At 44.0% G+C, this 144,179-nt stretch overlaps 2 protein-coding genes and 1 pseudogene across 3 annotated transcripts; all 3 read left to right on the top strand.

The window, feature by feature from the left end:
- Window positions 1-17,262: 17,262 nt before the first annotated feature.
- LOC310789184 (extracellular calcium-sensing receptor-like) lies at window positions 17,263-31,167 on the top strand (the record flags this gene model as incomplete). Its single annotated transcript, XM_083650771.1, has 6 exons — window positions 17,263-17,495; window positions 17,691-17,988; window positions 18,207-19,001; window positions 19,691-19,918; window positions 20,059-20,182; window positions 30,254-31,167. 6 exons carry the CDS (start codon window positions 17,263-17,265, stop codon window positions 31,165-31,167), a joined length of 2,592 nt encoding a protein of 863 aa, XP_083506897.1.
- A 23,005-nt stretch (window positions 31,168-54,172) lies between these two features.
- On the top strand, window positions 54,173-118,541 carry LOC310789183 (extracellular calcium-sensing receptor-like; annotated as a pseudogene). Its single transcript has 6 exons — window positions 54,173-54,405; window positions 97,258-97,555; window positions 97,789-98,583; window positions 98,751-98,978; window positions 99,784-99,907; window positions 117,630-118,541. The product of its transcript is annotated as an extracellular calcium-sensing receptor-like (transcript).
- LOC310789527 (extracellular calcium-sensing receptor-like) lies at window positions 56,090-83,329 on the top strand (the record flags this gene model as incomplete). Its single annotated transcript, XM_083651163.1, has 6 exons — window positions 56,090-56,353; window positions 56,594-57,112; window positions 57,251-57,391; window positions 57,569-57,796; window positions 62,461-62,584; window positions 82,416-83,329. The coding sequence occupies 6 exons, from the start codon at window positions 56,090-56,092 to the stop codon at window positions 83,327-83,329; spliced, it is 2,190 nt and encodes a 729-aa protein (XP_083507289.1).
- Window positions 118,542-144,179: the final 25,638 nt, after the last annotated feature.

The following is a 144,179-nucleotide window of genomic DNA, read 5'->3' as shown; positions in this document are numbered from 1 at the left end:
GGCTTACTGGAGCTCTTTATTTTGTCTGAGTCTCATGTCTAATTGTTTGTTATTATGTTAATAGATATCCTTGCTGCCTGGTAAGGTAATGGTGAAGTCATCTTTCAACTGGTATGTATATTCTCATTCTTGGGGGATATTCAATCTACTCTGGCTGCATCCATCTACCCCTGCTGATCATGACGTCATAATCAAGCTGACATCATGATGGAGTCTAATCGCCAAAACTATATCTCTGTGCCTTCAGGCTCATGTATCTAATCATCTAATAAATCATTGTCATTCTAGAAATGTGTCTCTCTGGTTGAAATGTAGCTAGAGCGAAAATTCTATAAGAGAGACCTTAACTCATTCAGTGCCAGCCACTTTTGGAGAACGGATGCTCCCAGTGCCAGAGTTTTCAGAGCGTTTTCAGTGATTTCTCGAGGCCCACAGAATATTGTGTGATATTACTATGTAAACACCGAACACGCACAAGAACGAGCTGGCTCTATTGTATCATCAGCAAAAAAAAGTTTATTGATACCATTTTCCGTTCTTTAGTTATGAGCCGGAGAAGATAGGTTGTTTTCAGCGTTTTCAGGCTTTTCAAATTATTAGCTGAGATAATCCGCCTTTTGTGAAATGCAGCATTTCAAGCACATTCACTGAGTCTGAAGATAATATTTTCTGATGTAGTGACGTAGTTGTTGTGTGATGCCCTGCGTGCACCACCCCCCTCCCCCCCTCCCCCCGTAAACTCCTCCCCACACTGCACACAGCCTCACGCAACCATTATATTTTCGGAGTCCTGCGTTTGTGTGCTGCTGTCGGCTCTCAGCGCCACAGCAGGGAAGAGCCAACCCGGATTGCTGAATGGTTTGGCGTCAGGGGCTGCTTTCCTGGCTGCTAATCGGTTGGAGAAACTATACAGACAGACAGACAGACAGACAGGGACAGAGGGGCTCAGTTGTGAGCGCGGATTGACTCCTGTTCGGAGCCAATGTCAGCTCCCGCGACAGAGCAAATGGCTCTGGGAGCATGCATCGGGTTGTCTTTGATCCACGGCTTTTAGGCTGTTTCTCGGACCTGTCTCTAATCTGGACTGCACCGAGCAAGCACTGTCGCCACCTAATGAGTCCGTAAAATAGGTTATACACCTCCAATAGCTACTATAGTTGTACAGCAGCTGCGGAAGGCTTTGATCGACGTCCCACCGTCAAAAAACGCATTGGACGTCGAAGGACGTCCGTGGCATTCTACGTCACTATTTAATTGGACGTCGAAGGACGTCCATGGCATTCAATGAGTTAATGTCATTCATTCACTCACTTTTCATTCATTCACTCTCAGGATATAACTCTAGCTCTCATACCCACTTCTTAATCAACCTGCATTTTCCTGTTCTAGGAGAAACCCTTTAGTTGTCACTGGCTCTCATTCATCCCTCCTGTCCTCATTCACATCTTTCCCTGTCAGGAGAAAACCTTTTAATGTCACGCCCACTCATTCATAAAACTCAGTCACCAATCAACCCTTTCTCGCTTCTACCTAGCGTCACAATTTGTGGGCGGTATCATTTAGATTTAGCCAATCAGAGCATGACACATCTTCCCATTCAGCCTATCATGGTCTATACTGTCATAGCTAAAAAAACCCTGTTTCTCTCTGTCATCTCATTGCGTTTCAGTGCGTTCCTGCATCCCGCCTCCACCCCATTCTCCTCCAGTCCTCTCTGAGGTCTTCAGATTCAGAAGCCTTCTCCAGCAAGAACAAGTTACTTCACCACCACCAGGTCTAGACTCCACAGGGGGGATATTCAATCTACTCTGGCTGCATCCATCTACCCCTGCTGATCATGACGTCATAATCAAGCTGACGTCATGATGGAGTCTAATCGCCAAAACTATATCTCTGTGCCTTCAGGCTCATGTATCTAATCATCTAATAAATCATTGTCATTCTAGAAATGTGTCTCTCTGGTTGAAATGGCCTAGGCCCAAAATACATAGCTGAATTGCTCCCACGCTACGAACCGTCTAGAACTCTTAGGTCAACAGGGTCCAGCTTATTAACTTGTCCCTAGGATCAAATCATGGGAAGGCTGCATTTACCCACTATGCTTCTGCTACCTGGAACAAATTGCCTGAAGACCTCAGATCTGCCCCAAAAAACTTTAAAAATAGACTAAAGACTTTTATGTTTACCGTCGCTTTTAACTCCTGACAGCTACTATGCAAACCCAATGAGTCCTCTATAAGTTTTTAGCTCTTTTTGCAACTGCTGCGCCTGTTGCTTAATGCACTTTTTATACTCTTTTTTTTTTTTTTAAGTTTTGTTGTGATGCTTTTAAATGTCCATTTTATTCTCTTCTTTTCTTTTCCTGTCAACCATTTTATGTGAAGCACTTTGAATTGCCTCTGTGTATGAAATGTGCTATACAAATAAACTTGACTTGACTTGACTTCAGGCACGCGCAAACAGGTGCGCAAGCGCTATTAGGGGATAGCGCCTGTCGGAAGATAGGGCCCATCATGTGTGTTACGTTTTCAGTGCTGTGCCTTTTCTCTGGGTAAACAAAGAAGTGAGCTTGAAATTGACTGAGCTGCTCACTTTTTTGGGACTGTGAGCTATAGCTCAAAGTTCGAAATATGAGCTATGAACGTGAACTAGTTCATTTTAATCGGCATGAGCTGAACTTTTGTCAAGTGTGAGCTTGCACAACACTGGCTGTCGAGGGAGTCCTCATCATTTGTGGAGGAGACGGAGGCGGTCGACCATGCCTTCCCTTGACACTCAGACAAAAACAAGGTTCATCCTGTCCCAGTCTTTTATAAATAATTTTGGGTCCTGTTTTGGGAACTTTAGTTTTTCTTGTAAAGGCTATTATGTTATGGTCAGTGCACCCAATGGGTATAGCTGGGAGGGAATACATGTATGTCAAAAATCATAAAGTTTTTTTTATTTTTGGCAGGGTGTTAGGTATTAGGTGTTAGGTAAGTTGGGGTGGCCCCCTAGTGGCCGGTATCCATAAAATCCAAAATGGCGGTCACCGAAAAGACCAAAGGTCATATCTCAGCTTCTTGAAGTCTTAGATTGTCGTATAATGTCACTTTTTCAACTTTTTGGGTGCTATGAATCCATATCTGACATAGGTTTCACATTTCAAGGTCATGTTCAAGGTCAAATTTATTGTCAAGGTCATTTCTAGCAAAAAAAAAACTGTCCATATCTCTGAAGCAAAGTAACATAGAAAGAATATTCTAAACCCATAGGGCTAATATTCTAAACCCATAGGGCTCTAAACCCACATGTTCAGTCCTTGGGAATAGAATTAAACATGCTACCATCACTCTTGTATGAAAAATATTTTCTAGCAAAGTCATTACAAAAAAATGTCCATCTCTGAAATCAAGTCACATAAGGTAACCATGTGCCCATGGTTATTTGCGTTTGGACATACGAACTATGCCCGCTGGATGCCAATCTTCTTGAAAGACATGGCACAACTACCAGATACCCACCCATCAGTCCACAAGGCTTTCTTGGAGGGGAGGTTTGTCGTGCAATGTGGTGACAAGAAGTTCACAATAATGGCAATAGATCAGAGCCAGGAGCACAGCATCAAGTTTCTGAAGGAGGACAGTGGATCAATTGGCCTCTATGGTCAGCAGGAGGAAAAGGAGATCATTGAGCTCTCAAAACCTGAAGTGCTACGGGCCATTGATGAGTTTGAGGCTGCCTGTTTCTCTGCCTCAAGCAAGAAGGAAAGTCTGGAACATCCAGAGTCTTCAGCTGCTGAACAGAAGAAGTTCCTCAACCATCTGAAAGCTCTATGTGATCTTGTCAAGGAGGATAAAATGGTCAATCCCTTCAAAGAAATGGGTACAGAGCTCATCACCCTAGATACTGGTGAGGTCATGGACCATGAGATCTCCAACTCCCTCAGGGAAGCTCCAAACATTGGAAAAGCCATGTTCACAGAGTTTGTAAGGGACAGAATAGAAAAAACCACCGAGCCCCTATCTGATGTCATTCCAAGGGCCAACTTATTCACATTCACCAACAGGCCATCTGTGGATCTGAAGAAAGGTGCTAACAAGCTGGGGTCTGCCAAGGCAAATACAGCTCTCGTCACCAAGCTTTTCTTGTCCCTACAAGCCCGTCCTGATCTCGACATAGATGACTTCTTCAAGCATGAGAATCAGCGTGAGCCTCCATCTTTGTCCGATCAAGGCAAGCTGCGGTCAGGAACCAAGTCAGACATTATTGGGTGCCTACCAGGAATGCCTGGTCCTGGCCAATCTCCATCAGCCAAAGAAACTTCTGTGGTTGTGCTTGATATGGCAGCAGTCATACACATCAACAAAACCCAGCGTGCCAGAGTGTTTGGAGAGTACACTCGGATGCACTTGCTGCCATACTTGCACAGCCTGATGACTGACAGGACGACAAGATTGATTGATTGATTGATTTATTTATTAAGGTGTCATACACATTGCTGTGCCCAGCCCACATGGGCTTGCAGGACACACAGAGAATACAGCAGTAAGAACAATGTATAAAACAATACAATAGAAACGTCACAGCACCAATACATTCAAAACATAAGACGCGGAGCAACATATTGCTCAGACCCCCAAAAACAGATCCGTACATCATTCTCCAAACAAAATGTTTTGTCTTTGCTCCCAAGCCTGGCAGATAAAGTTTGCAGTGAAAAAGATACTTTTTTTAAAGGTCCCATTCCGTGCAAAAGCTGTTTTTACTTGTAAATGCATATATACTGCTGTCAGCCCTCCCTGTAATGAGTGGTCACAAGCTCAGAACTGCCAAAGTTGGATTTGTCCCTATACAGCTCCCTCAAGCAGTCTCCTCCAAGCCACACCCCCAAACGCTTCGTGGGGGAATTGGCACGTCGACGGGGAACTGGGACGTCACGAGCTTCCTTATGCATACTGCGCGGGTGTCTCTCAGACAACCTACCTGCGCCATTTTCTCTGTTGTGTAGTCAAAGCTGTTCCCTGCGCGAGACCCACCATGCCTCGGACATTTAAATGTAATGTTATCGGGTGCCTTCACCCACACAAATGCTTATTTGCTTCTAAAATAGCATCGGAGGATCAACGGCATAACTGGCTTTTATTCATTTTTAAGAACGAGATCCCAGCCACTGTTCCAGCGAAGCTGTTTATCTGTGCTAACCATTTTAGCCCAGAAAGTTTCCACAATCTGGGGCAGTACAATCAAGGTTTAACCACAAGATTAACACTTCTAGCTGGAGCGACGCCAACTCTACGTGATCCAGCAACTGCGGAGCTGCATTCGGTAAGTCTAGGCATTTTGAGATGTCCTGTTTAGCGTAGCAACCGTTAAGTTAGCGATAGGTCGTTGCTATCACGTTAGCGTTGCTAACGTGATAGCATTGCTAACGTGATAGCGTGATACTGAGCCAATAAAAGTGATTGTGATTCAGATTCTGCTAACAAAGAAGCCTTGGTCGGCCTTGCTTAGAAAATGAAGTCCCATGTGGTCCATAATATATTTTAGATCGATTAGACAATACAATTACCCCACATAATACAAATTAGTCGTGATTATTTGAGAGCACACAGACACACACACACACAGACACTCACACACACTCTCACTCTCAATTGGATTACAAGAAAACAGATTCTGAACTACCATAGCAACGCTAACGTGATACATGTAGGCTAGTTCAGAATCCGTTTTCTTGCCATAGTCTGCAAGTTGGGGTCTGTATGCAGCGTAGCGGTCACATCAATATACAGAGATAAGAAGTAGGAAGAAAACTAAAGTCAAGTTCAAGTTCAAGTTCAAGTTCAAGTTCAAGTTTATTAGTGTCCCAAAGGGCAAATTGAGTTGCAGCATATAGACATACAAATAAGAACATTGACAAGAAACAACACAAGTAGCATGTTATGTTACATGCCTATAGTTAAAAATAAATAAAAGGCTAAATAAACATCAAGGACCTTGTTTGTGGCACACAATGACCGATAATGTGCAAGGTAGCATTAAAGTGCACAGCAATCGGTAAAGTGCACAGCGATCGATAAAGTGCACAGTGATCGGTAGGTGCACAGCGATCCGTAAAGTGCACAGCGATCCGTAAAGTGCACAGCGATCCGTAAAGTGCACAGCGATCGGTAAAGTGCACAGCGATCAGTAAAGTGCACAGCGATCCGTAAAGTGCACAGCGATCAGTAAAGTGCAGACACGCAGCGACCGGTAAAGTGAGGTAGTAGAATAAAGTGCACGAATGGCCAGTAAAGTGCACAAAGTAAGGAAAGATAAATCAATAGTTAAAAACAATAAAATAATAGAAACCATAAAATCAATAGAAACAATAAAACAATACAAACAGCGGCGGAGGCTGAAGGTAAAAAATGATAATAAAACACTAAACCATCACTGCCTTCCCTCAGCAGCGTTCAATGCTCGAATGGAGACAGGGACAAAGGAGAACTTGTGCCTATTTTTTGTGGCCCGTGGGGCACACAGTCGACGACCTGAAGGAAGGAGCCTGTACTCCGAGCTTAGAGGGTGGGCTGCGTCTGAACGGATGGACAAAGCCTTCTTAAGTACTTGTCTGTTAAAGACATGGTCGAGGCTGTCCAGATGGATACCGGCTACTTTAGATGCCACCTTCACAATTTTTCCGAGGGAATTCTTATCCTTAATGCACAGGTTACCATACCAACAGGCAATGGAAAAGGAAATGACTGACTCGATATAGGCACTATAAAACAGTTTCATCAGAGTCTTATCAATTTGGAACTTTGCAAGTTTCCTCAGGCAATGTAGACGTTGCTGACCTTTTTTACACAACATGTCAGTGTTCAGGTCGAATTTGAGCTTGTCGTCAATTATCGTGCCTAGATATTTATAACTGGTGACAAGATCCACGTTCTGACCATTGAAAACACTGTTCTGAGGTGTAGGAGGGGAACGTCTGTAATCAATGCATATTTCTTTTGTTTTCGAGACATTGATCTGCAAGAAAGCATCATTACACCAGGACAGGAAATCATCGATAACCTGCCCGTGGCCGTCCTCATCATCCTTAAGCAGGCTGACGATGACAGAATCGTCAGCATACTTAATGATGAATCTGTTGTTATACAGGCCACGACAGTCGTTGGTGTAAAGAATGTAAAGAAAGGCGGATAAGACACAGCCCTGAGGCGAGCCGGTAGAGGATGACAAGATGCTAGATAAAATCCCATTAACTCTTACTCTTTGAGATCTGTTAGTAAGGAAGTCAAGGATCCAGCCCACTAAACATGCATCCAAACCAAACGTGCTGAGTAGTTTATCTACCAGGACATGGGGCTGGATGGTATTAAACGCTGATGAGAAATCAATGAAGAGCAGCCTGGCATGGTTTTTACTGCCTTCTAGATGTTTGTGAAGAAGATTGAGTAGGGTGGCAGTAGCGTCTTGGACGCCCCTTCCAGTCCTATAAGCGAACTGAAAAGGGTCCAGCAGGCTCGCAAGGGTCCAAAATGTAATCCAATCGAGAGTGTGTGTGAGTGTCTGTGTGTGTGTGTGTGTCTGTGTGCTCTCAAATAATCACGACTAATTTGTATTATGTGGTGTAATTGTATTGTCTAATCGATCTAAAATATATTATGGACCACATGGGACTTCATTTTCTAAGCAAGGCCGACCAAGGCTTCTTTGTTAGCAAAATCTGAATCACAATCACTTTTATTGGCTCAGTATGCAAGTTACATACGAGGAATTTGTCTTAGTGTCTGTATGCAGCGTAGCGGTCACATCAATATACAGAGATAAGAAATATGTGCAGTGAATTGACATGGATTTACAGTCCCAGTTAGCCAGCCATTAGATACAGTCTGAGTTCGAGTTTTATGGGTGGGGTGAGTTCAGTTGAGTTTAGGAGGGAGTTTGTGTGTGTGTGTGTGTGTGTGTGGGGGGGGGGGGGGGGGGGGTTGTTGGTGAGGCTCTCTGCTAACACGGGGGATGGGCCTTTTAGAGTTCAAACTTTACAGTATACGAGGCATTATAATATACCATAAAAAATAGAGTGAAATAAAAGTCGAGTTACGTCTGATAAGTGCATTTCAAATAAAATCTATTATTCAAGTGATAATACAAACAATAACTGCGCTCATAACCATTAGTTATTCACTGTTATCTGATTACAGTGGATCTTGGACAGTTGGGTCCTCTAGGTATATTGTGCAGGGCCAGGGTGTTTGCTGTAGGACTAGGTGAACTAATCCATAGTGTTTGACTTAATTGCATTCAACATTTCTAATTTCTTTTGTAAGGCTACCACATCTGAGGCCAGTACATCTCAGGCCAGTACATCTCAGGCCAGTACATCTCATGCCAGTACACAGACGATTGTCCAAAGGAAAAGCGTTTCCTGCCAAACGGACCCCCCACCATCAACAGCTACAGTTGGAACACAGAAAAAATGGGCGAAACCCTACTTCAGAACAGCAGGTTTGTATTCTGGCACATAATGTCCGATATTGTCAGATAATACTAACTGTAAACAACTGTATTTCATCTATATCTAATCTACTGTTCTCCAAAGGCACACAGACACCAACAGTTTTAGATAAGTGTGGGCGTTGGCTCCGAGGCCACCATTGATATTGTGCCACTGTCGTCAACACCAATGAAATCAGCAGCCAAGAGACCTCGTCTAGAGGTTCTGTCAGACAACCTGGATGAAAGCTTTGACATTCCAGAACCTCTAGACACCACATACAACCCAGAAGACACTGTTACTTCTGTAACAGATACATCGCTCGATTCGTAAGAGCATCTTCATTATCTATGTAATCTATAGTTTCTATCCAGTAATTGTTTTAGAATTGATAGAAAATCACAATGTTTTGTTGTTCTTTTTGTGTGTGTGACCACAGGCCCCCAGTAAAGACCAGCTATGATGACAAGAAATACATAGTTTTTGAATCCAAGCTTCTCCAAATATTTGAGACCTGTCCGACGTGCACACGAGGCTGTCAGGTCAACAAACAAACCAAATGGGACTTGGGTGTCGTTCAGTCAGAGCTGTAAGTGTGGCTTCAACAGAAAATGGAGCAGCCAGCCCTGTGAGGGAGCCACAGCTGTGGGCAACTTACAGTTGTCTGCAGCCATCTACTTTACTGGGTCATCCTTCCTCCAGATTCAAAAGGTATTGGCATCTTTTTTTTGTTTTTTTCTTAATGAATAGGCAACTATTTCTAGGCTTCTTTGGAGTTATAAAGAAGGCAATTCAGAGATGTTCTGCAACATGCCGTGTGTCGACACTGACTTCCTCGCAACTCGTTCATAATAGGTGTGCAGGGCAATGCATCTGCAGATCCCCCACTACAGCACGTTCAGGAGGCATGCCCGCAACTTCCTCGAACCCGCCATCATCCATAAATGGAAGACTGAACAGGAGACTGTCTTGCAACAGCTGAGCCAGGAAGGCCCGGTCATAGTTGGCGGTGACATGAGAGCTGACTCTCCGGGTAAGAACATAGGCCAGGTCGACACAGCAAATGTTGTGCATTTGATTCAAGGGATCATTTCAAATGAGTGACTTCTTCTTGTTTATGTCCTCAGGTCACTGTGCTAAATATGGCAGCTACTCTGTGATGGACCTAAAGCGCAACCACATCATTGACCTTCAATTGGTTCAAGTGAGTACTTCTGCATCCACCAAATGTTTTATTTATAGGACTTGTTTGGAAAACAGTATCAACTGCAAATGGACCTTGACAACTACTAAAGTGTACACACTAATGCCTATCTGTAATAGCTGCTAAACTGAAACACGTCAATAGCGAATGCTAGTCTATTTATTTTATTTTTTTCTCAACCAAAAGAGCAATGAGCCTGATGTGAAAACGAGTTACCACATGGAGCTCAAGGGACTGCAGAGGAGCCTGGCCCTTTTGAAGAGCAAAGGTGTGACCTTGGACTGCATCGTCACTGATCGCCATCCCCAAGTCCAGAAATATCTGAGGGATGTCAACATCCAACACTTCTACGATGTGTGGCATATGGAGAAAGGTGATATAAAGTGTGCTCTTGTAGGCTTCCAACATGCCCATCTAGTACGGGAATAGTATTAATTTAGGACAATGTAAATCACTTGACAAGTAAAAAAAATCTGATATATGCTGCTTGAGTTTAGGCATTTGTGTATGTCATTTCTATAAGCACTTCTTCCCTCTGCCCTTTCACAGGGCTGTCAAAAAAGGTTACGGCGATCTGCAAGGACAAAGAATGTGAGGTCGTCAAGAAATGGCAGCGTGGCATAAAAAACCATGTATACTGGACGGCAAGCACCTCAACGTCAGGGCCGGAGCGAGTAGCCAAGTGGACTTCAATCGTTAATCACATGCAGGACGTACACACCCATGAAGACCCAGACTTCCCAAAGTGTCTACATCCACACAAAGTAACTACAGACAAGAGCAAGTGGTTAAAACCAGGTGTGTATTCCAAATGCGGTACTTTCTGTGCAGTTGTCTGGGTAATTAATTTACTGCTCAAGTTGTGTTTCTCAGACAATACCAATAAATACATGGATTGACTAGGCGCATAGTGTCAACGGCCGCTGAGAGACTGGCCACACTGTTTCTACTTATCTCTTCAGATTTGTCTGTCTGTGGCAGAACAGTAGTTTTTGAATGTTCAAGTGATAACAATGAAAATATTACCAACCCAAGATGCTATTTCTGAATTTGTCCTTTGTTTGACTAATATCATTTTGTTGTTCTTATAGGTTCGAAGGCACTATACAAAGTGGAGAAGGCCCTGACCAACACGAGAGTCATCAAGAGTGTTGCCAAATTGAGTCCACATTACCAGACATCGTCACTGGAGGCATTCCACAGTGTTATGCTACGCTTCACACCGAAGAATGTGGTGTTTCCATATCTTGGAATGCTTTGCAGGTAGATACAAACTGTACTGACAGTTCACAACATATAACATGTAATGAGCACCCTGTGACTGGACACCAAGGACTTTTTCGATGTAGGCCTATGCAAAAACAAAGCTCTGTCACAGCAAGTTTCATTGTGCCTATTACATAAATAGTCACCGTTGAGTATGATCAGCTTCCAGTCTGTCCATATTTTATACATCATAATTGATCACATATTCATGTTTCCAGGTCATACCTTGCTGTTATGCATTTCAATGAAAATGCACAACGCAAGCAGGCGAGAACTAAGGCTGGCAAACTGGTCTACAAGCTGGCATTTCCAAAAGCCAAAAAGGGTGTGGCCACTGCAAAACCAGTAAAGACAGGCCCAACATTCCGTGAGTTATTTGGAATAGTATTTATTAGAAAATTAAAAGCTATAGATGTATGCACAGTTTAGTAATGCGAATGAAATGTTTTGCAGGCTACATTGGGGAACTGATGGACCTGCTCTTTGAGAAGGTGTTCCCCGACAACCGGACGTATTACCAGGCGGTACTGACTGACATCAAAATCCCCCACCCTTTTGCTTCTCAATATGAGAGACCTCCAAAAGAAGATGTCGTTGCAGCCCTGGTGTCACGCTTCAGTCGAGTGGAATCGGCCCCGCACCAGGAATAAATCCCACATACTCTCCATCTGGGTCAGGGAATTCGTGTCTGATCCGAAGCACAACGCAGGACAGAATGGGAACTCGGACCCTCCTGCCGAGGAATCCAAAACACCAGCTGACAAAACTCCTGTATGCCAGATACCTGTATTGACTAACAGATTACAGATAACAGAGTATTAAAATTGATTGATTGATTCAAGATTCAAGATTTTTATTGTCACTCCGTGGTACAAGTATCACGTGTGAAATACTTCTGCTGTGGACTCCGTTTACAACATAGTACAAATATAACAGGGCATATGGGTGCCAAAACAACAAGAGACACAACAAGCAATAAGATGCAACAAGCAATAATTGATTGAGATTGGAGGTTATAAAGCAGCTGTCTGAACCCATTTACAACATAGCCTTTGTATTTGAAATTTCATTAATGTGTTTGAGTAATAAAGTAATGTTTATGCACTGATTAGTGATATCAATGTGATTTATTAGTTTATTTTTTGTGTTTGTGGGTAAGGGGGGATGGCACATTTAGCAGTTAAACCATGGATTTCAGTGTAAATAGACTGATGTTGCAAGGTGGTACTCACTTTTCTTGACCCCTATATATCCTCAAAGCCCCATAGTCCGCTCTGTAGATATTCAATGCATTCTGTAAGGCGTACACATTCAACACTACAGGATGTAGTCCAGGGTGGTCTGTCATGCATGCGAGTGCAGCGCCTGGTACTTGGTTAATTCGGCGTACCACCTGTAGATTATAGAAGTGATATGTTACAGTAATAGATTATGGTCTTCTCTAGAAGCTATGTAAAATTTTATATTCAATCAACATAGCTACTCAGTAAATGGTGGTACCTTTCTAGATTCCTTGCAACACAGATTTTCTGGTTCAGTAGGCATTCTGGAACAATTACTGCAGATGCACCTTAGGAGAGATAAAGTAAGTTGTTAGTATGATTCAGTATCCAATTTGATTAGGGCTACAAATATTATTATTACCTCCTTACATGGCCTGTATATCCAGAGTATTCAGTTAGCAATATAGCGCACATATCTGGAATTACGCAATGTACAGAAGTTGTGGAGTTTATTGTGTGTAACATATATATATCTATATATAGATAGATATAAGACATTTATATATATAGATATGTATCTAAATGTAGAGACACAAGCATATATATATATATATCTCACATGTAAAGTCCTTGTGCACAATCATAACGGAGGTGCTGTCACAGCATGCAGGACAAAAACATCATACCAGTAAATAGCTTTCTTTACAGGAATAAGTCCATATGAAGAGGAGAGCACACTCAAGATAAATAGGGTGAGCAAAGAAGGATCAAATTATCATATTTATTTCATGAAGAACGTGTTCTTCATGATATACATAATAATTTGAGACGATCTTTGGTCACCCTATCTCTATCTATTTCTTTCATTGAAATAGACGTTTCGTTGTCATGCTTTTCAGGATACCTTTGTCCAACGCGACTTACAGAGGTATGGTAAATATAGATATCTAGACAATAGCAGCAATAGCCTAACTATTAATACTAAACTGCTAGCAATACGCAGCAGTAATCACGTCTTACATAAGTTTCTCTGCCCAAACTGCTCAGAAAATCGATTCTCGATTATCTTCTGAATGAAGATTACACTTACGAATGAAAAACGCAAACAGATCCTGGACCCATACGCTAGGCGAAGGTTTCTCCACTTATAAAATTCAATTCAAGAGGGCAACTGTACCATTCTGATACGTCCATATTCACACGTCTTGGCGGTTGTTGTGGTGGTTGGTCGTTGCCTGCTATCTCTGGATCAGATTCGGGATCGAAAATATAAGGCTGTGGTCGCTCCATAATATTATTTATTTTCCTGGTGCGTTTCCTTGTTGCTATCTCACTAGCAAGCACGTCATCCAGTTTAATTTCTAGAGAATAGAGTGAAATTTAACCGGTGTGGACACAACCTAGCGTGCTGGTCCACGGAGACAAATCTGATTGGCCGCTGGGAGCCTGGGGCGGGCTCTCCCCCAGCGACCAATGGGAACTGTTAGTTCTGAATATATTAGCAAAACCACGCATTCCTGTGAAGCAACGACAGAAGGATGTGAGAACATCATCATAACGAACAGGTTTGCTATGTTTTCGAGAAATTTATCCAGAATCATGTTTTATGGACCCCTGACACACGTTTTTAAGAGTTAACAGCTGCACGAATTGGGACCTTTAAAACATAGCTCGAGTTTCTCATAGTCGTCCAACTCAAAAAAGTCAGCATAAACTGAAGACATTTTACTAAAAAGTACAACCCTTGCCTCATCATAAGCTGTACAGTAGAACAAGAAATGAATCTCGTTTTCAATTTCCTGTAGTTCACATACTAGACAAAGTCTATCTTCTTCAGGGATAGCTTTGAGTCTACCAGTTTCTAGTGCTAAGGGAAGAGTCCCCGAGCGTAACTGTGCACACAGAGATATTTTTCGTCTGTTTAAGTCAAATTTCACATATGGTTCCACACAGTAACTATCTGTTATGAGGCGATAGGTCCTTAGTTTTGGTTTATGCCATAGGTCGGCAGACCATTTGTCTTTGTACAGCATAAACATGTTATTCATAGTCCCACGTGTGTCACAGATGAACCTGTTATGAAAAATAAATGACAGATTGTTTGAGTAAAACAAGGCTTTCAATTCATTTGCCCATGGATGACCATGAGCAATGTCCCAGTTGAAGATCTTTTTAGTTAATCTCTGGTCAGACATTCTCACCAGTCTATTCCAGAGTCGGAGCATTTGAACTTTGTGTCTGATGTTTGCGGGCTCCCAACCCATATCACCACTAATGGCCAAAACTGGAGTGAGTTTATGGACTCCTAGAAAATATCGGATGCAGTCTGGGACACATATATAGAGGCAAGTCTCAAATCCCGGCCAGTACAGTAACCTCTTTCCCTGCAATTGCACGCATGCAAGACCAGCTTCTCCACAGCGTGGATGGCGTGACCGCAGTCGCAGTTGCTTAACCAGAGTGGACAATTCTGACACAGGCTATTGAAATAGGCTAGAAGTAAAATCTCACACATTCCTACCCTATTAAAGAAACAAATATTTTTAGATGAGAGAAAAGGAATGTATCCCATATACTTCAGAGCATTTTCAGGGAGGGACCGCACACTCCAAATATTTTTAGATGTGTAGGCCTATGTTATAGCCTATATGAACGAAACGTCTAATTACAGTAAGTGCACGCTTTGGGACATCACTGCGTAATTGTGCGGCGGCCCTCTCTCTCTTCCATCTCTCTCACTCTGTCTCTCTCTCACCCTCTCTCTTTTCTCTCTCTGTTTCTCTGCTTGCTCTCAGCAAGAAATAAGCTGGTGACGTGATGGCGGTGATGCTGTGGCTTTTAAGGGGAGTGATCTCACCTTGTGAATCATTTATGGCAGTGATACACAACTGGCGGCCCGCGGGCCACATGCGGCCCGCGATGGAATTGTATTTTTTTTTTTTTTTTTTTTTACAGTGCACCTGAACGCAACATGCAAGATACCCGCTGAATAAGTGTCCAAATGTTCATGTAATTCTGGCCAATACTCACACTTCTGTTAAAGCATTTCAGTCTGGAATATGGAATATCTTTCAATAATCTATGATTTAGCTGCTAAATTGTCAAATACTGCTGTCTGCTCGCCAGGCACTTATGTATGTACTTAACCTAAGTAACTATCCGGTGTGCACAACATTGTCAGACTAAACTCCGTCTGACACCTACAATCCGCTACAGAAAAATGTATATTGTTTGTTTATTAACACATTGAGTGCCACAGCGCTTCAGTAAAATTGTCTGCAGCCTGTGCCAGATTCACTTCCATTCAGTTGAAAACAGCTATAGAATTTTTTCTATTAGGGCTATATTGACGGGGCTGGACTTTAATGAAACATTGAACACTCCTGCTTCTTCCAAAGAAGAAATTTTGTTTCTAGACAGTTCCATTATGAAATGACAGCCTCTGAAAAAAGTGCACTTTCAAGGGTTTTCTGTCGTTTTTTTTTACTTTCCAAGATATAGTCACTTTTATGAATACCTTTTGCACTCTAATTTCGAGCACATTCACTGACTCTGGCTGGTGTTTTCTGATGTGGTGGTGTGGTGTGGTTTCTGTGCAGCCTGCGTGCCCCCCCCCCCCCCTCTCCCCCCCCTCTCCACCTCTGAGCTGCGGGCTCCTCCCCACACGCACAGAGTTTGTTTTCTCGACTCCGTTTTTGCCCCGGACGGATCCCAGCGCGCATCAAGGAAATGCCAAACGTGACTGAACGAAAAGGCTTGGCCGTTCGGCTTCGGATGCTGGCTTTCTGGCAGGGAATCGTGTGGAGATAGATAGAAGCATAAGAGCTCAGTTGTGAGCGCGGATGCAGCCGAGCCCACTCTCCGCTGCAGACAGAGCAATCTATACGGCTCTGACTGAAGCATGCATCGGTTTCCTCTTTGATCACGTCTTTCCCTGCTGTCTCATGCACAAAGTAAAGGATCTGAGGTGGGTGGCGCAGCTTCCGTGTCGATGTTTAAGGTGGCGCCGTGTGATCCCTTGAAGGGATTCATGCTCACTGGCTAGGTACGACCTTAAACAGCAGAATTATGGAATAATATGAATTATGATTTTAGGACGTCCACAGACGTCCTTGGCACTCCTCGTTACATTTTTTTAGGACGTCCAGAGACGTCCTTGGCACTCAATGTGTTAACTGGCCCCTGGCCTTCTATCATTTCACGAAAGTGGCCCCCGGGCAAAGCAAGTTGAGTATCCCTGATTTATGGGCATAAACACGCCTATGGAGGTTTGCGCTGAGATGAGGTGAAGCGCAGCGGGCCGACATGCCCACAATTAGGGCTTTGCGCGGCGCTATTCCAGCGCAAAACGGGTGCTATTCCAGCGCAAAATGGGCGCTAACGCAAAATTACCGCCGTTGGGAAGATAGAGCCCATACTGTACATAAACGCATACAACTCCACAATTAGTAGTAGGATGCTCAAATCAGGTACACCTATGACTTATCTGACTTGCAAGACTGAATGTTATGGAATACAGTTAACCAATTTAAAATAAAATGTTCTAGGATTTTATCATTTCTTCATCACACATTTTTTTTTAATTATTGCACATCAGATATAAATATTCAAATTCCAATATTATAAATTATTATGTATCATAAATTATAAATTAAAATATTGAATGCAAAAACACCACAATTGTATGTGACTGAATGGGTTACTACTCATAAGATACAGCCAAAACTCATTAAGAACTTACCAGTTTTGTACCTCCCTCCTCTGTTCTGCCCCTGTCCAGGGAGGCTGTGGAGCTATGGAACATCACTGTTCATTACTATGTGTCATGCTTTAATATCTATAAATACTGATGCAAGTTCTGCCCTGCTCCTGTTAGGACACATCTGATGCTGCCCTGCAGTTTGTCTCTTAACGTCCTTACACATGCACGCTTTTTTCTTTTCTTGCAGCGTTTATTTTTTTCGGACAAGGGTTGATTTTTCAGAAATTCACTTCCCAAGTGTACACATCTGTTGCTGTGATTGACAGGTGGGTCAAAATTTGCATCACAATTTTGTGCTGTATATTCACATCACTCTTAGTGTATAACGGTCTTTAGTATGATGTCCACCCAAAGCTGGACAAAGCAGGGTTGGGTCCTTCTGCAGCTGCTGCTGGTGGCATCTCTCTCTGTGGCTGAGGAGCCGGTGTGTCGGCAGATAGGGGAGCCGGAGATCCCCCAGCTGTCTAAGAATGGGGACATTATTTTGGGTGGAATCTTCTCTTTCCACAGCAGCTGGAAAGACAGACAGGACACCTACATGTACAGACCACCGCCACTGCAGTGCACAAGGTAAATCACACTGTAGCAAGCTGTTTGACATAAGTAAGATAGAAGATTAGAAGAGCTGGGTAGATCTATAAAATCAATATATATTTTTTTTTATCATGGTGAGTTGAGTTGTAACTGATGTTTGCTCAAGTTTTCACTTTTAATGTTTCATTTCACTGGCTATAACACCAACTATTTCTAACTGTCTGGGTCAAGTTTGGATTTCCCAGGGTTCCAGTTTGCTCAGGCTATGCTCTTTGCCATTGAGGAGATTAACAACAGCACAGCCTTGCTGCCTGGCGTCTTTCTGGGCTACAAGATCTATGATGGATGTGGCAACATTGCAGGGGCAGTAAGAGTGGCACTGGCCTTGGCTAATAGTATTGATGATATATCCACAGCCTCCAAGGCACCCTGCACCAGACCAGCCCAAGTGCAGGCCATTATTGGAGACAGCTACTCCTCTCTTTCCATGGCTATATCCACTGTGATTGGACCTTTTCATATTCCACTGGTGGGTAGTTATTTTTTATCTTCTTTGTATAATCATCACTTTGGCCACAGTTTGATCTATTCATTTTGTTTATTTATTTATCTATTTATTTTCTCGATAATACAGTAATTATTATACTGCAAATTGTCTGACTGTTCATGTGCTCTATGTTTTCCTGTGTACATTGTTTTATAATTTGCATCCTCATCTTGGCAATATCATTTATTTCTACTCCCTAGATCAGCTACTGGGCCACCTGTGCTTGTCTCAGTGACAAAGTTCGGTACCCATCCTTCCTCAGAACAATACCCAGTGACTTCCACCAGAGCAGAGCTCTGGCCCAGTTGGTCAAGCACTTTGGCTGGACTTGGGTCGGGGCAATTAGGAGCAATAATGATTATGGCAATAACGGCATGGCCATATTCACAGAGACGGCCCAAAAGCTGGGCATCTGTCTAGAGTACTCTGTATCCTTATTTAGAACAGATCCACCAGAGAAAATACAGATAATAATTGACATTATCAAAGCTTCCACCTCCCAGGTGATTGTCGCTTTCCTCTCCCACTCTGATTTGAGAATACTAATACATGAGGTGGCCTCCCACAACCTGACTGGGTACCAGTGGGTAGGCAGTGAGGGCTGGATTGTTGATTCCTACACTGTAACTATGAATGAACACCACATCCTGGATGGTGCTATAGGGCTGTCCATCCCCAAGGCCCATGTCACAGGCATGAGAGAATTTATGTTGGATGTAAAGTCACTCAATTCATCTAGTCATGAATTGTTCACAGAATTCTGGGAGACAATGTTTGATTGTAAGTTCAAGCAGACGAAGGGCTCAGGAGGGAATCAGAGATACTGTACAGGGTCTGAAGATCTGTCTGGGCAGCAAAACAGTTTCACTGATATGTCACTCATGCCCATCTTTAACAATGTCTATAAAGGAGTGTATGCTGTGGCTCACGCTCTACATAGTGTTCTTGACTGTAAAGAAATATGTGGCAATAAGGTACAGCCAGATCCATTCACGGTGAGTTGAATACTGAAGGCTATGCATCACAGGTGCTTCTCGTTTAACGATTTTCTTCTCTTCTGCTTTTTTTTAACAGCATTGTTTAATATATTCTTGCATGTCCATCATTCTGCAGAGCTAATACAAGGTCATTTACATTTAATGGAATAAGTAAAGTAACATGTATTGTTGTAGAATGGAATTTCACCACTCCTCATCCGCTATATAATAATTATAACAGCTTATATAAACCAAATTGAATGAAACCAAGAGTCCAAGAAGTGTCTTATAAACGTATATTTAAAGCCATACATTACTTTGGCAAACTGCATTGCCAAAGGACTGAATTCTCAATGTACACATTTTGGTATGTCATACAGAGTTCCAATGTATTCAGTGGCGATGTCACAATTCAACACACGCTTTTATACTGTAAGGCAGGAAAAGAGGGGGGAGAGGAATGGGATGATCTCTTGTAAGTGTGTGTCCGTCGGTGCAGTCTAACTGGGAGACTGTTATCAGTTGTTATGGAACATGATGCACTGTCAGCAAAAGGGGAGAAATCCTCAATGCCACAGGGGTGAATCTGTATGTGTGAGATGTCACTAATAAGTCATATCATTAATTATGCGTATGCAATTATAGCTTATTGATTATGAAATGCCAATCAATGGAACTTCAATTTTATACAACATGTATCTTCTTAGATGTTGCAGCACATAAAAAAGGTTCAGTTCAAGACAAAGGAGGGGGAGGACGTTTACTTTGATGAGAATGGAGACCCAGCAGCAACGTATGACATTATAAACTGGCAGCCGGACAAAAATGGCAGTGTGGAGTTTGTGACCGTTGGTCTTTACGACGCATCTTTACCTGCAGAAAAACAACTAAATCTACACACTAAGTCCTTAATTTGGGCACAGAACTCAGAACAGGTTCTTACCGTATGATCACTCATGGAATGGGATTATTGTGTTGTAATCTTGATTTAACATTTAACATGTATTTCAAATGGTGACCTGTAAAGACAACAGCATATCAAAGTGTCTCTCATACTGCTTTTTCGTTCATGCAGGTGCCTGTGTCAGTGTGCAGTGAGAGCTGTCCCCCAGGAACCCGTAAGGTCCTCCAGAAAGGAAAGCCAGTCTGCTGCTATGACTGTATACCATGTGCAGAGGGAGAAGTCAGCAACACCACAGGTACTCTAGTATTATTGAATGGATCAAGTAAATTCAATATCAGCAATCAAATATATATTCAAATATAATACCAGTATTCTTTTTTTCTTCTAATTTTCATTTTTTTTTATAGAACAGAACACAAAACAAAACAAAACAAACAGGCTCAAACACAGGAAAAGGGAAAAAAGAAAATCACATACAAAAATCACCAACATTCAATATTGCAACACGGTGCTACATAAGGTGCTTATGCACTTGAAAGAGATACATGGGATCCCGCAAAAGGGGTACATGTGGAATCGACTGGGTGAGTCACCCATCGGCCCTAACCTCATCGAGGTAGGCTAGAAACGGCTCTCAGATAACTACAGTAGAAATTTTCCAAGTGAGTTGATTCTCAGGGACCTGAGTCTCTCCATCCGTATAACAGAGATCATATCCATCAACCACAGTTGAAAAGAGGGTGAAGAAGGGGACTTCCACTGCTTTAAAATTAGTTTTTTTGCAACAGTTGTCCCCAGTGTCAAAGAATGTTGCACAGCTGTAGGGAAGTTCAGAGAGGACTCCGAGCAGCCGAAGATGGCAAGTTCTGCCTCCGGTCGAAGGGTTATTTTGTAAGCCTTAGAGTACCAGTCAAACACCTTAGTCCAGAATCCCGTCAGTGAAGGGCAGAACCAGAAGGCATGAGACAGAGTGCCCTCCGACACCTGACACAGTGGAGAGACAGAAGGGAAATTCCTGTGCTAGTATTTATATGTTTTTATACCATGGTCTGGGTGAACACTCGATTCTGATTGGCTGCAAGGTGTCCATTAAAAAGTGATATTGTACAGTGATAATGGACACCTAGCTAAATGGTCTGTTCACCGTTCATATCAATGCGCCATAGTTTCATCAGTGTTATCAGGAGAGCAGTTTGAGCTCTATACCCCCGTTAAGGGTTAATATGACAATTTTGGACGTTGAGAAAAAAATGGACTCGGTCAAAGTAAGTATTTAAATCACCCCTGTGTGCTCAGTTTATCAAAAATAACTCTTATTTACAATTTTGATTTTCGTTTCGGACATTTCCAACCTCGCGTCACCAGGCTCTTCTCGGCGACAAAGGAGATTTCCCTCGGCTCGTGCACGAGCGGGGGCCTGAGAGAGAGAGAGAGAGAGAGAGAGAGAGAGAGAGAGAGAGAGAGAGAGAGAGAGAGAGAGAGAGAGAGAGAACTCTCTCTGCATGTCACCACAACAGCACACGCAGTGCGAGCCCCCGCTGCTCTGTCACTTCCTGAAACTCTTCGCTCTTAAATGTTAATATACTTGGCCAATACGTATCTATCATACAAAATAAAGCAAGCTGCCAAACGGTAATGTCTTCATTTAATGTAGAACGCAAAACATCGTTAAACCCGCATTCCTGTGATAAAATTAACGTTTGAGTCGGCTTTAAAACAGAGGGTGGTGGAAGTGGGAGGGACTATTTTATTTCGTGGAAGACTGATTTACAGTATGAATAACAGACATTTAGCCATTTAGATTGCTTTATTTATTACACATGGAAATATAAATGACTGGTCTTATTGTTTTGTTGGCAAGTGACCATGGTATAAGCGGGTTAATGCCCGACGAGGTGTACATTATCACTTTTTAAGGGACGACGCGAGAGGCGTGAACCGTCCGAGGCGAAGCCGAGGATGGTTGCCTCCGCGAAGTCCCTTAAAAAGTGATAATGTACACCTCGTCGGGCATTAACCCTTACATATACAGTACAATTCATAGTAAAAACAGAGTTCATCATCAGTGCATTTGAATATCAAATTTGGGAGTACTGTGAAGTCTTATTCTGATTGATAGAAAATGGTTGATTAGCCTTATGTGATTATGATGTAAACACCATGGAAATTAGTTGTATATAACAAATAACCCGAGCCCCCCCCCCCCCCACACACACACACACACACTACATGCTTAATCCTTTTCAGCGTCAAAGGGGGCTGGAACCTATCCCAGCATACATTAAGTGCAAAATTATGAATCAATTAATTATGTACATAAGTAGCCTACTACTAGTCAAATGCATTATTTCCTCCATGGCCAAGATTATCTCCTAGCACCACAATTTTAAAGGATATGTTCAGCCTAAAATGAAACCCACCACCATCAACTGCTAGAATATAACATACAACTGTATACAATTCGGGAGCAGTATGTTGTATGTCGGCGTTGCAAGGCGCACTGTTGCTCCGATCGCGGCAGTCTTTTTTTTTATATAAAAGGGAGCTAGGGCTCTTTTGTCTGTCTGTCTGTTTGTCTGTCCCTCTAATGATGTCTTACCCTGAAAACACACCGCAAGCATCTCCTGCACGTAAGCTGCACGGTGCGACCTTGCGCACGCGCTGGAGGCGGGGCTCCGAGGAGGGCGCGCGCACTCGGCGCAGGCCAAAACAAAACATACTCAGTGCGCAGCTCCAGGCGCCAGGCAGTCTGAATGAAATTGAATGTAACATTCCCAATTCTATGTATTAAATTCTAAAAAACGACCCTCAACATTTGGGAAGGCTCAGGCACACAACTAGTTCGTTATAATCGAACATCATGCTTTGAAGGCGACTGTACGATGGTGAGGACTCAATCACAGCAGATGTCCGCTGATAGCCTACCACGGAGATCTACAGGCACAGGCAGCAAAACCCGACGCGCTGATAGAAAAATCTCCATGGACGCGCCGCGCTGCGCTCAGGCCTCGGCCCCCGACACGCCCCGTGCGATGACGTCATAATCGGCGCGCGCCCTATGCGCTTGGCTGGGCGCAAAGAGTATGCCAGAAGCTTAAGCGCCTTCTGCGCGGAGGTGCGCTGCGCGGTGCATGCGCGCAAGTTCCACGTACCAGTGTGTCCCCAGGGTTAGTGATGTCAGAGGCATTGTGACATCACACACACACACACACACACACAAGAGACAGACACACACACACACACTGAAGCGTGTGCGCACAGAGTGCGGTGCCCAATTTTGGATATACGCATTGTCCTAGTGCCATCTAATGGCAACGCAAAAAGCTGTTTATCTCGACAACCGTTCATCCAATTAACTTCAACCTTGGAGAGTGCACTGCTGGGAACAGGATGGAGTGCTTTAATAATAACAATAACAATAATAATAATAAATATAGCCGCAAGCGGCGATGGGCGGGGTTCAAGCCTTGCGCAGATGACAAAGCTTCTGATTCTGACTAGGACATCCTCCTTGATACAGCTGACAAGTTTCGCGATCATTGGACAAACAGGTGTGGAGTTACATCCTTTTTATGTTAAGCCACGCCCATTTACGGCGTTTATGGCGCCCCCTTTTGGTGGAATTGCACCAAATTTGACACGCATGGTCTGGGATGGTCTCCGAAGACCTCCTGCAAGTTTCGTGAAGATTCCTTAATCGGTCATGAAGTTATGACAATTTAGCTGTGAGGCCACGCCCCTCTCAACTTTAACGATCAATATCTCCGAAACTAAAGTAGATTTTCAAAAATGCAAAAAGCACGGTTGTAGAGCTTGCTCCAAAGATGCTTCCTGGAGATTCTAGTGCAAATCGGTCAAACGGTCTAGGAGGAGATGCAAAAAATGTGTTTTCCAAACTTTTCCAAATATCTCAAAAACTTTCCAGGCGGACATTGAGGGTCCTTATGGCAAATTTGTAGAGCAGGTCCACCTGAACATCTGGAAAAAAAAAGTTTGAAAATCGGACCAACGGCGTGGAAGTTATGGCCTTTAACGTAAAACTGTCGATTATAGCGCCACCTTCAGGCTGATTCGAAAAATCTTTTTTGAGCACCTACCAGCCAACAATATCTGTCATTGGGCCAAATGTCAGGTCTCTGCCATTTACCAACTCACGGGAATTTGCGTCGGGGCAGATGAACAAGAAGAAGAAGAACGAGAATAATAAACCGGGTGAAAAACAATAGGGTTTCAGCCCCTTCAGGGCTTGAACCCCTAATAATAATAATAATACATTTTATTTGGAGGCGCCTTTCAAGACACCCAAGTTCACCTTACAATGTCCATATAAAACCATGAAATGCATGTAAAAAAGCTCTGCATATAAAACTATAGACAGACAAGAAGAGAACAGCAAGAACAGCAGCTTAAGCTTGAATAAAAACATAGGAAGCAAACCGGTATGAGAGGGGGTAAGTGATTACAGTGAGTAGGCCAGTTTGAACAAGTGGGTTTGAGGTGAGATTTGAATGTCATGGTGTCAGACTGTCGAATGTGTGGGGGCAGTTCTAAAGCCTAGGGGCAGTGCAGCTGAAGGCCCTGGCTCCTCTGGTACTGAGGCGGGAGGTGGGGATGGTCAGGATGGTGTGTACTCCTGCAAGAGGTCAGAAAGATAGGTGGGGGTTAGGTTGTGGAGCGCTTTGTAGGTGAGCAGGAGGTTTTTTATAGTCAACGGGGAGCCAGTGACTTTGGATGAGAATGGGGGTGATTATGTTCTGATGATTTGGTGCAGGAAGTGATCTGGGCAGCTGCATTCTGAATGATCTGAAGTCTGTTGAGCACTTTGGTGGGGAGGCCAGAGAGAACAACATTACAGTATTCAATCCTGGATGTAATATAACAAATGCATGGACCAACTTCTGTGCTGGATTGGGAGAGGGATGGGCGGAGTCTGGAGATGTTGCGGATGTGAAAGAAAGCAGCCCGGATGATGTTTTTTATGTGACGTGCAAAGGAGAGGGTACTGTCCAGGATGACACTGAAGCTTTTCACTTGGTTGGAGAAGGGAACAGTGAAACCATCGATGGTGATGTTTTGGGCGGTGGTGTTATGGGTTTTGGAGATGGTGTTTTTGGAGCTGATGAGCAGGGCCTCGGTTTTACTGCCATTGAGGTTCAGAACGTTCCTGTTCATCCAGCTCCTGATGTCCTGGAGGCAGGCGGGGGGGAGGGTGGCGGTGGGTTTGGTGGAGATGTAGACCTGTGTGTCATCAGCGTAGCAGTGACTGTGGACACCATGGTGACGGAGGATTGTGCCCAGAGAAAGGAGGTAAATGATGAATAACAGTGGGCCCAGCACTGACCCCTGGGGGACACCCAGTGAGACAGCAGAGCATCTGACCTGTGATTGCCAAGTTGATCAAACTGATATCTGTTGGTGAGAGCAGAATGCAGTACCGGTGTTCCCAATGCAACAAGGCATTCCAGGAGTAGTGAGTGGACGATGGTGTCGAACGTGGCGGTGAGGTCAAGAAGGATGAGGATGGTGAGTAGTCCCGAGTCAGCTGCACGGAGGAGGTTGTTGGTGATTTTTACAAGGGCTGTTTCAGTACTGTGCTTTAAGTGAAAACCAGACTGAAAGGGTTAATGGAGCTGGTTTGAGTCCAGGTGGGAGTCTAGTTGAGCAGCAACCACCCTCTCAAGTGTTTTGCAGATAAATGGAAGGTTGGAGATGGGGCGTAATGGTTCAGGTCGGCTGCGTCGCCACCGAGTTTTTGCAGCCACTTTGAGAGAGGGGGGTATAGTTCCAGAGGTGAGGGAGGAGTAAATTATTTTTGTGACTATGGGGGAAATGGAAGGCAGACAGGCTTTGACAAGGGTAGTGTGGAGGGGGCCGAGCTGACAGGTGGTGGATTTGGCTTTCTGATTCTGATTTTGAAGTTGGAGAGGAAGAGGGAGGTGTCGAGGTGATGAGTGGCTGGCCCCTGGTAGCTATCCAGGGTGCGTCACCTGGTGAACTTTTCGGCAAGGCCAGCTGGTGGTGGATGGTGTTGATTCTGGTGTTGAAAAATTGCAGAAAGGCGGCGCAGTGATCAGAGGAGATGTTTGGAGGGAGGGTTCTGGGGGGTTGAGGGTAGATGGTTGACTGTCGAGAAGAGGGCTCTAGTGTTGCCTTTACCAGCGCTGATGAGGTTGGAATAGTAGGAGGATTTGTGAACTGAAAGTCCTGTTTTTTTGCATAACCGCTCAAGTCAGCATCCGGTGATTTTAAGCGGGAGCGTACCTATGTTCCCCGGGTTCTATGTTCCCCACTCCTGCTAAAAAGGGTTCTATGTTCCCCGGGTCCTATGTTCCCCGCTCCCGAAAAAGGGTCCTATGTTCCCCGCTCCCGAAAAAGGGTCCTATGTTCCCCGGGTCCTATGTTCCCCGCTCGTATGCGTAAAGTCGGCGAGTGCAAACCGCAATATCTCGAGGTTGTGAGCATGGCCGTAACGAGCTATGAGGACGGGGAGGTCCGGACCTCCCCTAATATTTCAGAGGAATTTTTTATTTATTTTTTTATTTATAAAACAATCTGCATGGAAAAGCATGAAAAACATGGGATCGCTTTTATTTTGAAACGAAAGGCAGGTCAGGCAGGAAGTCATCTGACGCCGCGTCCGCGGTAACTTGATTCCGAGAGAGCAGCAGCATGGTGGTGAGTGATGACTGTCTGTCTGCCTGGCGAGATAATTGAAGGTGAGCGAGCGAGTGAACAGTGAGCGAGTGAACGACAGACAGTGAGTGACACTGACAGATTTTTTAGCAACAACCAAGAAAGTAAGTGTCTAGTCTGTCTCTTAAGTAATGTTACCTGTGTGACACGTTGGGATGCTACTGGCTAATCATGCATGATGCCAATTGCCAAGCTCCCGAAGTCAGGTATGCAGGTGGCTATATGCATGGTTTCAGTTTCACTACCCAATAAGTAACAAAAAGAGGTGGTGTAAAGTTAAAAACAACATAATATATTTTATTTTATTTTTCAATCGTTCCTATCAGGAATAAATAAATGTCCCTCTTTATGTTTTTTTTATTATCGATGATGACTTTGTGTGTTGTGTACGGCTTGGGTTGTGTACCTGTGTTTGTAGGTGTCATTTTGATATGAATTTGGCTAAAACAGTTTGTGTTTGTTAGTTACAATTATGTTGACAGGAGAGCTGAGCAGGTGGTGACATGAAAGAGAATATACTGAATAATGACATCACAACAGTATAATCCTAATGTTGATTTAAAATGATATATTACTCTAAATATGGGGGAAAAAGGGGGAAAAAAACCCTCAAATTTTTTCCGGCGGCGCCCTTGCTGGACCTCCCCTATTTCGGAACCCTGGTTACGGCCCTGGTTGTGAGACTTCATTGACAGACTGCATGAGGGAAAGCTCGAGTCTATAGGCTCAGATGCAGCAACATGCAATCCATAATATTACATTTTTCAGAGAGAGAGAGAGAGAGAGAGAGAGAGATCAATATTTGCAACATTGACGCAGCACAAATCGCCTCTGCCTATATAACCCACAGACATGCACAAATTCTGTAAAGCCATTCAAATAAATTGTTTAATTTCGCTTGATATGTTTCCCAATGTTTTTTTTATATTATATATTTTTTATTTCATTAATAGAGCATGTGGACTTATAGGCAACGGAAAAAATAGGCCTGCTTTAATGTCTTTCTTTAGCGGATAAATCACCTCCACCGACAGCTAATAGTTGGCAGTTTCTCACCAGTTCTTAGACTACTTTGAATACCAAAATATAATAGCCAGGGGCTAGGCTACATATCAAGCGAAATTAAACAATTTATTTGAATGGCTTTACAGAACTTGTGCATGTCTGTGGGTTATATTGGCAGAGGCGATTTGTGCTGCGTCCATGTTGCAAATATTGATCTCTCTCTCTCTCTCTCTCTCTCTGAAAATGTAATATTATGGATAGCATGTTGCTGCTCCTGCTGCTGAATGTGTGCATATATCTGAGCCTATAGACTCGAGCTTTCCCTCATGCAGTCCGTCAATGAAGTCTCACAACCTAGAGATATTGCGGTTTGCACTCGCCGACTTCACGCATACGAGCAGGGAACATAGGACCCGGGGAACATAGGACCCTTTTTTGGGAGCGGGGAACATAGGACCCGGGGAACATAGGACCCTTTTTCGGGAGCGGGGAACATAGGACCCGGGGAACATAGAACCCTTTTTAGCAGGAGCGGGGAACATAGAACCCGGGGAACATAGGCATGACCCCTTTTAAGCTGGCGAAGGTCAGCGGTAAACCAGGGAGCAGGTAAAGGTGACGAGTGTGTGGGTTTTCGGGGGGGGGAAGAGCATCAAGGCAGGAGAGACAATCATTGTTGTGACTCACCAAGTGAGTGGGGGAGGAGGAGGGTGGAGGGCTGGGGTAGGAGTTAATGTAGTCTCGGTTTCCAGACGTTTGGTGAGCGGCGCCAACAGCGCCACCTAACCACCAAACGTCTGGGAATTTACTGTTCCAAATCTGGTTCAGAGCCCGGCGAGAATGGCCGGCAGCAGACACGCCTACATTTATTATTAGAATTTTATTTGGTAGCGGCAATGCAATGTTTCATAGTTCCAATATAGAGCAAGACAAGATGTGCTGCAAAGAGAGTTTATACCTGTTGTTTATTTTACAATAATTTTTCCTACCCGGAAGTGGTCCGCTTGCGACTGTGAAGCGCTGTGAGGTCATCAGCAGGCTCTGTAACGTTAGCCTCGGAAGTCGGGCTTATCGCTGGGGGAAATACCTCTAGCCGCCGGGGCCGGATGAAACACGTCCTATTAACAGGTTATGTTTGTTTCTAAGTGATTAATATGTTGCTCCGCAAACGCGGCGATGTTTTGCGAGACACCGGTTCTGCATGCACGTCACTGCCCCCAGAAAGCAATCACCGAGGATAAAAACACAATAAAGCCATTGGCTTATTTCCATTGCGGTCCTCTACAAACAACAGAGGGACAAAAAAACAACACACAAATGGATATCACCTTCTATACTCAAATTAAAACTATTTTTAACATTATTACTAGATTTGAATAGGAATAATGGCACACTTGACTATTATACAATACATAAACATTTGTTGTTATATGTAAGGACTTAACATACACAGAGAAACAAGAAAAACTGGGAGGGGGAGGGGGTGGGTTTGCGGGGAACGGGGGTTTAGCAGTGGGAGGGGGGGGACAAGCTCGCTCACACTAGACTGGAGGCTATGCTATCGCTCATAGCAGCCTCCATATATCTATGGCCCCAATCAGATGTGACCGAGGGAAGGAGGGGGGGGAGGGGATGAAGCGTGGAGGAAAGGTTGCAAGAGCCAGGCTGGAACAAGGCGGCATGGGGGGGGGTGGTGGGGTGTGTGTGTGTGTGCGTGTGTGTTTGAGAGTCTGTAAATATGTGGTCAGGAATGTCCAATTGTCCTGTGTGTGTGCTAGTGAGCCTGATAGGGGGAGTCGTCTTCCCGGATGGTGAGCGAAAACATAGCGGGTCGCTATGGTGACGGCCTCGACCAGAGTTTTATCCAACAGCTGTTTAGTGGGGTGAGGGTGGATGAGCGCAGTTGCATTCGAAAATAACTGGGGAGGAATTGCTGCTGCGTCCTTGGCAGCTCCGAGTCCAGATTAGGATGAAAATGTTTTGGTTGCCTGAATTCCTATCTGGTCACACAGACCAAACAGAACAGGTCTCATGTCTCTGGACCCCAACATTAGTTCATACCTTACGTTATGAAAAGATTTAAATAGTAATATTCTCAGTCTTACAGTAGTGAAACGGAATAAGACTGAGAGCTGAGTCTAGAGTTAATGAGGGAGGTGAGATCTGAGGGGTTGATGTGTTTTATGTTTCTGGAGGAGATGGTCCATTGCTCTTTTGCTTTGGGTAGGGGGGCGTGAACCTCAAAGAGCACAGCTTTGTGATGGGAGATAGGGAACTCTGCATGAGCGAGATTACAGGGGCTGAAACCAGTGCAAGCGGATAAAGTCCAGTATGTGACCTTTGTTATGTGTTGGGAAGTTAACGTGTTGTGATACCGAGACAGTCAAGGAGTGAGGTGAAATTATTTGCAAGAACAATGGATGGGTCGTCGATATGAATGTTAAAGTCACCCAGGAGGATGACAGTGGGGAGGAGTACACATACTTGTCCCTCACTACGGCCCCTATTCCTTAGCTCTGCCCCCTTCACTAAATGTCTATGAGTAATTGACTGACTGAGTGTCCTGACTTTGGCATCTTCTGACCCCGGCCTGTCCTGCTGCCACCGCCGTGGGAGAATATGGCAGCTGCTCAGGAAATCTAATATCTGTTTTGATTTTAACTTGTAGATTCCATCACCTGTGAGCGATGCCATCCTGAATTCTGGTCAAACGAGAAAAGAGATGACTGTGAGAAGAAGGACACAGAGTTTCTATCATATGAAGAGATTATGGGGGCACTGCTCACGGCGGCGGCCCTGTTAGGAACTTGCATGACTGCTATGGTGGCTTTCATCTTCTTCAGACACAGGAACACCCCCATAGTCAAGGCCAACAACTCTGAGCTGAGCTTTCTGCTGCTCTTCTCCCTGTCCCTGTGTTTCCTGTGTTCTCTGACCTTCATCGGCCGGCCCTCTGAGTGGTCCTGCATGCTGCGACACACAGCATTTGGGATCACCTTTGTCCTCTGCATCTCCTGTGTTCTGGGAAAAACTATAGTGGTGTTACTGGCTTTCAGGGCTACACTTCCAGGGAGTAATATCATGAAATGGTTCGGCCCTGCTCAGCAGAGACTCAGTGTTCTGGCTTTCACTTTCATACAGGTCCTGATTTGCATACTTTGGCTAACTATCTCTCCTCCTTTTCCTTTCCAGAATTTTAAACACTTTAAAGACAAAATCATCTTAGAATGTGCATTAGGCTCAGCTGTAGGCTTCTGGGCTGTATTGGGGTATATAGGGGTCCTGGCTATGTTATGTTTCTTTCTAGCTTTTTTGGCTCGGAACCTGCCTGATAATTTCAATGAAGCCAAATTTATCACCTTCAGCATGCTGATATTCTGTGCGGTCTGGATCACCTTTATCCCTGCGTATGTCAGCTCTCCAGGGAAGTTCAGTGTTGCTGTGGAGATATTTGCAATTGTGGCCTCCAGTTTTGCACTGCTAATCTGTATATTTATTCCAAAATGTTACATAATCTTATTGAAGCCAGAAAATAATACAAAAAAGAACATGATGGGTAAAATGCCATCAAAATCATCATGACAAGTGAAAATAATAGGCATAGTAGGTGTCCATCCCCTTTAAAAGCAACAACATTGCATCTGTGACAGCAGCTTCTTTCTTGCTGAGTGCACAAGCAGAGGGACAGAGTGAGAGAGAGAAAGAGAGGGCGAGAGAGAAAAGAGAGATGGGGAGAGCAAGAGAGAGAGAGATCTGAGGCTGTCATGCATACAAAATCAAATAAAACGCCCTCATGCCCACCTGTGAATCACATGTGTATGATTGCCATTTCACAGGCTGAAGCAGGGCTGTTTGCCCCGAAACGTCTGTGGCAATAAAAGTATTAAACTTGGAGTGCTGTCCTCCTTTCTTGATGGCTGTCATGTAGAGTTCTCAACCGTTTAAAAAAATCCAATCTGACCCAACCCAACCCGCTTGAGACGCGGACCGAGCTCAACTTGCCCGCTGTTGTCACATACACTCAGCCCGAGCCCGACCAAAACAAACAGACAAACAAACAAACAAACAAACAAACAGTTATTAGACCTAGTAGGACATTATAAAAAGTGTGCAATTAATGCTGCCGCAGCTCAAATACGATGTGAGCGGTATGTACAGTATGTGTGTTACTGCCATAAATGTTTTTCAGCTTTCATGCTATGTTGTTATGGACGTATGCTTATTCCTTTTCAGGCTCTCTCTCCTGCATCTCCGCTGCGGGGCTACTGTGTGCGTAATGCAGCGTACTGAGAGCAGCGCTGAGTGATGCTGCTCTATTTGAAGTTGAATTCCGTTCCACCAGCACACATTTTCTTTATCATCTATTTTTTATTCGTTTCTATTAATGTATATACATTGAATCCGACCAATTTATTCCAATAGGCCTAATTCATGAGAGAATTGAGTATAAATGTTTTTCTTGCATCATTTGTCATTTTCCCCTTGGCGCACATAAAGACACATGCTTCCGTCACTGTCTGCTTGATGGCGAGAGGGACTTCAGCTGTAGGCTACTCGTGACAAAACCAGACATCGAATTTTCAACATAGTTAACTTTTGCAGTAGGCCTAGGTTACCGGCTATTACTAGGAGATGAGGCAGTTAAGTTCAGCTGGGTAGTAACGTTATAGGCTGACAGTATGCCCTGTCTCTCTCTCTCTCTCTCTCACTGGACAAGGGAAGTGGAGAGGGCTATTGCAGTGCTATTAAACGTAGCCTAATGGTTGGAAAAGATCAGCATTTGCTTGTTATTTTCTCCTACCTTTTCTCCTACCTATGGTAATCTACTGTTATACACCTAACACCACAGACCTGTATGGCCGGGAATTATGTAGCCTAATAAAAAACCATGACAAACAAATTCTCATTTTTAAATCAAGCTGTGTGGTTTTTCTGCAATGTAGGCTATAGTTGAAAATCAACGTGGTATTCTGAGGAGGGAAGAGTGTGTGCGCGCGAGGTGATGGAGAAAGAGGGACATCCATGCCATGCGTAATGTATCCAAGCGAGGATTTCCTGCATTGCGCGGAGAATACTGTGTGCGCTCAGCCATAGTGGGGTTTTTTGCGCTAAGACCTGCTATTAGGTGGCGTTAAAATTGAGAGCACCCAAGGCCATTTTCCCTAACACATTGCGCTGAAACGCCCAAACCTGTTTACACTCGGAATATGGCGATGATATCTTCGCCAGAGCGCAAAATGACACTTGCGGGAGGCAGATGATAGGCTAAGAGGTGCACGGACACGCCTGGGCCACGCCTACACCTGTGTCTGCATTTAGATTCCAACGCAAAACTGGATGGTGGAGGCAAACGATAGCTTAAGACGCAGGGAAGATAGCATAAAGGGACATTCACACCAAAAGCGTTTTTGGAGCTGCCAGCACCTTTCTGCAATTCATTCTCTATGTAAGGACTAAACGTGCTCCTCTTTCAAGGAACGCACCTGGCGGTTAGCGCTGGTGGTTAGCGCTGGTGGCGTCTTTTTTTTTGGGAGGAGCGCTATGGGCGCGTCTTTTCACTCCGCCTACATTTTCTCCTCCCAGAGGGATCCTCAACCTCCACTGGTGCCAGAATTGGCAATAATCTGGCTTTCATGTTGACAGAGAACAACATCAAACAGTCAAAACCAGCTGGCTACCATCCATGTGTTCGTTGTGGTCCTAAACTGTACTGCACGCGACTGCAGGGGAAAACAAAATGTGTTTTGTGCACAATGGAAGCGCTCTCAACATGATTTCCATAGCGTTCTATCTGAAAACGACGATAGGGCCCTATATGTTTACACTGTGTATATGTTCACTACAGTTCACAATCTACCCCAGCAAGCATGGCGGACCGGGACCAATCAGTGAGAGCCTGATAGGGTCCAGATCAAGTCATATCATCAATAGTCAGATCTAGCCCAGACTGTAACTCTATTTCAACTAACATAAATCATAGAGAAAAATACTTTGTCACTGTTGTAGAAAATGTAAGTTTCATTGGCTCATTTCGTAATCAATAAGCAATAATTGCATACACAGTAGTTATTGGTATGAGTTGTAAATGCATATCACATAGACAGACTTTAAAGGAGAATTCTGGTTTGTTACACCCTGGACCTTATTTCCAGCTTAAAATATGATGTTTTACTCACCCAGAGAACTTTGGTTTCATTCTGATCGCCAAAGAACATATTCAGGTCAGAGTAGGGGAGAGTGGGGTGAGTTGTGCCACTTTTTACTTGAGGTGTCTTTAAAGTGAGGGCATGACAGTAATGCCTCCAACTACAATCTGTAAATATATTTCAGGATGTTGTGCACCACTGGGAACACTCCCGTTGGATCTTAAATAAACTGTTTAAAAAATATGGCTATTCTTAAAAAAGTGGTCTCTTGGCACAACTTGCCCCCGGTGCGGGGTAAGTTGTGCCTTTGGAGAGAATACGTTGGGGTAAATTGTGCCATTGATTACTGAAGTAAAACAGAACATTTTCATCTCATACTGTAATGCTATATCAAAGCAAGACAAAATCGACACCATACTGTACTATAACAGGGTTAAACAAGGCTAAACAGTAGCAGCAGTTGATCTTAACTCATTCATGGCCAGTTTAGGACTGCCAATATTTAGCACAGGCCAAAGATTTTCATAATTGTTGGTCATCTTTCAAGACCCACAGTAAATTATCTATTAGCACCAAAGTGATTTGCAATACCTCAAAATGAAGATGTACGTCTCTGGGTTCACCAGGGGAAAAAAAGTGAGCTTTTAGCATGTTCTGTACTCTACTTATAGCCATTTATATACACCCTGTTTTCACCAAAAAGGTCTCTCTGAGAAGATAAATAGCAGAAAATGGCATTTTTGTAAATCACACAATCTCAGGCAGAACTCGCTCTCAATTCTTTTATTTTGAACTGTATTGACATCAGACATGTAAATATTATTCGTTATGACACAAATGAAAAAAAAAAATATATATATATATATATATATATATATACATGAAGTGCTTTTTTTTTACATTCAACAATACAGTTTACTCAGTGTGAGTGAGTGTGATCATAGAATAGAATGCAGAAATCAGTGTAGTCTCTCTCACACACACACACACACACACACACACACACTCCTTACCGCGAGATCATCCGTGTCCTGTCGCATTGGAATCCAGTCTTCCTCGCCCTCGACAGGAAAGTGGCCGTGCTGCTTCGCTCTGTGTGAAAGCCATTTCTGTGGCGAGGCTGCTGTTCTCCTCCAACTCACACAGTTGTGACTCCGTCTCGTCTCTTTCGGGCTGGGACACAGGAACGGGGTCGAGGGACCAGGATCGATCATGTTGGTCACGGGTTTGACTACCGCGAACGATCGATGTCCGCTGCCCTGCAACAAGCCGATCAGCTCGTGCAGCGCGCCGAGGGGCGTTTCAATGGCGTTTCTCCTCTCTGCACAACTTCACAAGGAAGCGCGTTTCTCTGTTTTCTGTTTTTCCTCCTGCTCATTTCAAAACAACAGCTGCGGTATGTGTTTGATCGCGTGTTGTCGGCTTGCCTTTGTGGCTAGGGACCTGATAACATGTCACAGGCTGGGGAAGTGTTTGAACTACGCGCTGCACTAATAAAAACAAAAACACGTCAAACACGTCATTGGCCCTCTGGGCTATTCCTGATAACACGTCAAAGACGTCTTTGGCCCTGAATGAGTTAAGTAGACCTACATATTTAACATTTTCAGAAATAAAAATGATGTGCAAAATGAACAAAATCAACTATCACAGAGCCAGGCTACACTTGCCAATACTGCAATATTCTTCAACAAGGTCTATTTAAACATTTAAGAACAAAATGAAATTACAATTCACTAAATCAACTGCAACTGCACTGGCACAACTTAACCCAGGCCTTTTGGCACAAATCACCCCATCCCCACAATTTTGTATCATCTAGCTGTATCACTATAACTTGTATCATATAGCTGGTTTGGAGATAACATCATGCTAACAGTATAGCCTCATATTGTAGCTTACTAAAACACTAACACATGTGTGAAATGTTTTCAAGCTTGTCTATAATTGTTCAGACACAACAATCAATAAACCTTGATCATAAAAATTTTACTTTGAGAGGCAAAAAACAGTTTTTTGAACTTAAATGTGCTTATCTCTTGTGCCATCTGCCTCCCTTCTTTGCAGAGTGAGTAAAATGGATGCCTCTTCAAAAATGTGTGGTCACATGACCAATTTCTTCCATGGTTTTCTAGATACAAGGGGTGGCACAACTTCCCCCCTGGCACAACTTGCCCCCGGTGCGGGGTAAGTTGTGCCTTTGGAGAGAATACGTTGGGGTAAATTGTGCCATTGATTACTGAAGTAAAACAGAACATTTTCATCTCATATACTGTAATGCTATATCAAAGCAAGACAAAATAAAGATAACACTAAAGTCCAGTGTACTATAACAGGGTTAAACAAGGCTAAACGGTAGCAGCAGTTGACCTACATATTTAACATTTTCAGAAATAAAAAATAATGTTCAAAATGAACAAAATCAACTATCACAGAGCCAGGCTACACTTGCCAATACTGCAATATTCTTCAACAAGGTCTATTTAAACATTTAAGAACAAAATGAAATAAAATGTCACTAAATCAACTGCAACTGCACTGGCACAACTTAACCCAGGCTTTTGGCACAAATCACCCCATCCCCACCATTTTAACAAACTTGTATCATATAGCTGGTTTGGAGCTAACATCATGCTAACAGTATAGCCTCATATTGTAGCTTACTAAAACACTAACACATGTGTGAAATGTTTTCAAGCTTGTCTATAATTGTTCAGACACAACAATCAATAAACCTTGATCATAAGAAAATTACTTTGAGAGGCAAAAAACAGTTTTTTGAACTTAAATGTGCTTAGCGCTTGTGCCATCTGCCTCCCTTCTTTGCAGAGTGAGTAAAATGGATGCCTCTTCAAAAATGTGTGGTCACATGACCAATTTCTTCTATGGTTTTCTAGATACAAGGGGTGGCACAACTTCCCCCCTGGCACAACTCACCCCACTCTCCCCTACTGTAATTCACACAGTGACTGCTGGTTGCAACACTGATTGTGTGCAAATGTAATTTACTGATAAAGTAAACCCACTGAACTATATTTGAAAGCTGTGAAAAGAAATGGGAAAATGGAAACCAATGTTGGTGACTGGAATGTTGTTTATTTTTTATATGAAGAAGAAAAAGAACATAATTAAGATTATTGTGAAAATAAAGACTTGACTGAGCAGACTCAGAGGACAACATCACCTAATCTCCCTGTCTCGTGTTTCCCCCCGTTTTCCCTGTTAAATACAGGTCACCCTACACAACATATTATCTGAATACAGAGCCCAATGCCTTGGGACTTGTAACACTGACGGTGGCCGGTGAAAAGTGTCCTCTGCATTTAACCCATCTAGGCATGTCCTTTCCTCCGGGGGGCGGGCCAGGAGCAGTGGTCGCTTTCTCGTACAGCGCCCGGGGACCAACTTCGGATGTTGTCGTCACTGGTCGGATGACGATGACGATCTGATCTTCTGCATGTTTTTAGTGGGGGGGTTATATACGGAGGAACCCCCTGGGGGAGCACGGGGAGAACATGCAAACTCCACACAGAGAGAAAGGCCCTTACGACGAGATACCCCACCTGGGCAGTAGGCACTGAGGATATGGGGGGGAACACAACCACAGCGCCCACAGTGTCCCAGGCGAGAATTGAACTCAGGACCTTCTGACTTAGGCGACAGCTCTACCACTGAGCCACCATGCCCCAATATGGTAAACCTGTGGAATAGAATGCTTGACCTGCCAGATGACAGAATGGCGAGCGATCTTCACGTGGGATCTCTCAATAGGAGGTCATTGGGCAATGAAAGTGTTGGATCTTCTCCAGGAGCATGGGCTTGAGCATCTCTACATCCACAGGTGGAGGGTGGATGTGGGGATGTTCAAGGAACTTGCAATGATAAAATATAAAACTAAATGGTTGGAAGAAATTGTGGGGCGGCTTTAGCTCAGGAGGTAGAGCGAGTCGGCCAATGACGCAAGGGTTGGCGGTTCAATCCCCGCTCCCTCCCAGCTGCTGTCGCTGTGTCCTTGGGCAAGACACTTAACCCTCCTTGCTCCCGATGGTATGTAGGCACCCTGCGTGGTAGCCTGCCGCCATTGGTGTATGAATGGGTGAATGTAGACTATCTACTGATTGCTATATAAATGCAGACCATTTACCATTTACCAAGAAATTAATGATAAACCGAAATTACGTACATATTGTCAGTTTAAATCTGTGTATGATTGTGAAAAATGTGTTGTGTATGATCTATCTAAGAGCCAGCGATCTCTGTGTACGCAGTTTCGTTCTGGGATATTACCACTACATATTGAAACAGGATGGTACATTGGAACAGAAGTAGATGAAAGACTATGTGGCTACTGTGAGCTTGGTGTAGTTGAGGATGAAACCCACTTTCTACTGTACTGCCCATTATATGACGACCTAAGAAAAACACTCTTTGACAAAGTACCGTCACATGTAGGTCTGTCCCTGGATAGCGATATTGTTAAATTGTTATTTAATAACCATACATTTGCAATATCTAATTATATCCATAAAGCCTGGAACAGAAGGAAACATCTAACTTATGCATACGGGCACTGTAGATAGATAGATAGATAGATATATTTGTTTTCATTTCTTTCTTTTTTTTTATATATTTTTTTCCTGATTTTTTTATCCCACTTTTATCCCCCATTAGCGCTAATTTAATTGATTTATCCTGGTTGCTACTCCACCCTCTGCCGATCTGGGGAGAGCCGAAACTGGCTCCATGCTTCCTCCGAGACATGGGCAGTTAGCCAGCCGCTTCATTCCACCTGATAGGGGAAGCTTCACCGGTAGGACATAGCACGTGGGAGGTTCACGCTATTCCAACCAGTTCCCCTCCCTCCGAACAGGCGCCCCTAACGACCAGATGATGCACCACATTAGCAACCGGGATATTGCATGTTTTGGTGAGGGGTTCATATATGAAGGAAACCCCCAGGGGGCATGGGGAGAACATGCAAACTCCACACAGAAAGGCCCTTTTGACGACCCCACCCGGGCGGTGGGCACTCGAGGACATGCGGACGGGCATGCATTCCTTCAGCACTCACAGCGTCCCAGGTGAGAATCGAACCCAGGACCTTCTAGCTGTGAGGCGACAGCTCTACCACTGAGCCACCATGCCCCCCAATTTGTTTTCATTTCTAAGTATTCTTTGTATTGTAAGTCTCATCTAGTCTAGCCGCTAACATCCTCTTTTTCTTTTTTCTTGCCCTCCTTCACTCTATCTTGAATAGTTAGGAAAGAAAAAAAAAGTTTGTGTAGGTCTGATTGGAGTCATATATTGTATGTATACTGTTTATTATTTTGTGTCAGTGTGTTGGCACTGGAAAAATGTTGTCTTTAAAATGTATCTGAATAATCCTGTAAGGGATGGGCTGCATGCAGCCAGACACGAAAATAAAATATTAATTAATTCATTCATTCATTCATTCATTCATTCATTCAGTAGTAGGACGCTCAAATCAGCTACACCTATGACAGCTACTGTAGCTCCCCAAGTAACAGACGTGACGAGGTTTGGATGAAAGTACTGAGTTGTTTACTGTTGCACAGTAACCCGTGAAAACTGGGTTGAAACAGAAAATAAAAGACATTAAATTACAACAGGGGAATGCATGTACGTGTCTTCATTTCACATTGCAGCTAAACAACGTTAGCATGTAGCTACCACATTAGCAATGACAGCACAATGTACAGAGCTAAATAGACTTGTACTAAACATACCTCGTAGGCTGCTTGTCACTACTAGGGGCTAAACGTCGTGCTGCGGGTTCTCCTTCCTTCTCGGCTGTATGGCTTTGGCTGATGGCTCATACTTAATCATTTCTTAATTTCTTTTAGTTTATTTATTGAGCTAATTCAGAGCTCCGTGTTGCTTTGCGGCAAAGTGGCTTGAATGGTCTTACGTTCTTTTGTGTCAGAAAAACCGGCGCGGCAGATTAGTTCCGCCAAAGGACGAAATTAAAGGTAGGACCCAAACAAATATATAATTAGCACAAATGCCAACTCCAAGTTAAACTGGCGGTGTGGGGCAGTTACACTCCCACCAAATCACACGTGATTTCTTTGAACGACTTAGAAAGACAACATACTGCATATTAACATTAATTTTTTAAAATAACTATTTAACTAAGGACCGACAGAGAGAGTGAGTAAGCCACTGGAATCTTCATCTTGCTTCCAACAGCGTAACTGTCTTGTGGATGGGCCTCTCCAGGTGAACAGGTTTGGAGGTGCGCTTTCCCTTTCCATCCAGGTTCGAATCGCTGATAAGCAACTTGAGTCTTTTCACTCTTCCGTCCTTTCCTGGGTACACTTCGATCACCTTTGCCAACTTCCACTTGCTTCGTGGTGTCGCATCATCTTGCAGAATAATGACGTCATTGACCTTTGCGTTTCTGCGGTCTTTGGTCCACTTCTGTCTGTGTTGGAGATTTAGGAGATACTCCTTCCATCGTGCCCAGAAGTTGTTGGCTAAGAGCTGAATTCGGCGCCATCTCTTGCGGAGGTAAAGATCTTCCTTGACAAACTTTCCGGGTGGTCGAGAGAGGATCGTGGATTTCATGGTAAGTATGTGGTTTGGTGTCAAGGGCTCTGGACTGGATGAATCATTCAGATAATCAGTGGTAAGAGGTCTGCTATTTACCACCGCCATGACTTCATATAGGAAGGTTCGAAGAGAGGAGCAGTCAAGTTGTCTGGCTGACTGTTCTAGAATGGACGTCAAGACACTTCTGATGGTCCGAATTTGTCTTTCCCAGACGCCACCCATATGACTTGAAGCGGGGGTGTTCATGATGAACTCGCATCCCAATTCCTTGAGTTCCTCTTGATCCATCTCTTTCATTGCTTCAGCAAACTCGCGCCTGGCACCGACGAAGTTGGTCCCCTGATCACATCTTATCTGGCGGACTGTCCCACGAATGGCGATGAAGGAACGCAGAGCATTGATGAAGGCATCTGTAGTTAAGTCATCAAGCATTTCAACGTGTACTGCTCTGGAACACATACAGGTGAGTAACAGACCATAACGCTTTAGCTCCTTTCTCCCTTCCTTGACATAGAATGGTCCGAAGCAGTCGATTCCACAGTAAGTGAATGGAGGGGTTGTTTCCATACGCTCTTCCGGGAGGTCTGCCATTCTTTGTTGCTCTGTGCATCTTCTGAGCTTCCTGCACGCTGTACACTTGTAGATGTGGGATGATACTGCTTTGCTGCATCCAAGGATCCATATGCCATTGGATCGGAGTGCATTCATGGTCATTCCACGTCCTTGATGGCACACCTTCTCGTGATAGTGCTTGACGAGTAGTGATGACACGTGACTGTCTCTTGGCAGGACCGCTGGATGTTTCACATGTGGATGTAGGGCAGCATGAGTTAAGCGGCCTCCAACTCTGAGGATACCTTGGCCATCCAGGAATGGACTTAACTTGTGCAACTTGTTGGCCTTGTCTTTGTTTCGTGTCTCCTCATGGCACTTGAGGCACTGTATTTCTTGAGAGAGGGTTGCCTGTTGGACCATCTTGATTATGGTCAACTCTGCTTCCCTTCGTTCCTCTAAACTGCTGGCTTCACAGGACTTTGGCTTGAGGCCTTTGATTTCTCTTGCACGGCGTTTGAGTCTGGCGATAGCTTTCACCATTCTTGACCAGTCGGAGAACTTGTCTAGGCGATCTAACAACGACCTTACTTCCTTTTCCTGGGTGTCATGAACTTGGACCATCTTGAGCTCTGGATCACTGCTTGTGATTTCTCCCAACTTGACTACTTCGCTTGGTAGCTCCTTCTGCCATAAGAAGGCTGGGCCTGTGAACCAGTTAGACGCTACAAGTTGCTCCGCTGTGAGACCTCTTGAGGCGTGATCTGCTGGATTATCTTCCGAAGCCACATACTGCCATTGTGCAGACTCTGTGCTTTGCTTGATTCGTTCCACGCGGTTTGCCACGAACACATGAAATCTTCTGGCTTCATTATTGATGTACCCGAGGACAACCATCGAATCAGTCCAGAAGAATTCTTGTTGGCATCTACTTCCAGTTCTTTCTTGAGCATGTCACTGGTGTGGACAGCTACCACTGCTGCTGACAGCTCGAGTCTTGGTATGGTTGTAACCTTAGTGGGAGCGACTCTTGACTTTCCCATGACTAAGGAGCAGTGAACTTCGCTGGATGCACTGACTGCTCTGAGGTACAAACACTCTCCGTAGCCTGACACGCTGGCGTCGGAGAAATGGTGGAGCTCGTAGCGCTGGACCTTAAAGCTTGATGGAATGTAGCATCTCTTGATCTTCACACCAGCCAGGTTTTGCAGGTCTCTGAGCCAATTTTCCCACAGGGGTCGAAGGTCATCAGGTAAGGTGTCATCCCAACTGAGCTTGTCACGACACATCTGCTGCAGGATCTGCTTTCTCACCAGGATGAAGGGGGCCACGAATCCGAGTGGATCATATACTGAAGCAACCGTGGACAAGACTCCTCTTCGGGTGAGTGGGTTTTCTTTGACGACCACTCTGAACCTGAACTCATCTGAAGCCACGCACCACTGTACGCCGAGAGCTCTTTCCAGGTCCCCCAGTGTCATGTTCAGGTATTTGGCAGCTTCAGCACATTCTTCTTTGGGAATTGTGGCTAGGACTTCCTTGCTGTTGGAGATGAACTTGTGCAGCCGGAGTCTGCCTGTGCTGCAGAGCTCTCTGGCTTCCTTCACCAGCTGAATTGCTTCGACTTTGGACGCTACACTTAACAAGCCATCATCGACATAAAAGTTTCTCTGTATGAACTTGATGGTGTCTTCACTGAAGCGTCCGGTTCCCTTGGCTGCAAGGTGTTTGAGTCCATAGTTGGCGCAGCCAGGTGACGAAGCTGCACCAAACAGATGGACTTTCATGCGGTAGATGGAAGGTTGGGCTTCAACATTACCATTCTCCCACCACAAGAATCTTGGTCTTCTACCTTCACATGGAACTGGTGGAACATGCGTTCTATGTCACACATGACCACCACAGGACCTCTTCGAAATCGACAAAGGACTCCCATCAAGGGGTTTGTCAGCTCTGGACCGGTCAGGAGATGGTCGTTCAAGGATGTCCCTTAATACCTTGCAGAGCAATCAAAGACGACGCGGATCTTTCCGGGTTTTTGTGGGTGATACACACCATGGTGTGGGATGTACCAACCTGAAGCTTTGATGTCTCTTTCTGGGACCTCTTCTGCATCTCCGCGGGTTATGGTTGCGTCCATGAAGGTGTCATGGCAAATTATTGATCAAGTGTGTATTGATTGATTAATTATTAATTATGACAATTCTAAGATGTATTTTGTGAACTGTGTTCTTCAGTCATTGCAGGAGATTGCTGTACAGAATATTCCTGTGAGAACATGTAAGTTCCTGTGAGAACCTGTGTCTTGTTTTGGGAATAGACTGGATTTGTTATGTATTCTTCTGAACATCAGATTAGCTACATGGCTGAATGGAAAGTACTGCCCTCCACGATGGGGGGGCGGGCATTGGTTTTCAGTATATGATGAGATGTAACAATGACTCGTGGCTCTTGCATTGAAAATGTACTCAAGAGGAGACCTCCGTGCACGGAGATACTTGTGGAATAAAACCTCCTATGAACATTTAAAACGGATATCTTTCATTGCCGGAAAACTCTGTACATGGTTTAGCCCGGCATCTCTCGGCCTGTCTCGGAGGGGAGTCCCCGGATGGGGGTCCATTGCTGGGTCCACTGCCTGGGTGGGCCCGCCCCCCGCGTGGCCTGCTCTCTCAGTTCCCAGTCACTAGCTGGGGGCGGGTCTGGGAGCGGGTCGCGTGGGGGGTGGGTTTACCCAGGCGACCATTGCTGGGCCCCTGTAGCACAACGACCTCACAAGGTTCCTCCTCAGCCAAGCCAAGTCACTGAGGCAATCCATATGGTGGAAAGGTTTTCTTGCGTTCACTGGGGGTGTGGGGACGCCGCTGTGTCCCGGCCCGGCCTTCTCTCCCATGCCTTATGTGGGGGGGGGGGGGCATCGGTGCTCTTCATCACTGGTCGAGGGCTGCCGGTTGGTTTAGAACAGTTTAGGTAGGCGATAGATTAGTTACAGCCTAAGGCTGACCTGTTATAGTGTTCAGGCAAAGATCAGACTAGAGCAGAGTAGGATAGGCCAGATTAGGCTGTAGATTAGCTAGATACTATGTCCCAGTTAGCTCTGGTTAATGCTTAGAGTAGTCAGTTGTCTGATCTCCCCCCCCCCCTCTCTTTCTCTTTCCCCTGCTCTTTTCCCTTCTTCCCCCTCCTGTTCCCCCCTCTCCCACATTTCCCACTCCCCCCCCGTCTCCTCTCTTTCCATGCTCTTCCCTCCCCCGCCGCCTCTTCCCACGTTCCCCCTGCTCTCCCTCCCCTGCACCCTCCCACCTCTCCTTCTCTGTTCTCTCCTCCTCTCTGTCCTCTCCCCTCTCTCACATTCCCCCTGCACTCCTTCCCCTGCACCCTCCCACCTCTCCTTCTCTGCTCTCTCCTCCTCTGTCCTCTCTGGGGGGGGGGGGGGGGGGAGGAGGGGGCGGAGAGGTCTGTTCCCTCCCCCGCCTCCTCCTCCCGCGTTCCCCCTGCTCTCCCTCCCCTGCACCCTCCCACCTCTCCTCTGTTCTCTCCTCCTCTCCCCCTGCACTCCTTCCCCTGCACCCTCCCACCTCTCCTTCTCTGTTCTCTCCTCCTCTCTGTCCTCTCTGGGGGGGGGGGATGTGGGGGAGGAGGGGGCGGAGAGGTCTGTTCCCTCCCCCGCCTCCTCCTCTCGCGTTCCCCCTGCTCTCCCTCCCCTGCACCCTCCCACCTCTCCTTCTCTGTTCTCTCCTCCTCTCTGTCCTCTCCCCTCTCTCACATTCCCCCTGCACTCCCTCCCCTGCACCCTCCCACCTCTCCTTCTCTGCTCTCTCCTCCTCCGCATTTCCCCCTGCGTCTCTCCTTCTCTGTTCCCTCCTCCTCCGCGTTTCCTGTTTTCTCCCCGCCTCCTCCCTCCCTCACACTCCCCCTGCTTCTCTACCCTGGCTCTCCCTCCCCTGCACCCCCATCTCTCCTTCTCTCCTCCTCCACATTTCCTATTTTCTCCCCACCTCCCCCCTCTCCTCCGTCTATATTGCTCATTCTCTCCCCACCTCCTCCCTCCCCCTGCTCTCTTCTCCCCCACACCTCCCCTCCCTTCCCCTCTCCTGCTCTCTCCTCTTGCTCCTTCCCCACCTCCTATACCCTCCAACATCTCCCATTCCCTCCCCACCCCATCACTATCTCACATTCCCCCTGCTATTCTCCCTTCTCCTGCGCTCTCCTCTGCTCTCCCCTCATTCCTATATTTTCTATATTATCAATTGTTCAAATGTTATCTTTATTCTGTATATTCTTGTTACTGTTGTGTCAGCTAGAATTAGCTAGACATACTTTCTGTGAAGCCCTCTGAGACATGCTTGTGAATTAGGGCTATATAAATAAACTTGACTTGACTTGATATCTCATTATTGATGAATCAGCAGGGCATTGCAGTGAATTTTTCCCCAACAACTTGGGGGCTCGTCCGGGATCTCACGTGTGGGATGCGGACCTCTAGCATGTCGACTGGTGATAACCTCCTGCCAGAGTTGGACCTGAAACCTCGCTTAATTCTAAGAGAGCAGGGGTCGACATGCGGAGAAATGTAGCCCAGCGCTGTGATCTGCGGAACCTGGTGAGGCAAATACACACTGAATGCAATGTTGATTGATCAATTTTATGTCAAATTGAGTAGCTGTGAAATTTAGAATAATGTTATACAATTGGTTCTAAAAATAGACAATTGTAACTTCTGTTAAAAGCTGCAGGTCTGGGGGATTGTGTAGTGGAGAACGGATGTAACTTCTGCCTGGGCAATTCTTTGCCTTTGAGGGGAGTGCGGGGTCCTGGGGATGCTCGCGTGAGATAATATTAGATAAAACTCACTATCGCCGTTTCGGATATACTCACTGCCGAGAGGGTGAGGCGTTGCGTTAGTAGGAGGCGCACGCGTAAGGTAACTTACTAGAGCCGACTCGTTTTGGGGAAGATTTAGAGAAAAAAATCGGCCTGTTTGTCGACGGGCAAACAGTAAGACGCGGGTTGAAAGGTATTACTTAGCGTCGACGCGGGTTGAAAGGTATACTTAGCGTCTAAAAACTGCAGTATAAAGTGGAAAAAAACACATACCCAGACCTGAGCGTTGCGAAAGGAGGTATAAATTATATGTAGTTATAATAGAAGGGATACAATTACAAATTTAAAGCATTGGGAAAATTCTTACCATTCATTTGCAAAAACCAAAAGAAAAGTTGTTTTCAAAAGGTCTTTTTCCTTTGAACAAAAAAAAGAAAACCAAAAAAAAAAGGGGGAAGGTGTGGGTGAAACTGAGCAGTGAGGCTCATTGAGGAAGAAAAAAATGAGAAAAATTAATGAGAAATGAATGGGAAATGACTGAGATATGAATGAGAAATTTCTGAATGAGAAAAATGAGAGGAAGAAAAATCACAAACTAAACTTTTTGTTTTGGGGCTAAACGTTCAAGTTAAACTTTTTGTTTTGGGGCTAAACGTTCAAGTTAAACTTTTTGTTTTGGGGCTAAACGTTCAAATTAAACTTTTTGTTTTGGGGCTTAAACGTTCATATGTGTGTAGATAAGCCGGCCGGCAGGGGACAAACGGGGTTGTTTATTTTGTATGTTGTTACTCCGGGCAGGCTTCAGCCAGGGAACCGACGGCAGCAACATCCGCAGCCACTACAGCTCTGAACACCGCAGCTAGCGGCCAGCAATGGGAGAGATTTATCTCTCCCTCCCGTGTAAGTGTTTGACCACACCGGTGTGACGGCCTAAAGAAATGCATCATGAGTGGTTTGCTTGCTGTAAAAGAATATATAACTGCCGTTGAGTTTCCGGCCCGGAGGTTGACGCCAGCAGGATAACATCTGCCCTTGGATATGAACAATGCGCTGTGTTTACCGACCTGGACAGTTTAACAGCGGAGAGGACTCAACGAAGCGAATCAAGACGGAGCGGAGAAGGTGTGAGGCGCTGGTCAATGACGGGGAGAGGCTGACACGGCCGGAGACGCAAGCCAGTTGAGGGTGGAGGAGTTCACAGCAGAACTTTCTCCAAAGACACCAATATGAGCAGATAAGTGATGACACACATGAACATTTGCATGTTACAGCTGTTTGAGAAACTATTGTTTTAGCAAGAGAATCACACACTGCACACATTATGTATATGCAATGCACACAGAGCAAAAGTACTTTTTTTTTTGCATTACTACAGTACGGTTAGATAGAAGTTATGTTTTTTTTAGGAAAAGAGATTATTTAGCTTGGAAAACTCTTTTGCCAAGCGAAAAGGTAATGTTTTGGAAATAGACACTGAGATCCCCCCCCCCCCCTCGGCCTGAAGCCTTGAAACAGTGCAGCTGTTCCAGATAAGCAATGCCCAACGCACACACATTTTCCCAAGAGGACTGTGAGAAGGCCTCAGATAGTATTGGTTTTTGTAGAATGGCTCTTCAGCACACTGCTAAATTAATTGACACATGCGTTAAATAACGCATCTGTCAAAGGGGGTATGCAGCTTTTGTTTTTGTTTCTGCTTTTTGTTTGTTTTTAAACTTTGTGTTGTTGTGGTGAATGTGTTTTGTGTGTCTGTGTGACTGAGACAATCAGATTGGACAAGCAGATTGGGACAATCAGATTGGGACATCGGATGCTGAGATCCAGCCTGCGCGCGCACGCCACCGGCGCGGTTGGCTTTGTCTTTGCATACACACACACACATGCGTGAGCTTGAGGACAGGCGGTGCACACTCTGTGAAGCAACCGGAGGATGAATGGCGAAGGACAGACAGCGTGGTGCACTCGAGCGAGTGCATCCTTCGTGACGGTTTCCCCATGGCGAATCGGATGCAGAGAGTCGTACTTTGCGTGGTTTGTGTAAAAACTGTGATAATGTGTGTAATAAAGTGCTTTGGAAGGTGTGGCAGGGAAACAGGGGAAGTAACATAGATGGACACAGAGGGAGTGTGAACACAGTGTGAAAGAGTGATGTTTGGAACGGTGAAAGGTGTGGGATTGAAATAGGGAATGTTAATGGACTCCAGTGTGACTAGAGAGCGGAGATGAGGACAAAGACTTGAGACATGACTTGGACTTGTAAGATGACTTGTGAGCTGATAGGTCGCGGGTTCATTTCCCGGCCTTTTGAGCAGAGTACATGCCAAAGTCGACTTGGGATGTATGTCTGCCGGATGCTTGGAAAGGAACCCAAAACATAGAGGTTAATCTGACTAATGTGCTCTGTAGGTTGTGTAAATTGTGTATTAAGCAGGGTTGGGGGTAATTAATCAATTTGTGTGTTAAATGAATATAAACATATTCTAAACTACCAAGTAGGGCTTAATTAGAATGTAACCTGCAACAAGTTAAAGGTTTCAGTCTTCGATTGGACAAACAGGGGCCCATTTACCAAACGTGATATAAGTGTGGAACAATAAAAAGGCCATCTCGCCTCTGACACACTTTGCTTATGCTATGAAATCCTGGGTAAATAATCATGCTTGATTTGATATTTAGCATCGCCAAGAGTTTGATTTGAGCAAGCGATACATTGTAATACAAGTAAAAGTGAAATTTGAGTTCCAGTGGTTTTACTTAGCCATAAACCGAAATGCAGTTAAGTGAGGATTTATTAATTGTAATTGTGAACACAGAGGGAAATTTTGATCTATGCAGAAAGGCATAACAGCCTATCATTTGATGTTTCACAGGTTGTTTTCTTATTGTTAATTGTACAGCAGTATATTCATTTTATCGTGATAAAAGTTTGTTAGCAAAGTAATGATTCATTTTAGTAAGGAAGGACTAATGACAACAGGAAGATGTTGGATGTAACACCACTTACTGAAATTGATGAAGTCGTTTTTATTAATCATTTTCTTCTAACAAGTTAAGGATAATAGTTATGTTAGTTTTTTTTTTTGACTGTGTTTGAACTTATAGGTTCTTATCAATAATTTATTTTCAATATTGATAATAATGATTTATTCTTATCAAAAGTGTGGAATTGTCATGGCAAATTATTGATCAAGTGTGTATTGATTGATTAATTATTAATTATGACAATTCTAAGATGTATTTTGTGAACTGTGTTCTTCAGTCATTGCAGGAGATTGCTGTACAGAATATTCCTGTGAGAACATGTAAGTTCCTGTGAGAACCTGTGTCTTGTTTTGGGAATAGACTGGATTTGTTATGTATTCTTCTGAACATCAGATTAGCTACATGGCTGAATGGAAAGTACTGCCCTCCACGATGGGGGGGCGGGCATTGGTTTTCAGTATATGATGAGATGTAACAATGACTCGTGGCTCTTGCATTGAAAATGTACTCAAGAGGAGACCTCCGTGCACGGAGATACTTGTGGAATAAAACCTCCTATGAACATTTAAAACGGATATCTCATTATTGATGAATCAGCAGGGCATTGCAGTGAATTTTTCCCCAACAAAGGTCTTGTAGTCTTTGTGGTATTGCTCATTTCTTCTCAACTTCCTTTCTAGGCATCTGAGACGATGGATGGCGCACACCTTATTATCTGGTAAGTTGGGTCTTTCTTTCTTGAATGGCAGTGGCATCTCATAGTGACCATCATCTTTGAGTCTGATGCCTTTTTCCATCGTTGACAGGAACCGGAGATCCTCTTGAGAGATGTGGCCATCCTCTGCGGCTCTTTCGACAAAGTCGGATTCCAGCACCTTGAGCACGTCTGCAGGTAAGACCACTTCCTTGATCTGTGTTCTACAGACATAGTGCACTTCGCTTGTGAGGCTTGAAGAGGACTGAAGACTTGGTGTCACTTGCTTCACAATGACCTGGTGACTTATTCCAATCGCGTCTCCATAATCGAGACATGGGTTGCCGTAGCCGACTACACTCCATCCCAAGTCTGTTTTCAGTGCAAAGGGCTGATTTTCTTCACCTGGTACCACTTGTCTTGGGAGGAGAGCTTGAGGACAGTTGTAGCCGATTAACAGGCCAACGTCACATTTGAGCTGAGGAGCGATCTCGTCTGCGATGTGTTCAAGATGCGGCCATGTCTTTGCTGTCTCTGGGGTGGGAATATGATCTCTATTTGCAGGGATGAATTCTCTTGAGTAGGTCACTGGCAGAGGGATTATCTTGTCAGAGTGATATCCTCTCACTTGTAGACCAGTCAGTTTGCGGCAGGACACAACTGTGTTTCTTGAAGCCATTGTGGACAGCTTTAGCTGAACTGGTTCATTCTTTACGTGGAGAGCCTTAGCCGTTTCTTTGAGAATAAAGGTTGTGTCACTGTGTATCGAGGAGTGCATACACAAGAACTTCACAACGTGGCTCACTAGCGGATGACACCCATAAAGGGACGATTGTGGACGTATGAGTGTCTTTGACATTCTGGATGACTCTATTTGATATTGCCTCACGTGAAGTTCTTTCTGTCGTATGTTGTGGCCATTCTGTTTTCCTTTCCCTCGACCTTTCACTCTGCCTCACACCACCAGGCCTGGTAGCCATCCTCTCTTCCTTGGTGCGGTTATCATGGAGGCAAGTCGGATGTCCTTTCTCACACATCTCACAGATCTTTCTGTCTTCACAGTCCTTTGAGCGATGGCCAGACTTCAGACAGCCAAAGCACAATTTCTTCTCTTGAACAAACTTGACCCGTTCTGAGATCGTCTCATTCATGAATTTGCGGCACTTATGTAGACTGTGACCTGCCTTCTCACAGAAGGGACAGCTTGTAGCAGCAACTTTCTCGTCTGAGTTGATTGCCAGTACCTTTGCTCCAGGAGCTCTAAACCTTGAAACCTTGGTTATTTCACTTTCATTTGGCTTTAGAGCATGGAGAGATGTTATTGTGTTGCAAGCGATCTTGGCTTTGCATGTGAGAAACTTGACGAACCGACTGAAGCTTGGGAATGTGTGACTTTCATCCTCCACTGCTGTGGCTATCCTATTCCACCTTGAGGTCAGCCAGTCTGGAAGTTTGGCCAGAATTTTCTGGTTCTCATTGCAGTCGTTGAGTATTTCAAGTCCTCTTATCTGAGACATGGCGGCTTCACAGCTGCGAAGGAAGTCGGCAAGTTCTTGAAGTTCCATACTGCCTTTGGAGCTTATCTTGGGCCATGCATCGAGCTTGTCTCTGAAGGCTTTGGAGATGAGGAAAGGGTTGCCATATCTCTCTTCTAGGATATTCCATGCTGAATGATAGGCTAACTCAGTGCCTAGCAGGAAGTAGCTCTCTATAGCCTTCTTTGCGGGTCCACCCACATACCTTTGCAGATAATATATCTTTTCTTCAGCTGGTATATTTTTCCGATCGATGAGTGTATGAAAGGAAACCTTCCAGTCATTGTATCTGAGTGGGTCACCATTGAACATTGCTGGTTCAGGTACAGGAAGACGACTTGCACTGATGGACTCTGCAAACACTCTAATGAGAGCTGCTGTGCTGTCTTCTTGCTTTGGATGTATCACAGGTTGTGGTGGAGACCAGTGCTTTAACAGGCTGCTCTCATGCTTGCCTTCCTCCTCCAGAGGGAGAGGTTGATGGAGTAGCTCGTGTATTTCTTCATCTGAGCATTTGCTCTGCTCATATACTTGCTGTCGTGCCTTGGCAGCGTTTAGATTCTTAATGGTCTCCAATCGCTCTAGTTGTCTGCGCTTGGCTTCTAGTGCTCTTTGTCTCTCTGCAGCTTCAGCTTCGAGTCTTTGAAGTTCTTCAATGTGACGTTCTTGCTCTAGCTGTACTTCCAAAGTGGCTTCATTGGCAGCAACTTCAGCAGCAGCGTGTCGGTTGGCAGAGCTCAGGCTTGAATGTTTGGATGTGATCTTGGAGCTGCTGAGAGAGGACTTGTTGCGATGAGAGCTGAGGCTTGGTTTTTCTGAGCCTGCAGATTTGAATATAGATGCTGTCTCTTTTCCACCTTGATCATCTTCTTCATGACCTTCACTCATTTTTGTGTGTAGACGGCTCTTCACATACTCGATTAATTTCTTTGTTACTGCTTCACAGGTGTCTACTCTGCGACGCATATCATTGTCGGGAATGTCCTTGTGTCTTAATTCTTCATAAGCAACGTTAAGATCCCTTGAGGCATTGCTTACCCTTGTGATGATTTCATGCAGCAGGTCATTTGAGCATTGTCCACTCAGCGCTTGTTTGGCGTCTTTAGTGATAGCCTTCCACTTCTCGTAGCTCACACTGAAACGCTGTACAAGTCTTCTTACTTGATCATCGTGCAGTTCTTGGCCCTTTTCCGTTAACCTACGGATCCTTTGGCTTCTTGGTGGCTCTTGTGAGGAAGCGGGGTTATCAACTCCTGTGCTTTTCCGGCGCCTGTGGTTGCATGTCTGTGCCTTGCTGCTGCGCGTCTTCACCTACTACACGCTCTCTGTCAGTCTCGGGGAAATTCTTATGCATTGACATTTTACTTTATTTGTTTGTTTGTTTCAAAAGAGGGGTTTGACATTAGCTGGGTAATTACTTCGTTTATACTATTTGTAAGGTCAAATGTAGCCCAAGCTTAGTTGAGTAGTTATCTTATTTACTGTAGAAGATTATGTCTAGTGTAATCCGAGCAGTTGAGTAGGAATCTTATTCTTATATAGCGTGTGGCTAATAGCACTGTTTTGGCCTATTTGTTATAGTCACAGCCTTATTTACACTTAAATTCTCACAAGTGACAATTAAACAAACAACAAAAGTATTAGCTCTCAAAATTGTTAAATAAACATATCTTATTCAGCAATAGCCATTCATTTTAAATGTGCTATATAGCTAATCGCTTTACTCTTAGTGTTACTAGATCTGTACTAAATATTTACAGTATACTCATAAAGTAACACAATATAACAGTATCAATATCAAGTAACTTCAATAGGCTTCAGTAGAAAAGGTAAGTAAATGACATTAACTTGTATTGTATGAAAATAAAATGTTCTCTTTTTCAGCTTAGAAGGTAAGTAAACTTATTGTATGAAACGCAAAAATGGTTTCAATCTAATGTGCATAACACTTAAGAGTCTCTTTATTGCAGGTTGATTCACGCTATGGCACCTGGACCTTCCCCTGGGCGCTGCGTGTTGGATGGCCGTCAGATGCTGCTGAGAAGTGGAGCTGTCTGGTCTGATCCACGGATCGCTGCTCTCTGGCGCCACCTGCCTCGTCTACTCATGCGGTGCAGATGAGTTTTCACTGTAGCTCCCCAAGTAACAGACGTGACGAGGTTTTGATGAAAGTACTGAGTTGTTTACTGTTGCACAGTAACCCGTGAAAACTGGGTTGAAACAGAAAATAAAAGACATTAAATTACAACAGGGGAATGCATGTACGTGTCTTCATTTCACATTGCACCTAAACAACGTTAGCATGTACCACATTAGCAATGACAGCACAATGTACACAGCTAAATAGACTTGTACTAAACATACCTCGTAGGCTGCTTGACACTACTAGGGGCTAAACGTCGTGCTGCGGGTTATCCTTCCTTCTCGGCTGTATGGCTTTGGCTGATGGCTCATACTTAATCATTTCTTAATTTCTTTTAGTTTATTTATTGAGCTAATTCAGAGCTCCGTGTTGCTTTGCGGCAAAGTGGCTTGAATGGTGTTACGTTCTTTTGTGTCAGAGAAACCGGTGCGGCAGATTAGTTCCGCCAAAGGACGAAATTAAAGGTAGGACCCAAACAAATATATAATTAGCACAAATGCCAACTCCAAGTTAAACTGGCGGTGTGGGGCAGTTACAGCTACATATCTGACTTGCAAGACTGAATGTTATGGAATACAGTTGGGCATTTCAGTTAACCTATTTAAAATACAATTTTCTAGGCATTTACTGCTCCTTCACATTTTTTTTTATTACTGCACATCAGATATATGTTCAAATTCAAATATTATAAATTATTATATATCATAAATTATAAATTCAAATATTGAATGCAAAGACACCACACTTTTATGTGACTGAATCGGCTACTACTCATAAGATACAACCAAAACTCATGAAGAACTTTCCAGTTCTGCACCTCCCTCCTCTGTCCTGTCCTCCCTGTGGAGCTATGGAACATCACTGTTCATTACTATGTGTCATGCTTTAATATCTATAAATACTGATGCAAGTTCTGCCCTGCTCCTGTTAGGACACATCTGCTGCTGCCCTGCAGTTTGTCTCCTAACGTCCTTATACATGCTTTTTCTTTTCTTGTGCGATATTTAACGGTCGATTTTTCAGAAATTTGCTTCCAACGTGTACACATCTGTTGCTGTGATTGACAGGTGGGTCAAAATTTGCATCGCAATTTTGTGCTGTATATTCACATCACTCTTTGTGTATAACGGTCTTTAGTATGATGTCCACCCAAAGCTGGACAGAGCAGGGTTGGGCCCTTCTGCAGCTGCTGCTGGTGGCATCTCTCTCTGGGGCTGAGGAGCCGGTGTGTCGGCAGATAGGGGAGCCGGAGATCCCCCAGCTGTCTAAGAATGGGGACATTATTTTAGGTGGAATCTTCCCTTTCCACAGCAGCTGGAAAGACAGACAGGACACCTACATGTACAGACCACCACCACTGCAGTGCAGAAGGTAAATCACACTGTAGCAAGCTGCTTGACATAAGTAAGATAGAAGATTAGAAGAGCTGGGTAGATATACAGAATTGGTTAAAAAATGTTATGAGATAAGAAATGTTTGCTCATAGTTTTCACTTTTCATTTTGTTTCATTTCAAAGACATACTTGTGGAGGACTGGAAGAGTCTTGTGGAATGTAATAAAGTGTTCCATTAATTATCTAATTGTACAATTAAAAATTATTATAAATGCCCAATTAATTGGGCATTTAAAAGGTCAATTCCTTATTTCTATTTGAAATCACTATTTGGAATTCAATTTCAAATTGCGATTTGGAATTGCTTTAGATTTTTCGATTTGATTTGATTTGATTCACACACGTCCTCATCATTTAGTACATTACGGTATTCATGACATTTCAGCATTGTGGCAGGGTGTGTGCGAAAGGGTCGCCCCAAGGAAGCTATTTAAAGCTTTTAGGAGGGGGCCCAATTACTCACAAACATACAGTAATAACATACAGACAGACATACAACAGACAATCCCAGCATTTTAAGTACATCAGTAATACGTACAAGGTAAGGTAAGGTACAGGAAGGTAAGGAATAAATCGGGACAAGAAATTAGACAAGACTTTGTCTTTACTTACTTTGTCTTTGACTTTACTCTCATATGTAAATAGAAGTTGCTTCTTTAAATTTGTCTTAAAGGTGGAGACAGAATGTCACACTTTTAGGCACTGAGGCTGGTGCATTTTAACCTTTGTTTTTCCCCAGTGATTAGGTGTTTTCCTCTAGTGGTATAGGTGTGCAGGGGAAGACAGATTGGAACAAGGTTACATAAGTTATGATCCAGTTTATGAACCACCTGGTACATCATATAATCATTCTGGAGGTAATTGTACGCTACAAGCCTCAAAAGGTTATAACGAACAAAGAATTAAATTCAGACCACGACAAGGCGCGTATGACGTTCTTTTGGAGAATCTGTAGCTTTTTTAAGTGGCTTGGAAATGTCCTGCTCCAGATGACATTTCAGTAATTTAATGAGGCTCGAATAAGGTTTTGTATATGGTAAGAAGTGCAGACTGTGGGAGAAAATGTCTCAACTTAAAGTAAAGGTAAAGTCCCACTGATTGTCACACAATGTGTGAAATGTGTTCTCCGCATTTGACCCATCCCCTGGGGGAGCGGTGAGCAGCAGTGTGCGCCACGCTCAGGAATCACATGGTGATTTAACCCCCCAATTCCAACCCTTTGATGCTGAGTGCCAAGCAGGGAGGCAAATGGGTCCCATTTTTATAGTCTTTGGTATGACTTGGCCGGGGATCAAACTCACGACCTCCCAGTCTCAGGGCGGACACTCAGACCACAAGGCCACTGAGCTGGTATTAACTTAATAAACAAACCAACATATTTAGACAGTTTTCCCATTAGAACATCAATATGACATTTGAAATTAAAAAAAATAATCAATGAGGGTCCTCAGGAAGCTAACTCTTGTAAAATATTTTGTCCATTTATCTTTGCAAAAATTATTTTTGTAATTACTCTTTTTACTTGTACAATTAGATAATTAATTAAATACTTTATTACATTCCACATGACTCTTCCAGTCATGTATACTGGCTATAACACCAACTATTTCTAACTGCCTGGGTCAAGTTTGTATCTCCCAGGGTTCCAGTTTGCTCAAGCTATGCTCTTTGCCATTGAGGAGATTAACAACAGCACAGACTTGCTGCCTGGCATCTTTCTGGGCTACAAGATCTATGAATCATGTGATTCCATTTTAAGGGCAGTAAGAGTGGCACTGGCCTTGGCTAATAGTAATGAGGATATATCCACAGCCTCCATGGTACCCTGCACCAGACCAGCCCAAGTGCAGGCAATTATAGGAGAGTCCTCCTCCTCTCCTTCCATGGCTATATCCACTGTCATTGGACCTTTTCATATCCCACTGGTGAGTTTTTTTTTTACACTTAATGTATAATCATACAATGACCTGGGCCACAGTTTGATCTAATTATTTTTGTTTTATTTTGTCGATAATACAGTAATTATTATACTGCAAATTGTCTGACTGTTCACAGTAAAGGCAGTTTTAAGAGCATTACTGTTAATGTGCTCTATGTTTTCCTGTGTACATTGTTTTAGAATTTGCATCCTCATCTTGGCAATATCATTTCTTTCTACTCCCTAGATCAGCTACTGGGCCACCTGTGCTTGTCTCAGTGACAAAGTCCGGTACCCATCCTTCCTCAGAACAATACCCAGTGACTTCCACCAGAGCAGAGGTCTGGCCCAGTTGGTCAAGCACTTTGGCTGGACTTGGGTCGGGGCAATTAGGATCAATGATGATTATGGCAACAAAGGCATGGCCATATTCACAGAGATGGCCCAAAAGCTGGGCATCTGTCTAGAGTACTCTGTATCCTTATTTAGAACAGATCCACCAGAGAAAATACAGATAATAATTGACATTATCAAAGCTTCCACCTCCCATGTGATTGTTGCTTTCCTCACTACCCCTGATTTGGAAAAACTAATGCATGAGATGGCCTCCCACAACCTGACTGGGTACCAGTGGGTAGGCACTGAGGCCTGGATCATTGATCCCGACATTGTAACTCTGAATGGACACAACCACATCCTGGATGGTGCTATAGGGCTGAACATCCCCAAGGCCCATGTCACAGGCATGACAGAATTTATGTTGGATGTAAAGTCACTCAATTCATCTAGTCATGAATTGTTCGCAGAATTCTGGGAGACAATGTTTGATTGTAGGTTCAAGCAGACGAAGGGCTCAGGAGGGAATCAGAGATACTGTACAGGGTCTGAAGATCTGTCTGTGCAGCAAAACAGTTTCACTGATATGTCACTCATGCCCATCTTTAACAATGTCTATAAAGGAGTGTATGCTGTGGCTCACGCACTACATAGTGTTCTTGACTGTAAAGAAATATGTGGCAATAAGGTACAGCCAGATCCATTCACGGTGAGTTCATCACTGAAGGCTATGCATCACATGTGCTTCTCATGAAACGATTTTCTTCTCTTCTGCTTTTTTTTAACAGTATTGTTTAATATATTCTTGCATGTCCATCATTCTGCAGAGCTAATACAAGGTAGTTTACATTTAATGGAATAAGTAAAGTAATATATATGTTCTTAGATTTTGCAGCACATAAAAAAGGTTCAGTTCAAGACAAAGGAGGGGGAGGACGTTTACTTTGATGAGAATGGAGACCCAGCAGCAAAGTATGAAATCATAAACTGGCAGCCGGACGAAAATGGCAGTGTGGAGTTTGTGACCGTTGGTCTTTACGACACATCTTTACCTGCAGAAAAACAACTAAATCTACACACTAAGTCCTTAATTTGGGCACAGAACTTAGAACAGGTTCATACCGTATGCTCACTCATGGAATGGGATTATTGTGTTGTAATCTTGATTTAAAGCAGCTACGAGCAAGATTTTCGATTGTTATTAAAACAGTCTAAATTTAATATCGATGCCTCACATCTTACCTCTAATATTAGATGAGACCAACGCAGAGTAGTCTGGCTTGAAAGCAGAGTGAATCGGCGAGTGTTGTCTTGATGATTTGTCTGTCTGCGGGCCGGTGTTAACCTGACTCAATCAACGGCAGCTACGGGCGGGCTGTAGGCAGAGACCGGGTGTGACGCCACCGAGAAGCGCCTCTGCCTTGTAGTTCTTTCACTTTTCAACGCGGCTACCGAGGCTAGCTCCAGTGGGCTGGTCAAACATTCTATTCAAAACAATAAGCTAACATAAACTAAATAAGAACGCAGTTCTATTTGCTTCACCTGTTTATTTAGGATACGCAATAATCAGACAGGTTGTTGACATGACTCAAACAGGAACTGAATCAGGTAGTGCATCAGCTAAAACAGTCAGTGGTGCAACTGTACCCGGGCACAATATTCCCTATAAACGTTAAACACTTGATCTTACAGTGAGTACGAAACTGTAACTGTATTGCTGTAACGTTATCAACTATGAACGTTAGTAAACAAGACATTGTTCTAGCATTTGGGGAGCCAGCCTTCAGACCGTTGCCAGGCTGGGAGAACTTCGATTTATGTCAGAAGGAACAATGCACTCCGTAGACTGAAGTGTTAAGTTCGGAAAATATGTGTTTCATTACTCCAGCTAACGTTATCGGTTTTAAGGGGTGCAAGCGAACAGCTTCTTCAAGCTTAGCTAACGGTCTGATGGTTACATGCTGCCACTCCGACGTTCTGCCACTCCGAAATATCGGCACTCAGAAATATTGCCACTCAGAAATCCCACCACTCCGATTTCCATAAGGTCCGCCACTCCGAACTTGATTTGACTGTCTGTGGCGTAGTGGAGCTAACCTCTCCCAGCCCCCACGCCAAACCTAACCTCCCCCAGACCCTAACCCAAAACCTAACCTCTCCCACCCCCACGCCTAAACCTAAGGTCGGCATTATAAATTTGTGCCATATTACACAATATCCAAACTTCGGAATGGCGGCTCCTTTAGAAAAACGAGGAAGGGCCGACATTTTGAATAATGAAGGGAGGAATTTTCGTAATGGTGGGACCTATGAAAAAAAGGTGAACGACCGCCAGTCCGAATAATGGAAGTTAACGTTCGGAGTGGCAGGGCTTCGGAAAGGCAGACAGTTACCCCGTCTGATGGTTCGCCAACCGATAACGTTAGCCGGAATAATACAATAGACACCTATTTTCAGAACTTAGCAGCCATCAGCTAGCTGTAAGGCTAGTAGAATGACTAGCCATTCATGCAAGAGTCACACAAACACAAAGCCCTTCTCACCACTGCCCAGTAAACATGTAATCTGTTACCAACATTTTTGTTCCAAATGGAAATAAATCATAACGTTAATCAAAATGCCACTGAAATATTAGCTAATCAACACAGAACTGCAAAGATCAGTTTATCTGATATTTTCCCCCGTATGACGCTTGCATAAATGATACTGTGAAGTGTGAATATAGCTCTCACAAGCATATTGTAGTCCTTTCTGTCTGATATTTTGGAGCTGTTACTGGAGAAATTGGCTGTTAACACCATTGAGATATAATATGTCTATGTCGATGTTAACACCGATACGCCCTCGTTTTGCATGCGTGGAGGTTATTACGCCAAGCTCCGTTAAAATCTGGCAATTTAAAGTGTTACTGCTGATTGGTAAATATAGTTTATCAATAGAACATAGCTTAAGATTTTGCACTTGTACTTTTGATAGGGGGTAAACAAATGGCATGGGAGCCAATACTATGAATACATAAACAAGGAACCATTCTTAAAGTTTTAGATTATATCCAACATGCTGCATGGTGTACTTACTGTACAGATTAATCTGAGATCAACATCTTTATGAATTTACATCATCTTATCATTTTATCCAATTGTGCTAGACCAGCAGATTATGTAACAACAACACCACAGGGCCGTCTTTTCTCCGTTTAGTTTATTATCACAAAAGTAAGCAAATAACATTCTCCAGTCATGCGTAAACATCTACCATTCCACTGACAGATATGCTAAAATTCACCAGTCCTTAATGCTAAATAGTAGCGTTAAATCATTATATTGTATCAAAGCATTTGGCTGATGTTATTGCCATGATCATAGAGGCTATAGAGAGCGTGCTAAGAGCCCCTTGCATGGGTAGTGGCTGCCTGGAGGTTGGGGTGGCTCTCCTGGGTGTCTATGGCCGGGAGAGGGGTTCTTAGCATGGGCAGTGGCTGCCTGGAGGTTGGGGTGGCTGCTATAGCTAGTTGTGTATTGCTGGTGCCAAGCTAACTCGCAAATGTTGCTAACGTTAGCGTAACATCAGTTAATCCGTAACATTTAACGTGCAAAATGGCCTACTTGTACTTCATCCTCAGTCAGACATCTGCAGTTATTCTTCTTTCTTTTGGCAAATTGAATAGTCAATGTTTGCACCCAATATTCACTTTACAAAAACAGCAAGAATCTGCAATCTCCATGCTAACTATTTAGCTCTTAACATTCAATGCTCAAATTGTAGTCCTGTTTACAATTCTCTCCTGGCGCAGCAGCTGCTACGTCATGAAGGCAAGTCGATCTGATTGGTTGGCGTTGGCACGCCCAGACGGTGACAGACAGGTCCATCCAATCACCTGCCAAGTAGCTTGAAAAAAGTGACCGCCCTCTTCAGCAGGGTAGCTTGGCCCTAGATAGATGTAGGTTGTGAAACAAATGTGAACTAACCTACATCCATCTGGCAGCGTCAGGTTAGGCCGGTGTCATCAGGAAGTGAAATGAATGGTTACTAAATTACTTTCAAACAAACTGTTAGAATATAATGAGAGATGTTTGCTAGAGCAGAAAGTAGCGAGGGCAGCAGGAGGGGAAAGCTGTCCTTCTTGTTTTGGGTCTGTTGCTAGGCAGAGTGAAACGGTTTACGACAGCTACAAACAGTTGGTAGACAGAGCGAAACGGTTTACGGCCATAGCAACAGACCCAAAACAGCTGCCCTCGGTACTTTCTGCTCTCGTGAACATCTCTCGTTATATTTTAACAGTTTGTTTGAAAGTAATTGTGTACCGTAAATTCCGGACTATAAGCCGCGGCTTTTTTCCCGTTTTTTGGCCTTTTTTGCCCCCTGCGGCTTATATAACGGTGCGGCTTATCTATGGATTTTTCCAGCAAACGGCCACTCGGGAACCTCCAAAATCTATGGATGTTGGTATGAGGCAGAACGAGAGCAAGACAGACATTATGAGAGCGAGACCCTGATTGGATGATGTTGCAAAAAATGTGCCTCGCGACCTGATTGGAGCACTGTGCCACTACTCTCTCTCAGCCACTACGGTAAAACACCCTCCCTCCTCCCTCGCTCCGGGGGGAAAAAGGCAGCGATTGAGCCTGAAAGACAGTCTGAATGAAATTGAATGTAACATTCCCAATTCTATGTATTACATTCTAAAAAACTAACAGCAACATTTTGGAAGGCTAAGCCACACAACTAGCTCGTTGTAATCTAACATCATGCTTCAAAAGATGGAGAACTGGCTGTGTTACGACGATGGCGGCGATTGAGCCTGAAAGCCATGTCTGAGACAGTAGCGAGACAGGAACAACAACAGCAGCAGCAGCAAAGGATCATGCACAAACCCGAGACGAAAGGGACTGTCCGTCAGGGCGCGGACGACTGTGTCAGCAACTCCCTCCCGACTACCAGGAGAAAATTACAAACTTCGGCGAATTCACACAAAGAAAGATCAAGGAATATTCCATCGGACCGGAGCAGATCATAAATATGGATGAAGTGCCTTTGACGTTCGACCTGCCTCTCACTAGGACTGTTAACAAGAAAGGTGAATCGTCCATCACGTTGAGAACCACAGGTCACGAGAGAACGAATTTCACTTGTGTTCTTGGCTGCACAGCATCTGGAGTAAAGCTCCCGCCGATGGTGATTTTTAAGCATCTCACAATGTGTGATTTTGTCTGGGGATTAGTGACCTGACTTTTGTTTTGTTGAAATGTTAATAAATGGGAGCTTCCCCAAACAGCCATCTCTTTCCCGACAATCCCCTCTGTGCACGAAGCCTTACATATGGTAATTAAACATCAAAACACCCGCGGCTTATAGACCGGTGCGGCTTATATAAGAAAAAAATAGTCAACTTTGAAGGTGCGGCTTATAGACCGGTGCGCCTTATAGTCCGGAATTTACGGTAATTTTGTGGTTATGGCCGAAGTGGCTGCCACAAACCGTTTCATTTCACTTCCTGATGACACCGGCCCGCAGACAGACCTTTACAGTCTATGAGACAGACTAATCATCAAGACAACACTCGCCGATTCACTCGGCTTTCAAGCGAGACTACTCCGCGTTGGTCTTGTCTAATATTAGAGGTAAGATGTGAGGCATCGATATTCAATTTAGACTGTTTAATAACAATCGAAAATCTTGCTCGTAGCTGCTTTAACATTTAACATTTATTTCAAATTGTGACCTGTAAAGACAACAGCATATCAAAGTGTATCTCATACTGCTTTTTTGTTCATGCAGGTGCCTGTGTCAGTGTGCAGTGAGAGCTGTCCCCCAGGAACCCGTAAGGTCCTCCAGAAAGGAAAGCCAGTCTGCTGCTATGACTGTATACCATGTGCAGAGGGAGAAGTCAGCAACACCACAGGTACTCTAGTATTATTTAATGGATCAAGTAAATTCAATATCAGCAATCAAATATATATTCAAATATAATACCAGTATTCTTTTTTTCTTCTATTTTTTTTTTTTTATAGAACAGAACACAAAACAAAACAAAACAAACAGGCTCAAACACAGGAAAAGGGAAAAAAGAAAATCACATACAAAAATCACCAACATTCAATATTGCAACACGGTGCTACATAAGGTGCTTATGCACTTGAAAGAGATACATGGGATCCCGCAAAAGGGGTACATGAGGAATCGACTGGGTGAGTCACCCATCGGCCCTAACCTCATCGAGGTAGGCTAGAAACGGCTCTCAGATAACTACAGTAGAAATTTTCCAAGTGAGTTGATTCTCAGGGACCTGAGTCTCTCCATCCGTATAACAGAGATCATATCCATCAACCACAGTTGAAAAGAGGGTGAAGAAGGGGACTTCCGCTCCTTTAAAATTAGTTTTTTTGCAACAGTTGTCCCCAAAGACTGTTGCACAGCTGTAGGGAACTTCAGAGAGGACTCTGAGCAGCCAAAGATGGCAAGTTCTGCCTCCGGCTGAAGGGTTATTTTGTAAGCCTTAGAGTACCAGTCAAACACCTTAGTCCAGAATCCCGTCAGTGAAGGGCAGAACCAGAAGGCATGAGACAGAGTGCCCTCCGACACCTGACACAGTGGAGAGACAGAAGGGAAATTCCTGTGCTAGTATTTATATGTTTATATACAGTACAATTCATAGTAAAAACAGAGTTCATCGTCAGTTCATTTGAATATCAAATTTGGGAGTACTGTGAAGTCTTATTCTGATTGATAGAAAATGGTTGATTAGCCTTATGTGATTATGATGTAAACACCATGGAAATTAGTTGTAGATACTGGCGTAGTATTGTATAGGAAAGTGTGGACGATTCCAAGGGCCCTTGACTGACAGGGGCCCTAAAAGAATTAACAGTAGGGCAATTTTTGCAGTACGAAATTATTAAACTATCATCATTAATATTTTTATTTTATTCACAATGTACTGCTAAAAATAAGTGTTCCTTTTTCATTTCTTGTTTTTCGTTTGCAAAAAATAGTCATCCAACTTGCACAACAAACCCCAAAAATTATTTTGTCTGTCTGTCTGTCTGTTTGTCTGTCCCACTAATGATGTCTTAGTGACGTCAGAGGCATTGTGACATCACACACACACACACACACACACACACACACACACACGAGACAGACACACACACACGGAAGAGTTGGGGTACATTACTCAAAAAAGTAATGTATTACACATTACACATTACTTTAAAAAAGTAATGCCTTACTTTACTTGATTACTCCCTGGAGAAAAGAATTTGTTACACTACTCGCTGTCAAATAGACTTGTACTCCGACACAGCTTATTTGTAGAACGAGCGGGTTTATTTACGTCTCAACAACATGAGTACAGTATGACGACTGTTTGTGTTCTCCGCCAACCTTGCTGGCGCACTGCTATGACATCACAGCCTAGCTGCATATCCTATGTCTCTGATTGGTTAACAACTATGTCAATCATACGAATACCAAATACCTTGACATCTCCCCTTCAAATTCTCATCCCTCCGGATCACAGGGTTTCAATAACTCTTTTGGTATAACTTGACATGTATAACAGGAATGTCTTACTTTTACCTTCTAACATCCCGCATCATAAACAACATACATTCATACGCATTCAATCACTTGAGCTGAATGTCCAATAACCAGTTGTTTAACTCTTTTCCCGAGATAACAATAACACTTCTGGTTTCTTTTAGCTTTTACTATTTCAAACAATATGAGTCACTGTTCCATTTACTTCCCCTCTTTTTTTTTCATTTTTTTTTTCAACATGACTCTTCTGTCAGATATTACATATCCATTCTTATTACCGGTTTACACACTCTACCAGACCTTGTTACCCTCTGACCCTCAGGTGTGTTTTGGTTGAGCCCCACACTTTCCCTCAGTCTCTGACCAGAGCCTTGTGTTTCTGTCCCCGTTGGCTCTGTGGTCTCTTTCACAGTCTCTGTGTTTGCTGTTGTTGCTACAGGAGGCACAATCTGTAGGTGTCTCCTGTTCCTTCTCACCTCTCCTCCCCTTGGTGAGTTCACTTGGTACGAGCGCTGAGTGCAGCTCTCCCGGATCACAGACGCAGGCCCTTTCCACGCTTTGTCCTCATCCAACTTCAGCAGAATTTGGTCTCCTGGTTGTAGCAGTGGCAAGTCCCTTACTCCATGTCTCCTGTTGAAGTAGAACGCCTGCTGTTGTTTAGCCTCTGCATCTCTGCGTCTTATAAGAGCTCTATCCGGCCACTTAGGGACCAGATTCCTCTTGAGGGAAGGGAGTGTGGTTTTGATTTTTCGTCCCATGAGCAGCTCTGCTGGGCTTACACCAGTAGAGGTCGTTGGTGTTGCTCTGTAGCACATCAATGCTAATAGTGGATCTTCTTGTTTAAGGATGCGTTTTGCGATTTGAACAGCCCGCTCCGCGTGCCCGTTGCCTTGCGGGTTGTGGGGGCTGGATGTAATATGCACAATGTCATTCTGTCTGCAAAACTCCTTCCAGGTCTCACTCGTATACTGTGGTCCATTATCACTGACTATTTGGTCAGGGATACCAAACCTTGCAAATGTTGCCTTCAGTAGCTTCACAACCTGATCTGTTGTGGTCGTTGGCATGTGCAAGATTTCCAGGTAACGGGAGTAATAGTCTGATATCACAATATACTGCTTGCCTTTATACTCACAGGTGTCTGTGGCTACCTTCTGCCATGGTCGTTCAGGCAGAGGTGTGGGCTGTAGTGGCTCTTTGCGCTGTGTCCGTTTGTTTTCCTGGCAGAAGGGACATGTTTCCACGCAGCGTTTAATATCGGCCGATATGTGAGGCCACCACACCGTTTCCTTTGCCCGCTCTCTGCACTTTGACAGGCTTTGATGTCCGTCGTGGATGCGCTCCACGATCTCCTGTCTCATTGACTGTGGAATCACAATGCGACAGCCTAGTGTGATGAGGCCCTCACATGTTGACAATGAGTCTTTCACTGTGTAGTAGTCTTTTGCACTGTTTGGGACACTACTCACTCGATCAGGCCATCCATCTTTGACCAGTTTAAGTACGCTCTGCAGCTGCTCATCCCTCTGTGTAGCAGCCCGTATCCCGTCCAGTTTGTGCTGTGAGATTGGCCAACTGTGAAAGACAGCATCGAAGTGACATGCAACTACACTCTCTGTTGTGTTGTCTCTATCATCCACAGGGCTGCGTGACAAGGCGTCGGCTATGACCAGTGTTTTCCCTGGTGCGTATTCTGCCTTGGCATTAAATCGCATTAGCCGCATTAGGAGCCTTTGGCATCTCACTGGTACCATATCCAGGTCCTTACTGTTTATCAGCGGTACCAGAGGCTTATGATCTGTGATGAGACGGAATCTGTCCATGCCTACCAGGTATTTTTGGAACCGCTCACAGGCCCATACTCCTGCTAAACATTCCTTCTCTATTTGTGCGTACCTGGTTTCCGCATCTGTCAGCTTCCTTGAAGCATAGGCGACCGGTTTCCAGCTGTCACCGTTTAACTGCAAAAGAACGGCCCCTATCCCGTAACTGCTCGCATCTGCAGAGACAGCTGTCTCTTTCTGTGGGTCATAGTGAGCCAGAACGGGTGAGGTGCTGAGGGCTTCTTTGAGTCTTTGAAATGCTTGTCGCTGTGCCTGATCCCATGTCCAGGCTGTTTCTCCCTTCAGCAGGTCATACAGGGGACTTGCTGTTGTTGCCAAGTCCGGTATGAATTTACTCATGTAAACAATCATGCCTAGTGCACGTTTCAGCTCGCGCACGTCTGTGGGCTCCTGTAGCTCGCTGACGGCGTTCACTTTACCAGGGTCCACTTTTATTCCACTGGCGTCCACTATGTGGCCCAGGAACCATAGCTCTGATTGTCTCTACACACATTTCTCCTTATTGAGTTTGAGGCCAGCCTGCTCCATTCTCTGCAGCGTATTCTGCAGGTTTGTGTCGTGTTCAGCCATGTCCTTCCCATGAACGATCACGTCATCCATATACACGGCCACTCCTTCTAATCCCTCCAGCAGCTCATTCATTTTGCGCTGGAATATCTCTGGAGCGATATTTATCCCGAAGGGTAGGGGCTTAAAGCAAAACCTCCCAACAGGAGTAATGAAAGTGGTTAGGAGGCAGCTGTCCTCATGTAACGGTATCTGCCAAAAGCCTGAAGCAGCATCAAGACATGTGAAGACAGTGGACCCTGACAGCTTAGCCAGTGTCTCCTCTCTCGTTGGCATTTGATATGTCTCTCTTTTGATGTTTTCATTTAGCCTTTGCAGTCCTACGCAGATTCTGACTGCGCCCGTTGGTTTCATGACTGGCACCATAGGTGCACACCAGTCTGTTGGCTGTGTGACTCTCTCTATAACGCCCTCCTCCTCCATACGCTTCAACTCTGTCTTTACCTTAGGCATAAGTGGTAGAGGGACTCTTCTGGCTGCGTAGACAGCATATGGTTCAGCTTTCTCTTTTAGCTGGATCCTGACTGGGTCTGTTTTAAGTGCCCCCTTCTGTCTGGGTGCTGCACTTGCCTGGTCAACTCTTTTTACCAGACCCATCTCCACTGCTGTCTCCCTGCCTAACAGGTTGTTTACCGTAGGCCCTCTTGCTACCACTATGTTAAATATAAACTTTCTCTGTTTATGTAGTGAGCTAGCAGTGAACTGTCCCACTATATTTAGTGCACCTCCTGGGCTGTCTATGGGTCCACCATACGTCACTAGCTCTCTCTTTGGACTAAGTGCTTCAAATGTTTCCTGGTTCATTACCGTAACATCTGCTCCAGTATCAATCCTGAATCTAACTGGAGTGTTTCCTATGTTTATCAGTTCTGTCCAACGTTCAGCGCTGCTCTGACCAGCTTTACTTACTGCTCCTAGATAAAAGCTGTCATCTGTGTCTGAACTAGCATAAGTGACCTCTCTCACTGCTTTAGAAAAACATTTCCTCTCCCAATGACCCTTTTTCCCACACTTCCTCCACTCAGAATCCTGTGCTGGACATTTGGCTGGGAATTTGTGTCTCTCTTTACCGCATTTTCGGCACGAATCCTCTGAGTGGTCTTGTTCCCATCCGCCACTCCTCCCTTTAGTTGGTTGTCTCCCACCTCTCTTCGATGGTCGCCTGTACGTCAGCTCCTGCACCTGGGCTGCTGCCTGTTGCTCCTGCTGGCTGATCTGCTGTGCGACGTCCTCCGCTTGTCTCACCATTTGTACTGCAGTCTCCAAGGTGAGGTCGGACATGAGCTGTAGTCTTCTCGAGAGCTCTTTGTCTCTAATTCCGACCACCAGTCTGTCTCTGATGTGCTCATTTTTTTTCTCCCCAAAGTCACAGTTCTCGCTCAGTTCATATAGTGCTCTAATAAATGACTCCGCTATTTCCCCCGGCTTCTGCACACGTTGGTAGAAACACGCTCTCTCGTGTATCGTGTTTCTCTTCGGTATGAAGTAGCTGTCAAATTTCCTTAGCACAGTTTCATAATCCCCTTCTTCCTCATCCTCAAAGGCGAATGACTTGAAGATATTTTCAGCTTCATTGCCCATGGCGTAGATAAGGGTGCTTACTTGGACTTCGCCTTCCTCTTTATTTAGCTTAGCAGCCGACCGGTACCTCGTGAATCTCTGACGCCAGGCCTGCCAGTCGCTGGGCTTCTCAAAGTTGAAGTTTTCCGGCGGGTTAAACTTCGCCATAGCGCCGGTTCGTGTGTCTCTCTTAGACGACTTCTGACACAATGTCAAATAGACTTGTACTCTGACACAGCTTATTTGTACAACGAGCGGGTTTATTTACGTCTCAACAACATGAGTACAGTATGACGACTGTTTGTGTTCTCCGCCAACCTTGCTGGCGCATATCCTATGTCTCTGATTGGTTAACAACTATGTCAATCATACGAATACCAAATACCTTGACACTCGCTACATTAATTTTGCTACATTAATTTTGCGTTACTCCGTAACATCGCCTGAGATGCATTGTCACGTAATTTGCCAGTTAACAATACAATAGTAAACCTTAGATATGCCCATATATTAGCACAAATCTCTATCGTAATAAGGTAGGTTGCAAAACTTTTCCTGTCTGATGGTGGCTGTCCGTTCCCTGCCATCTGTATTTTGCTCAATATGTTTCTGAAAAATGGCGATTTCATTCTACTGTGGAAACTGGCAACCTTTCCTCTACCATGTACGAGGCACAAGCCTGTCCATCTCTGATTTTGATGTTACCTGGTGAAAAGCAAGCTTTTGCTGCTTGCTTGGGGTCGAGGCGGGCGACTCAGCTTGGCTCTGCGGGTCTCTCGCAACCAGCTTTGTGTTAGCATGTTGCCTCTGCAGATGCTTTGAGAGGTTTGATGTCATGTTCGCAGCGGTAGCTAGCTGCTTCTGTCCAGGGCAAAGTTTGCAGTGTCACATTCTTGTCCTTCCGCGCAACAAATTCAAAGTAATGTGCGTATCTCCACCCCTCAAAGGTTGTTGTGGGAGATGCAAGGGGGTGCTACTGCGCGTTTTTTGGCAGATTGCAATCCAATTACATGGACTGCGCCCACTTCACTATAACACATTGTATTTGCTAGGGGTATTTACAGACCCCATCGCTGTATGTGGGTTTCTCTTATGGTTTACATTTCATTTCATTTTATTTTGTGCAATATTCAAATATTCCAGAATTGCATGTTGTGTTAAAAATAAATATTATTTCTATCTAACACTTTTTAGCCTGATTTAATTGTAAAACAGAGTGTAAAAAGTTATGCAAAGCTTTCTGTGAAATTTAACCTGTGGAAGAGGAAAGTGGACGGAGTTCCCAGCATGCCCTGGGGTAGTGTGTTTTTTGTTTGTAGATTTTTTTGTCAATGTTTTTCAATTGTTTGTTTGTCAATGTGTTTTGGAGGTTACAATTATTTCTTGTTCTATATGCATGTTAGTTATCTGCAAAGTTATGTGTCGACTAATAGTGCTGTTCTGCATGCTAATACAAAGTTGAAATGTTGGCACCATGGGTGATTCTGGTGTGCAGTTAAGTGATGGGCCACAGGATCTGCTATTAAAATGGAGATCTTTTCTCTCTATACTTATCTTGCTAGTACGCAAGTAACAAGTTAAGTGTTTGATTAGTAACTGTAATGTGATTACTGAACTTAGGGACAGTAGTGCCTTACACTACTCGTTAGTAACGAGTTACTGTAATCACATTACTTTTGTCGGTAACGAGTCGTTACCCACCAAAGTAATGTGATTACAGTAATGCATTACTTTGTGACGCGTTACCCCTAACACTGGTCATCAGTGATGTCATTAATTGTGACATCATAAAAGCAGTTGTGACATCATCAGTGATGTCAAGAGTCCTACTGATGGTGTCATCAGTGGTTTTATGAAAGGTGCTATATAAATTAAAGTTATTATGTTATTATTATTATTTATTTTATTTATTTATTTATTCATTTATTTATCAGGGACAGTGTACATTAATCAACAAGTCATGTAAGTGTAACATGACATGTAAATGTATCAGAGTTAGCTAGATAGCTAATTTCCATCTGTCGTCCCTGAGCGTGATGGTAAAAAACTAGTGGTCACACACTAAAAACAGGAAGCCCAACAGGACACAAAACAATACAATACAACAGTGCAGGACAGGACTAAAACAGCAAGCACAACAGAACACAATACAATACAACAATGCAGGACAGGACTAAAACAGCAAGCACAGCAGAACACAGTACATTACAACAATGCAGAACAGCACAGAGTAGGACAGGACTAAAAACAGCAAGCACAACAGGACACAGTACAGTACAACAATGCAGGACAGCATAGACAGGAAAGCTCAACAGTATGACACAACACAACACAACACAATACAATACAAAACAAGAGCCCACAAGACAATATGTAAACATTGCATTATGTCATAAGACCGCTGCCAGGAACCCGACTGAGTGCAGTGCCCAATTTTGGATATCGTCGCTGTTGTGCCAGGACCTCGAATGTCTCTTTTTTCACTTTTTTACTTTTTGTCATAAATCAGTGCCATTGGTTACCCTTCACGTCTCTGTGTGGTTTTTAACAAATGCAACCAATGGAAAAGCATTAAAACGAGCTTGTGAGTAAATCTCATAACGCCATTCGCCCTCAATCTGTCAGTCAAACCTCGAAATTCGTCCCCTACCTCCATCTGTACCCCCCCACGCAGGACAATAAACCCGGAAAAGTCACACGGCAGACGTGTGTATTTCTAATATCGTTTTGACTAATCCTGGCTTCCTCTGACGTTAATATATCAATCAAATGTTTTCCAGTTATTCCTAGGCTGCAAACTTGTTTTAACATGCAAATCGGAGTGTTTTCTGATAAGAATAAAGTAACATTAACGCTACGTTATGTCAGACTATTCTCACCCCATGCGAAAGCCCCTGCCTCGGCCATGAGCGGCGAGGGGCAATGCTGCTGCTCCTGCGCGCGCCCCCGCGACCTGGAGCTTGGGGCTCGTGCATGAGCATACGAGTGCTTCCAAGTCGGACTGATAATATAAACAACATCATTTGAGCTTATCCAGGTAAGATATTAATAAAGTAATGACACATTCAGCGGGAAACTAACTATAATTAAGACAAGTGCTAACTTGACGACGTTTGGTTCAGTATTTTAAGAGCAAACAGGTTTTTTTAACTTCCTGAAAAGTTGCTGTTTTGGAGATTCGAGGTCCTGGAATGACAGCGACGATATGCGCATTGTCCTACTGCCATCTAATGGCAACGCAAAAAGCGGTTTATCTCGAGAACCTTTCATCCAATCTACTTCAAACTTGGGGAGTGCGCTGCTGGAAACGCTGTGGAGTAGGGATGGGCATTTTGATCAATTTCCATAATCGAAATTCGGGAAAATTAACGATCAATTATCGATTATCGATAGCATAATAATAATTTTATATATATATATATGTATATATTACTCTGGTCTGCAAATAACGTTGCGCGTTCTCAGCCAGCTATAATGGCGATGCCGCCATGTAGTAAGAATATCAGACACTAGCGCTGTGGCCAGGTAAACAAACATGTTACATGTCAGGTTACATGATGTAAGGCAATCGGCGTCTTCCAGCTTAGCTCACAGCACAAGAGTCAATCAACAGGCCTGAGCTCGGCGCGTCCTTATAACGTCATGAGTGCGCCCGCGGTAATGTTTTTTTTTTTTTTTTTTTTTTCCCCCCCCGATTTTTTATCCCATTTTATCCCCCGTTTAGTGCTCATTTGATTGCTCAATCCTGGTTGCTACTCCATCCTCTGCCGATCTGGGGAGAGCCGAGACTGATTCCATGCTTCCTCCGAGACATGGGCAGTCAGTCAGCCGCTTCTTTTCACCTGCCAGAGGAAGCTTCACCGGTAGGACATAGCACGTGGGAGGTTCACGCTATTCCATCCAGTTCCCCTCCCTCTGAACAGGCGCCCTTAACGATCAGAGGAGGAACCATATTAGCAACCAGGATGTTGCATGTTTTTGTGAAGGGGGTTCCTATATGAAGGAGACCCCCAGGAGGCACGGGGAGAACATGCAAACTCCACACAGAAAGGCCATTTTGCCAACCCCACCCGGGCGGTGGGCACTCGAGGACATGCGGTGTGTGGACGGGCACGCATTCCTTCAGCGTTCACCTCGTCCCCAGGTGGGAATCGAACCCACGACCTTCGAGCTGTGAGGCGATAGTGCTAACCACTGCACCACCGTACCTCCATTCCCGCGGTAATGTTGACAACCACAGTCACACAGCCTTACACTAGCTAGCTAGGCTACTGTACTCATATTTTGAAAGTAGGACTCAGGTCACCGGCCACGGCTTCCAGGCTTATAAACTTGTGACAAAAACCTCATCTGTCCTGATGGTCGAGTTCCATCCAGCTGCTCTCAAAGTCCGACGCGTGGATATTATTATTTGCCACTTGATGTGTGTGAATTGATTCAGGTGGGCGTTAGCAGCTAAAGGCTAGCTGAGTCCATGCTGACTGCTGCTACTTCATAGTTCATAACGTTATAAACAAATAAAACGACTTGAATTCACTTAAACACGTGTACCGTTACTCACAGTTTGTTGAAAATTAGGAGAGAAGTGGACAAAGTGTCATAGTTATAACGGGAGCGTACCTATGTTCCCCGGGTTCTATGTTCCCCGGGTTCTATGTTCCCCGCTCCTGCTAAAAAGGGTTCTATGTTCCCCGGGTCCTATGTTCCCCGCTCCCGAAAAAGGGTCCTATGTTCCCCGGGTCCTATGTTCCCCGCTCGTATGCGTAAAGTCGGTGAGTGCAAACCGCAATATCTCGAAGTTGTGAGACTTCATTGACAGACTGCATGAGGGAAAGCTCAAGTATATAGGCTCAGATATATGCACACATTCGAGTCCAACAGTAAAAATAAATTATAAGTTGGTGACTGTGCGGCAGCAGCAGCAGCAACATGCTATCCATAATATTACATTTTTCAGATAGAGAGAGAGAGAGAGAGAGAGAGAGAGAGAGAGAGAGAGAGAGAGATCAATATTTGCAACATTCACGCAGCACAAATCGCCTCTGCCTATATAACCCACAGACATGCACTAATTCTGTAAAGCCATTCAAATAAATTGTTTAATTTCGCTTGATATGTAGCCTAGCCCCTGGGAAAGTAGACTAAGTAAGAACTGGTGAGAAACTGCTGGCCGCCACCTATTAGCTGTCGGTGGAGGTGATTTCTCCGCTAAAGAAAGCCATTAAAGCAGGCCTATTTGTTTTCGTTGGCTATATATTTTCGTTGTTATATTAGAGTATCCGTTCCGTTCATTTTATGAAGTTAGAATTTACACTTAATGTGTTTTTGAGTTTGGTATTAGGCTATTTTATTTGATAAATAAGAGCCGCAAGCTAAAAAAGACAGCCGGTGTAAAACAGTTTGACCTTTTTTTAGACTCAAGCTTTCCCTCATGCAAGTCAAGTCAAGTCAAGTCAAATTTTATTTATATAGCACCTTTCATACACAAGGCAATTCATGGTGCCTTACAAAAAATAATCGAAAAAACAAGCAGCAAAGCAATGCACATATAAAAAACACATAAAAAACACAGCCGACAGTTTTAGTTAAAATATATACTCAAATTAACAAACATGAAACATTATTTCTGTTTTAAATAAGTTACAAGGCACTCTTCAGTATTATTATTACATGTACAGTCCATTTGTTGGAAATGTACAGGAATCTTTTTTTTAAATTACAGGCCGAGAGAGGCAGTAGTTTAGTAGCAGTTAAAAGCAAGAGTAAACATAAAGGTCTTTAGCTTGGATTTAAAAATGGGCAGAGTAGGGGCAGATCTAATGTGTTCAGGGAGTTTGTTCCAGTTATGAGAGGCATAGTGGGAGAACGCGGCTTCACCATGTTTTGATTTGGTCCTCGGGACAATTAGTAGACCAGTGCCTGAAGATCTCAGGGATCTGGATGGTTCATAGTGTAGAAGCATTTCAGAGATGTAGTGTGGGCCTGACCCGTTGAGAGATTTGTAAACTATTAGCAGAATTTTAAAGTCTATTCTAAGATTTACTGGCAGCCAATGCAGGGATTTGAGAACTGGTGTAATGTGTTCAGCTTTCTTGGTTCTTGTTAGAACTCTAGCAGCCGCATTCTGAATGAGCTGTAGTTGTTTAATAGCTTTTTTGGGAAGACCATTGAAAAGACTGTTGCAGTAGTCTAGCCTGCTAGAAATGAAAGCATGAATTAGTTTTTCAAGATCTTGTTTGGACATGTAGCCTCTAATCCTTGCTATATTTTTTAGATGATAGAAGGCAGATTTTCTTATAAGCTTGATGTGGGAGTTGAAATTTAGATCAGAGTCAATAATAATGCCAAGATTTTTTACCTGGTCCTTTGGCTTCAAAGATAGGGATTCGAGGTGAGCAGTAACTTTGAGCCTATCTTCTTTTTTGCCGAAGACAATTATCTCTGTTTTGTCTTTATTAAGTTGGAGAAAATTCTGGCACATCCAATCATTAATTTGCGCAAGGCACTGACACAGTGTCTCTATGGGGGCATAGTCATCCGATGAGAGGGCTATGTAGAGTTGGGTGTCATCTGCATAGCTATGATAAGCTATTTTGTTTTTTTTGCATAATTAGGCCCAGAGAGAGCATATAAAGGTTAAACAGGACAGGACCTAAAATTGATCCTTGGGGTACCCCACATGTCATTTTGGTTTGGTCAGATGTGTAGTTGCCAATGGAGACAAAGTAGTTCCTGTCTTGCAGATAAGATCTGAACCACTCTAGGACCGTGCCGGAAAGCCCGACCCAGTTTTCCAGTCTGTCCAATAGAATTTCGTGGTCAACCGTATCAAAGGCAGCGCTGAGATCTAGTAACATTAAGATTGAGATTTTACCTGAATCAGTGTTCATTCGGATGTCATTTATAACTCTGTAAGCGCAGTTTCGGTGCTATGATGGGGTCGGAAGCCTGATTGGAAGGGATCTAGGAGATCATTGGAGGATAGAAAGGTATTGAGTTGTTGGTAGACAGTTTTTTCGAGTATTTTGCTAATAAAGGGAAGATTTGATATTGGTCTGTAATTGCTGATTATAGAGGGGTCGAGGCTACGCTTCTTTAGCAAGGGCTTAACAACTGCAGTTTTTAGAGATTTTGGAAAAATGCCTGTAAGAAGAGAGGTATTAATTATCTTCAGTATGTCGGTCGCCAGGCAACTGTAGACATTTTTTAGAAAGCTTGTTGGCAGGGTGTCTAGGCAACACGATGAGGATTTAAGGCCTCGTATCGTTTCTTCTAGTTTCTTGTGGTCAATGACATTGAACTGAGTCATGTTAATTAAGCACCTATTCTGTGGGTGCGGCGGAGCCACATTTGTTCTTGATGTGGAAATAGTTAGTCTGATATTTATTATTTTATCCCTAAAGAAGGTCGCAAATTCATTGCATTTGACATTGGATAGAAGATCAGGGGCAATTTGTGGGGGGGGGGTTTGTCAGCCTGTCAACAGTGGCAAAAAGAGTGCGAGCGTCATTGGTGTTTTTGCTGATAATGTCGGAGAAGAAGAATTTTCTGGAATTTTTTAGTTCCTGGTTGTAGGAGTGAAGACTATTTTTATAGATGTCGTAATCGATGTGAAGTTTAGTTTTCCGCCATTTGCGCTCGGCTTTCCTACAATCTCTTTTTTTGTTATTTACAGAGGGAGCGTTTCTCCATGGTGCTTTTTTCTTACCGGAGATTAGTTTAGATCTAATGGGAGCTACAGCATCAATAGCCTTTAGGGTTTTAGAACATGCAGTCTGTCAAAGTCTCACAACCTCGAGATATTGCGGTTTGCACTCGCCGACTTTACGCATACGAGCGGGGAACATAGGACCCGGGGAACATAGGACCCTTTTTCGGGAGCGGGGAACATAGGACCCAGGGGACATGTAACCCTTTTTAGCAGGAGCGGGGAACATAGAACCCGGGGAATATAGAACCCGGGGAACATAGGCATGACCCCATTATAACAGCCTCACTGAGGTCCGCAGACCGCTGGGTGCGTTTGTTTGTGTCGCCGGCACATGCCGGTGTGAATTCCCCATGTTTAAAACAGTTTTGTTGGCACAAAGGCCCTGCGCCCAGCCAGAAAACTAGAGACTAAATGAAGCTCCACCTCACGTTAGTCGGCTGTGCAATGGAGTGGGGCGAGAAGAAACTAATTCCACCCAAACCTAGTCCGCAAAAAACAAACAAAAAACAAAACAATAATCGATAAAAATTCCACGTGATCGAATTAATTCCTCAACGATCAATTATCGATTATCGATTATTGATGAACATCCCTACTGTGGAGTGTGGTACCCAATACCCAATGTGCAAAGTCATAGAGCCAACTATTGGCAACATAAAAAGCGGATTATCTTGAGAACCGTTCATCTGATCTACATCAAACTTGGGGAGGAACTTGGGGAGGAAAGTGTGCCCAATTTTGGACACGGGCATAGTTATAGCGCCACCTCCTGGCATCACAAATCTGTTTAACTCAACAGCGGTTCATCCAATCGACTTCAATCTTGGGGAGTGCACTGCCGGGAACCCTGCGCAGTGCAGTGGCCAATTTGGGAGATGCACATAGTCATAGTGCCAACTATTGGCAACACAAAAAGCAGTTTATGATTAACAACCGTTCATCCGATTAACTTCAACCTTGGAGAGTGCACTGCTGGGAACATGATGGAGTGCGTTAATAATAACAATAATAATAATAATAATAATACATTTTATTTGGAGGCGCCTTTCAAGACACCCAAGGTCACCTTACAATGTCCATATAAAACCATTAAATGCATATAAAAACAGCTCTGCATATAAAACCATAGACAGACAAGAAAATTACAAACAGAACAGCAAGAACAGCAGCTTAAGCATGAATAAAAACATAGGAAGCAAACCGGTGTGAGAGGGGGTGAGTGATTACAGTGAGTAGGCCAGTTTGAACAAGTGGGTTTTGAGGTGAGATTTGAATGTTATGGTGTCAGACTGTCCAATGTGTGGGATCAGGAAGTTCTGCCTGGCGAGAGTGCAGCTGAAGGCCTTGGCTCCTATGGTACTGAGGCAGGAGGTGGGGATGGTCAGGACACCAGCTGAGGAAGAGCGCAGGTAGAGGGATGGTGTGTACTCCTGCAGGAGGTCAGAAAGATAGGTGGGGGTTAGGTTGTGGAGCGCTTTGTAGGTGAGCAGGAGGTTTTTATAGTCAATGGGGAGCCAGTGACTTTGGATGAGAATGGGGGTGATTATGTTCTGATGATTTGGTGCAGGAAGTGATCTGGGCAGCTGCATTCTGAATGATCTGAAGTCTGTTGAGCACTTTGGTGGGGAGGCCAGAGAGAACAACATTACAGTATTCGATCCTGGATGTAATATAACAAATGCATGGACCAACTTCTGTGCTGGATTGGGAGAGGGATGGTGTGTATCATCAGCGTAGCAGTGAATGTGGACACCATGGTGATGGAGGATTGTTGCTAGAGGAAGGAGGTAAATGAATAACAGTGGGCCCAGCACTGACCCCTGGGGGACACCCAGTGAGACAGCAGAGCATCTGACCTGTGATTGCCAAGTCAAACTGATATCTGTTGGTGAGAATAGAGTGCAGTACCGGTGTAGCGAAGCTTGTTGGCTTGCTGGAGGCGAAGCGTTTGGGCTTGCCTCGTGAAGTGTGCTGGATCGTGGGTGAGGGCTCACGCGCTCTGATCGGTCAGAATCACGGAGATGGAGATAGGGACCGACATGTCGGTCCTGGGACGCGGTTGAAATACCACTGGGATGACTGGGTGTAAGGCAATCAGGCGCCAGGGCCTGGCCGGTTGGAAGATGGCCAGGATTCAGTTCGGGTCCGGATTTGGTCGCGGTGAAGGTATACATCATGAAGGAAAGGGAATCTCTGGAATCAAGCTGGAATCTCTTGGATGAGGTTAGTCAAGCTGGAATCTCTTGGATGAGGTTAGTCAAGCTGGAATCTCTTGGATGAGGTTAGTCAAGCCGGAATCTCTTGGATGAGGTTAGTCAAGCTGGAAGTGAGTCGCCTTAAAGTTAATATCCCGGTTGTGGCTTATATGCTCGCGTTTCGGTGTATGACATCACGTCATTGGTGATGTCACAACGTTCTAGGGAGCTATGACATCATCGATGTTATGTCTGACATTGCCGATGACCTCACAGGTGAGCTCTATGCTATGACATCATCGGTGTCATTGTTGATGATGTCATCATCATTACGTCGTGGCGCGCCGGCTGGTGGGCATCGACTGCCCCAAGAACAGGCTCGACCGTGGGCCATTATGGGCCCTTTTCTACAGCCGCTCCCAGATTCCTGTGGGGAATCTGTATTCTTCCAGAAATGGCCGGAATGGCCCTCTAGTCCCGCCTGGTATAGGCAGGGCTTGGTTGATTATTCTGGGAGTGAGGGGGGCTGTGGTCCGCCTGGCCACCGGCCGCACGCCGTTGTCCAGTCCCGTACATCACAAGAGCCAAGATTTGGTGACTGTCCTCGTTGGCCAGGATGTGTGTGGGATCCTACTGCAGTAGCGAGCTGTAATGGCCTCTGGGGGCTGGAGCTTCCAGTTGATGAAACTCAGCGGCGTGAGGTCAGTGCGGAAGCCATTTGTCTGCCCTCGTTGGAGGGAGGCCTCTGCCCCTAGTGCCTCGTTGGCCGCCCCGTGGAGCGCCGGTGTGGCATAGGTCTGCTCTGGGCGAATTGCCGGCGAGACGATGAGGGAGACGGCCGCCCCGTGAAGCATCCGGGGCTCCCGCCTCGCCGTCCCCAGGCATGTCCACTTGCTCGGACCTCTTGGCCTCCCTAGAGGCCTTGGCTGGAGTTGCCTCCATGAGCCCGGGCAGGGCCAGGAGGTGAACTCTGGGAATAGGTAGTTGAGATGGCTGGTCCCGTCCTCTGGGGGGGTCCCAGCTGTCGTGTCCAGCTATCCTGTGGGAATGACTGACGCCGTCCGGCTGGCTGTGCCCTGTGCTGTTGGTCTCAACGTTCGCCGTGCCTCCCTGAGTCTGGTGTATCCCGGTGGCAGGCTTGGCCGCCCCGTTGCACTCTATGGTATGCTCAAGGTCGGCGACCTTTGTCGGTGGACATGTCCTAAGGTTCGGCTCACTGGAACATGGATACGGCCATCTTGGACTGCAGGCATCAAAGTGTGGCAGGCCAAGGTGACCTCAGTTTGACCTGGGAGCGCTGCTGCCTCAGTGCAGAGACTGTCTACCAGCCTCACTGAGCTCCGTGCAGAGGCTGTCTACCAGCCTCACTGAGCTCCCTGCAGAGGCTGTCTACCAGCCTCACTGAGCTCCCTGCAGAGGCTGTCTACCAGCCTCACTGAGCTCCCTGCAGAGGCTGTCTACCAGCCTCACTGTGCTCCGTGCAGAGGCTGTCTACCAGCCTCACTGAGCTCCCTGCAGAGGCTGTCTACCAGCCTCACTGTGCTCCCTGCAGAGGCTGTCTACCAGCCTCACTGAGCTCCCTGCAGAGGCTGTCTACCAGCCTCACTGTGCTCCCTGCAGAGGCTGTCCACCAGCCTCACTGAGCTCCCTGCAGAGGCTGTCTACCAGCCTCACTGTGCTCCCTGCAGAGGCTGTCTACCAGCCTCACTGAGCTCCCTGCAGAGACTGTCTACCAGCCTCACTGAGCTCCCTGCAGAGGCTGTCTACCAGCCTCACTGTGCTCCCTGCAGAGGCTGTCTACCAGCCTCACTGAGCTCCCTGCAGAGACTGTCTACCAGCCTCACTGAGCTCCTGGTTGGTCTCCCTTTGGCGCACGATCGTAGCATCGAACTTAGCCTTTTCTTGAGCTAGGAGATCGGCCCTTTCGTGGTCTGCCTGAGCAGGGAGTCGGTTTTCCTGGTGCCCCGGTTGGATCGTCTGGTCGGAGTGTAGGGGGTCTAGCCCTTTAGTACTACTCCGAACGCTGGATACTCTGCGGTATCCAGATTCGATCTGGTGGGGGAAGGGGTTGCTCCTCTGGTCGGTAAGGTGCCGTGACCAGAGCGAGCTCACCTGACTCCTGCTCCATCTCTGAGCGTCGCAAGTCCTCTGATCCGGCTCGAAGGACCAAATTGTAGCGAAGCTTGTTGGCTTGCTGGAGGCGAAGCGTTTGGGCTTGCCTCGTGAAGTGTGCTGGATCGTGGGTGAGGGCTCACGCGCTCTGATCGGTCAGAATCACGGAGATGGAGATAGGGACCGACATGTCGGTCCTGGGACGCGGTTGAAATACCACTGGGATGACTGGGTGTATGGCAATCAGGCGCCAGGGCCTGGCCGGTTGGAAGATGGCCAGGATTCAGTTCGGGTCCGGATTTGGTCGCGGTGAAGGTATACATCATGAAGGAAAGGGAATCTCTGGAATCAAGCTGGAATCTCTTGGATGAGGTTAGTCAAGCTGGAATCTCTTGGATGAGGTTAGTCAAGCCGGAATCTCTTGGATGAGGTTAGTCAAGCTGGAAGTGAGTCGCCTTAAAGTTAATATCCCGGTTGTGGCTTATATGCTCGCGTTTCGGTGTATGACATCACGTCATTGGTGATGTCACAACGTTCTAGGGAGCTATGACATCATCGATGTTATGTCTGACATTGCCGATGACCTCACAGGTGAGCTCTATGCTATGACATCATCGGTGTCATTGTTGATGATGTCATCATCATTACGTCGTGGCGCGCCGGCTGGTGGGCATCGACTGCCCCAAGAACAGGCTCGACCGTGGGCCATTATGGGCCCTTTTCTACAACCGGTGTTCCCAATGTCAGCAAGGTGTTCCAGGAGTAGTGAGTTGGCGATGGTGTCGAACGTGGCGGTGAGGTCAAGAAGGATGAGGATGGTGTGTAGTCCCGAGTCAGCTGCACGGAGGAGGACAAGGGCTGTTTCAGTACTGTGCTTTGAGTGAAAACCAGACTGAAAGGGTTCATGGAGCTGGTTTGAGTTCAGGTGGGAGTCTAGTTGAGCAGCAACCACCCTCTCAAGTGTTTTGCAGATAAATGGAGATGGAGATGGGGCGTAATGGTAATGGTTCAGGTCGGCTGCGTCGACACCGAGTTTTTGCAGCCACTTTGAGAGAGGGGGGTATAGTTCCAGAGGTGAGGGAGGAGTACATTATTTTTGTGACTATGGGGGAAATGGAAGGCAGACAGGCTTTGACAAGGGTAGTGTGGAGGGGGCTGAGCTGGGGGTGGATTTGGATTTCTGATTCAGATTTTGAAGTTGGAGAGGGAGAGGGAGGTGTCGAGGTGATGAGTGGCTGGCCCGTGGTAGCTATCCAGGGTGGATCACCTGGCGAACTTTTCGACAAGGCCAGCTGGTGGTGGATGATGTTGATTCTGGTGTTGAAAAATTGCAGAAAGGCGGCGCAGTGATGAGAGGAGATGTTTGGATGGAGGGTTCTGGGGGGGTTGAGGGTAGATGGTTGACTGTCAAGAAGAAGGCTCTAGTGTTGCCTTTACCAGCGCTGATGAGGTTGGAATAGGAGGAGGATTTGTGAACTGAAAGTCCTGTTTTTTTGCATAACCGCTCGAGTCAGCATCCAGTGATTTTAAGCTGGTGAAGGTCAGCGGTAAACCAGGGAGCAGGTAAACATGACTGTGCGGGTTTTCGGGGGGGGGGGGGGGCAGAGCATCAAGGGAGGAGATACAATCATTGTTGTGACTCACCAAGTCGGCAGGGGAGGAGGAGTGTGGAGGGCTGGGGTAGGAGTTAATGAGGGAGGTGAGATCTGAGGGGTTGATGTGTTTTATATTTCTGGAGGAGATGGTCCATTGCTCTTTTGCTTTGGGTAGGGGGGCGTGAACCTCAAAGAGCACAGCTTTGTGATGGGAGATAGGGAACTCTGCATGAGCGAGATTAAAGGGGCTGAAACCAGTGCAGCGGATGAAGTCCAGTATGTGACCTTTGTTATGTGTTGGGAAGTTAACGTGTTTTGATGCCGAGACAGTCAAGGAGTGAGGTGAAATTATTTGCAAGAACAATGGATGGGTTGTCGATATGAATGTTAAAGTCACCCAGGAGGATGACAGTGGGGAGGAGTGCACATACTTGTCCCTCACTACGGCCCCTATTCCTTAGCTCCGCCCCCTTCACTAAATGTCTATGAGTAATTGACTGACTGAGTGTCCTGACTTTGGCATCTTCTGACCCCGGCCTGTCCTGCTGCCACCGCCGTGGGAGAATATGGCAGCTGCTCAGGAAATCTAATATCTGTTTTGATTTTATAGATTCCATCACCTGTGTGCGATGCCATCCTGAATTCTGGTCAAACGAGAAGAGAGATGACTGTGAAAAGAAGGACACAGAGTTTCTATCATATGAAGAGATTATGGGGGCACTGCTCACGGTGGCGTCCCTGTTAGGAACTTGCATGACTGCTATGGTGGCTTTCATCTTCTTCAGACACAGGAACAGCCCCATAGTCAAGGCCAACAACTCTGAGCTGAGCTTCCTGCTGCTCTTCTCCCTGTCCCTGTGTTTCCTTTGTTCTCTGACCTTCATCGGCCGGCCCTCTGAGTGGTCCTGCATGCTGCGACACACAGCATTTGGGATCACCTTTGTCCTCTGCATCTCCTGTGTTCTGGGGAAAACTATGGTGGTGTTACTGGCCTTCAAGGCTACACTTCCAGGGAGTAATATCATGAAATGGTTCGGCCCTGCTCAGCAGAGACTCAGTGTTCTGGCTTTCACTTTCATACAGGTCCTGATTTGCATACTTTGGCTAAGTATCTCGCCTCCTTTTCCTTTCAAGAATTTTAAACACTTTAAAGACAAAATCATCTTAGAGTGTGCATTAGGCTCAGCTGTAGGCTTCTGGGCTGTGTTGGGGTATATAGGGGTCCTGGCTATGTTATGTTTCTTTCTAGCTTTTTTGGCTCGGAACCTGCCTGATAATTTCAATGAAGCCAAATTCATCACCTTCAGCATGCTGATATTCTGTGCAGTCTGGATCACCTTCATCCCTGCGTATGTCAGCTCTCCAGGGAAGTTCAGTGTTGCTGTGGAGATATTTGCAATTGTGGCCTCGAGTTTTGCACTGCTAATCTGTATATTTATTCCAAAATGTTACATAATCTTATTGAAGCCAGAAAGGAATATAAAAAAGAACATGATGGGTAAAATGCCATCAAAATCATCATGACAAGTGAATATAATATGCATAGAATGACAAGAACGTGTTTCAATAAAAACTTTTCATTCATGAATGCAATAGGTGTCCATCCCCCTTAAAAGCAACAGGGTTGCATCTGTGACAGCAGCTTCAGCGTTGCCAGACGTATGATAATTATCGTATTTGAACGATAATTTCGACCTCTGTACGATGTACGATCAATAATCCCAAAATCCCCCAAATGTACGATAATTTCATCATTTTGTGACACTCAGTCGAATCCTACGTCTATCACTCTATCTGTTTATACATCTCTTCACACAACGTCTTTGCAGCCAATAAGTGCTTGAACGTGAGGCACATGATGTGAACGTGAGTCATGATTGGTTGGGATGGAGAAGGAAATAAAACCTGGCGCGGCGCACGCAACCTGAAAACCATAAACACAGACAGTCACAGTAGGTGCGCGTCACAGAGCAGAATGCGGGAAGATACGGGGCGAGTCTTGGAAACTATCAAATAAAACATAAAGAAAACGAGTGGTGCCGACCCGGAGGAGCATGACCACAGGGGAGAGCCGGGAGGGGAGCCGCCTGGACAGCCAAACGATAATTTCACTCCAAAAACGATAATTTTGAGTGAGAGAGAGAAAAGAGAGATGGGGAGAGCAAGAGAGAGAGATGTGAGGCTGTGTCATGCATAGAAAATCAAATAAACCACCCTCATGCCCACCTGTGAATCACCTGTGTATGATTACCATTTCAGAGGCTGAAGAAGGCCTGCTGCCCGAAACACAGACTTGCTAATAATCAACTTTGAGTGCTGTCCTCCTTTCTTGATGGCTGTCATGTAGAGTTCTCAACAGACTTAAAAAATCCAATCCAATCCGATCCAACCCAACCCGCTTGAGACGCGGACCGAGCTCAACTCGCCCGCCATTGTCACATACACTCAGGCTGAGCCCGACCAAAACAAACAAACAGTTATTAGACCTAGTAGGACATTATAAAAATGTGCAATTAATGTTGCGGCGGCTCAAATACGATGGGAACGGTATGTGTGTTACTGCCACAAAGGTTTTTCAGCTTTCATGCTATGTTGTTATGGACGTATGCTTATTGCTTTTCGGGGTCTCTCCTGCATCTCCGCTGCGGGGCTACTGCGCGCGTAATTATGCAGCGTACTGAGAGCCGCGCTGAGTGATGCTGCTCTATTTGAAGTTGAATTTCGTTCCACCAGCACACATTTTCTTTATCAGCTATTTTTTATTCGTTTCTATTAATGTATACACATTGAATCCGACCAATTTATTCCAATAGGCCTAATTCATGAGAGAATTGTGAGTATCTATTTTTTTCTGGCAGCATTTGTCATTTTCCCCTTGGCGCACATAAAGACGTATGCTTCCGTCACTGTCTGCTTGATGGCGAGAGGGACTTTAGCTATAGGCTACTCGTGAAAAAACCAGACATTGAATTTTCAACATAGTTAACTTTTGCAGTAGGCCTAGGTTACTGGCTATTACTAGGAGATGAGGCAGTTAAGTTAAGCTGGGTAGTAACGTTATAGGCTGACAGTATGCCCCGTGTCTCTCTCTCTCTCTCACTGCCTGACGAGGGAAGTGGAGAGGGCTATTGCGGTGCTATTAAACGTAGCCTAAGCAAAAGCAAAAGAGAAATGAACTGAGGTCAATCTTAAAAAAGAACAGAATGAAGTACAAAGTAAAGGTAGAGAAGCAGCTGTGCTCAGGCAATGCCAGGGAGGCCTGGAATGGACTAAATGTAATGATGGGCAGGGGAGAGAAAAAACAGGATGTATTAAAGTATAAGGATGTGCATTTTGCCAATGAGCTCAATCAGTTTTATGCCAGATTCGATAAGTCCCCCCATAACACAGACAACTTTGATATAGCCTTTGACACTACTGATCAATCAACAATTATACTGACAGAGGCAGAAGTAGCTGCCAGCCTAAACAAAATAAAGCCCAACAAGGCACCCGGCCCTGATGGACTGAGGGGCAGGGTCATTAAATCTTGCCGGTTCCAGCTTATAGCTGTCTTCACTAGGCTGTTTCAGCTATTATTAAATACACACTCCGTTCCTAAATCATGGACACTTTCAAACATTATTCCTGTCCCCAAAAAAGCCAGAGCCAAAGAACTAAACGACTTTAGACCAGTGGCGCTAACCAGCATCTTATGCAAATGCATGGAAAGAGTCCTTATCAGGCATCTTACATCCTCTGTATGTGAACATTTTGATCCATTTCAGTTTGCATACAGGAAGGGCCGCAGTACTGGACATGCAACACTGACATTAATGAACTCCATCAGTAAGCACATACAGCATCCTAACAGTTTTGCTAGAATTTTATTTATAGATTTCAGTTCCGCGTTTAACTGCATGAAAAAACACACTTTGATTAAGAGGCTCTGTGAAATCAACATAAACTGCCACATCATACAGTGGATTCATGAGTTCCTCTCAGATCGACCACAGAGAGTGAGGTTCAATGGCGTCATATTGAATACAAGAGCACCGCAGGGTTGCGTCCTGTCTGCTGTGTTGTTTTCTTTATACACCAGTGCGATGCACATTATGAATGCAATCTGCCAATTGTATAAATATGCCGATGATATGGCGCTAGTGGGCCTCATGAGGACAGGGGACACAAGCGGTCAATCCACCTATTTCCATCACATAGAACAGCTTGTAAAGTGGTGTGATGACTGTGCCCTCCTCATAAATGGCACGAAGACTAGGGAGCTAGTCATTGCGAGCCACAATGACTGTAAAGATGTGCTGGACACATCTTTACACCTGTACTGATTGACAACCAGCCTGTCGAAAATGTGGAAGAATTTAAATACTTAGGAACCTTGTTTGACTCTAATTTAAGTTTCACAGCCAACACGACTACATATTTAAAAGAGCAATGCAACGCCTGTATCTAATTAGGAAATTAGATACATATAGAATAAGCAAAGCCATTCTAGAGACAGTCTACAAGAGCCTTGTTGAAAGGGGAGCGTACCTTTCCCAAATAGGGTCCTATGTTCCCCGCTATGTTCCCTGGTCCGATGTTTCTCCCGAAATGCCAAAAACAGCCTACCTCATATGATCGTTTTTCTGGCGTCACGTATGCTGGGCGCTGGCACGTAATATATAGATGAGGAGTAGGTTTCGTTTCCCCATATCCCCCACCCATTTAAAAAACTCCTCTTTCGTTTTGCTACTAATCGAATCCACTTTATTCACTCAACTAGTCCTTTTCAAATCAGTTCTCATGGCCTGTGCAATAAACTTCAGACTTATTTTCAGCGCATCAGGCTGAAGCAGTGGTCGAATGGATGCGCGAGCAGCTGCTCCTCCGTGAGATTCCCCCCACAACAGATTTCAATCAATGAATGAATCAATGAATCAATACATCTGGTAATCCCGAGACAGAACTCAAAAATGATGGTGGGAAAAAAATGACCTAGTCGGCAGGCCCTTTCTAAATGTTGAGTGTTGTCTTTTGATTGAATCACGCGATCATATGAGGTAGGCTGTTTTTGGCATTTCGGGAGACACATCGGACCAGGGAACATAGCGGGGAACATAGGACCCTATTTGGGAAAAGCGGGGAACATAGGACCCTTTTTCATAGAAAGGGTTCTATGTTCCCCGGTCCCACAAAAACGGGGAACATAGGACCTGGGGAACATAGGACCCGGGGAACATAGGGATGACCCCGTTGAAAGTATCCTGACCTTTGATATGTGCACATGGTATGGAAATCTAGGAGCCATGAATAGAAACAGACTGTCACGAATAACAAACATGGCGAGTAAAATTATTGGAAAGGACCAGGAGCAACTGGGATCGATATATAAAAAACGAGCGAAACGGAAAGCCAGACAAATTGTGTCTGACCCAGCACATCCCCTCTTCTCTGAGTTCACAAAACTGCCCTCAGAATGACGCTACAGTGTCCCCGCTGCAACCAAAAATATCTACAAAAAATCCTTCATACCAAATGCAATAAACCTGCTAAATTCATAAACCCCATCCACATAAGAACCATGTCCGTTATCACTGCCTGTATGTGTGTCCCTGTTCCATGTTGTATTATGTTTCCATCCTGTCAATCCCTGTGTTCTGTACTGTGTACCCTGGTGTTTGTTGAAATGTAATGTATTTGTCTCCCATGTTGAAATGTAATGTATTCCTCTCTGTACACAAGCAAACCTGTGAAGCCGAAGACAAATTTCCACATTGTGGACAAATAAATTGAATTTAATTGAATTAATGGTTGGAAAAGTCATTATTTTCTCCTATCTAAGGTAATCTACTGTTACCTAACACCACAGACCTGTATGGTTGGGAATTATGTAGCCTAATAAAACCATGACAAACAAATTCTCATTTTTAAATCAAAGGTGTGTGTTTTTTCTGCAATGTAGGCTATAGTTGAAAATCAACGTGGCATTCTGAGGAGGGAAGAGTGTGTTGGAGAAAGAGGGACATCCATGCCGTGCGTAATGTATCAAAGCGAAGATTTCCTGCACTGTGCAGAGAATACTGTGCGCTCAGCCGTAGTGGGGTTTTTTGCGCTAAGACCTGCTATTAGGTCGTGTTAAAATTGAGAGCACCCAAGGCCATTTTCCCTAACACATTGCACTGAAACGCCTGTTTTGGCATGGGAAACGCCCAAACCTGTTTACGCACGGAACATGGCGATGTTATCTTCACCAGAGCGCAAACTGACACTTGCGGGAGGCAGATGATAGGCTAAGAGGCGCACGGACGCACCTGGGCCATTCCAGCGCAAAACTGGATGGTGGAGGCAGACGATAGCTTAAGACACAGGGAAGATAGCATAACAGGTGCGCAAATGGTTGCGCAAATGATAGCACCGTACGACGATAGGGCCCTATATGTTTACACTGTGTATATGTTCACTACAGTTCACAATCTACCCCAGCAAGCACGGACGGAGCGGGACCATTCAGTGAGAGCCTGATAGGGTCCAGATCAAGTCATATCATCAATAGTCAGCCCAGACTATAACCCTATTTATAACTAACATACATCATAGAGAAAAATATTTGTCACTGTTGTAGAAAATGTAAGTTCCATTAGCTCATTTCATAATCAATAAGCAATAATTGCATACACAGTATTATTGGTATGAGTTGTAAATGCATGTCACATAGACAGACTTTAAAGGAGAATTCCAGTTTATTTCCAACTTTGGTTTCATTCTGATCGCCATAGTAGATATTAATTCAGTGCCGAGTATAGTCCGAACTGGCCAAAACGGGCGAAAACAGGGCATACGTAGTACACACTGTAAATAAAGTATTTTCTGCAATGTAGCACTTCATAATCCTTCCCCATCAGGTTCTCAAAAACAGAACCTGCAATTCTTTTGTTGAATCAGATGGTGTCTATTTGACTAAACCTCTTCAAATCTCAAATTATTTTAACAATTATTTTATCAATAAGGTTTCAAAACTAAGAGAGAACATGGACAAAACCGTTGATTCTAGCTCCGAGGCGCTCATAAAAAAATACATCATGAATGAAAGAAAATTGTACCTTTGAATTTATCCATGGGACGATGGAAAAGATATACGATATTTTAGCATTTGCGCTCGTTTGATTCAGACCTGCAGTATGAATCTGGCCAAGAACTTGTCTCAAGTGGGACAGATGGACTTCTCATGAAGTGCTATAGACCACCACATCATCAAGATATGCAGCACTGAACTGCTCAGATCCTTGTAGAACTCGATCTATCAATCGCTGGAAAGTGGCAGGTGCTCCGTGAAGTCCAAAAGGCATTACTGTATATTGATACAGGCCTGTAGGGGTGCGGAAGGCAGTGTACTCTCTGGATTCCTTCTGCAGTGGCACCTGCCAGTATGAAAGAGACCAACCCCAAGTTCGAGCCATGCGCTCAAAGCAAAGTAGAAAGTTCTCAATGTCCTCCCCCTGTTGAAAAGGGAGCATCTTTGGACCTTGACGATAAAGCATGTCAGAGTGAACAGGGGAATCACTGGATGATATGGAAGCATCAGAAGTAGGGCCAGAGAGATTGGGTGGATGACCTCTAGGTGCCGGTGTGGGAAGCTGCATCTGTGAACTTTCAGTAGAGGGAGTATTAGCAGTGCTATGTGGGGAGGAGGGCTGTGTTTGGAGGGCCGGGTTGGGAGAAGGCATGGTCATAGCAGTTTTTAATTGTCTGAGTTAATTGACAAGCACATCCTCCATTCGCTTCTGGCTGGATAGGAAATCTTTGAAAAGGGAAGCCAGCTCCGTCTCCTCCCCAGGCTCAGCTTGGGGCCTTGCAGGAGCCCTCCTAGGCTTGACATCAGCAGGCGGTGTTGGCGGGGGTTTCTGCCCATGATTTTTAGGCCTGGCCCCAAGGTCATCAAAGCTGGTTTGGTCGTCATCTGAGCTCATGGTCTCCCCGCCAGCAGCACCTTCTGCCTCCTCTGCAACTGTCACTTTTGATTGTTGAGAGCGTAAACCAGACCTGTCCCTGGGTGTGTTTTTTTACGTCTGCGGCCTGCCATCCCACCACTGCCACCAAATGTCACACCTATGAACAGGTGAGGGCAATGTGACCCCTCGGCACTGGACCCAGATAAAACCACAAGAAAAGATGGCAGGCACACAGCCGGACAAGGTGCACATATTGAATATAATATTGAATACAAGAGCACCGCAGGGTTGCGTCCTGTCTGCTGTGTTATTTTCTTTATACACCAGTGCGATGCACATTATGAATGCAATCTGCCAATTGTATAAATATGCCGATGATATGGCGCTAGTGGGCCTCATGAGGACAGGGGACACAAGCGGTCAATCCACCTATTTCCATCACATAGAACAGCTTGTAAAGTGGTGTGATGACTGTGCCCTCCTCATAAATGGCACGAAGACTAGGGAGCTAGTCATTGCGAGCCACAATGACTGTAAAGATGTGCTGGACACATCTTTACACCTGTACTGATTGACAACCAGCCTGTCGAAAATGTGGAAGAATTTAAATACTTAGGAACCTTGTTTGACTCTAATTTAAGTTTCACAGCCAACACGACTACATATTTAAAAGAGCAATGCAACGCCTGTATCTAATTAGGAAATTAGATACATATAGAATAAGCAAAGCCATTCTAGAGACAGTCTACAAGAGCCTTGTTGAAAGGGGAGCGTACCTTTCCCAAATAGGGTCCTATGTTCCCCGCTATGTTCCCTGGTCCGATGTTTCTCCCGAAATGCCAAAAACAGCCTACCTCATATGATCGTTTTTCTGGCGTCACGTATGCTGGGCGCTGGCACGTAATATATAGATGAGGAGTAGGTTTCGTTTCCCCATATCCCCCACCCATTTAAAAAACTCCTCTTTCGTTTTGCTACTAATCGAATCCACTTTATTCACTCAACTAGTCCTTTTCAAATCAGTTCTCATGGCCTGTGCAATAAACTTCAGACTTATTTTCAGCGCATCAGGCTGAAGCAGTGGTCGAATGGATGCGCGAGCAGCTGCTCCTCCGTGAGATTCCCCCACAACAGATTTCAATCAATGAATGAATCAATGAATCAATACATCTGGTAATCCCGAGACAGAACTCAAAAATGATGGTGGGAAAAAAAATGACCTAGTCGGCAGGCCCTTTCTAAATGTTGAGTGTTGTCTTTTGATTGAATCACGCGATCATATGAGGTAGGCTGTTTTGGGCATTTCGGGAGACACATCGGACCAGGGAACATAGCGGGGAACATAGGACCCTATTTGGGAAAAGCGGGGAACATAGGACCCTTTTTCATAGAAAGGGTTCTATGTTCCCCGGTCCCACAAAAACGGGGAACATAGGACCTGGGGAACATAGGACCCGGGGAACATAGGGATGACCCCGTTGAAAGTATCCTGACCTTTGATATGTGCACATGGTATGGAAATCTAGGAGCCATGAATAGAAACAGACTGTCACGAATAACAAACATGGCGAGTAAAATTATTGGAAAGGACCAGGAGCAACTGGGATCGATATATAAAAAACGAGCGAAACGGAAAGCCAGACAAATTGTGTCTGACCCAGCACATCCCCTCTTCTCTGAGTTCACAAAACTGCCCTCAGAATGACGCTACAGTGTCCCCGCTGCAACCAAAAATATCTACAAAAAATCCTTCATACCAAATGCAATAAACCTGCTAAATTCATAAACCCCATCCACATAAGAACCATGTCCGTTATCACTGCCTGTATGTGTGTCCCTGTTCCATGTTGTATTATGTTTCCATCCTGTCAATCCCTGTGTTCTGTACTGTGTACCCTGGTGTTTGTTGAAATGTAATGTATTTGTCTCCCATGTTGAAATGTAATGTATTCCTCTCTGTACACAAGCAAACCTGTGAAGCCGAAGACAAATTTCCACATTGTGGACAAATAAATTGAATTGAATTGAATTAATGGGTGGAAAAGTCATTATTTTCTCCTATCTAAGGTAATCTACTGTTACCTAACACCACAGACCTGTATGGTTGGGAATTATGTAGCCTAATAAAACCATGACAAACAAATTCTCATTTTTAAATCAAAGGTGTGTGTTTTTTCTGCAATGTAGGCTATAGTTGAAAATCAACGTGGCATTCTGAGGAGGGAAGAGTGTGTTGGAGAAAGAGGGACATCCATGCCGTGCGTAATGTATCACAGCGAAGATTTCCTGCACTGTGCAGAGAATACTGTGCGCTCAGCCGTAGTGGGGTTTTTTGCGATAAGACCTGCTATTAGGTCGTGTTAAAATTGAGAGCACCCAAGGCCATTTTCCCTAACACATTGCACTGAAACGCCTGTTTTGGCATGGGAAACGCCCAAACCTGTTTACGCACGGAACATGGCGATGTTATCTTCACCAGAGCGCAAACTGACACTTGCGGGAGGCAGATGATAGGCTAAGAGGCGCACGGACGCGCCTGGGCCATTCCAGCGCAAAACTGGATGGTGGAGGCAGACGATAGCTTAAGACACAGGGAAGATAGCATAACAGGTGCGCAAATGGTTGCGCAAATGATAATTTGATATTTGAATTTGAATTTGATAAAATTTTAGCATTTGCGCTCGTTTGATTCAGACCTGCAGTATGAATCTGGCCAAGAACTTGTCTCAAGTGGGACAGATGGACTTCTCATGAAGTGCTATAGACCACCACATCATCAAGATATGCAGCACTGAACTGCTCAGATCCTTGTAGAACTCGATCTATCAATCGCTGGAAAGTGGCAGGTGCTCCGTGAAGTCCAAAAGGCATTACTGTATATTGATACAGGCCTGTAGGGGTGCGGAAGGCAGTGTACTCTCTGGATTCCTTCTGCAGCGGCACCTGCCAGTATCCTTTGCAGAGGTCCATTGTAGTAATATACACAGCTCTGCCTAGTCGTTCAAGGAGATCGTCAATACGTGGCATAGGGTAAGCATCAAACTTGGAGACAGCATTCAACTTCCTCTGATCGTTACAAATTCTGAGTGATGCATCTTTTTTTGGGACAAGGACAATAGGACTAGACCACTCGCTGTTTGATGGTTCGATCACTCCAAGGTCCAACATAGTTTGAATCTCCTTCTTGAGAGGGTCTACCAGTCTTTCTGGCACCCTGTATGGTCGCTGACAGATAGGGGTGGGATCCTTTAAGCGAACCACATGCTCTGTGAAGTGAGTCTTTCCTGGTTTTCCACTAAACAATATTGGGTAGTCTTCACACACCTGAGAGAGTTCAAGAGCCTGCTGTCCAGGCAAGTGACTGAGGTCGCTTTCACATATAAGCTGGTGGACTCGGTGCAATTCGGGGGGGTGGAGTTGCAACATTGTTGTGATTTTCATTTGGTTCGGTTCGCTTTCACACATCAATTTGTCAAGCGCACCAAACTTTCTGAACAATGTCACGTGGTCGAAACAGTCACTCGTCTATTGGACAGAATAGAGGAGGGGAATCTCTCCAGCAGGCTTCTAGCCTGGCTGAGGGCTGCCTGAACACTGACTGAACAACACAAGTAAATCCGAAAAACACAAACCATGGAGCAACACCACCTGCGATATTGGGATTTCTGGTTTTAGTTTGGTGTTACTATCAAATAATTATTTAACAAGAATGTGCCCGATATGAGCAGCAGATGAGGCAGCAAGCTGTTGAACATTTCATTCTGCAGATGAGAGTAGCCTACATACCGAAGGAGATAGGCAAGCCGGCCAGCTGTTGTGTGATGTTGTTATGCGGACATACGTCACGACGCAGCGCGCAGGTACTGTACACGTGTGCACGCCGCAATGTTTGTTTTGCTCCCTTCTACCGTCTTCTACTCATGATGCACTGCATGAGTGCATGAAATGCACTGGCGCTCTTGTGTTTAGTCCGGGTGGCTTTCACACAACAAACGAACCGCGCCAGGGTTCACTTGGAAGCGAACCGAGACTCACGTTTTCAAGCGGACCAGTTTGTTTGTTTGTTCCGCCACAGAGTTCGTTTGCACTTTCACAGCACCCCAAACGAACCGCACTATCCAAGGCAACGAATTCTGGCGCGGTTAAAGCGGGGTAAACAGCTTATGTGAAAGTGACCTGAAGTCAGCCTGTTGGATGGTGGTGAGCATAGAGAGATCTGTATCCTCCACGTCATCCTCTGTCTTCACCTCTCGTGATACATGCATTTGATGTGGGTGCCTTCCTTGCCATGGCAATGTCCGCCTCCTCTTGACTGCACTTCTTCTCTTTCCACTCTTTAAGGAGATTGATATGGTACACTTGAGAGGCCTTTCTTTTATCCGGATGAGAAATTTCATAAGTCACGATTAATAAGGGACATGAAACTCCCCATGTCCAGCAAAGCACTAACCTGATGACCATTGGCAGTAGCAGAGGTAAAGACTGACTCATCATGTGGCTCTGGCTTGGATGACATGCCTGCATCTTGGGCTTGAGGACGAGGCACATGGCAAAGGCTGGAAAGTTTGGGGCCTTTCAAAGGACAGCCTGAGGCCCGATGACCTGGCTGCTGACAGTGGAAACTGCAGCACCTTTTGCTGGTCTGACAGCACCCTGACCACCTTGCTTGTGATCAGCTCCTTTGAATGGTGGATGATCATTCCTTCCCCACTGAGATTTTGGACTCAAGTTTCCGTGGCTGTTTCATTCCCTTGCGGGCATTCAAGTACTGGCCTGCCAACCTAGCTGCTGTGAGCCCATCCTCTGGCTCATGTTCCTTCACCCAGGTTTTCATTTCTGCTGGGAACATGCGAAGCAGTTGTTCAAGAATGATTACCTCCGCGATTTCTTCTTTGGACCGCTGCTCAGGTTCCATCCACCTTCTATAGAGGCCATTTAGTCTATCATAGGTATCTCAGTCTAGGAGATTCACCATAGGGTATGTGCAGTGACTGGAACTGAAGTCGATATGTCTCAGGGGAAATTATAAACTTGGCTAGGAGAGCATCTTTGAGGTCTGGATAAAAGTTAGAAGCAGAGTAGGCCTCAAGAGCTTTTCCGGTGAGTAGTGGAACCAATCTGCAGGCCCATTCAGAGAGAGACCAACCCCAAGTTCGAGCCATGCGCTCAAAGCAAAGTAGAAAGTTCTCAATGTCCTCCCCCTGTTGAAAAGGGAGCATCTTTGGACCTTGACGATAAAGCATGTCAGAGTGAACAGGGGAATCACTGGATGATATGGAAGCATCAGAAGTAGGGCCAGAGAGATTGGGTGGATGACCTCTAGGTGCCGGTGTGGGAAGCTGCATCTGTGAACTTTCAGTAGAGGGAGTATTAGCAGTGCTATGTGGGGAGGAGGGCTGTGTTTGGAGGGCCGGGTTGGGAGAAGGCATGGTCATAGCAGTTTTTAATTGTCTGAGTTAATTGACAAGCACATCCTCCATTCGCTTCTGGCTGGATAGGAAATCTTTGAAAAGGGAAGCCAGCTCCGTCTCCTCCCCAGGCTCAGCTTGGGGCCTTGCAGGAGCCCTCCTAGGCTTGACATCAGCAGGCGGTGTTGGCGGGGGTTTCTGCCCATGATTTTTAGGCCTGGCCCCAAGGTCATCAAAGCTGGTTTGGTCGTCATCTGAGCTCATGGTCTCCCCGCCAGCAGCACCTTCTGCCTCCTCTGCAACTGTCACTTTTGATTGTTGAGAGCGTAAACCAGACCTGTCCCTGGGTGTGTTTTTTTACGTCTGCGGCCTGCCATCCCACCACTGCCACCAAATGTCACACCTATGAACAGGTGAGGGCAATGTGACCCCTCGGCACTGGACCCAGATAAAACCACAAGAAAAGATGGCAGGCACACAGCCGGACAAGGTGCACAGTGATTTTATTTTCCCAACATCAAAAGTGACAGTGAGGCAAACAGCATGTTGCCTGTGGATAACAAGAACACAAACAGAATCATTTACCCAAATAAACAATGCCCCTAAACTGTGGAATGAGCTGCCGCTGCAGATTAGGCAGCAGGCCTCATCACTGTCGCACTTTAAAAGCCTCCTTAAAACGCACCTTTTCTCCTTGGCTTTCGACACCATGTAGGATGTTGATTTAATGATTTTATTGATTTATTGTTGTTTTATAGTTTTTACTGATTTTAGTGCTGTTTCTTTTGTTTTTATATAATTCTTATCTATTTTATTGTTTTATTGTTGCCTATGTTTTTTCTATTTTTATTCCTTTTTAGTTATTCTATGTATTTTCATCTATTTTATTGTGCTGCTTATTTCTGTTCTGTACAGCACTTTGTGCCCCTGTGGCTGTTAAGGCGTTTTATAAATAAAGTTGGATTGGATTGGATTGGATTGGATACTGTACATAAACACATACAGCTCCACAATTAGTAGTAGGACGCTCAAATCAGCTACACCTATGACAGCTATCTGACTTGCAAGACTGAATGTTATGGAATACAGTTGGGCATTTCAGTTAACCAATTTAAAATACAATTTTCTAGGCTTTTTCTGCTCCTTCATCCTCCATTATTTTTTAAAATCACTGCACATCAGATATACATGTTCAAATTAAAATATTATAAATTATTATATATCATAAATTATCAATTCAAATATTGAATGCAAAAACACCACAATTGTATGTGACTGAATCAGCTACTACTCATAAGATACAGCCAAAACTCATTAAGAACTTTCCAGTTTTGCACTTCCCTCCTCTGCCCTGTCCTCCCTGTAGAGCTATGGAACATCACTGATCATTATGTGTCATGCTTTAATATCTATAAATACTGATGCAAGTTCTGCCCTGCTCCTGTTAGGGCACATCTGCTGCTGCCCTGCCGTTTGTCTCTTAAGGGCCTTATAGACAATCTTTTTTTTTCTTGTGTGATTAATTTGCAGCGATATTGCAGCATTTATTTTTTTGGAAAGGGTCGATTTTTCAGAAATTCACTTCCGAAGTGTACACATCTGTTGCTGTGATTGACAGGTGGGTCAAAATTTGCATCACAATTTTGTGCTGTATATTCACATAACTCTTTGTGTATAACGGTCTTTAGTATGATGTCCACCCAAAGCTGGACAGAGCAGGGTTGGGTCCTTCTAAAGCTGCTGCTGGTGGCATCTCTCTCTGGGGCTGAGGAGCCGGTGTGTCGGCAGATAGGGGAGCCGGAGATCCCCGAGCTGTCTAAGAATGGGGACATTATTTTGGGTGGAATCTTTTTTTTCCACACCAGCTGGAAAGACAGACAGGACACCTACACGTACAGACCACCACCTCTGCAGTGTACAAGGTAAATCACACTGTAGCAAGCTGCTTGACATAAGTAAGATAGAAGATTAGAAGAGCTGGGTAGATCTCCAAAATTGTTTTTTTTTATCATGGTGAGTTGTAATAAGTGTTTCATATAGTTTTCACTTTTAATGTTTCATTTCAAGCTATGCATACTGGCTATAACACCAACTCTTTATAACTGTCTCGGTCAAGTTTGGATTTCACAGGGTTGCAGTTTGCTCAGGCTATGCTCTTTGCCATTGAGGAGATTAACAACAGCACAGACTTGCTGCCTGGCATCTTTCTGGGCTACAAGATCTATGATTCATGTGGTTCCATTGCAAGGGGAGTAAGAGTGGCACTGGCCTTGGCTAATAGTATTGAAGATATATCCACAGCCTCCAAGGCACCCTGCACCAGACCAGCCCAAGTTCAGGCCATTATAGGACCGAGCTTCTCCTCTCTTTCCATGGCTATATCCACTGTCATTGGACCTTTTCATATCCCACTGGTGGGTAGTTATTTTTATTTTCTTTGTATAATCATCACTTTGGCTACAGTTTGATCTATTTATTTTGTTTTATTTTGTTGATAATACAGTAATTATTATACTTCAATTTGTCTGACTGCTCACAGTAAAGGCAGTTTGAAGGCAATTCCTGTTAAAGTGCTCTGTTTTCCTGTGTACATTGTTTTTGAATTTACATCCTCATCTTGGGAATATAATTTCTTTCTACTACCTAGATCAGCCACGGGGCCACCTGTGCTTGTCTCAGTGACAAAGTCCGGTACCCATCCTTCCTCAGAACAATACCCAGTGACTTCCACCAGAGCAGAGGTCTGGCCCAGTTGGTCAAGCACTTTGGCTGGACTTGGGTCGGGGCAATTAGGAGCAATGATGATTATGGCAACAAAGGCATGGCCATATTCACAGAGACGGCCCAAAAGCTGGGCATCTGTCTAGAGTACTCTGTATCCTTCTTTAGAACAGATCCACCAGAGAAAATACAGATAATAATTGACATTATCAAAGCTTCCACTTCCCAGGTGATTGTTGCATTCCTCCTCTTTGCTGAGTTGGAAATACTAATACATGAGATGGCCCCCCACAACCTGACTGGGTACCAGTGGGTAGGCAGTGAGGGCTGGATCGTTGATCCCGACATTGTAACTATGAATGGACACCACATCCTGGATGGTGCTATAGGGCTGAACATCCCCAAGGCCCATGTCACAGGCATGAGAGAGTTCATTTTGGATGTAAAGCCACTCAATTCATCTAGTGATGAATTGTTCACAGAATTCTGGGAGACAATGTTTGATTGTAAGTTCAAGCAGACAAAGGGCTCAGGAGGGAATCAGAGATACTGTACAGGGTCTGAAGATCTGTCTGTGCAGCAAAACAGTTTCACTGATATGTCGTATATGCCCTTATTTAACAATGTCTATAAAGCAGTGTATGCTGTGGCTCACGCACTGCATAGTGTTCTTGGCTGTAAAGAAATATGTGGCAACAAGGTACAGCCAGATCCATTCACGGTGAGTTGATCACTGAAGGCTGAATGATAGTGTGCTTCACAGAACAGATTTTCTTTTCTTTTTGGCTTTATTTTTTATTTTTAATGGTATTGCTTAATAAATTATTGCATGTTAATCATTCTGGTTTACATTTAATGGAATAAGTAAAGTAATATCTATCTGCTTAGATTTTGCAGCACATAAAAAAGGTTCAGTTCAAGACAAAGGAGGGGGAGAACATTTACTTTGATGAGAATGGAGACCCAGCAGCAAAGTATGAAATCATAAACTGGCAGCCGGACGAAAATGGCAGTGTGGAGTTTGTGACTGTTGGTCTTTACGACACATCTTTACCTGCAGAAAAACGGCTAAATCTGCACACTAAGTCCTTAATTTGGGCACAGAACTCAGAACAGGTTAAAGGAGAATTCTGTTTTTTTACACCCTGGACCTTTTTTCCAGCTTTAAATGTGATCTTTAAGTCACCCTGACAACTTTGATTTGCATCAGCAGAAACGATAATCAGTGCATCTCTTCTTCATCTGTGGTTTTCTCTTCTTCTTCTGTTACCAAACAGAAGCATTTATCTTCTTCTTCTGAAGCACATCCGGGGCAGGTCAGAGTTGACTCAGTCTGTTGTGTAGCAGCCAGCCTAGCATAGCCTATAGATATGATCTGATTTCAAGATTATGGCCGATTCATTTCAATTAAATTGCCGCTCGTAGGCTATGGAATAAGGCCATAGGGATTACAAAGAGCAGTGGGAGATAAAGCGAGAGGTGCTATCTATCTAGTATGTGATGGACAGCAAACAGAGCAGGCTGTCGGCAGCACGGGGGGTACGTTACATCACTAATTCATGTTCTCTCTATTATATAATAAGCATAATTAACCGCTGTGTGTCGGAATAAGCTTTTGACTAGACATAAATACAATCATTTCAGAGGCCCCATTTTCCTCATTTTCAGGTTGCAGTTCAAACTGATTATCGTTTCTGCTGCTGCTAATCAAACTGAAGTTGTCAGGGTGACTTAAACATCATATTAAAGCTGGAAATAAGGACCAGGGTGTAAAAAAATGTAATTCTTCTTTAATACCGTATGATCACTCATGGAATGGGATTATTGTATCGTAATGTCAATTTCATCAGAATTCCAAATGGTGACCTGTAAAGACAACAGCATATCAAAATGTCTCTCATACTGCTTTTTGTTCATGCAGGTGCCTGTGTCAGTGTGCAGTGAGAGCTGTCCCCCAGGAACCCGTAAGGTCCTCCAGAAAGGAAAGCCAGTCTGCTGCTATGACTGTATACCATGTGCAGAGGGAGAAGTCAGCAACACCACAGGTACTCTAGTATTATTTAATGGATCAAGTAAATTCAATATCAGCAATCAAATAAATATTCAAATATAATACCAGTATTTATATGTTTATATACAATACAATTATAGTAATAAAGGAGTTCATCATCAATGCACTTGAATATACAATTTGGGAGTATTGTGAAGTCTTGTTCTGATTCATAGAAAATTGTTGAGTTGCATTATGTGATTATGATGTAAACACCATGGCAATTAGTTGTAGATAACATATAACTAACATGCATCATACATTTTTATGCCTCTGCCGGCGATAGCCGAGCCGGAGGCATTATGGTTTCGGGTTATGGTTTCGGGATTCGGTATGTACGTATGTCCGTCCGATGTTCGTTAACGCGATATCTCAGGAACGCCTTTAAGGAATTTGGTCAAATTTGGCTGAAACGTCCGATTGGACTCAAGGATGGACTGATTACATTTTGGTGGTCAAAGGTCAAAGTTCAAGGTCACCAACCTCACAAATGCCATTTTCTAGCTCGTTCGTTCGTTTCGGTACGTACGTACGTATGTCCGTCCGATGCTCATTAACGCAATATCTCATGAACGCCTTGCCAGAATTTCGTCACATTTGGCTCAAACGTATACTTGGACTCAAGGATGAAGTGATTACATTTTGGTGGTCAAAGGTCAAAGTTCAAGGTCACTGTGACCTCGCAGATGCCTTTTCTAGCTTGTTAACGCGATATCTCAGTAACTCCTTGACTGAATTTTATCACATTTGGCTCAAACGTCCACTTGGACTCAAGGATTAACTGGTTAGATTTTGGTGGTCAAAGTTCAAGGTCACTGTGACCTCACAAACGCCATTTTCTAGCTTGTTAACGCGATATCTCAGGAACGCCTTGACTGAATCTCGTCACATTTGGCTCAAACATCCACTTGGACTCAAGAATGAACTGATTAGATTTTGGTGGTCAAAGGTTAAAGATAAAGGTCACTGTGACCTAGGGCTGTCCTTGACTCAGGATTCTGCCAGTCGACTCGGATTCGACTGTCCAATATATATATATATATATATATATATATATATATATATATATATATATATATATATATACTCAGTATATATATATATATATATATATATATATATATATATACTCAGTATATATATATATATATATATATATATATATATATATATATATTTTTAGAATATCTTCTGTGATTATTTGACCACAATAACAGTAAATTGTGGCAACTCGACGTCGGGATAATGAATGAGACATAATTATTTTTTAAATTAGGCTCTTAGCCTATTTTTTTATGTCACCCTTTAAACATTAAAACAACAACATGTAGCCTACAGGAATAAACAAATTAAAGTGTAAAGGACATTGCCGTGCTTTCAAATGACATGTCCAATAGGCTACAGTTCTTCTGAAGACTAATAAGACCTAAATAAGTCTAAACAAGAAATAACTTATCAATTTAGATGGGGGGAGAGACAAAGCATCGTGTCATGAATCAATGCCACTGGTCACCCTTCACGCAACTTTTCAAAGAAGCCACAGCTTGTCAAAATAAAGACTGGTCCCATTGGCTCATTGGCTCACGGAGCATGGGCGCCTGGCCAATACCGGCGCTTAACTGCTGTGTAGGCGGGCACAGGGCATGGTCTGCCCAAAACCGCGGTGGGTTCCGTAATAACGCTTCACGTCTCTGACTGTGTGGGTTTTACAAAATGCAACCCATGGAAAAGCATTAAAACAAGCTTGTGAGTAATTCTCGTAATGCCATTCACCCTTAATCTGTCACTCAAACCTAGCTTTATCCTGCTCTCCGTCTGTACCTCCCCAGCGAGGAGGACACTATACCCGGAAAAGACACATGGGCGGAAGCACTGTGTATTCTGATATCGTTCTGCTGTGACGTGAATAGATCAATAAAATGTTTTCGAGTTATACCTAGGCTGCAAACTTGTTTAAACATGCAAATCGAAGTGGTTTCTGACTAGAATAAAGTACCGTTAACATGACGTTATGTCACCCTCTTCTCATCCCCTCTCTGGGCAATGGGAGAGAGTGGGAATCCCACTGCTCATGCCCGCGTCTGGGCAGAGAGTGCTTGCAAGTCGGACTGATAACATAAACAACATAATTTGAGCTTATCCAGGTAAGATATTAGTAATGTAATGAAACATCCAGCGAGAAACTAACTATAATTAAGACGTGCCGACTTTGACGAGGTTGTGTTCAGTATTTTAAGAGCACAGCACACCACTCTGACTGGAGGGGAGGGAGAGAAAAAAAACACGACGATGTTCGATGCTCGACTTGAGGAAAATCCGTCCACTCACGGGTCTCTCAACTGATGATCAAATCGTCGACTTTTAGAAGACAGCCCTACTGTGACCTTACAAATGTCATTTTCTAGCTCATTAATGCGATATGTCAGGAATGCCTTGATGGAATTACATCACATTTGGCTCAAGCGTCCACTTGGACTTAATGAAGTGATTACATTTTGGTGCTCAAAGGTCAAGGTCACTTTGACCTCACGAATGGCATTTTCAAGTTCGTTAGCGTGATATCTCAGTAACGCCTTGACCGAATTTCTTCACATTTTGCTCAAACGTCAAAGTCTGGACAGACATGGATGTAGACTGCTCACTTGTTGGCAGTGTTGGGGGTCGTTACTCAAAAAAGTAATATATTACACATTACTTGTTACTTTAAAAAAAGTAATGGCTTACTTTAGTAAATTACTCCTTGGAGCAAGTAATCCGTTACACTACTCACTACACTACTCATTAAATAATTTTGCGTTACTCCTAAACATCACCTGAGATGCATTGTCAGTTAACAAATCCCTATCCTAATAAGGAGTCCATACACAAAATCTTTGTTTCTGAAAGACGGAGACAACTCCAACTTTGGACGAGTCCACACGAGACGCCAGGGTTTATATTCACCCCAGGTGTGCGTTAGGCGCTCTGCCATCAACACAACACAAGACTTACATAGCCAGCCTTCAAAATAAAAGCTATCTGTAGACTATCTACAAAATAACGTGAATCACAGACTTCACCATAGAAATAGCTTACACTGGTAAAAATTTCCTCTGACAATGCAGCAAGCCTGTTTATCTTTGCGTTTCATGTTACCTGCTACTACACAGATCGACTCAGCATGGGTCCCTTTAGCTGCTAGGTTTGTGTCATTAGCAACACTAGTGCAGGGCCCGGTCCCCCATGCACCACCCCGTGGGCGCTTCCCCCCCGCACACACACTGCACTCTGTCAGGTCCCCCTAAGCGCAAGTTTGAAGTCGTTCCGGCAAACGGTTCTCGAGATACGCGAAGGACAGACATACAGACAGTCCTGGAATAAGTCCAAATTGCATGAAATGCGGCACCGCACTCCATCGGGGTCCGAGCAGCGCACTCCCCAAGTTTGAAGTCACAATCAGACAAACGTTTCTCAAGATAAACTGCTTTTTGTGTTTCCAGCAGGTGGCATTATGTCAAATTGCAAGAAATTCAGCGCCGCACTACTTCGAGTTCCCAGGGGTACACTCACCAAATCGTATGAACGGTTCTCAAGATAAACCACTTTTTGTGTTGCCAGTAGGTGGCGCTCTGCCGAATTGCACAAAATTCGGCACTTGCTCTATGTCAGGTTCCCAGCAGCACACTTACCAAGTTTGAAGTCGATCAGATGAATGGCTATCGAGATAAACCGCTTTTTGTCTTGCCAGTAGGTGGCGCTGTGCCAGATTGCACATAGTTCAGCTCCCTGCACCTCCTTGAGTCCCCCTAAGCGCACTCCTCGAGTTTGAAGTCGATCAGACTAACGGTTCTCAAGATAAACCACTTTTTGTGTGGCCAGTAGGTGGCGCTCTGCCGAATTGCACAAAAACAGGGCACTGCACTGCACAATAGGGCACACAAGTCGACGCGACCAACCATTCTCGATGGCATGCAGCAGATGATGCTCATCCATAAGCAGTGGTGGAAATGGCAAGGTTTTACTCTGGGAACCCTACTTACACAGGATGCGGGTTCTCGGAAGTGGTGTTGCCCTAGAGAGGATATTATTTCTGAATGCGTGACTCATTATCAGAGATGGGAAGTAACGAAGTACAAATACTTCGTTACTGTACTTAAGTAGATTTTTCGAGTATCTGTACTTTACTTCAGTAGCCTATTACATTTTCTGACGACTTTTTACTTTTACTCGTTACATTTTAACACAAGTATCTGTACTTTTCTTGTGTACATTTTCAAAACAGGTTCGTTACTTTTGTTTAAATGCACGAGAAAGTAATTTAAAAACGAGTAGAAACGGGAGAACGGAGCAGAAGTAATAGATAAAAGCTCATTCCAGCTCCACCAATAGTATGACTTGACTCCTCTGGTGCCGTAGTTGTCTGCTTGGGATTGGCTCTCTCAGCCCCTCTGTCAGTATTATGAAACCTCATTGGCTAGATGGTCTCTTAAGGGGCGTGGACAAAGCAGAACACAGAAGAGAAACACGGATGTTCTCTGACGGGAGGAGAAATGTTGTATTAAGAGATACATAGCAGACATTAGGGGCCGTGCAGACAGCCAGGACTTATTAGCGCTCACAGCGTCTTTTTGCAAATCATTCTCTATAAGTACACGCTTAGCGCGCATCTCTTTCAAGAAGCATTTCATCGCGTTTAAAAGCTGGTGGTGTTTTTTTTTTTGCACAGCGCTCTGGGCGCTGAAAGCTGAGGAAAGTTTAACAGGAAAAGCGCCCTGCTCCTTTTCCTCCCACCTCTTCTCCCAGGAGAGGAGGATTTTCATCTCGCTGCTGCCAGAGTTGCCAATAATCCGGCTTTTCCAAGCGTTCTTTTTTAAATAACCGCTCCCTGTGTGCATGGCCCCTTATGGTGTTGTTCTAACACATACATTCAGTTTGTGCACTGTCAACATTCAGCTAATATGGAATATGGTGGTGTTCTAACACCAGAGACAGTTCTGTCTTAATAATAAACCTTGAATTTGTGAATGTGATCAACCTTGTGGACATTCAGTTTCTTATCCATTAGGTATCAGTATCGTATCAGTCTCGAGTATTGTGCTATTGCACTTTGTAAGGGACACCTTGTATCCAGCAGTTAAACTTGTCTTAACTATTTGCACATTCATATATTATGGAAATATTAATGAGGGAGGACTAGATGTGATTTTAATGGGGGTTTTTTGTGTGGAAAAACCATATCACACTATTTAAAGTAGAGTTTTAAGATGTGTAAAACATTTGTAGGGGATCTTTTATCCTCAAATTATATTCTATGATGTGAGGTTCAGTCATTCAGAAAGATACGGTAAAAATACTTTTACTTTTACTCGTTGGGTACATTTCAGAGCCTGTACTTTTTTACTTTTACTTGAGTAAAATAATTGAATCAGTACTTCTACTTTTACCAGAGTAGTTTTTTACACAAGTAACTGTACTTCTACTCAAGTACAGAATGTCAGTACTTTTCCCATCTCTGCTCATTATAGCCTACCATTATAGCCACGTAAAAATCTCTTAGAAATCTCACTTAACTAAGATCACTGAGCTCTACTGATGATTTCCCCTTGATTTTATTCATGACCGACTTGAATATTAATGCTGCTTATTCAGCTTACAAATACATGTTCTCTCCTTCTTTCATACTGCCCTCTCTCTCATGTTTACTTAACACCCCACCCCCCGCCCCCCATTCAATCTCAAGGACTCGATGTTGACTTAGTTAACAACCCTGTGTTTACTTTCTCACCTCCTGTCAATGACCCTACGCCCAGATCAGTTGGAGCTTGAAGGAGCAGAACTGAACACAAATGCTCAAATATCGAACATGTTTCGCATCTGAATTGCACAGAAACAGGGCACTGCACTCCGTCAGGTTGCCATCAGCGCACTCTGCGAGTTTCAAGTCGATCCGACCAACGGTTATCGAGATACGCAAAGGACAGTGAGAGAGAGAGAGACAGAGAGACAGACAGACAGACGCTATCATCATTATAGTATAGACTAGTGCAGTGCCCGTTCCACCATGCACCACCCCGTAGGCGCTCCCCCCTGGACACACACTGCACTCTGTCAGGTCCCCCTAAGCGCACTCCCCAAGTTTGAAGTCGATCCGACAAACGGTTCTCGAGCTACACGAAAGACAGACATAAAGACAGTCCTGGAATAAGTCCAAATTGCATGAAATGCGGCAGCGCACTCCATCGGGGTCAATCAGACAAATGTTTCTCAAGATAAACAGCTTTTTGTGTTGCCAGTAAGTGGCGCGGGAAATTGCAAGATATTCAGCACTGCACTACATGTACTTTGAGTTCCCAGGAGCACACTCCCCAAGTTTGAAGTCAATCGGATGAACGGTTCTCAAGATAAACCACTTTTTGTGTTGCCAGTAGGTGGTGCTGTGCCGAATTGCACAGAACTCGGCACTGCTCTATGTCAGGTTCCCAGCAGCACACTCCCCAAATTTGAAGTCGACCAGATGAATGGCTATCGAGATAAACTGCTTTTCTGTTGCCAGTAGGTGGCACTATGCCAAATTGCATGGAATTCAGCTCCCTGCACTCCGTTGAGTCCCCCTAAGCGCACTCCCAGTTTGAAGTTTGAAGTCGATCAGATGAATAGCTATGGAGATAAAGCACTTTTTGTGTTGCCAGTAGGTGGTGCTATGCCAGATTGCATGGAATTCAGCTCCCTGCACTCCCTTGAGTGCCCCTAAGTGCACTCCTCGAGTTTGAGGTCGATCGGACGAAGGGTTCTCAAGATAAACCACTTTTTGTGTGGCCAGTAGGTGGTGCTGTGCTGAATTGCACGAAATTCGGCACTACTGTGTCGAGATCCCATCAGCGCACTCCCCAAATTTGAAGTCCATCGGACAAACGGTTCTTAAGATAAACCACATTTTTTGTTGCCAGTAGGTGGCGCTATGCCCAGAGGGCACTGCACTGCACAATAGGGCACACTCCTAAAGTTTGAAGTCGATCCGACCACCGGTTCTCGATGGCATGCAGCAGATGATGCTCATCCATAAGCAGTGGTGGAAATGGCCAGGTTTTACACTGGGAACCCTCTACTTACACAGGATGGGGGTTCCAGAAAGTGGCGTGGCCCTAGAGGATATTATTTCTGAATGCGTGACTCATTATAGCCTACCATTATACTGCCCTACAAATCATAACCGCAGTAACTACGCCAACACTGAAACTGAGAAAAATGGCTTTAAAGTTTTTGGACTGTCCAGCCAAATGAGATATAGGTTGAAAAGTGGTAATGCGCTTATTAAATATGTATACGTTAAAGTATTTTTTGGGGGCAAAACAATTATCAATTACTTGACCTATGACCCCAGAAATGCAGATACGGCACTCTGTCTGTGTATTACCTTAAACAGATGTGTAGGTAGTACAAGGGAAAAGCGCAGTAACTACAATCTAATGTGCTTCTCCTGTCTTGTTTTTCATGAGACAATTGTAATCGGTTTTGATTTCGATACCACATCATATCTGTATTTAATTGTTTTATTGTTTACATGTTTAAAACATTTAAATGGATGAGTAACAGATAAATTCAGGGAATCGTGAAGTCAGTTGATGTAATCTTCACCACTGGTGTTGCTTTTTGGTCATCATTCTGACACAATTAATTAATGAGCACAGTTGTTTTATTATCTTAATTTAGAACAGGTTTTCTGAATTTTTTGAATTTGATAATTCATACAAGAACATATACAGTATTACATAGCATATTACAATTATTTTGATTAAAATGAATTACAGACTGAGTCTGAATGCTGATAATTTATGCAGCAATTAAAAGGATTGTCCTGATGAGCTAGGTAGTGTTACCAAACAATTATCACTATCTACAGCCAGATTAACACTTCCCAGTGGAGAACACAATTCACTTCTTTATTGGATGATCTCTTATGGATTATTAGCTAGGAATACAGCATTTACGATTTTAAAGACACTGAAGACTCATTCATTAACAATTTGGACAGCTGTCAGTGCGCTCTCATATTGGGAATTGACTGGATTAACTAAACAGATTGTGCCATTATGAGTGATTGATATGTTGGGCTTTGTTATGGAAAGAGCGGGAAAATTGCAGTAACTACAAAATCCAACCAAAAACCAGTCTGAACCGCAGTAACTACACCTCAAAGTGTAGTTACTGCGTTTATCTCTGTTTAAGTCCAGCGGAAGCTCTGTGAAAGCAAATCAAACTGTAGTAAGTGTAGTTACTGCAGTTTTGTCTGGTTTTTGGTTGGATTTTGTAGTTACTGCAACTTTTATACTCTGTTTTCTCAAATATAGAGCAAGACTGAACTTAGAAAATTTGTCACATGATAAAACAGATATCTAAAAGTTCAATTTCAATAATAACTCAATTTTGACCAAAATTGTAGTTACTGCGGTTTTGATTTGGAGGGCAGTATAGTCACGTGAAAATCTCACTGAGCTCTACTGATTATTTCCCCTTGATTTTATTCATGACAGACTTGATGACACATGAATATTAATGCTGCTTATTCAGCTTACAAATACATATTCTCCTACTATTCTTTGCTCCTTCATGCTGCCCTCTCCGCTGCATTGCAAGACATTTTTTAATTGGAACCTGAGGAGGGATGCTGCCCCCCCTCATTCTCACAGCAATGTAAACACAGGGTCGTTAAAGTGACGACCCTGTGTGCTTTTGTGGAGTCTGTCATATCATTTTCCATAATCTGCTGGTATGGTAATCTTTGTACTAAAGACAAGAACTCCCTGGGGAGAATAGTGAAGGTGGCTTCGAAAATAGCCGGAACCCAGTTCAGAAGCCTGGACCAGATCTGTAATAACCAGGTGCTGAAAAAAGCTGTGTCCATCCGATCAGATGATGCCCACCCTCTGAGGTTCGAATATGAGCTGCTTCCTTCCGGGCTCCGCCTTCGTGCCCCCATAGTTAAAAAGAACAGATACAGAAATTCCTTTGTGCCTGTCTCTATCAGAGCGTTGAACGCTGCTGGGGTACAAATGTAATGTTGATGTTGAGAGTGAGAAGAGGCGCCGGGAGAGGGCGACCCGCTGCGCGCTCCGTAACTTCCTAGACAAATAGGCTTTTTTATTTAGTGTAAACGCGTTTTAATTTAATTTCGTTGCCTCGATTCGCTTTGTAAATACCTAGTGTATATAACAGTGTTTTTAAATAGTGTACATAGTAGCGTCTTCGCACTTTTCTTTGCAAGGAACTACACAGACGGCTGTTCGCTGCAGCCGTCCGCTCCCCACAATGGAGGAGAACAAAGACGCCAAAGACGCCGACACCAGCGTCGGGCAAAAATACAACAGGAACGCGCTGATCCAATTCAGGAACACACGGATTTATCCCAACAGTAACTGGCGAGCCCCCGACCTCACGGAATTTCCTGAACTTATAAAATACCAACGGAAAAGAGGTAGGAGAGGTGGCATACTCGCCCGCCTAAGAAGGCGCGCCAACAAGCCCCCGTTACCCAGCGTCTTACTGGCAAATGTCCAATCTTTGGAGAATAAGCTATGTGAATTAAGAGCGCGAGCACAATTCCAAAAAGACATAGCGCGATGTAACGTTTTATGTCTGACTGAAACCTGGCTCACCCCTGATACAACGGATCATTCTATCACTCTACCAGGATTCAATGTATTCAGAGCAGACAGAGATGAACGATCCGGGAAAATGAAAGGCGGAGGCGTCTGTCTAATGATTAACGAAAACTGGTGTATAAACACCACAGACATTGGGAAACACTGCTCAGCAGATCTTGAATATGTAATGGTACAATGCGTGCCGTTCTGGAGTCCGAGGGAATTCACGTCAGTCACCATCATGGGTGTATACGTTCCTCCACAAGCGAACGTGACTGTCGCACTGAAAGAGCTGCAACGCGCCATCAGCGCACAGGAGACAAAACAACCCGAAATGGCCCTGGTGGTGACTGGGGATTTTAACAGGGCAAACCTGAGAGGTAGAATGCACACGTTGTACCAGCACATTCACTTCCCCACGCGAGGCAGTAACACACTGGACAAATGTTACTCAAATATCCGACATGGCTACAAAGCCGTCCCTCGCCCCCCTTTCGGCAAATCGGACCACGCCTCCATTCTACTAGTACCCAGGTACCAACAAAAACTAAAAAAACAACCCCCAGCATTCCGAACCGCCCACTGCTGGTCAGACCAATCAGATGACATCCTGAGGGACTGCTTTGACCAAGTGGTGTGGGAGGAGTTCAAAGCTACAGGAGACCTGGGCGAGTATGCAGATACAGTGTCATGCTTCATAAAGAAGTGTACCGACGACATAGTCCCCACAAAAAGAGTCAAAATAATGCCGAACCAAAAGCCCTGGGTCAACAGCGACGTCAGGGCTGCCCTTCACGCCAGGACCGCCGCCTTCAGCTCTGGCACAACAGACCAATACAAGCAGGCACAATATGCCCTCCGGACCGCTATAAAAATAGCACGGAGAGATTATGGAAGGCAGCTGGAGTCAAAATTGGACACTAACAACCCCAGACACCTGTGGAGAGGGCTCCATGCTGCCACAGACTTCAAAGAGGTGAAACGACAGAACCCCAGCACGTCACCCACCCTACCGGACGAACTCAACGCGTTCTACGCTAGGTTCGACCCCTCTGCCAGAGCGCCTCCCCTCCTCCCCCCCCTCTCCCACCCCTCTCCCCCTCCCCTCCCCCCCATCACCCCCCCCCCTCCCTCCCCCCTCTCCCCCACCACCCCTCCTCCTCCCCTCCCCACCCCCCCTCCTCTCCTCCCCCCCACCTCTCCCCCCCATCACCCCTCGCCTCCTCTCCTCCCCCCCTGCCACCTCTCCCCCCCCACCACCCCTCCTCCTCCCCTCCCCACCCCCCCTCCTCTCCTCCCCCAATCACCCCTCCCCCTCTCCGCCCCCCCACCACCCCTCCTCCTCCCCCCCCCCGACCACCTCCCCTCCCCCCTTCCTCCCCCCCACCCCTCAGCACCCCCACCCCCCCTCCATTCCCACCCAACCACCAACCCCCCCCCCCACCCTCCACCCCCCACAGACCGCCCCCTCACCATTCAGGAGGGTCATTATAGGAGGGTGGGAGGGGAGGGAGGGGAGGTGGGGGGGAGAGAGGGAGGGGTAGGGAGAGGAGGGCCCTCCTCTGTCGGCATGTCCAGGAGTTATTGTATATTGTTATTGCGGTGGGCACGAAAGACCTCCTGTAACGGTCCTTGCTGCAGGGGAGCTGACGGAGCCTCTGACTGAAACCGTTCCGTTATCCAGCCAGCAGGTCGTGTAGGGGGTGTGTTGTGTCATCCATGATTTTAAGTATTTTTTGTAGCATCCTTCCCTCCACAACCACCCTCCACAACCACCTCCAGGGGCTCCAGAGTGGTCCCCAGCACAGAGCCTGCTCTCCTAAAAAGTTTGTTCAGTTTGTTAGAGTCGCCGGCTCTGATGCAGTTGCCCCAGCAGGTGGCTGCGAAGAGAATTGCACTTGCTACTACAGACTGGTAAAAGATATGCAACATCTTGCTGCACACATTGAAGGATTTGAGCCTCCTCAGGAAATAGAGTCTACTCTGCCCCTTCTTGTAGACAGCCTCTGTATTGCATCTCCAGTCCAGTTTTTTGTCCAGGTGAACGCCCAGGTATTTGTAGCTGTCCACACTCACCACCTCCTCACCCCCGATGGAAATAGGGTTCGGCTCCGTGCTGGTCCTCCTGACGTCCACAACCATCTCCCTGGTTTTGGACACGTTAAGGAGGAGGTGGTTTTCTCAGCACCGGTCTCCAAAGCGGCCCACCAGTTCCCTGTACTCTGCCTCCTATCTAACTATCTGCAACTACAGTCATCTGAATATTTCTGCAGATGACAGGATACTGAGTTGTATTGGAAGTCATTAATGGCACAGTTGTATTGGAAGTCATTAATGGCACAACACAGCAATAAGCCTAGACACAGGTTTAAACAACCTCCCCGTTATAGACTGGACGCTTTGTGACCGGCTCAGTAACCGTGTCACTGGTGGGACTGGAACAGCAGCACTGGGTAGTGTGGGAACGTGTTCACTCGGCCTGGCAGCATCAGCCAGGGCAGTGCAAGATCTGACACTCCGATTGGACTCCACAACGTCCGACTCAGACACCAGCCGATCGGATTCCTGAGAGTGAACTCCCACTGAAGCAGGTGAAGGGAGTGGATCACTCTGACCACCAGGGAGAGCATCTTGAGACAGGCTCTCAACCTCCACACTCGAGTCACTAGACCCCTCTGGCAACTGGGAGACCCAGACTCTGGTTCTATAACTGCTCCGTGTGGATTATCTGAAGCAGAGGAGCAGACAGGTCCAATCCATCTTCAGAAGCAGTGTCAGGGAGTGGCAGAAAGTTGACCGGTGTTATCAGGTTGCGGAGGACCATTTTAACAACACCAGTGGTGCTGTTCTGGATTTTGAAGGTCTGGCTGTCGGCATTCACCTCAGTGCCCACGTAAGTGGCATCTTCCCAACGGTCAGCGACCTTACTCTTCCCCTTTGTTGGCCAACAATACGCGATCTCCGACTTGAACTGTATTTTTGTGAATTTCTGACAGTGCCACCTACTGGCAACACAAAAAGTTTTTTATCTTGAGAACCATTCATCTGATCGACTTAAAACTTGGGGAGTGTGCTGCTGGGAACCCAATGGAGTGCGCTACCCAATTTCATAGTCATAGTGCCACCTACTGGTAACACAAAAAGCAGGTTTATCTCCAGAACCATTCATCCGATCGACTTAAAACTTTGAGAGTGCGCTACCGGGAACCTGAAGGAGTGTGGTGCCCAATTTCGGACACATGCAGGGTTTGAGTTGTGTGGGGCTTGGCTCCCATTTAGAGAGTCTGAGCCCGCATGAATAAGAACACCTGTGGGGGTCCCACAAATTGAGATCGACAGAGAGAGGGAGTGCACACGCGTGAGAGAGAGCATGTGAGAGAGACACACAGAGAGAGAGGAAGCACGCGAGAGAGAGAAAGAGAGCACGCCTCGCCACCCAGGCAGCTGCTCCTGTTTGTGCATAAAGATGGCACCACACGCACACTGATGCTCCGGGTGAGAGATATGCATGATTAGCGCGGTTAAAGGCATACTTCAAAATTGTTGGAGATTCGCCTATGTGCCATATTGCCGATATTAAAGCAGCTACGAGCAAGATTTTCGATTGTTATTAAACAGTCTAAATTGAATATCAATGCATCACATCTTACCTCTAATAGTAGACAAGACCAACGCAGAGTAGTCTCGCTTGAACCCCGAGTGAATCGGCCAGTGTTAGTCTCTCTGTGGCCAGGGCAGATCAGGAAGTGAAATGAAATGGTTTGCAGCAGCCACTTCGGCCATAACCACAAAATAACTTCCAAAAAACCTGTTAGAATATAACGAGAGATGTTCGCGAGAGTATGCCTGGCGTTCTCCTTGTTTATGGTATGTTGCTAGGCAGCGCGAACGGGGGAATGCAGGCACCTGCGTTTCACTTCCGGGTTTCACTTCCGGAAGGTAAGGTCCGGTGGTCTGGCGAGAGAGAGAGCCCCCTGTTGACGCGAGTTTAGACAGACACAGACTTAAGAGAGCAATCTCCGATTCACACGGCTTTGGTCTCAGCTACTATTATAGGTAAGATGTGATGCATCAATATTGTAATTATACTGTTTAATAACAATCGAAAATCTTGCTCGTAGCTGCTTTAAATGTAGAATGTGGATGCTATTATCTTCAATGTGCATGCATTACAAACAGTGGTAGAGCCCTCACTGCTACTTAGCACTACAATGGCAGTCTATGGTACTTTTGCCTACTCCTGTTTAGTCGCCCAAAATACACAATCCAGCAGGACCAGAAACACTCACATGTACAGTACATGTTGTGACTCGTGTAATCGAATGCGAGCACACTCACAACTCGAGTTCCATTAGGGTGACAAAGTCATTTCAAAAATCTAATAAGTCACCTGGGACGGCACACAACAAATGTTTCAGCGTCAAGCCTTCATCAACGTTGTGTTGTGTAAGGCGGAAATGATGACTAAATACATACAGACCAGAAGTAGAATCAATAATTCAATAAAGGTCTATACAGGAAATGCATACATGTGTAAGCCCACGTGTTAGAGAAGGACATGAAAATACTGTTACAAAATACATGTCATATACATAATATGACACTTAAAGAATATACAAAATCTTACCATAGAAATATATACAATTATAGAAACCTCACTCAGACATGCTCTCACATCGCTCCCTGGAAGCATGAACACCCTTGAATTGCACACAACAAATAGAAGGTTAAAAAAGCGACCTAGTGCCTGCCAAGGAAAACTATCTGACAAAAAACTGCCAGGGAAGCTGGACAACCTAACCTACAGCTATTTAGACCAATAGAATCAAGGTACAGTATATTGGCCTACTAATAGGCCAATAAAGTATAGGCCCTGTGTCTGTAATCCTACTGTGACAGGTATGACCCACAAGGTCAAAAGTATACACACGAAGGGCCATGTAGAAAAAGTACAAAATTGAAATATTTAGAAAAATGATAAAAAAATAACTAGAGGAAACAACCTAGCAGTAACTCCTCATTAAGACCTTTAGGATGTTCCATCTGCAGAGTGTGAATCCAAAAAGCTTCTCTCTGTAACAGAGCTCTGTCCCTATCACCACCTCTTTTTAAAGGTGCTACAGTTTAAATGCTCTGGAACCTAAGATAAGACACATCATAGCCGGCAGAAGTGCCTTGCTAGTGGGGACTTTTCATCGTTGTTCCTAATCTTACTTTTGTGTTCGGAGATGCTGATTTTTAAATGCCTTCTGGTCTTACCCACATAACATAAACCACACAGGCACCTCAAAAGATAAGGAAAATTACCATTAGGTACATTAGACAAAAAGTGTTATGACAGTCAGCTCTGACTAGCATGTCCGTTACGTTCCTGGCTCGTTTGTGAGCAAAAATGGGAGGCTTAGTGTAGACATGGCCTACTTGGGGGTCACTACACAAGATGTGCCAATCTTTCAAGACACACTTTTTGATTTCCTGGGAAACAGGAGAGAAGGTTGTAGCACAAAAACAATATTAAAATCATGAGAGTTTTAGGTGCCAACATGTCGCTTCATATTTCTAACTTTCTGGAGGCTGTTATCAAGGTCAGTAGTACTGTAACCCTTAGCTCTGAATCGTGAACAGAGTTCAGAAGCCTGTTCTTCAAAAGAAATGTCAGTACTGCAGATCCTCTTTATTCGTAGAAACTGGCTAAAGGGTAAACCCTACCTTGGTCATGAGTTGTTCAGACTTGTTTACACAAACATCCAGAAAGGATCCAGACTCAAGACTGAATTATAGTGAACATTTTAAAGAGGGCATTCTAGAATTGATGTATACCTTGAATTCCTCAAGTTGAGTAAGTGACCCTGTGAAAATGAAAAATATATCATCAATAAAACGTAACCAGCATTTTAACAAGGAACAAAAAGGGTTGTTGTGGTAGACAAAGTCTTCTTCAAACTTACCCATAAAGAGGTTAGCATAGTTAGGAGAGCAGGCCTCCCCATACTTACACCTTGACATTAAATAATAAGCATTTTCAAATTTAAAGTAATTCCTGTTGAGGATCAGCTTACTCATTTCTACTAAAAAGCTTGTGCGGGGCGTAGGATTCTGCCTCTTATGTAAGTGATTTTTTGATCTGTCAGGATGAATAAGTTTATGCTACAGAAACACCCTGTTCGTCCAGTTTTTTATACTCTTCCAAAGATTCATAAGAGCTGTGTGGAACCTATACCAGGCAGGCCCATTGTGGCAGGTACACAGTCCCTTACAGAACCTATTTCTCAGTATATTGACAGACACATAAAAACACTTGTATCCAAACTTCCTTCTTATCTCAAAGATACTACTGATGTCCACTTGGACTCCAGGATCAACTGATTACATTTTGATGATGTTGATAGGTAGAGTTCTTTCTCAGCACGATCCATCTTATTTCTCATAGTAGCTCTGGAAAGTTGGGAATAAATAAATGCAAGGTCAATGGGGTCACGCTCCTGTATGTACAAGCTTGATGCTCACTAAAATTTTATCCACAGTCACACACACACACACACACACACACACACACACACACACACACACACACACACACACACACACACACACACACAGTGCACACAAAGTACATTTCAGTGAGCTTCAGTCAGCTTGTACATACGGGAGTGTGACCCCATTGACCTTGCTTGCATTTTTGCCTAACTAGCTACTATGAGAAAACAGGATAGATTGTGCTGAGAAAGAACTCTACCAACATCATCATTGGTAAGTAGCAAATAGGCTAGACTTGAAAAAATGTGAACTATCCCTTTAAGTAAATATATTTCTTAATTATTGTTAGTGTCACACGCCGGCTGTCGGCTTCCAGCTGCTCAATTAAACTCTTGTCTAGGGGTACCTTATCATCACACCGGCTACTGTAAGATGAATGGACAAAGATTACAAGAAGATTAGGATATTGACCATTGAATTCAGCTGAATTACCTGAGCCTTCACGCAGGACGTTTGGCACCATCTGGTCGCCACTCTTCCTTCAGCTGGCATCCTGGCCCATCCCAACGTCGGAACAGCACTGTTATCTGTGCAGAAGTGAGAGCCGTCCAGGCCTCACTCATTCAGTGGTGCCTCGCCAAAGCAAGACTGGAAATATTAGTTTATATTAAATGAAATTAAATGAAATGAAATGTATTCACACACACACACACACATACATATCATCATCGTCAGCATAATCATCACTAACATCAGGTTTACAATGTGAGTGTGCCAGGTCTCCCAGGAAGCTATTTAAAGCTTTTGGATGGAGCCTGATCTCATACAAGGCCTACAGGTATCAATGGACAAAACATACATACGTAAAACACACATATCACATGACGCTTAATACAACACATAGAACATAGGGTAGCTTCTGCTAGCCCGTCTTTCTCCTCGTTAATACTGTCCTTCTCACCCCGGAAGCACTTCCCTCCAGAAGCAAGCAGCAAAGGTCGCCCTGGGAAGCCTTCTAACAGTCACAGTTTCATAATTCCACCAGGCAATTCAACAACATTCAATGATCAGACAGCCAGAAATACATAGGTAAACATGATCATATTTGAGTTATTGGGATACTCCCTACTCTCACCTAACGATCCATAACACTAGGCATGAACATTATCTTACACATTTTATCTCACTTAACTTGGTTTGAATTTGCAATAAAACATTTGACTGATATATAAAACATTTGGCTGATATATTTTCAACATTCCATCTAGAAGAGAAATAAGGCCCAGAGCAGCCAACATCTGTCTTGCTTTATTTTTTACAATTTCCTGACTGAATGTTGGTATCGGCAGTGATAGCAGCATTTACATCCTTACATAATGCTGGATATTTTAATAAATAGTATTGCATCATATTTTATTTGTTAGATCTTTGTAGTAATGTCTGTGACGCTATCTCCAGATCGGAGATCAAATGTTCAGATTGAATTCATGAACACACCGATTTGAAAGATTTTGCAACTTTTTGGTTGAATAAATAAAACAATTTCAATGAATTGGAAATGGTGGGAAAATAAGGGAGCGACTCAGGAAATCTAATATCTGTTTTGATTTTAACTTGTAGATTCCATCACCTGTGAGCGATGCCATCCTGAATTCTGGTCAAACGAGAAAAGAGATGACTGTGAAAAGAAGGACACAGAGTTTCTATCATATGAAGAGATTATGGGGGCACTGCTCACGGCGGCGGCCCTGTTAGGAACTTGCAAGACTGCTATGGTGGCTTTCATCTTCTTCAGATACAGGAAGAGCCCCATAGTCAAGGCCAACAACTCTGAGCTGAGCTTCCTGCTGCTCTTCTCCCTGGCTCTGTGTTTCCTGTGTTCTCTGACCTTCATCGGCCGGCCCTCTGAGTGGTCCTGCATGCTGCGACACACAGCATTTGGGATCACCTTTGTCCTCTGCATGTCGTGTTCTGGGAAAAACTATAGTGGTGTTACTGGCCTTCAGGGCTACACTTCCAGGGAGTAATATCATGAAATGGTTCGGCCCTGCTCAGCAGAGACTCAGTGTTCTGGCTTTCACTCTCATACAGGTCCTGATTTGCATACTTTGGCTAACTATCTCGCCTCCTTTTCCTTTCAAGAATTTTAAACACTTTAAAGACAAAATCATCTTAGAATGTGCATTAGGCTCAGCTGTAGGCTTCTGGGCTGTATTGGGGTATATAGGGGTCCTGGCTATGTTATGTTTCTTTCTAGCTTTTTTGGCTCGGAACTTGCCTGATAATTTCAATGAAGCCAAATTTATCACCTTCAGCATGCTGATATTCTGTGCGGTCTGGATCACCTTTATCCCTGCGTATGTCAGCTCTCCAGGGAAGTTCAGTGTTGCTGTGGAGATATTTGCAATTGTGGCCTCCAGTTTTGCACTGCTAATCTGTATTTTTATTCCAAAATGTTACATAATCTTATTGAAGCCAGAAAAGAATACAAAAAAGAACATGATGGCTAAAATGCCATCAAAATCATCATGACGAGTGAGTATAATAGGCATAGTAGAAGAACAAAAACTTGTTTAAATTTAAAAAAAAAATCACTCATGAATGCAATAGGGTGCTATTATAACTGTGGTTGCTGTCATCATTGATACAATACACTGTGTTGTTTAGGTTTATTTCTCAGACTGGCAAACTAGCTCTTGCAACCCAAATGCCTTTTTCTTACTCTTCTTCATTTTATTGAAGAACAAAGATCTATCTTAGACTTGAATCAGAATGCCAGTCATTGAGACTGCATAATGACACTAAGGTCGCTTTCACATAAGCTGTTAGGTCTGCTTTAAACGCGCCAGAGTTCGTTCCCTCGGATAGTGCGTTTCGTTTGGGCTGGTGTGAAAGCGCAAACGAACTCTGGGGCGGAACAAACAAACTCTGGTCCGCTTGAAAACGTGGGTCTCAGTTCGCTTCCAATCCAAGTGAACCCTGGCACGGTTCGTTTGTTGTGTGAAAGCAAACCGGACTCAACACAAGAGCGCCAGTGCATCTAATGCACTCATGCAGTGCATCATGAGTAGAAGACGGTAGAAGGGAGCAAAACAAACACTGCGTTGTGCACACGTGTACAGTACCTGCGCGCCGCGTGACGTACGTCGTACAACACAAGTTTCTCAACAGCTGTCTTGCCTTCTCCTTCGGTACGTAGGCTACTCGTCTCATCTGCAGAATGGAATGATCAACAGTTTGCTGCCTCATCTGCTGCTCATATTTGGCACATTCTTGTCAAATATTGATTTGATAGTAACACCAAAGTAAAACCAGAAATCCCAATATCACAGGTGGTTGCTCCATGGTTTGTGTTTTGCGGATTCACTTGTGTTGTTCAGTCAGCCCGCAGCCAGGCAAGAAGCCGGCTGAAGAGAAGAGATTTCCCTTCTCTATTCTGTGTAATAGACGAGTGACTGTTTTGATCACGTGACATTGTTCAGAGAGTTTGGTGCGCTTGGCAAATTGCTGTGTGAAAGAGAACCAGACCAAATGAAAATCGCAACAATGCCTCTAAGCATTGGAGGCGAACAATGCCGTGTTCTCCCACGGCGGAGTGTGAGAACCACTCCAATATCACCAAGTCTTCACCAAACTTCACCAAGTTCACCAAGGCACAATGCCTTGGTGAACAATGCATCAATGTTGCAACTTCACCCCCCCGAATCGCACCGAGTCCACCAGCTTATATGTGAAAGTGACCTAAGACAAATTCCTCATGTAATCTTGCATAGTGTGGCGATAAAAGTGATTCTGATTCTGATACACAGTTTCTTCATTCATTCATTCTCAAATTGAAGATTCTTTGGGACAATAAATTATTATTGTATTGTACCATTTCATATGACAAAAACAACGCTGGTGGCCGGCAGGCCCGTAGCCAGGGTTTGAGTAATACCGAGGGCATTTTAGCACAGCGTGGGGGGCCCAGGGGGGGCTGTGCCCCCCGGAAAGAAAATGTTGTCCATTTTAAAGTAAAATGCTTCAATCTGGTGCACTTTGAGAGCAAAATGAAGAGGCTAGATCTATAAAGAACTACATACATCATGTTAGATTAATATCCTCTTTACTGTGCTGTTGCTTTAAAATGATACAAAAAATAAATGTCTCCCCATATGATATAATTTATATTCTGCATACAGGTCACATGGCAGAATACTGCTCAATTAAATACAATGGCCCATCTACACAAACATCACTTACAGGGGAGTTACTTACCCATTCACTTCAATAGAACTGTCCCCAAAGTCTAGCCCCAATCTAGCCTCAATGCAAAATCTGAATGTTGTGAGTTATCTCTCTTCCTTCTATAGCACACAGAGAGGAAGCAAATTGTTGCATTTCCGATCAACTGTCGCATTAAAACATCAATGACAGATTAATAGATCTGGGGACCGGGGCTATTTTTCAAAAAAAAAAAAAAAAAAAAAAAAAAAAAAAATTTGGTGTGGAAAATACCGAGGTCATGACCTCGGTGTCCTCAATGGTAGCTACGGGCCTGGTGGCCGGTAGTCTCCTGAGGTTTTGACAGTTCAAACCGCTTTGTTTTGAATGTTTATAAGAGTCATGCCTTGAGTAGTCTCACTGGCCAGCCTCCCCTCCCTTCCGTGAGAGGAGTCTGGCTGAACGGAAACAGGCTACTGGCATAAGCCCTCCCCTGATCAACAGCTGCTTTCCCATTGGAGGCGTCGATTTCAGCACGCTGTCGGATTTCCGCTCCCCGCTTAAGAAGCTCTGTCATTGGCTCCGACCATGTCAATCAGGGTGGCTTCCGCTACCCCCCTCCTGTGTGTCACTAAATAGTCCCCTGCCGCTGCAGTGAAAACAACAATGCTAACTAGCTAGCAAGCTAAAGGCAGAAACCTACACGCTAGCTCGTTGCTACACACTGAAAATGCCAAGTTGGATTGTTGGAAACTATTTTCCAAGGGCACTGCCGCTAAGCGCCGCCCATCGCAATTCCAGAATGGTGACCAGCGCTGCCAGACTCCTCTCCCGGAAGGGAGGGGAGGCTGGCCAGCGAGCCTATGCCTTGAGCTGTTTAGCCTGGCTTTTGCTGATGCTGCTCCTCTTGGTCCTGCTAATGGGGGGAGGAGAATGCCTGCGTGTGCCGGCTACAAGGGCAGTAGTGATGCGCGGGCAGGTTTTTTTAAGGCCCGCCCCAACCCAACCCGTCATTGGAGCCAGCCCGCCCCGCCCGCCCCGTTAAAATATCTGAAAATTCCGAACCCAGCCCAACCCAGCAATGTAGTATGTCTCCGGACTCAGGAGGAGCACAGCAGAGCTTCCAAGGTGTGCAAAGTAGCTAATAACTCTGTCTCTCTCCCCCCTCTCTGTCTCTCTCTCACACACACACAGACACTCACATGCTGCCCTGCGCGACAACAGTTGAATGGATGAATTGCGCTGCTGCTTTCATGTCGGTCTTTCTTCAATTAATCCATGGTCTTCAGATAGCGCAACCAACTACACTTCCCCAAAGTGCGGATGGCGTGACCGCGCAGTGTTTCAAATGGAGGTAGCAGGTAGAGGTAGGCACTAGGCAGGCTACAGAAACAGTTCTTATTCTTCCCCATTTATTTTAATTACCTCATGCGCTCTCAATTGGCCATGTTGCAGTAGTAGGCTAAACGTAGTAGTGCAGCAGGTGCGCACACGGCTTGCAGATACGGCCAGACTCGCTGTCTGATTTCTTTTAATTACCTCATGCGCACTCAATTGTTCACAGCCTACTCACGTTGCAGTAAAGTTGACAAATAGATCACAGTCGAGTCCACAACAGAAAATCTGCGGTGGCATTATATGGACACTTCAAATAATAATTACAGCAAATAATCCTTCCAAAATGTTTGTTTTGAGACCACATAGGCTACCTCATTGAAGCGTTTCTTTACTCCATGTAGGCTATAGAGAGTGCAGCAGGAGTCTGTCTGATTGTGTGTACCTACGTGTGAGAGAGAGTTAACGTCTTTAAGGTTAATTACTCTGCGTGTTTCATTGCTCTAAATTATTTAATAATGTTGCTTTGTCACGTTCTGAGCCTGCCCCGCCCGCACCCGCGATATTTTCATAATTTGCCAACCCAGCCCGCCTGGGGGCGGCCCAGCCCGCGGGACCCGGCGGGTTCTGGGTGACCCGCGCATCACTAAAGGGCAGGATTTTACCTAACCCCTAACCCAGATAAAATAAAGCAGATTAACAAGATACAATCTCAGGATAGTGTGAACTGTAGAGTGAACGGATATACACTGTATATGTGTACACTGTATAGGTTCACTCTACAGTTCACACTCTACCCCAGCAAGCACGGATGGACCAGGACCAATCAGTGAGAGCCCAATAGGCTCCAGATAAAGTCATATCATGACTAGTCAGATCTGGCCCAGAATATAACCCTATCTCAACTAACATAAATCATAAATAAAAATACTTTGCCACTGAAATCTCCACGAGGATAAATGGTTGTAATCGCGGTCAAATCACATATTTTTCATTCTGCTCCATTCTTATGCATGTGTCTTTGCTTTCTGTTGTTGAATGACATTTTATTGACAATTTATTTGTCAAATTGTTGTGACCAGACGGTCACACTGTGCTGTAACTGCACAAAGACTTTACTTGACATCCAGATTTTGAAATATAAAAACACATTTATGCCATAACGTTACATATTCGTGTCTGTCTCGTCATTTAGTCTGTGCTGCGGTGTGCAGGGGCAGCAGGTACAGTTAACATAGGCTATAGAGAAGATCAATGTATTTACTGCTGGCTGTGCTACACTTGTAAATGAGGGAAAGCTCAATGATCCTTTGAGATTCTAAATAAAGGTTAGATTGAATACCACTTACATGAATTACGTCTCGTTTTTAAACTGTTCTGACTCTGAGGTTGGATGTGAGTGACATACCCTGATGGAGAGAACATGCAAACAGCAGTCCATGTTTTGAATACGGTGTAGTTCAAGGTGCCACCATTTGTCTTATTCATATAACTCAGTTGGTAGTGTTGCTGTGTGTGAGACCTGGGTTCAAGACTTGGTAGGGGTGCTATTTTACATCTTAAAAAGTAGCATTAATTGTTTTTTTCCAATATTTTATTTTCAACTTTTTTTTAAACAAAACATGAACAAGACAAACAAATAGGTTCAGACACACGAAAGAAAAAGAAGAAGAAATCAAGGCTAGGTCGAAACCTAGCATATGGCCGGTGTGGTGAAGCGTGCACATATGTTTCTCATAGGATGATTGCGGAATGGGATATTATCTGGAGGGGAAAATGTAGCCTAAAAAAAGGAAGTTTAACATTACTTGGCTTGTGTTAAATGAACCTACCGTTCGTCAATTATAAACGTCATGCAGCTCTTTATTTTCTGTGGAGCAGTGCTGTAGTGGTCACTGGTCAAAAAAGTGGATAAACTAATTTCTGAGGCAGTTTTCTCACATCGTGCTATCTAAAAAAAGGTGGATAAATAAACTTCAGTCGCCCATATAGGCTACGAGACTATGAGGCTAGAACAACTGAAACTGAATCATATATACCTAATATAATTGTATTCTTATCATCATCATTGTTTATTTTGTGGTTTTATGGCACGTTGGACTTACCCTGCTAGCCGGGCGCAAGAAGCAGACAGAAAGTAAATGCTGGAAGAACGCTGGTCCGCCCGCAATATGCAATTAAGCAGATTGAAAACAACGTTAGTTCAGCAGCTGGAGCTAGCTTGATAGTTACCAGCTAACAAGTTAACACGCTGGTTCGCCCGCAATATGCAATGAATTAAGCAGATTGAAAACAACATTAGCTCAGCTGTGGGACGCCAGTGCTGCCTTGGCGCACAAGTGCACAACTTTCTCTAAAGCTTCCAACTTTCTCTATACACGCTCTGTCGTCATTGGAAACAACTGGAAAACTGAAGAAGCTGGAGCTTTGGAAAATAAGCTCACTGGACACACTCAGTGGCATACACTTACCGTGGCAACAACTTGAAAGCGGAGTACAGCACCATACAGCGGTGACCAGTGGGATGACCAGACCAGGATGGGCCCCAGGTCGGGCACGCAAATTGTATGGACGAGTGGAGATGACAGGGCACCATGGCGCATGCGCGCACACCGGCGAAAAAAACCATACATAATATTGTCGACATTCGGTATTACGTCACGATACCAGTCAGGGATTCCGCTAGCATTTTTCTGGCTGGCCAATTGAGCCGGCGACATTCCAGAATTCCGGCCTTATAGAATATTTACCGGCCCAGTCAAAATGTAGCCTATTGAAAAAAGATAGATGTAACCTAATCATTTCTTAAATACATAACATATTGTTGTATAATTTTTAGCAAATGAAATCTTAATTTTAAATCATTTTTTGATTTCCAAATAATTTTCTAACTATTCACTGCGGTGCGGTCTGCGCTTGCGAGTGCAAAGGGAGCGAGCTGCAGGCACACCACTCCTTATTTAATTAATTAATTAAGTTCGGGTTTGCAGACCCATTAACTCATTCACCGCCAAAGACGTCTTTGACGTGTTATCAGAAATAGCCCTCCCCGCCAATGACGTGTTTGACGTGTTTTTGTTTTTATTACTGCATCGCTTAGTTCAAACACTTACCCAGCCTGTGACACAGACACAGGTCCCTAACCTCAAAGTCAAGCCGACAACAAATTATCAAACACATACCGCAGCTGTTGTTTGAAACGAGAAAGAAGGAGGAAAGGAGGAAAAACAGAGAAACGCGCTTCCTTGTAGAGAGGAAAAAACGCCATTGAAACGTCCCTCGGCGCGCTGCACTGCTGCCTTGCTGCAGGGCGAACCTGGATTGCCTAGTCAAACCCGTGACGAACATGATCGATCCGGTTCCAGCAGCGCCTGGTCCCAAAGCCAAGCCGGACCCGTTCCTGTGTGTCGTGTCGCAGCATTCGTCCCAGCCCGAACGAGAGGAGGAAATCGAGCAGAGGCAGAGGAGTTGATCCTCTGCGCTGATCTCAAACCAGTTAGGTGTTCCCCTCCTATGCTAATTTGCGGGGGGAGGAGGTGCGATACAGCAGCAGCTGTGGACAGAACTCTCTCTCTCTGTGTGTGTGTGTGTGTGTGTGTGTGTGTGTGTGTGTGTGTGTGTGTGCGCGTGCGTGTGCGTGTGTGTGTCTGTGTGTGTCTGTGTCTGTGTCTGTGTCTGTGTCTGTGTGTGTCTGTCTGTCTGTCTGTCTGTCTCTCTGTCTGTCTGTCTGTCTGCACACTCACTCACACTGAGCAAACTGTATTGTTGAATGTAAAAAAAGCACTTCATATATATATATATATATATATATTTATTTATTTTGTCATTTGTGTCATAATGAATAATATTTACATGTCTGATGTCAATACAGTTCAAAATAAAAGAATTGAGAGCGAGTTCTGCCCGAGATTGTGTGCTGTACATAAATGCCATTTTCTGCTATTTCTTTTCTCAGAGAGACCTTTTTGGTGAAAACAGGGTGTATATAAATGGCTATAAGTAGAGTACAGAACATGCTAAAAGCTCACTTTTTGGTGCTAATAGATAATTTACTGTGGGTCTTGAAAGATGACCAACAATTATGAAAATCTTTGGCCTGTGCTAAATATTGGCAGTCCTAAACTGGCCATGAATGAGTTAAGATTAAACAATAAAACACAAAAAAACAAAAGCTATTATCCAATCATCCAACAAATGTATTTTATTATAGTGAATGAACTCGTCACAAACTTTGTGAACTGAGTTTGTCATATATTCCCGTTTAATTAAGCCAGACACTGGCGGGCCTACATTAAATGTCTCTTTGCATCCAAGAATGTGAAATTAAATAACTTGAAAGATAATCTAAATTAAGAAGTTGCCTACCTGCAACAAGCCAGAGATGAGACGTGCACTCAGTCAAACTTTATAGCCTATATTTTCGGAAGCGATATTGACAACGATGGACTGCAGCTGGTTGACACGCGGGCATCCAACTCGCTTTCAGAACGGACTTATAGCCTACTTCACAACATGAGAATAATTTGCTGCTTAGGTGTTGTTACCCTATGATGCTATCCTGTTAACTGTAAAGATACAGCTCACCACCATGATCTCTGTACTATGTATGAGGCCAGTAGCCCCTACATCACTTATTCTAATTGTAAAACAGGTAAGCCAGTTTGGAATAAACATGTAGCCCCCCATTTTGCTGCAGCTAGGGAGGCCTTTAGGCAATGGGTAACGGCAGGCAGGCTCAGGCAGGGCCCTGCTCTGGACCACAGAAAGAACACCCATGCCAGTAGTTGTATAGTACCCCTATTACCGAAGAAAGCGAAAAAAAACAACCAGAATCGAGGGGCGGGGTTAGGGCACCTACGTCATCAAAGGGGCGTGGCTTCTAACTTTTGTAAAAAGTCCAAAATTCAGGTGGGCGAATATGGGATACTTCCTCATTTGCCTGTGTTTACCCCCTTTTGTACAAAAATGCTTAAATTCAGCTGGTCCTATAGGGCACTTCCTCTTTTTGCACATATCAGTTTAAGCAGTTTGTAGTTTTTTCTTGTAATGTTTTTTTTTTCGAGATTTAATTCTCACCCATAGCAACAGGCCATCAGCAGCCCATGACGCAAGCCGCTTCCTGTATCTAACAGCCGTCGCGAGCGAGTCTGGCGCACACAAATTGATTAAATGACGAAATGCAAAAACTGTTTTTTTGTGTTTAGGGGGGATTGTAACAAACTGATATCTTTGTATCAACCAGGCCCATCTGGTGTGGTGTTGAATTGGGCCGTCACGATTTTAATTTCCAGCGTAGCAGCATGCCCACATGGGGCAATACGACTTCTTCAGCAAGCATCCCTCAGTCACGAATGAGGCGGGTGCCCAGCGATGCAATGGTACGTATTTTTGTTCCTCTTTTTGACAGGAGACCCTCCCCTGCCCATGGTCTTATAAAGGCCATCGATATGGCAGTCAGCTGACATCGACCGTAGACTCTGTCAGTTTTTTTTGCGCATCACGTCAACAATTTTTTGACCACGGCCAAATGCAATTTGGCCATTTAGGCCTACTAAACTAATATTTGTTCACAGCGCTGAACATTTCACAGCCTACAGATTCCTCTGCTTGTTCAAGTATTTCTCTAACTCAGCCCCACCACCAACGACAGATTCCACTGCTTGTTGATGTTTTCTCTGACTCACCCCCGCCCCCAGGCTCCCCCTCCCATCCCATCCCCCACGTCTTATTTGTCTATTACCACGGCCGGCCTGTATAAAGCTTGGCAAAGCTGTCTACACAATCACTCCCGTTTTAAATAAACTTGTTTGTTTTTTTTTACCATCAGGTGGGCGTTCCCGGCAGCACGTAACGCCCCTTGAAAGCTATGAATAGCTACTGCTAAGAACGATAATGTTTTTATGCCTCCGCCGGCGATAGCCAGGCCGGAGGCATTATGGATCCGGGTTGTCCGTCCGTACGTACGGCTGTCCGTACGTCCGTACGATGTTTGTTAACGCGATATCTGAGGAACGCCTGGACGGAATTTCATCAGATTCGCCTTAAACATTCACTTAGGCTCAAGGATGATCTGATTAGATTTTGGTGGTCAAAGGTCAAAGGTCAAGGTCACTGTGACCTCTCGAACGCCATTTTCAAGCTTGTTAACGCGATATCTGAGGAACGCTTGGACCGAATTTCATCAGATTCGCCTTAAACATTCACTTAGGCTCAAGGATGATCTGATTAGATTTTGGTGGTCAAAGGTCAAAGGTCAAGGTCACTGTGACCTCTCGAACGCCATTTTCAAGCTTGTTAACGCGATATCTGAGGAACGCTTGGACGGAATTTAATCAGATTCGCCTTAAACATTCACTTAGGCTCAAGGATGATCTGATTAGATTTTGGTGGTCAAAGGTCAAAGGTCAAGGTCACTGTGACCTCGCGAACGCCATTTTCAAGCTTGTTAACGCGATATCTGAGGAACGCTTGGACGGAATTTCATCAGATTCGCCTTAAACATTCACTTAGGCTCAAGGATGATCTGATTAGATTTTGGTGGTCAAAGGTCAAAGGTCAAGGTCACTGTGACCTCTCGAACGCCATTTTCAAGCTTGTTAACGCGATATCTCAGGAATGCCTTGACGGAATTTAATCAAACTTGTCTCAAACATCGAATTGGACTCAAGGATGAACTGATTAGATTTTGGTGGTCAAAGGTCAAAGGTCAAGGTCACTGTGACCTCTTGAACGCCATTTTCAAGCTTGTTAACGCGATATCTCAGGAATGCCTTGACGGAATTTAATCAAACTTGTCTCAAACATCGACTTGGACTCAAGGATGAACTGATTACATTTTGGTGGTCAAAACTCAAAGGTCAAGGTCACTGTGACCTCTCAAACGCCATTTTCCAGCTTGTTAACGCGATATCTCACGAATGCCTTGACGGAATTTCATCAAATTTGCCTCAAACATCGCCTTAGACTCAAGGATGATCTGATTAGATTTTGGTGGTCAAAGGTCAAAGGTCAAGGTGAGCTCTCGAGCGCCATTTTCAAGCTTGTTAACGCGATATCTCAGGAATGCCTTGACGGAATTTAATCAAACTTGTCTCAAACATCGACTTGGACTCAAGGATGAACTGATTACATTTTGGTGGTCAAAGTTCAAGGTCACTGTGACCTCTCACACACCCAATTTCCAAGCTCTGGAACACAACATCACCGGAGCGCCTTGACGGAATCTCTTCCAATTTGCCTCAAATGGCGATTTGGACTCCAGAATGAACTAATGGCGGAGGCATAAGTCCGCGTTGCGGTCGTTCTAGTTTATCGAAGAGGTGCGCATAATGTCTTGCGAGTGAGCACACATTTTTTTCACCCCATCCCCCCACATATCCTTTGCGCGTCTGTCAAGAGATATATAAGCACCCACCCTCAAGTGAGGATCTGAGTCAGGGTGCCACCGGCCTAATAGCCTATATATATATATATATATTTTTTGTCCACCATTCAAATATTCCATAATTGCATGTTGTGCAGGCTATCTTATACCAATGTATACAGCAAATATTCCATAATTGCATGTTGTGTAGGCTATCTTATACTAATGTATACAGCAAATATGCTTGATGTATTGATAAAAGTTAGACAGAGCAAAGCATTCTGGGTATTCCCAGGCTATTCTGTAGATTCCATCCCCCTGCGGGCAACACACACACAACACACACACACACACACACACACATTCACATTCACACCCAGCCACAAACACACCGCGCGTTAGTTTGTGCGCTAGTTTTCCCAGCCAAACATGACACGTTGAAACATTCCAGTTTCTCCATCTCAGATCACATCCCAGATCATCTGTGATATATGTTTTTCCCCATTTTTTCCCACTCCGGATCCAATTGTGATGTGACATCACCATGATCATTTTGATATTGTTTGAAGATTGCGTATCGCCATTCAAGCTTTGAATTAAATTTGATCAATACAGATTGAGGTGGATTGAATAGCTACAGACATTGAATAGCTACAGACTGTTTTCAATTGAATTGAAAACGATTGAATACAGATTATGGTGTAAGACTATGCCGTTTGCCCGTCTCTCAAACGAGAGCAGAGTTTCCCAGCATGCACTAGTGTGTTTCAACACTGTGTTTTTGGAGATTACTTATGTGTTACGTTAATTACGCGATATTAGTTATCTGCATTGTTATGTGATGACTACTAGAGTTGGTGCCCGCGTGAACTACATTGCTTTACATTGTAAAATGTTGGCACCATAGGTGGCATGGAGGTTTAGTTTAATGACACCCTCCGGGTTCCGCTTGAGTTAACATGTTCTAAATGCAGTTCTCTGCTGCTAATCAAATGGCTTGCTACAATCCTATGTAGGATGTAGGACGAACAACCCCTTCTCTTGTGGCCCCAGACCCAGGATATCCGCGACCTATGGGTATTATTTCAAAATATGGACAAGAAAATGCTATCTATGCTGAGTTAGCTTAGCTATCTTGGAACGTGAACAAACATCTTAGTTTTATGTATCTGTTATGTGATTGGGCCCATTGTTTTTATTTTTCGTATTTTATATGATTATTTTAATAGTTGTATATATTGTGAATATTTCTATGGTTGTCAATAAACTAACTAACTAACTAGTCCTCCACACAGAATTGGTTAATTTACTGTGAGACTTTATGTTTTGTAGACAAGCACCAAGTATATATAATAATGGTATATAATAATAATCTTTGTAATACAATTGTTATAAAATTAAAATGTATATCACACTTACAATATGTTAACAATAATAGCACCATTCTAAATAACATAACTTAATTCAACTTTGCCTCTCCTCTCCTCTCCCCCTCTTCCCCCCTCTCCTCTCCTCTCCTCTCCTCTCCTCTCCTCTCCTCTCCTCTCCTCTCCTCTCCTCTCCTCTCCTCTCTCCTCTCCTCACCTCTTCTCTCCTCTCCTCACCTCCCCTCACCTATCCTCTTCTCTCCTCTCCTCTCCTCTCCTCACCTCTCCTCTTCTCTCCTCTCCTCTTCTCCCCTCTCCTCTTCTCCCCTCTCCTCTTCCCTCTCCTCTCTTCTCCTCTCCTTACAAGCCTATAGATGAGGGATTTCAGACAATGTGACTATTGTTACAATATTGTCAACAATAATAGTACCATTCTAAATAACATAGCTTAATTCAACTTTGGCACAAATGTGGAGCTTGTGGAAAGTGGATAGTGGAAAGGGTAGTGGTCTACCATTAGGGCTAGTGGTTGACATGGATACAACTCTTTGTTGTCCCATGAAGTAGCTACTATACTGTCTATAGCCAGTAATATGTAATATGTAATATATTATGTAATGATATTGGCTGGGTTTCCCAAAAGCTTCGTAGTGCTATGAAGCTAATTTAACCCTTCTTACTGTAATGCCCATCAGTGCACAGAATGTCAAGATAACATGTCTCACTTGCTGGGGATGAAGTTTGGAGTGTTTTGGTTGGTGATAATGTATTTGCTTATGAAGATTGGAGTGTTTTGTTTGGTTATAATGTATTTGCTTATGAAGATTAGAGTGTTTTGTTTGGTTATAATGTATTTGCTTATGAAGATTGGAGTGGTGAGTACAAAAACTGGTAAAAGAGCTCATCAAAATGGCAGGCCGATGTCTACACCTCTGGTGGTTCAAAAACAAGATATTTTATGGAAATAAAATGGAAATCTAAGATGTTGTATTTGTGTTGTACATTGTACTCACATTCAGAAAACATCCAAAACATTTGTGTTGTAGCCAATTTCTAACCATTTCTAGCCAGCGAATTTACACATGCACTTGAGTGAAACTCATAGTAACTATAGAGACTGTTAATGTTAGTAATGTGAACATGCATGAACTGTGATTGAATGAACGCAGATTGTCAGATTTGTATACCAAACCCTTATCCTGGTGCCTGCAAGGGTCGTCTGTACCACTAATGTCAGCCAATATGTGTAAATGTGTTACAATATTGGGCTGGTTTCATAGACCTGGCACAAAAGTACATACATGTTAGTTAGTCATAATAGTCAAACATGGGTTTTCATGTTCTGACTTGCTGAAATGTTTTACACGTCACGTAAAACAGACACAGGATTGATGGATCTGCGGTACTAATTAGCCTACACAATGTGTCATTTCAGGTTATTGTAAGTTATTGCATACTTGCAATCTTTCATACCTGCAATGTTGCATACTTACAAGTGGGTTGTTTTTAATGGCATGTGATTTGCGGTACTAATTACACAATGTGTAATTTCAGGTGATTGTAAGTGTGTCATGCCTAGTGTGTCATACATACATACAAGCCTACATATCAGTTGGCTGTGTCAATGATTTTCTGTTTTGATGCGTCATCATTGTTTTTGTCAGGCTTAGAAACAATGTTTAAACAGTAAACAGTTTATGACAAGTGGTGTCAGCATGTTATGCTACTACACAAGATGTGTTGTGGTACATAAATAATATGTAGCGTGTAATAATCTGTAGAACTCTGTCAGAACTTTTCATGTTCTGACTTGCTGAAATGTTTTACACATTATTTTTTACATTTGACTTGTGTCTGGGTTTGAACACCATGAGAACACGCATGAACTGTTAGTCAGTACTCTGTACTGATGTACGAAAGTAACAAGATTGAGGTTGTGAAATCTTCAACCGGAATAAAAAAAACTGGATATAATATAACTGAATAAAGCACTATCAATATAAGACAAACAAAATGCTATTATCAGTCAGGTCGGTAATGACCGGGGGAAATTATATGATTATTGTCCATTGTGTGTATGATACAACTTTTGTTTATCATTCTGCCCCCATCACACTATACAGTCTGTATTTAACTCAACACACTCTACCTGCCCCTGACCTCAGAGGGGAAGAAAGGATATTGTCAAGGATAGTGTCATAAGCGGGCCTGAGGCAAGGTGTGGTGATCACAAGTATTGTGGTAAATATTGTGGTAAATTGGTTAAGCAAAGCAAGTAATGCTTTTGCAATGTAGTTTGTAAGATGAGATTCATAACTATTAGTTATATGTATTTTCTGAGATTTGCTTATATTAACTATATATTAACTATAAAGTATAGATGATTGTTTTGCCCACCTTATCAAAACAAATGTACAGCATGTTAAAGTTTTAAATAAACACAGCTGATCAGTTTTCAGCTGATGAGTTTGAATCCAACAGGTCTTAATGTCAATTAATTGAGCTTTAATGTGTTTTTGAAACACACACCCACACATACAATCTCAAGTGAGACTTTTGAGAAAGAAAAAAGTCAAGAGTGTTGACCCCTCTCATATACGTAACTGCCTATAACTGTACATATATTCATTTCACACACACACACACACACACACACACACACACACACACACTTTTCAAAGTAGACACTCTTTCATATTGTATGTGTACATCCTGTACAAGGTACATACTTCATTGGGGTTCAATGATTCACAGATGTATCAAACAAATGTATGTTATACTCACACAAATGACCAAATTACCACAAATTCAACATGTAATGCAATTTTCTCAATAATTTTGGTCAAATTTTGGTCAACACATTTGGGATGTCTCAGGTCAGTCCTTGTAATGAGGACCTTGTTATCACTGACATAGCCAGACTTGGCACATCTGGGGTGCCTCAGGTCAGTCCTTGTAATGAGGACCTTGTTATCACTGACATAGCCAGACTTGGCACATCTGGGGTGCCTCAGGTCAGTCCTTGTAATGAGGACCTTGTTATCACTGGCATAGCCAGACTTGGCACATTTGGGGTGCCTCAGATCAGTCCTTGTAACGAGGACCTTGTTATCACCTTGTTATCACTGGTGTATAGCCAGACTTGGCACATTGGATGTGACCCAGATCAGTCCTTGTAATGAGGACTATATTTTTGATCAAAAATAATACAGACAATATATATATATATATATATATAGCTAAGTGACTAATTCACTAATACAATTGTAACATCGTGTATAATATATTCAAAGTATTGTTAATTGTTAATTATTATTCAAAACCTGAAAATACTGTAAATACTGTAAATAAACTAAACTAAAACTAAAACTTGCTAAGTTGTACTGTGTGTTAATTTAATGTGTTTTGAAAACACACACCCACATATAAAATCTCAAGTGAGATTTTTGAGAGAAAGAAAAAGAGAAAAGAAAAAAGAAAAAAAGTTTAAAGTATATAATTAAACCCTTCCCAGCTATGTGATTATGTCTGACACCTAGAGGCGAAAAGTGGTACTAAATTGGCCATCCAAATAGCACGTGGTAAACTAAGTACGTATCAAAGTAACTTATCAAACTCTTCATAACACCCTGACTACTGTAATAGTAGTAATAATGACAGGCTACAATTAGTTCAATTAGTTCAATTAGTTTAACTAAAAACCAAGAAGAGAGGTCACATAACTCTTGTTTTATTTGTGTTTATGGATGTCTTTTAATTTCACTGTTTTACTGATTTTCACTGATTTACCTTTGTTTATTCTTCATGTGTAAAGCGCTTTGAGCTGCATTTTATGTATGAAAGGTGCTATACAAATAAAAGTTTATTATTATTATTATTATAAACAAGCTATTTTGTGCTGGTCTCTATAAAACTTTAACTTTAAAAGTACACTTTGCGTGGAAAACAACTCTTCTCAACTTCTCTCTAAACATTAGTTTAGAGAGAGCAGTTTGTCACAATCAAACCTTTGAAAATCCCTGCCCCACCCTAACCCTAAACCCTAAACCCTAAACCCTAAACCCCAACCCTAACCCGGCATGGTGGAGACCATTGACATATATAATAATGGTCCATGGTGCTCATTGACTTTGACACAGCAAAATTAAGCTCACTTCCGGATATTGTTTCATTTCGTTTGATGGGTTGAATGAATTAAATTGAATGAAATGCTGCCCCTAGCGGCTGCCGGGGGAGTTTCCAAATTTGCCCTGTATCCCTTATCGTCGTAATGCATTATGGGTAGTCAGATACTACCGGTACTTTGGCTAATGTAGCGACTAACGCTACTTACTATGCATTACAGTAAAACGCCACTGAATGACCAAATTGATTTAACTTGATTTTTGATTTAACCCCAGCGCTGGTTAGCTGTTTATAACGTGGCTATATTTATAACGCTATAACGTACTCTGGTTTCTGGGCTGAATCCAATGGTCTGAATACAGAGTTAAATCTGAATACGTTAAATGATCCATCATGTTATGGACGTTAGATGTATGGTATCTATATAGTGACGTGTGTCTACTAACATAAGATAACATGATAATTTGCTCAACTATTTCTTGCCACCTGATGCCTTGCGGTGTTCTTATTCTTACTGTTCTTATTATCCGATGTTTGTCGTCAATTTTTACTCGAAATGGGGGAGGGACCGGTTGACAGAAGAGGCCCGTTGGCTGAGGGGGAGGAGTTTGAGTGTGAATAAGTAGCCGTGCCCCTATACGATTTCTGCACGTTACTAAGCATGGCATGCATGGAAGGACACGGATGTAACTATGAAAAACGCCACATGCATGGCTTCTACGTTAGGAAACAGAATAGCGTCATTAGGTGGTCATGTTCGTGCGGAAAACCCTGTACCATCGAGAAATCGATACAGCAGCTGAGAGTCGGCGCCAATCCCTCGGGGTTGTATCCTCTGATCACCAGAGAGGATGGAAGCATGCTAGCGCCACATGCTCCTTGTGGCGTAGTCAATGTTGACGAAACGCTCACCATCAAGCTGATTAAGTTCGATGACATACCAAAGCATTCTGACAAGCTGTTGTACCCCGACGAGCCGTTGGATAGTTACGTCACATTCTTTGTGAATGTAACGTGGAAAGACAAGGGGCGTCAAATGCTAAACAGCAAGGTGTTGAGGAAGATGTCCCAGCGGGAAAAGCTGACTCTGCAAGTGTATGCGCTAAAGGGAGAAAAGCTTCGAGATGCATTGAATCGGGATGGTCGGTTCACCGACCAAGTGAACCATACCGGGTGTTATCTGAGGGAGGAGCGAGGAGACTGTTCAATATCCCTTTGGGAGTTGGAGTGTTTTGTCGACTTTTCCCAGGACCGGCACTACCAATTCTATTACGAGCGGGAAAAAAATAAAAATAAAAGAGAAAAGAGCTGACGTAGGCTCTGTGGCGACAGCGACCGATGAGCAAGGAGGAGAAGCTCAACGTAACTGTACAATTATGCCCATGGTGTATTTGGTGACGTAGGTTTGCACCTGTGGTGGCAATATTTTTATATGTAATATGTTTATTGAATACTGCCCCTGTTCAAATAAACAATAAAGATAATATGTTTATTGAATACTGCCCCTGTTCAAATAAACAATAAAGATGATAAAAAGAAATAACTCTTTTCACGTTTTTTCACGTCGATACTCCAAACCTCTGGAAATCCCTGACCCTAACCCTGACTCAAACCCTACCCCTACCCAGTGACCAGTTCCCAAGGGTAAATGGAGTCTGTGTACGTACAATGTTGAACAATGAGAGTCTGCAACTTTATTAGAGGAGCAATATCTAGATATTTAGAGAAATATTTCATTTTAAATTAACATTAGGATTATATTGTGTAATAATGTTATTCATTATTTCATTACAACAGACTTTGTACAATATTATTATTATTATGGAAAAACCAGATTATGATGAGAATCAATTTTATTTTTTATTGCCACAGTATACAAGTTACATACTAGGAATTTGAATTTATATTTCCCTCAGTTCATGCCGAAAAGCTTCCGAAGCATCCTGCACTCTTGAAGGGGTGACATCGATGCCTTGAGATTCCAAAACACGTATGACTGTCAGGCTTGGAGCCGGAAAAACCCAAAAGCAGACAGACAACCAGTTACGTGTCAAAAGGGAACAGAGTTTTTATTGATAGATCAAGGTGGGGCACTCCGTGTGCTCGGTGGAGAGACAGGCAAGCCGGCAGAGGATCCTGGAACACAGAGGACAGATGGATCAGGCTAACAGGCAAATCAGGTGGGCAAAGGGTTAGATCGTCAAAGTACAAAATAATGTTCAGAACTCGTAATGATGCTCCACTGGCTGGGTACAAACCGTGAATGGCAATGTTCCAGCATGGACTGACAGGCTGAGGCAGTATTTGTAGGCCCGTGCTGATTGGTGCTGATTGCACCCTGATGCGTGCCAGGTGTGTGGAGCCTCCCACTGGTGGCGTCATGGGCCGAGTCACAGGTGGAGTTGTGACAATGACACCTGGAAGAAAGTGTTCGTTCCACAATTCTTTCAACAATTCTTTGAATTCGATGGAGACATAGCCATTCTTAGCCGGGTACAGACAAGGAGGGTTACTAAGGCATCCGTTACACTCCGCTTTCTGCATTCGCAATATCACTTCACCGAGCAGAGTGCTGCTGCAGGCTTTTATAATGTTTAGAAAAGTAAAACTGAGCAGTCCATCTGGTTGGTCCAGAGTCAGGGGTGAGATCAGAGGAGAAGGAAGGTCTTCCGGTGAGGAAGGATGTGAGGAAGGAGTCGAGGTAGGTGGGGTAATGAAGAACAATGGTGACGACGGCATGAACAATGGTGACGACAACGGGGAACATCCGTACATCAGACGGTTCAACTCTTCAAGGTCTTCCGAATCAGAGTCGCTGTGAGTTGTAATGAAGGACAATGGTGACGACGACGGGGTCTCCATGATGATATCTGTCTTTTTTATTGTGTAAAAATGGTATGAGTCTCTTTTGAATCCGTCTCTTTTATCCTTATGTTGTGATGAGGAGGAGGAGGAGTTAGGTCTAGGGGAGGGCGTGGCGTAGGGGTATGGGAGGAGATCATCAAAAAATGAATTTGTTCATTTGTTAGAGGACAAATGTGATCTCGAGTCGGCTCGACGGAAGCCCTTAGGGTCCAAAAGTCAGCGCCTTGTAACACCGAGCGCACAGGGTGAATTTTTTCTTTCTCTCAAAAATCTCACTTGAGATTTTATATGTGGGTGTGTGTTTTCAAAACACATTAAATTAACACACAGTACAACTTAGCAAGTTTTAGTTTTAGTTTAGTTTATTTACAGTATTTACAGTATTTTCAGGTTTTGAATAATAATTAACAATTAACAATACTTTGAATATATTATACACGATGTTACAATTGTATTAGTGAATTAGTCACTTATGGCCCAACCCCACCGCAGCTTTTGGTCTCATCCCACCGGTATAAACCGGCCCAGCTCGGTTTGATTTGGGGCTGAGTCGTGCTACTTTTAGTACCTGCCTCGTCTGGGTTCTATTCTGCCAACCCGGGTTCATACGGTGACGTGAAAACATTGTAGACGACTGATTGGTCAGGCAGAATCGTGTTTACTCTCTATCCTACTGACTGTCAATGCAGCGCTGCATACCAGTTTACTTACCTTCTCTTCTCTTCTATTATGCTTTTCCATCAGTCTTTTGTTTTGCTGCCTTCGCCTCTGGTGAAATAAAATCGGCGCGGTGGTTTCAATTGTCCAAAAGTCCGCTGCTCTGAAGCGCTTGTGTAGTTAGTGCTGCGTCGGCTCCGCTAGCCGCAGGCGCTTGGTGAAGCCGCGGTTTTGCCTGGTGAGAGGCCGCGGGGGTAGAGGCTTCACTCTAGCGCAAACCCCGTCCCTCGGGCCCGCCCCTTTAGCAGCGCTTGTGAGTTTTGACTAACAACAAAGTAATATCCATTCTCCTGGTCGATTGTCACTTTTGCCCATGTACACTGTAACGCCCGCCCAACATGCTGTGATGCTATGAACTGGCTGCTCAGGCCAGGATCAAGGACTGTGGTCATGCCAGCACTGCTCTCTCTCTCTCTCTCTCTCTCACACACACACACACACACACACACACACACACACACACACACACACACACTGTAGGTCATTTAGAGGCACCAGTATTTCATAAACAGTTTAAAAGTTATGTGTATGGATTTAATTGTAACGTTATGTTATAGCCTATTTCGGAACATGGGTGGAGGGCAGATATGCGGTCGCTATGATGACCAGGTGTGGGCGGGGGCAGATGAAGGGCGGTCGAAGCAGAACGTCCATCGGGTTGAAGCAAGTAGAGCCGAGTGGTGACGGGCTGTGCAGGGCTGTAAAATGTGGTGGAATTGAGCCATTAGCTATATATATATATATATATTGTCTGTATTATTTTTGATCAAAAATATAGTCCTCATTACAAGGACTGATCTGGGTCACATCCAATGTGCTAAGTCTGGCTATACACCAGTGATAACAAGGTGATAACAAGGTCCTCGTTACAAGGACTGATCTGAGGCACCCCAAATGTGCCAAGTCTGGCTATGCCAGTGATAACAAGGTCCTCATTACAAGGACTGACCTGAGGCACCCCAGATGTGCCAAGTCTGGCTATGTCAGTGATAACAAGGTCCTCATTACAAGGACTGACCTGAGACATCCCAAATGTGTTGACCAAAATTTGACCAAAATTATTGAGAAAATTGCATTACATGTTGAATTTGTGGTAATTTGGTCATTTGTGTCAGTATAACATACATTTGTTTGATACATCTGTGAATCATTGAACCCCAATGAAGTATGTACCTTGTACAGGATGTACACATACAATATGAAAGAGTGTCTACTTTGAAAAGTGTGTGTGTGTGTGTGTGTGTGTGTGTGTGTGTGTGTGTGTGTGTGTGTGTGTGTGTGTGTGTGTGTGTGTGTGTGTGAAAGGAATATATGTACAGTTATAGGCAGTTACGTATATGAGAGGGGTCAACACTCTTGACTTTTTTCTTTCTCAAAAGTCTCACTTGAGATTTTATGTGTGGGTGTGTGTTTCAAAAACACATTAAAGCTCAATTAATTGACATTAAGACCTGTTGGATTCAAACTCATCAGCTGAAAACTGATCAGCTGTGTTTATTTAAAACTTTAACATGCTGTACATTTGTTTTGATAAGGTGGGCAAAACAATCATCTATACTTTATAGTTAATATATAGTTAATATAAGCAAATCTCAGAAAATACATATAACTAATAGTTATGAATCTCATCTTACAAACTACATTGCAAAAGCATTACTTGCTTTGCTTAACCAATTTACCACAATATTTATCACAATACTTGTGATCACCACACCTTGCCTCAGGCCCGCTTATGACACTATCCTTGACAATATCCTTTCTTCCCCTCTGAGGTCAGGGGCAGGTAGAGTGTGTTGAGTTAAATACAGACTGCATAGTGTGATGGGGGCAGAATGATAAACAAAAGTTGTATCATACACACAATGGACAATAATCATATAATTTCCCCCGGTCATTACCGACCTGACTGATAATAGCATTTTGTTTGTCTTATATTGATAGTGCTTTATTCAGTTATATTATATCCAGTTTTTTTATTCCGGTTGAAGATTTCACAACCTCAATCTTGTTACTTTTGTACATCAGTACAGAGTACTGACTAACAGTTCATGCGTGTTCTCATGGTGTTCAAACCCAGACACAAGTCAAATGTAAAAAATAATGTGTAAAACATTTCAGCAAGTCAGAACATGAAAAGTTCTGACAGAGTTCTACAGATTATTACACGCTACATATTATTTATGTACCATAACACGTCTTGTGTAGTAGCATAACATGCTGACACCACTTGTCATAAACTGTTTACTGTTTAAACATTGTTTCTAAGCCTGACAAAAACAATGATGACGCATCATGAGGTATAAAACAGAAAATCATTGACACAGCCAACTGATATGTAGGCTTGTATGTATGTATGACACACTAGGCATGACACACTTACAATCACCTGAAATTACACATTGTGTAATTAGTACCGCAAATCACATGCCATTAAAAACAACCCACTTGTAACTATGCAAGATTGCAGGTATGAAAGATTGCAAGTATGCAATAACTTACAATAACCTGAAATGACACATTGTGTAGGCTAATTAGTACCGCAGATCCATCAATCCTGTGTCTGTTTTACGTGACGTGTAAAACATTTCAGCAAGGCAGAACATGAAAACCCATGTTTGACTATTATGACTAACTAACATGTATGTACTTTTGTGCCAGGTCTATGAAACCAGCCCAATATTGTAACACATTTACACATATTGGCTGACATTCGTGGTACAGACGACCCTTGCAGGCACCAGGATAAGGGTTTGAGGCAGACAGAGGCGTGTACTGTATGCTCAAGCTAACATGCTGAGGAAGAAGTTTTATTTTTGCTCAGATGATGTAAAGGTAAACCTGTTTAGAGCCTACTGTACTCCTCTGTATACTGCCCCCTGTGGGTCAAGTTTAAGCAGGCTAGCATTCAAAAGCTCCAGGTTGCTTATAATGACTGCCTGAGGATCCTTCTTAGGAAGCCAAGGTGTAGCAGCGCCAGTGAAATGTTTTGTGGAGCAGGAGTTAACACCTTTCATGCCCTGTTGAGAAACCTGATGTATAGGTTTATCTGTCGTCTGAATATGTCTCCGAATATGTTCATTATGTTGCTGTCTCAACCCAATCTCAGTGACACGAGATACATGTCTTCCATCTGGAAACACTGGTACAGTGCCTTACTGTAGAATTGTTAAGTGCTCTTATTGTGTTGTTACCTGTTTTATATGTATTGTGTGTTTTTTAATGGACCTTGTGTCTGACAAATAAAGTGATGATGATGATGATGATGATGATGATGATTAGGCCGGGAGCCAGCCCCACTCCTCAGGATGTTTTCTGCTACCTTTTTTCCACTATAATTTCCTGTTATCTTATACCTTGGGCCATCTCAAGGTGTAGAGAGACCGTTCAACTCGGGGGGCCGTTTGGTCTCAGGGGCCCAAAAACCCCTTTTTTGGGACTAAAATCATCTAAATGCAAATAAGGTATACTGCAATTGCATAGTCTTGCATACATGCAATTTTGCAGGAAGTATGCTGGAACGTAGCAAAATAAGATTCTGGGGCTTGCTGGAATTATATTTTAAAATTTCACCCACAAAAGCCACAAAAATACTGTCCGTTTTACAAATTATCCTCAAAAAAATCTTTATTTTCCAGCACTTTATGGTGAATATCACTTCCTCACTTGTATTTAGAAAACTGCCCAAGTTCATAAGCTTCAATTTGAACACAAGATGAACTTCCTACCTCAAAAATTATATTTGCTGTGGCCGAAATTCTGCGTTATACCTCAAATCAGAGAAAACAGCATTTTCAGTCACTGCGGTCATCCAGGTGATGTGAAAATGATGTTCACTTTTTCATAAAAGCATGAAACTTGGTGTACTTGTACAGTTTGAGGCTCTGACGATTTTCAGAAAGGGAGCCATGTGGCCAATGCCTTGTGTTGGCCATGACAGCCATTTTACTTTCCGCCCTAACCGAATTATGCATTTTGCATCATATCTCCTGAAACACTCATGATAACACAGAAAAGGTGATGTCTACCCCAATGTTTTGATGGTCAAGGATTACAATGAAACTATATACTGTATAACATCATAAACTATTCAGGTAAATAGTTAATGGTGTATTCAATCACATTGTGGGAAGGAAATCACAATAGTCTATTTGCCAGCCTATAGAGAGCCCTATTATGAACCCCGAAATGTTAGGTAGCCCCCACGTATATGTTAGAAATGTACAGTATGGGTCCCCCAGCATTTAGAAACTGTTGGATGCTAACTTGCATATATAATGTATGTTGGGCAATTTGCATCATTAGTATCATTAGCATTGACATACTCACATATATAGACAATATTTCAGCAACTGATTGGCCAAGTTGGACAGTATTAGAGTGGTTATTGAGGATACTGAATGCATTACATTTTGATTTTTGAGGTTTGATTAATTTGAAGTTGATTTTGAGGTTATTGATATGCTTAATACATTGCAAACATTGAATATTTCCTTACCCTGTGAATATGACCTTGGAAGCTTCCGACATGACAAGGTGGTTCAAGACCAACCCTCCTCTGTCTCCAGTCTAGTGTCAAATGAAGGAAGATTAACTAAACCAGCAGGTGGTCACCGGTAGATCCGAATCATTTTTGGATCATGAGTGTAACTTTGTATTATCAATGTCTCACATTCAACCAGTCAGTCTGTGCATGTTTCTTGCAAATGGACAATTCACTAACAAATAATGTTTATTGCGAATTGATTATTATTGAAATTAATAAACATATTTTCATTTGTGGTCATCTCTACCCACCCTTAACACATTCACTGCCAGACGTTTTTTTTTTTACTGTAGTTAGCTTCTGCCAGAGGGTTTTTTTGAGGATTCTGGCTCATCTTTCAAGACCCGAGGATTCTTTTCTGCTAAGATTTTGTGAACACACAATATCTCAAAAGAACTAATAGAATGTGTGCTTTCTCTGTCTAAAAGAGTTAGTTTGTAGAGTTAGTAGTTATGTAAGCATTAGCAGTTGAATACAGCATGGTTTCACCGTCAGAAAAATTATTCAGAGATAAACGGCTTTTTGTGAAATTCGATAGAACAGTCACTTTAACCATTCATTTTTGGCTCTCTCTCTCTCTCCCTCCCCCTCTCGCTCTCTCTCTCTCTCTCTCTCCCTCCCTCTCGCTCTCCCTCCCTCTCTCTCTCTCTCTCTCTCTCTCTCCCTCCCTCTCGCTCTCCCTCCCTCTCTCTCTCTCTCCCGGAGACGCACTAGGTTTAATCCTAGTGAGAGGGGGAGAGGGAGAGAGAGAGAGAGAGAGAGAGAGAGGGAGGGAGGGAGGGAGAGAGAGAGAGCGAGAGAGAGAGAGAGAGAGGGAGAGAGCGAGAGGGAGCTCCTCCCTCCGTGGGCGTTCTTCTTGGCTGCAGCGGCCGTCACAAGCTTGTCACCAGTCTCATTGCTTTGCTGCTGTCCTGTGCCTGTCTGCGCGGCCGCTGTTTGAGGAAGTCTGGATGGACTCGCTCGCTTCTTGGAGTTTTGGTTGAGAGAAGCTTTTGCGATTCTGGTCATATTTATGCTGCGTGTTTCAAAGTGTGTTCCATCCGTGATCTATTATGCAAATTTGCAATCCCGCACTGCCAGCAATCAGCGCGAAAACGAAAGCGTTTTCGCCAATCCATTTTCATGAGAATGGCTTCGTCACACTGCTTTTTGCTTGCCTTCCTCCTTCCTTGTCGCCACTTAGTGGGTCGGTGGAATGGGTTGTACACGTTGTACACGTCCAATACTTATATAAGAGATGTAAAAGGGTTAGATGCACATCCCACCGTCAAAAAAAAAAAATCAATTTTTTTGACGTATTAATACGTCAATGGCAGTGAACCGCTGGATTTTTTTTGACGTATTAATACGTCAGTGGCAGTGAACGTGTTAAGTATGGAATACGATTTTATGATTAGTATGTTTTTGTAATTATGTTTTGGTGTGTGTACAAACAAAGTGTAAAGTGTAAAAAACGTTGGGCACCACTGGACTAAAGTATTACTTCCACTCGTTGAATGCATCCAGCAGCACTCTGAGCTGGAAATAGACAACTCTTGGGCTTGCTGGAAAACTCCACCATAAGCATAGTAGCTCAGAACTGCTTGAGGCATGGCATTGTCACTACCTAGGATGAAGTCCTATCTGCGTGCAGTCGGCCTGGAGAGCTGCGT

Source organism: Poromitra crassiceps, assembly GCF_964638095.1.
Source record: "Poromitra crassiceps genome assembly, chromosome: 14".
NCBI classification, from domain to species: domain Eukaryota; kingdom Metazoa; phylum Chordata; class Actinopteri; order Beryciformes; family Melamphaidae; genus Poromitra; species Poromitra crassiceps.
The sequence above is the reverse complement of the archived record's forward strand: the minus strand, read 5'-3'. Positions and strand labels throughout refer to the sequence as shown.